The following is a 143,942-nucleotide window of genomic DNA, read 5'->3' on the forward strand; positions in this document are numbered from 1 at the left end:
GCCTTTTCCAATGAGTCAGCTCTTCGCATCAGGTGGCCAAAGTATTGGAGCTTCAGCTTCAGCATCAGTCCTTCCAATGAATACTCAGGGTTGATTTCCTTTAAGGTTGACTGGCTTGATTTCCTTGCTGTCCAAGGGACTCGCAAGAGTCTTCTCCAAAGGACCAGAGAATCTCAGTGGGGTTAGGAGGAAGGACAGTGAAAAGATAGTAGAGTCAATGCTGGTGGCGTCTTGCAAGTCTGAAGAACTGCAGGAGGGGGCACCAGAGGGAAAGAACTGGAAAGACAGTACACAGTGGTTGATGAATGAGAGGCATGATATTGAGAAGTTTTGGACTAGGATGTGATTCAGAGAAGGCAATGGCACCCCACTCCAGTACTCTTGCCTGGAAAATCCTATGGATGGAGGAGCCTGGAAGGCTGCAGTCCAAGCGGTCGCTGAGGGTCGGACACGACTGAGTGACTTCACTTTCACTTTTCACTTTTCACTTTCATGCATTGGAGAAGGAAATGGCAACCCACTCCAGTGTTCTTGCCTGGAGAATCCCAGGGACAGGGGAGCCTGGTGGGCTGCCATCTATGGGGTCTCACAGAGTCGGACACGACTGAAGCAACTTAGCAGCAGCAGGACGTGATTAGTGATGATAACTATGGCTCAAGTGTGAACATGAGAGTAAGCAGTTGGCTGAGACAGTCGAGCAGCAAGGCTCCATGGTACTGGAAGGCTTGTCTATACCAAATCATGACAGTAGTAGTACTGGCATGAGCCAAAAGCTGACCTGAGTTTGCAAGGAGTAAGTGGGACTGGTGCTGGGTCCTGCAACAAGGGGTTGGGCAGGCAGGTGATGTACAGTCTGATGGCAGAAAGCACAAAACTGGGGATGATGTGAGGGAGGAAGAGGCAAAGAGGCAATAATGATGAAATTAAATGAGATTCTTGTTTTTCACTAAGTAGGACTGAACAAAGAAAGGAATGCAGATAATAGTCCTTGATCTTTCTCGCTCTCATTTCCCACTAAGTGAGAAATGGGGGGAAGAAGCCCCTACAATCTTGTCTTTATCACTTGCCTTAGTCCTGTTAAAGAATCAGAGCCTCTACTTACTCATGAAAGACAAAAATTGTATTATTTGGGGTGGCATTTTTCCTGTGTATTGGACTTATGAATGAAGCTAAAACCAAAGGCCTGATCTCTAAGGCATTCCCAGCATTCCCCAAACCATATGCCTTCACATATTTCAGGAGTCGTATGACATCACCTGGGACCTGAAATGGATTTTCTCCATCCTAAATCTTGCTGCCTATGAATGACATTATTGACTGAATACTTGTGTGAAGAGCCAGAAGCACAGAAGAGTTGAGTCAGTGCTCTCTAGAAAACCCACATCATAAGGCAGCATGACACATATCCTATATGTTTTCTTTTAAGTCATTGCACATTATATAATCCTCTCACTGACTAACAATCAAAAAAGAAATGAGTCTCCAAGGGCCGTTATCCAAGGTCAGTGTTAGTATTATAACCCAAAATGCACATCTGGGAATGGGAGAACTGGTCTCCGGTCTGATTCATTGAAGAAATACGTCTCCCTTGATGGAGAGAAATGACAAAAGCTATGCTCTTCTCTATCATGCTGGAAGTGCTGAGTGAAAGGTCGATAGTGGCCATGAGCTTCATGCAGGAGGTTCAAAGTGAAAGACGGGTATTTTCCAGGCCCTCAGACACCCAAGCCCCCCCATCATGATGGTGGGGTTCAAAATGTTCACCTCAAACCAAGGAATTAACTATAGACTTGCTTCAGTTACCTTTGCTAACTAACCTGATTAACTATGAGAGTGTTTTAAGAGTAAAATAAAAGGAAACTGCCTATAACCAATAATCAGAGCCCCTCCCCTAACACACATGCATGCCCACACAGTGAAGAAAAAATGAACAAGTCCAGATTCTTGGACTTACTTGTCTTACTTGGACTTTTCTGTGTTCTTGAGATGTGGTTCAGCAGCCTCAGACTCCTCTGGCCACTGCCCCTGCATGCCCGAAGTAAGAAAGCCTCATTTTTCCCTCCCCTCTCCTCCTTAGCAATGAGCAGCAGTTTCCCAAGAGGCTCAGGCCAGGCCAGCTCTCTGGGTGTCCCACATAGGCAAGAGCATCACCACCTCTCCTGCATGTATCTAAAACAGGCAGAAAGAGAAGGGAAATAAAACACCTTTGCTGTGTTAAAAAGCCTCAGACACATAAAACTAGGTGTGGTTATTAAGTGGGGCTAGAGCCTGTGTGTTTGTTTGGCACAAGAAGAGGCAGAAAGTTCTCTTCAACTGAGAATGGCCAAAATGCTTGGAGAAGGGGTGACAATCAACAGAAATGGGACACCACCTCTCAGCCCATGGTTGACAACCTTCATATCATGTTTCTCCAAGTGCCCAACACACCTTGTTCTTCAAGAGTGGCAGAACATGGTATCTGAAGCCAGAAGAAACCTGCTCTTTGACCTTCCAGATTTTAGGCCTTGGGCAAGTGGCTTAATACCTGAGTGCATCAGGGTCTGGGGCTCCAAACTGAAGCTGATACGGTTTCACGATTCGTGAGTATCGTAAGACACTCAATGAGCACTTACCCCACACCAGGCCCTGCCTATTGAGTGCCCTGTGGACAGTGTCTCACTTGACACTAAGATCCTGTAAGCTGGGCATCATGACCTCCACTTCACAGATGGAGCTACTCATAGCTCTATCCAACTCGAGGACTTAATATATAAAACACATGCAGTGTCTGGTGCACAGTGATTTTTCAAAAAGAAAATGAGACTTCCAGGACTTCCCTGGTGGTCCAGTGGTTAAGAATCCACCTGCCAATGCAAGGGACACCAGTGTGATCCCTGGTCTGGGAAGATTCCACATGCCTCAAGGCAAGTAGACTCGTGTGCCAGAACTACTGAGCCCCTGAGCCACAATTACTGAGCCCAAGTACTGCAAATACTGAAGCCTGCTCACCCTAGAGTCTGTGCTTCACAAGAGAAGCCACCGCAATGAGAAGCCTGAGAACTACAACTAGAGAGCATTCCACACTTGCTCCAACTAGAGAAAGCCCACACATGGCACGAAGACCCAGCACAGCCAAAAATAAATAAAGGTTTTAAAAAGAAAGAAAATGAGACTTCTATATATATGAGAGTATTTTACAGTATACTAACAAATATATGGAATTTAGAAAGATGGTAACGATAACCCTGTATGCGAGACAGCAAAAGAGACACAGATGTATAGAACAGTCTTTTGGACTCTGTGGGAGAGGGAGGAGGGGGATGATTTGGGAGAATGGCATTGAAACATGTATAATATCATATATGAAACAAATCGCCAGTCCAGGTTCGATGCATGATACTGGATGCTTGGGGCTGGTCCACTGAGATGACCCAGAGGGATGGTACAGGGAGGGAGCGGGGAGGGAGGTTCAGGATGGGAAACACGTGTACACCCGTGGCGGATTCATGTTGATGTATGGCAAAACCAATACAATATTGTAAAGTAAAAAAAAATAAAAATAAAAATATTTTCAATTAAAAAATAAAATATTCAAATGATAATGTTTTAAAATGCACACTTAAAAACTGATATATGTGCAGGAAAAAAAAAAAACTGAAGTATGAACACCAAGTCATGCAAAAAGAGACCGCTGAAGGGCATTTTATTTCACCTTAGAGTTGTTTTTAGTTATCTTACTTGGGCTGCGTTGAGTCTCCGCGGCATCTTTGGGGATCTTTCATCACTGTCCACAGACTCCCTAGTTGTGGCACTTGCACGCCATAGTGCACGGGCTCAGTGTCTGCAGCTCACAGGCTTGGTTGCTCCACAGCATGTGAAATTTAAGTTCCTGCACAGGGGATTGAACCCATGCCCCCTGCACTGCAAAGTGGATTCATAACCCCTGAGCCACCAGGAAAGTCCTCTAGAGTTGTTTTTAACAAGCACGTATTACTTGTATAACTCCAAACACATCAAAAAGATCAGAAACATTAAAAAAATACATAGAAAAAATAACCTAGGTGGAATATGCCAAAATATTAATAGCAATTGTCTGATGGGTTCTTTTCCTGCCTCTTTTAATTTCTATACGTGTACTAGTTTTTACTAATTCTTAACACAGATACATTCTCCTTAAATATTACAGATAAAGCCTTTTACCACTTTCATCTCCCAATCCTAGGCCCCTACCATGGGGTAATCAATGTTATCAGTTTGGTGTATGTTCTTCTGTGTATATGTACATATGTGTATACAATGTGTGTATTCATACATACACACGTATATATAACATTATATATATTATCACTTTGTGTCTTTTTAAAACAAATGACATCAGTTTGAGACCCTTTGCAATTTCACCCATCAAGATGTCTCAAAGATTATCAAACATTATCGCTTAGATGTCACTAAGCAATATGAATGGCCCTCATTGTTTCAGATTAAGTAGCAACACACAGTATAGATACACCAAATGTCATTTGCTGCTGCTGCTGCTAAGTTGCTTCAATCGTGTCCGACTCTATGTGACCCCATAGACGGCAGCCCACCAGGCTCCCCCATCCCTGGGATTCTCCAGGCAAGAACACTGGAGTGGGTTGCCATTTCCTTCTCCAATGCATGAAAGTGAAAAGTGAAGTCGCTCAGTCATGTCTGACTCTTTGCAACCCCATGGACTGCAGCCCACCAGGCTCGTCCGTCCATGGGATTTTCCAGGCAAGAGTACTGGAGTGGGGTGCCATCGCCTTCTCCAAAATGTCACTTAGCTACTCTCTACTAACAGCATTTAGTGTTTTTCTACTAAAAATAATTCTGCAGTCAATTCTTTTATAAATGCCTTCTTCTGCAGGCTTTAGAGGGTTTCCTTGAGATTCATTTTAAGAAGTGGAACTGCTAGGTCAAGAGAAGACACACATTTGTTATTTTAACATACAGTCCATCAAATTGCTTGACTAAGTTGACTGCACACAAATTTATACTCCCGGTGTAGGCACACATCACTGTCAATACTTGCTAACAAAACCTTTAACTTTTTGCCAACTTGATGAATAAAAATGACTCTCTACTGTTTTAATTTCCTTGAATCACAGGATGTGTGTCTTTTCAAATTTTTATAAGCCATATGTTTCCTTTTTTACAAATTTCTTCTGTACAAAATGTATCCATTTTTCTGTTGCAGGTTTGTCCTTTTCCCATTGATTTTTATAAGAGTTCTTCATATATTCTGGAAACTAATCCTCTGTCAACCTTATATGTGCAAGTAGCTTTTCCCAGTCTTTGTCTTTCAATCTGTTTATATTGGCAGAGGGTGGGAGAAGAATCTAGTTTTTCATACCAATACATCAAATTCAGCAAATGATGGCATTTGCACGTTTTGTGTTTTAAAGCCAGCCTTACCCTGAGGTCATAAAAATAATCACTTTTTTTCTAATAAATTCATTTCTTTTTTCATGTTTATTTAGTCCATCTGAAATTTCAGTGAATGGTAGGAAGTAAGGTCCTTAATCATTTTTTTAAGACCTGCTGCTGCTAAGTCGCTTCAGTCGTGTCCGACTCTGTGAGACCCCATAGATGGCAGCCCACCAGGCTCCCCCATCCCTGGGATTCTCCAGGCAAGAACACTGGAGTGGGTTGCCATTTCCTTCTCCAATGCATGATAGTGAAAAGTGAAAGTGAAGTCACTCAGTCGTGTCCGACTCTATCGACCCCATGGACTGCAGCCTACCAGGCTCCTCCGTCCATGGGATTTTCCAGGCAAAAGTACTGGAGTGTAGGCAGGTGCTAGATATCCATCTTTTTTCCACTGATTATAAACACCTTTATTATATACTAAGTTTCCATAGACATCAGTCAGTTTCTATTCACTGATGTTTTGGTTTGCTGTATCACAATCAAGCTGTTTTAATTACTTCAGTTTTACAAAGTATTTTGACACGGGGTAGGCAATCCTCCCTACGCCTTGTTTTTACAAATTGATCTTGGCTCTTCTTATACATTTGCTTTTCCAAATGAACCTTAAAATCAATTTGTCAAACCCCAATATAAATACCGAGGTTGCACTAAATTACAGATTAGATATAAATCAACATCTTTACTACACACCAAAGTTTCCATCTATGAATGTGTAGTATTTCTCTACTTAGGTCTCTTATATCTTCTAGTTAACAGTTTTATAGCTTTTGTGCACATTTTAAGCTCATTAAGCACTCAAAGTCTCCTGTTAGTTCTTATAACTTGTCAGTTGATTCTCCTGCAATCATATTACCTGTAAATGTTTTGTCTCCTCCTTTCCAACGCCTGTGGTTCTCACTACTTTTCTTATGCACTGGCTGCAGTATGAGGCAGGACCATTCTGAATCGTACTGGTAATAGTGGTCCTCCCCGTCCCGTTCATCTCACAGGTTTGCTAAGCACTTCTCCATTAGTGTGTTTCCTGTGGGTAACCTTCATCAGGTTAGGGAGACTCTGTTCTACTGTTATTCACACATGGCGTTGCACATCATCATACGCTTCTTTCTGGCATCTATTGAGATAGCACAATTTCCTTCTTCTTTATAGATTTTGCAAACTATGTACAATGGTAAATTTTTATGTTTTAAACCAATCTTTCACTCATGGTAAAAATCCTTCTTAGTTCACAATAATATTTTAATTTCTGACTTTTACATCTGTGTTTACAAGTGAGGAAAGGCTATATGCAACTTTCTAATAAGGAAAATAAATATAGGCCAAAACAAAGGATTAGACATACCTACATATTTTTGCATTATTTGTTAAAAAGAAAACATACAGGTAAAGAATGCTTAATTTTTATTAAAAAAGAAAAAAAAGTGTGGGTATACTGAATGTTTGAAAAATAATCAAACTGAATATGCTTTAACTTATTCTTCTACTTACTTAACTCTCTGTTTGGGTTCAGGCTGTCACCATCAATGCACTCACTTGCTCCAGCAAGAATCTGGAAGAATTAAAGTCTCCTTTCCTCCTTCTTCTACACCTTCCGTAACAGCCATTCAGCAAGTTCCAAAGATTCTACCTCATAGCTCTCCTAGGAGGCCACAGGATAAAATGGGCAAGGTCAAAAATTTAAGACAGACCTGGCTCCACTCACAGTGCACTGTGTTGCCTTGGGTAAGTTACTACCTGTCTGGGCCCTAATTTCTTCATCTATAAATAGATATGATACTATCAAGACTAAAGAGCTGTGCATGCTAAATCATTTCAGTCATGTCTGACTCTTTTCAACCCTATGGACCACAGCCCACACCAGGCTCCTTTGTCCAGGGGATTCTCCAAGCAAGAATACTAGAATGGGTTGCCATGCCCTCCTCCAGGGGATCTTCCCAATCCAGGGATCAAACCTGTGTCTCTTATGTCTCCTGTACTGGCAGGCAGGTTCTTTACCACTAGTGCCACCCTGGGAAGCCCCTTAAAGAATTGTGGTAAAAATTAAATAACACGTGTAGCTACCTAACACAATGCCTGCCATCCAATGCATGACCAAAGGTTAGCAATACTTCAGCAAGGTCTCCTCTTCTCCCTCCCTTCTGTTGGGTCCTGGGTTGAGGCCTTCCAACCTTCACCTGGTCTATGACAACTATCTTCTAGTCCTTCTGCCATATGGACACTGCTGCCAAAGCTTAGTTTCTAATATACAAATCTAATCATGTAATTTACCTGTTTAAATCTTTCCATTGGCTCCCAACTACCTACTAGGTAAAGTTCCAACTCCTCAGCATGACATAAGGCCTAGCTACTTTCTGCCCTTACCTTCCTCTACTCCCAGTGCTTTGCCTTTAAACAAAGCAACGTATCTTCTGGCTATGTTAACCAGACTTTCAAGTTTTATTTTTGTTTGTTTGTTTGTTTGTTTTAGCAGAATAGATTTTCTTATATTAGCCTCACCACAATGAAGCCTTACTAGCAATTTAAGGCTTCATGGAACAATTCTAGAGCCAACTAACCTCTCTCAGAGTTCTGATTAGATACATGCTGGCTGAGAGGGCCCCTTGAATCCACTATTCTTCAGATGCTGGTAGTCAGACATCAAAGTATTATTTTGAAAGAATGTATCATCCATGACTTAGACTTGTTCTCAATGGACAATCTCCTTCCAGAAGTGCAAACTTCCTGCTACCTCCTCTCTCCAAATAAATGAGTTTGATTCTATTATAGTTTGCTCCTGAAGTCAGGAAACATAGCTCAGAAAAACACATTTCGGCAATGTTATTTGTGTGGGCTGTAACATGAAAAGAAAGAAGAAACTCTTATACCAGAAAACCTCCCTAAAATATACCCAATTTAATTTCATGTGTGGTGGTGTTTATCACAGTGAGTGAAAAGATGGCATTCATGGTCATAAGAGACTCTTATGGTCATTCATGGTCATAAGAATCCCTGCTAGACAAAGATAGTAACAGGGGCTCTAATTAGAAACTTTAGAGAAAACACAAAATAAAAGAGAATGACCTTGGTCTTATAATCTTTTTTAAAGAATCCAACATGCAAGTCACCAAAATGACCTCTAATTTAGAGAAACAAATTCTAACTAAAGAGCCAACACTCCACGGTGATTTTTGAATAATTATTTCTTTCACTTAAAACCAGATGTTTTTCCCATAAATAAACACATTATTTTACAACAAGAAAGAAAGAAATGAGACCTGCACAGAGAGAACACACCACAGATTTTACCTCAAACGGCAGAGGCTGGGATTAATTTTTTTAAGTTTATTTGTCAATTTCAGAAACTCACTAGTGGAATAAAGAGCTTAATACAAGTATGCAAAAAAGAAAGCTCTGTGAGGTTTTCACCAGGATGAAATGGGATTAGCTTTGTAGTTCTTATAGTCTTCTTCACAGAAGAATGCAATTTCAGTTTCACTGGCTGAAAAAAAAAGAAAAATAGAAAATGGAAAAAAATTTTAATGTAAAACTAGATTTTAAATAAGTATGGAAATCCATATTTCATTGATTCAGTGCTTCCAAGGCCTAAAGTTAGAAAAACAAGTATGGTTTCACATTTCACAAAATCACCAAGAAGTTTTAAGTACGAGAATCTAGAATTCAACCAATTTAAAAGTAAAAAGAAAAATAACCAAAAAAATTAAAAACAAGAGTTAACACATGAATCTGGTTTCCAAGAAATCATAAAATTGTTCATTTATAGTCCTCTTGACAATCCTAGAAATAATAAGCCATTATTTTTTTTTCCAAATGTGTTACTCTGTTCCTGAAGGAGGATGAAAACTCTTTTCTCCCCCCTCTGAAATTAGCCTGTAGGTATAATAATTTAATACTTAGAGGATCAGTAGAATATTTTACAGATCACTTTACATTCTCCCTCATGACCCATCAAAATATGTGTCTGAAGAAGTTAATTTTTTGCCCGCTTATGACTAATTCATGAGGCTTCAACAATATGCAAAGTGAAAGACACAAATTGGCTTCTACCGCAATACCTTCAAATACCTCTAATTATTCACAAGGGATATGGCACAGCTAAAGGACCCACAAAGGTTCAGAGCAGTCACAATTCTTTCAACCTAGCAGGTCAAGGACTCTGTCTTCTAAAACAATAAGTCAGCAACATTATTAATTCAGACTGGAGACAAATCTGATGGAAAGCCTTCCAATTATTAAACATGCAATTCTTTAAGGTGTTGCACCAACAAGTTCCACATTTTTTAAATTAAATCAGAAGTTAATACAGCCTGCTTAGCTTTTACAGAAAGAGCAAAAGGGCCTTCAGAATCTTGACAAGAAAACAGACAAGATTATTTGTAATGAATACTGATCACTCAATTAACATATTCTCTAAAAACAGACAAGTGAAACTCTTCAAGCCAAATAAATAGGATAATCAGGAAGGATGCCAAGGATTACCACTGGTCTCCCAGTTTAAAGCTCTCATCTCTTCATTAGAATTTATCACAGAAGAATGAAATTAAAGAGCTTAGCATAACATTTCATTAAAAATGTTTTTGCTGGTTTTAAGTATACCAAATTTAATGTTTCTCAAACCTAAATTCCTGTGGTCTTTACAGAAAATATGGAAATGTTGAAAGAAGAAAATAAAATCACCCAGAGTCTCAGATCCTCATTCCAGCCCTTTTATATATTCAAGATTAAACGAAGGTTAATCTTGATAAAAATCATATTATGAACTCTTGTTACAATAAGCCTGAGTGTGTGTGTGTGTAGGCAAGCAGGGAAAACACAGCAGAAAGAAACTGGGAATTGATGAGAGGGGCTGTATACAAATGTACCCTGGGCAAATAGTAAGTTAATGTACAGTTAAATTTTACAAGAAAATGGCGTTTAAATTAACAGCTAAGAGCTCTAGACTAGGAATTAGTAAAAAGTTGAAAAGGGGGCTTCAAAAAATTCAGTATTCAAAGAGAAGATATTCTGAGATCTATCCTTTAAATAAAAAGCTCCTTTTTTGAAGAGAAGCAAGCCCAAAGGTAGACCTACATAATTTGCAAGTGATTCTAATATCCTCCTCCTGATGTTAGGAGAATAAGCAAAAGTCCCCTGTTCTTAATAATCACAATGCAAGATTTCATACACAATGTGCTATTTACATACAGAACTTTACACAGTGCTTTGCCCACACAGCACTTTGCTCAATACACACTAACTGTAATAACCATTTTCACTTAACCGCAGTTGACATTTATCTGTACCCCTTTTGAGAAACTAGTACATCTTACGGCTCTTCAGGATACCAATAATGGGTTTAGAATTAAATGAATGTATAGAAAGAACTGACAAAGCATTTCTGTTTTGACACATAAGTTCTCTTGGGTCTAATTAAGTTATAGATCAATCCATTATTTATATACTACAGGCTTAAAAATGAGGTCATCTAAGGTAAAGATTTTATTTTCAGATGAATGAATTTTTTTTCAGGAAAACTAGATTGACAAATGGGTTAAATTCAAATGGTCCAGGTTGATAAAAATGTTCACCCTTAACAAATTGGAGAATAACACACAAATTAGGAGTTAGCTGCTTTGAACATTCAAAAGAAAGACATAAGGTGGATTTTAAATTTTAGTAACATTTCTTAAGCAGAAACAGAATATTATGTTTTTTATTAAATCTACATAACCCTATTGAAAATGTCTGAGACAATGATTTCACGTATTTAGACTGAAAATTTACTTGCCAATTACAGTGAAAACAAATTACAAAAGATTTTCAAGACCTCTACATAATCACCCTTTCCTCCATTATCCCAAATTCTATTTAAAATGGCTCCAGAAGAACCCTCAGGAAGTCTACCACATGCTGGTCCCCTAGGGCACCTGATTTTAAATTAAATGTGCTGCAGGCGGCCATGCACGCAGGTGCATAGTGCCCTGGCATGTGAATGGGAAATGAATGTGCATTCTCAAATCCAATAAATATACCACCAGCTCATCCCTTTGTCTTACTAGCAAGTGAAACCAAGTAAGAACTCTCCAAATACATTTGTGGATCATTTTAATATTGACTTTCAAGTTTAATGAAATGAACACAAGCCAGGACATTCAAATGTTGGATATGAAATTAATTATTAAGAATTTTATAATGTTTCCATTATAAAATGCACATATATACACCTTGAATGGGAAAATAATAACTTCAAATTTTTTTTAAAAAGAAGAAAAACCAATTTTAAATGCAAAAATCTCAGGAAAGTTGAGTATAATATACTTAAACTCCTCAACTAACTTATTTCAATAAACCCGTCTATCAACAAGGATTTACTGTATGGCTTCTAAATCCCGAGCCTCATATCAAAGCTGTGTGCAGCACAGCAACTGTCATCTGAGAAAGAGGCTGAGAAAAGTGTCCTGACTGCAGTACAGACAATTAATGATCAGAGCAGGCTGTAATGTGAATAATAACTCCAGATTATTGGCAAAAAAAAAAAAAAAATCCAGGAAGGGCAAGGTGTGATTTCTGCAGCAATTTGACACCAAAAGGACAAAGTTTCACTGTCTCGCCTGGGTCCAGGACTCATCCTTGCAAGTTTCACAAAAGTCTAATCTCCAAATCATTCAAAACCATGCCCACAGCTGTTATATTTCTAACTTTTTGCCAAAGGAGGTCAACAATCCAACAAGTAGTTCCAAACAATCGTGTGTCTTTTATTTCTTATTTGCTTGAGAATCTGTTTTCAAGCTGGTTGAGAAAGATTTCAAACTATAGTTTGGAGAAAACAAATATAGAAATACATCTGACCTTTGATAGACTGGACACTGTGATCTCCACAACAGCATGCAAAGTGAAAGTGTTAGTCGCTCAGTCGTGTCCGACTCTTTGTGACGCCATGGACTGTAGCCCTGCAGGTTTCTCAGTCATGGAATTCTCCAGACAAGAATATTAGAGTAGGTTGCCATTCCCTTCTCCAGGGGATATTCCTGACCAAGGGATCAAACCCATGTCTCCTGCATCGGCGGGCAGATTCTTTACATCTGAGCTACCAGGGAAGCCCGAGACGAGAGCAAAAAGGGACGAATCATGTCTGGAAGGTTCCTTCTCATCTTCTTTCTCTGGGATCCCAAATTCCCAGGGCCTGCCACCTATTTTAGCAAGTACCAGATCATCGCTGCTGTGATGTTAACATGAACAGCCAGTTAAACACGCTGTCAAAGCAGGAAAGCATGTATGCCTCAAGATATGACTACCTAAAAGAGGATGGGAAAGGGACTCAAACCTTCAGGAAACACTAATCATATATGATCCTGATAAAGAAGTGGAGCCAAGGAATCCTACAATTTGAGCTGCCTAGCCAAGATCACCGGGAGGGGCCGGGCACCGAGACTGGGTTTCGGTTGTGGGCAGACAATAGAGGAGTGACGCACAAAGTGAAAACAAGCCACAGGGAACTGGGGAATTATTCCAAGACGTGGCCTGATTCGAACTCTTCCCAGAGGTGAGCACTTAGAGTCTGCCAGACTGTGTCTTGTTTTAAAATATTTCCAGTAAAACACAACTGACTTTAGAAGAGTTACCCTATTTCAGTTTCTTTCCTAAACCGGAGACAATTCAAAAGATAGCAATAGTAGAATGCAGCAAAATCAAAGAGATAAAATATAACCCCAAAAATATTTAACATGAAAATTTATTACTTAGGGGAATTAGTCCATAAAACCACAACTGTTAACAACAAGATCTTTAAATTATAAATAACAATTCTAGGTAAGGCCTTCTTCCACAAAACAAATCTTTTTATTGATGTATTTCAGGACTAAATCCACAAGCAAAAACCTCCCCTGACATCGAGCGTAGAATATACAATTGGGATCTGCAATGTAGATAAAAGGCTAGAGAATTTCTTGGTGAGAAAAGAAATCTTCAAACCAGTTTGTTCCCCTAATTTCCCCCCTCACAGTCTTTCTTTTCCTTTCATGATTTTTACAGAAAAGTCATAATGATACATTTGTTACACTGGCCTTATTCCCATGGCAACTGGCTGTGATGGCAGAGTGACAGCTCTACAGCAAGATCAAGTGGTAAGAAGGGAGAAAGCGATGACTTAGAATTTTTCTCCTAAAACCTCTTAAAAACCTAACCAGGCACAGCAGCAAGGGAGGGAAAATTCCCTAGAAAAATCACACATTTCAAGTACTGCTTTTACAACTCTACTCCCACTTAGAGTTTTTTGTTGCTCTCCAGGGGCCATCACCTCCTTCCCCATGAGTAATAACTGTGGCTTGTTCTCAAGGGTACAGAAACACTGCTCTCAGCAACAAAGGGGAACATGCAGAAGAGGGGGTTGCTCCCAACAGGGATGGAAGACACCCTCAACCAGGGCTACAGACTTGCCAGGGCATGAGAACTGTTTGAAGTAACAACCTGAAACCAGTGGAGAACCCATGAAAATGATCCGATTCTGATCGAAGATCTATATGGCCTTAAAACAAGAACGACCAAAAAAAAAAAAAAAGTGATTTGATTTATACCTTTATAGGTGGTTTGTTATATAAGTCTGAAATTGATGACAATTAAACCAACAACTTGAGATTTTAACAAATTCAAAACATTTGTCAATTGCTTTCTCCAAAATGGTTTCCAAATAAAATGAAGTGTTTTTGAGGGCGTTTACATGCATTGCTCCAGATGCTTTCATATACATTCTTTTACTTCACCCTATGACAACCCTCTGAAATAGGTTTATTATTTCTGTTTCATTTTACAGAAATCGAAGTAGAAGTTCAGAGACTCTAAATGGCTTCCAGAAGGTCACAGATGCAGAGCCATCATTCAAACCAATTTTCCCTAAATTTAGGAGTTGATTCCTTAAAATTGGGCCCTTACTTTATAAGTAATACATGTAAATTATAAAAGAAAGTTTAAATTACAAGAACAACTAGATAAATGGAGAATAAAGAAAAAAACAATTGCTAGCAATGCCACCACCCAGGGAAAGCATTTTTATAATTTTAGTATATGATCTCTTCTTCATATACATATACAGACATGTAAATACATACATTTAAAAATAAAAATGGCATCACACAATACATTTTCTATTTCCATTCAATAAAGCTCTACATCAATGAATCTCAAACCAGGAAGGACCACAACCTTGGAGGAGTCACAGAGTTGAGGAAGCATACTTCTGTTGGCTTGGTAATAGATATGACAGAAAATTACTTAGTAAGTTTGAGAAAGTCTTACTGGTAAAATTGATCAACAAAGTTAGAGATAATACACCTTCCCAACAGTAGTACAAGGGAACATCCATTTTCTAACATTCCTTCAGATACAACCACCATTCTCCGTGTCTGCTAGTCTTAAATTATTGCTTGTCTAAGGTCACCCAGACAGTACGTGGCAGTCAAGCTGCTAACCCAAGCACTCTGACTTCAGCCTCTAATTCTTAATCACTAAAGTAGTAAGCTACATAAAATTTAGTCTCTATTTTCATGTATATTGCTCTCATTACTAACAGGGCTGAAGTATTTTTTATGTTAGCTATTTCTTCTATCAGTAGTTTATTTCTCCTTTTAATACTAATTATAAGACCTCTTTATAAAGTCAGGCTTTCTTTGTCATATATGCTGCAAATATTTTTTCACAATTTATTGCTTCTCCTTTAACTCTGTTTATGTGGTCAAATCTATCATTTCTTCCTGCTTTATGGCTTCTGGCTTCAAGGGCATGCTTAGAAAGCTCTTTTCCCCAAGATTATGAAACTACTGACCTACATTTTATCTAAAAACTTTTTCACATTGCAAACATTTAATCTATATAGAATTTATTTTAGAATAAAGACTAAGAACTTAAGTTTGATTTTCTCAAATGTTTTGGCAATGGGCCCAACAGTTTCTGGCTAATTCATTCTCTTCTCCACTTATTTGAGATGTCAAAATTTTCTCATACCATGAAACTGCTTTTTAGTTGGTTTTTTAATTTTCCAATCTTTTCCATGGAGCTGTCAATTTCTGTATCAATACTGCTGCTGCTGCTAAGTTGCTTCAGTCATGTCCAACTCTGTGAGACCCCATAGACGGCAGCCCACCAGGCTCCCCCGTCCCTGGGATTCTCCAGGCAAGAACACTGGAGTGGGCTGCCATTTCCTTCTCCGAGTCACAATATGGAAAGACATTAAATCTAGTCAAGAGTATAGACTTAGACACAGAAAACAAGTCTGAGATTATATAACATGGCATTCAAAATCCTATCTAAGTTAGAGATGTCAGGAATCCACTTCAACCACATGTGTCATTTTAAAATGAATTCCTGACAGATGTGACAACAATAAAACACCTGTCAAAAAAATGTAAGGATTCCTAACATGGACTTCATGAACCTTAGAGTGTCCCTTGACCAGTGCATATAAAACATTAGAAAGTAAGTGTGATTTGTGCTGCTTCATTATGTCAGAGGCATAATGCCTTCAACTGCTCACATTTCTCTCGAAACCTTCACTGTACTACCACATCATCTGAGTATACATGTAAGTAGAATTATAGTGACATCTAATGGTCACAACACATGTCACACAGCATTTCTTTAAAATAAAACTGCATGCATATTCCAAATTGAAAGGCTAAATCAGGCAATTTTTCAACTGCATACCATAGGCCCCTATTTGAAATTCCATGACTTGGTCGGCTCGCAATGATTTGGATAACTACCAGAAACCATGCTGCTTGTTATACAAACAACATCTCACTTCATTATTCCACGATATTTCTACCGGGCCCTTTTCTCTTAAACTATCAGCTCAAATGAAGCTGATATGAGTAAGTAGGTTATTAAGTGAGTAATAACCTGTCAATCACTTAAAATAACCCTCAGCAGAATTCTGAGCATACTTTCTGGAAAGAACTATTTGCATGCTGAACGTTGGGAGAGCAGATATCTACTGCCCTCAGTCAAACGATCTGAATGTACATCATTCTTGTCCTTCCCCTCTGAATAATTATCAGGTAGTGTAAAGAGCACCAAGGGTAGCATTTACTTTGCATTAAGTTATCTAAATATAATCAGCCAGACATCACCATCCAGGCCGGGAAAGACAGTGCCCCTCCAGCTCTGCATGCACACACACACACACTTTCTCACCAATTCCAGCTGCTTTCAGGGTGCTATCTTCTTTTAACAGGAGTCTGTCATCATCTTCCAAACTCAACACAAGTTCATTTGTCTAGAAAGAAAAACAAATCCACTTTTTACCAGTACTTTTATTAGTTTCACATTTGGTGAGATTCCTCAAAGACAAATGAATTGTTACTTTGCGTCACAGCAATAATCCAAGTCACATTTTGTTCCCATCGCTGTAGGGAAAGCAGTGAACATGTACATAGTGAGTGCTTACTAAACACACGTTACATAAAGCGCTAGGGAGGCAGGGCTAGAACACAAAGCTTTTGTGCTGGAGCTGGGTTAAAATTCAGGTTCCACAAATATCCAGCTGCGTGGTCTCAATATATTACATAGCCTTAGGAAAAAAAATGTAGGGGTAGCAATGCATCTTCTTATTGCCATGTGGTGAGGATGAACAGAGATGAAGTATATAAAACCCCCAGTGCAATGTCAGTCACATAGGGAGTAGTGTTAGCTGTCAGTGTTCTGTTTCATCATCATCTCATCCTCGCAATAACCCAGGAGGACTCAGAGAGGTTAGGACACAGGCTCAGAGGATGTGGTCGGGGGACTAAGGTTCCGTTAGTGGAAACACTGACTGAAACCGCCCACCCTGGTCAGGCACGACAGTAACCATTTGCATGATTTTACAACAGAAGATCCTAGTAAGGAAAACAGAACTAACAAGCCACCACCAACTGGAAAAACTTGGGAAAGGTCAAAAGGAGATGCCACATGTCCTACTAATCTCCCAGAATTCTTCTCACTGGAATCCATCTTGGCTGAACAATGCTTGCTCCACCAGGAAGGACCCTGAGTCAGAACGACTGGCCAGAGACAACCCAGAAGCCTATCTCATCACCATAAAACCTGAGACTGCAGGCCATGTGGCAGAGCAGTCCTCCTGGGTTCCCTTACCCTCCTGCTCTTCACCCGGGAGCCCCTTGCCAGTAAAGCCTCTTGCTTTGTCAGCATGGGTGTCTCCTCGGACAATTCATTTCCCAGTCTTAGACAAGAGCTCAGTCTTGGGTCCTGGTAGGTGTCCCTCTTCCTGCAACAGATCCAGTTTTGACCAGTCTGACTTCTTAGAGAAGCGAGCTTGCCTTTCCTTAAAAGCTCACATATTTAAAAACCCTGCTCCAGCTAACAAACACTTGGTCCCAAGTCCTGTTAACTAACATTTCTCTTTGTGATTTAGGGAGAGTTTGCTCTCCAATGCTACTCACAAATCCACTTAAACATAAATGTTGATCCTGCCTCTAAACAGCAGCTGGTAGTGAGCACTTGCTGGGCACACAGTACCACCTGTCAACCAGAACGCAGTTGTTTAGTACCAGATTATCTTTCCAGAATATGGCTGAGAGAGAGACTCAAAAGAAAGGCCTCTCAGCAGTCAAAAGAGCTGCCGCAGGAGCCACGCTCCACAGCTTTTCTCACTAGAAAGAGCACAGGGGCTTAAACGTGCACAGATTAAAAGAGGGGGGGGGGGAACTTTACTGAAAAAATCATTTTAGAATAGGTAATACATGCTCACAAGACAAAATGCTCCAAGTACATAGGGACAGAATGAGAAGTAGGCTTCTCCCTCCTCCACCCAGCAACCCAGCTCTCCACCAGAGAATTTGTACTAATTCTTATGCATCCTTCCAGAGACTGTCCTTGTACCTTCCAGAGACTGTTGTTGTACATGTACATGCAGGCAGAGATGTGCCTATAAACTTTTCCACACAAACAATGGCATGGTATATGCTGTATTCTAACTTCTCTTAAAATATCTTAAAGTCATTCAGATACAACTGAACCTACAAAACAAAAAGAGACTCACAGAGAACAGACTTATGGTTGCTGGGGGAAAGGATGAGGGAAAAGGACAGTTAGGGAGTTTGGGATGGACACGTATAAACTGCTATATTTAAAGTGGATAACCAACAAGGACCTACTGTATAGCACATGCAGCTCTGCTCAATGTCATGTGGCAGCCTAGATTGGGAGCAGGGTTTGGGAGAGAATGGATACATGTATATATATGGCTGAGTCCCTTAGCTCTTCACTTGAAACTCTCACAACACTGATTATCAGCTATACCCCAATACAAAAAAAAAAAAATCTTAAAATCATTCAAAATCAGTTTAAGAGCTGCATCATAATTTATCAAGGCTTCAGTATATTCCAATGGAAGGATTAACACTCTCTCTATCCCTACTGATGGACATTCAGGTTGTTTCCTATCTCTTCCTATCCTACTCAGTCCTGCATCAAATATTCTTGTCCATGTATCATTTGGCGTATGTACAAGTTTTGTCTGTAAGATAAATTCCTAGAAGTAGAACTATTCAGTCAGAGAGAAAGTACAATTTTTATTTCGACAGATATTTCTAAATTACTCTCCAAAGAAGCAGTACCCATTTATACCACCACTACCCATCACTGGGATTCCCTGGTGGCTCAGATGGTAAAGCATCTGCCTGCAATGCAGGAGACCCGGGTTCGATCTCTGGGTTGGGAAGATCCCCTGGAGAAGGAAATGGCAACCCACTCCAGTATTCTTGCCTAGAAAATTCCATGGATGGAGGAGCCTGGTGGGCTACAGTCCATGGGATCGCAAAGAGTTGGACACGACTGTGCGACTTCACTTCACTTCACTTCACCCATCACTGAGAGCCCCTGTTTCCCATACCCTCACCAGCACAGTGTATTATCGAAAGATTTTGATATTGCCAATCTAGCAAATGTAGATTAAGAATAGTGTTGTGGTGGCTTAGTCACTAAGTCATGTCCAACTCTTGCGACCCCTGGACTGTAGCCCTCCATGTTCCTCTATCCATAGGATTCTCCAGGCAAGAATACTGAAGTGGGTTGCCATTTCCTTCTCCAGGGCATCTTCCTGACCCAGGGATTGAACCTGGGTCTGCTGCACTGCAGGCATATTCTCTACCTACTGAGCTACCAAGGAAGCCCCCAAGAAGAGTAATTTGTATTTATTTGGGTGTGAATAAAGGTGTGAATAGTTTCTTTTTTTTTATTTTATTTTTAAACTTTACAATATTGTATTAGTTTTGCCAAATATCGAAATGAATCCGCCACAGGTATACCCGCGTTCCCCATCCTGAACCCTCCTCCCTCCTCCCTCCCCTCCCCTCCCTCTGGGTCTTCCCAGTGCACCAGCCCCAAGCATCCAGTACCGTGCATCGAACCTGGACTGGCGACTCGTTTCATACATGATATTATACATGTTTCAATGCTATTCTCCCAAATCTCCCCACCCTCTCCCTCTCCCACAGAGTCCACAAGACTGAATAAACTTGGATAATTTTTTAAATGGAATTGTGGAATATTGTTACATTCTAAGAAAACCGGGCTTCCCTGAAGGCTCAGATGGTAAAGAATCTACCTGAAATGCAGGAGACCTGGGTTCAATCCCCAGGTCAGGAAGATCCTCTGGAGAAGGGAATGGCTACCCACGCCAGTCACAACGAGTCAGACACAAGTGAGTGACTAACACTCACTTTTCACTAAGAAAATTAGGTCTTTTCTGTAATACAAGTTAGAAAATCTCCCAGTTTTCATTTGTTCCTTCATTTTCCTTCTAGAGCCTTTTTTTAAAGAAGGTGCTTAATGTCTGCTGAATGAATAAAGGAAAATGTATCAATCTTTTATTTATCTATCATACTTAAAAAGACCTTCAGTGTAAGATTACTTTAAAATCCCATGTTTCCTTAAAATATTTTTAATTAACTTCCTCTTTTAAACTTCTAATCATAGAGTATTTCAGACATAAAATGTATGCAGAATAGTACAATGAACCCTTCATGTACCCAACACCCAACTTGACCAAATTATCCATTCATGTTAATCTAGTTAATCTCTATCCTTACCTATGGGTTTCATCTCAGACTTATTTGAGTATTTATTTTGGCATAAGGAAAAGGATATGGATTCATTTAACTGTTTTCCAGTTGTTCCAATAACATTTACTGAATCCTCCATATTTTCTCCATAAATTTGAAATGCAATATTCACTATATACTAAATTCCCATATATAATTGGGTCTATTTTTGGACTTCTGATTCTGTGTCTTTGAACTAACAGCTCATGTGACAGTACCACACTGTTTTAATTACTATAGTTTTACAATATGTCTTAATGTGCCAGGGTTAGTCACTCTCATTTCTCTTTCTTCTGACTATTCTTCATTATTTATCTTTTGCATGTTAGTTTTATAATCAGTTTCTTTAGCTTTTATATACACACCACATACACACACACACACGCATATATACAAATACATATATACACACAGCTGTTACTAGAATTTTATTTGGGTGGCATTAAATTTGTAAATTAACTATAAGAGAACTGACATCTTCATACTGTTGCCTCTTCCCATCCAAATATCCTTTACATTTCCACTTAAATCTCATCTTATATCTCTCTTTGCATGTTTTTCTTTTTTGTTAAATTAAGGTGGAATTTCATATAAAGATAGCACATAGTTCTTAAGAGAAGTTCAGCTCAATGAGTCTGGACAACTGAATAACCTCTCTGCAATTTTAAAGTTTTCTTCTTAAAGATCTTGCATATTTCTTACAAAGTTTACTACAGGGTGTGACTTCTTCCTTTCATAAACTTTTAACAAGGATAGCTATCTGGTTTCCAAACTCACAAAATATAAGACAGAAATTGGGGTTTTTCTTTCAAATCTTTTTGATAGGAATTACTATGACTTTGGGAGAAGGCAATGGCACCCCACTCCAGTACTCTTGCCTGGAAAATCCCATGGACAGAGGAGCCTGGTAGGCTGCAGTCCATGGGGTCGCAAAGAGTCGGACACGACTGAGCGACTTCACTTTCACTTTTCACTTTCCTGCATTGGAGAAGGAAATGGCAACCCACTCCAGTGTTCTTGCCTGGAGAATCCCAGGGACAGGGGAGCCTGGTGGGCTGCCATCTATGGGGTCGCACAGAGTCGGACACGACTGAAGCAACTTAGCAGCAGCAGCAGCATTATGACTTTACAAGTAGCCTACTGATTATACTCCATACTACACACATAGACACACAAGTACATTTTCTTACCAAAATAAACCATACTATAGTAATTACTTGCACTGGACTACTGATTCATTCAACAAACACTGAGCTCATCATGCAGACAGGAGGCTTGGTGGGAAGGTATCCAGTCACTTTTTTATTGTGGTGATGGCACCAAATTTCTGTGGACACCTGGTAATTTCAATTAAGAAAGTCTAAACCTAGAAATTTGGGGAAATGGGGAACATGCCTTGTGAACAAGTTCATTAAGATACAGGAGTTAGTTGGAAGTTTTTCCCTTTGGCTAAGGAAGAAGACTAAAATTACAGCAGAGTTGGAAAACTGACCGGCTGGGCCAGCGATGTCTATAGGCCTTGTAAATGGGCGCATGCAAAAATGAGAAAAACGGTTGGCAGTTGGAAAAGGCACAAATGAGGAACATGTGGGTAAAAGTTTTAAGTCTTAAAACTGTATCTGTAAAAATATATTGACTTCTTCCTTACAAAAGTTAAAGAGGAAATCTGAAGAACTATCTCTTTACTGGGTTTCCCTGGTGGCTTTGGGGTAAACAACCCACCTGCCAATGCAGGAGACAGGGGTTCCATTCCTGGGTCTGGAAGATCCCCTGGAGAAGGAAATGGCAACCTACTCCAGAATTCTTGCCTGGGAAATCCCATGGACAGAGGAGCCTGGCAGGGCTACAGTCCATGGGGTTGCAAAAGAGTTGGACACAACTTAGCAACTAAATAACAACAATCTCAACTAGAATCTCTATGATTTAGATGAGAAGTTTATAAAGCCAGATTCCAGAAACATCCTCAGTGACTCAATTTGTTTGGAGAATCTTTAAGTAAATACATTGCTCAACTGAAAAATGGGCTCTAATTTCACAACTCTAATGTGCCAAGATGGAACATGTGTTTTAAATATAAGAAACAATTCTAAGATATTTCCAACTATAGCAGGAAAACTTTCTGATTTTTTTAAAAATATCATAATACTGATTAATTTGAATATTATGAATTAGGTCTTCATTAGGATAAAGGAATACTCTACTTATTATTTCCTTTTAGGAAACATGAGCATATGAGCAAGCTATGATATAAATGCAACACTAAATGGAGGATGACAACCTTTTTAAAGAGCCTTTTGTTTCATTTTAACTTTATTTATTTTCTTTCTACAATAAAATCAAGATTCCTACTCTCCACATTTTAGGGACAAGCCTAAAAACAGTCCTGGCTTGGACAAGAGAAAATGGATGGAGTCTGTGGCCAGATACAATTCTAGCATCCATACAAAGTAAAGATTCCATACCATAGTCCCAGACATACACAAGCACCAAATTTCAAAGCATTTGACAATTGGATGCTGTCAAATTTGTATACATAGTCCTTGGTATAGAAAAATAAAGTTACTGGAAAGAACCAGCTTGATTTTAGCCCAGGGAAACTGATTTCAGATTTCTGACCTCCAGAACTATAAGACAGTAAATGTGTGTTGTTTTAAGCCACAGGGGAAAAAAAAAATTTGAGTTACTAATCCACAGTCAACAGACATATCCTTATACCATCTTCTTTATGATCTCTTGTTATACATTTATTTGAAAGCTGACTGTGTTTGTGGGGGGCATCATCTATGACTAGCAAAGAGAATAAAATTAAATGAATCCATAAATAAATACTTCCTTCAAAAATTGTTATGGAAACATTCCTTTGAATGAGGCATTGTGCTAGGTATTGGAGATATGAGGAATAAAATACAGTCCCTTGTCCTTGAGTAGTTTCTATAATAGAGAAGATTATTGTTTTAATGAGAAGTCTATACGAGGTCACTGAGATTCAAGAAAAAAGATCACTCTGGTCTATCTACATGAGATGCAAACATAAAAACATTGTTCTGAAAAAGTATGAAGACGGAAATGTAAACATACTATAAACACATAACTAAGCAGTCCTCTCTGGGGTGGCCCATGTCCTCTGTGCAACTAGCAGGCCTGTTTCCGAGAGCCACAGTATGGGGCCTTAACACACAGAGAGAGTCAAATGAGAGAAAACACGTTATTTTCTTAATGCCCTCTTCTGGTATAGAACTAAGAAAATCAAAGAAATTGGACTAGATATAAAATTTGATTTCCTTTATTTGTAAGCTGAATTTATTTCAACAAGTTTTATGCTTGTTAAACATTTGCTTGATATACTGGGTTGACCAAAAAGTTCATTCAAGTTTTTCTGCACCAGAAAAACCTGAACAAACTTTTTGGTCAACTCAATATATTAACATTTTTTTTTTTAATTAACACTTTTTAAAAAAAGAATCTATTACCAACAGGAATACAATTTAGAGGGTTTTTTTTTTTTCTTTTAATGGATAAAAGGCTATTTAAAGGGTAAATTCAAAATGAAAAATGCTACTATAATGAAAAATATCTTAGAAGTACACATGTTCATTCATTTATTCACTAAGTCAACCAAAATTGATTACCTGCTATGTGCCAGATACTGTACATATGAAACATACCTTTGATTTATGTGCTTGATGAACAATCTTCAGTTTATCTGAAAGAAAAAAAGTCTTTTTACTAAAATTATTCTAAAGCTTCATTTCAAACTTATTGAAGTGAGATTAAAAGGCTTCCCTGGTGGCGCTAGTGGTAAAGGATCTACCAATGAAGGAGACACAAAGAGATGAGGGTTCGATCCCTGGGTCAGGAAGATCCCCTGGAGAAGGAAATGACACCCCCTCCAGTATTCTCGCCTGGAAAATCCCACGGACAGAGGGGCCTGGTGGGCTGTAACCCATGGGGTCACAAAGTCAGACACAAGTGAGTGCACACATACACAAAGTGAGATGAGGTGTGTGGTGAGCTGGGGAGTGTGGCAGCTAGGAAAGTGAGGAATCTGGGTCCCTGCCTTATGATCAGGTTCACTTAAAAATCTAATACGCAGTAAAAGAAATATTACATTTGCATATCATTAAAATTAAAGATCACTGTATAAAATATTTTAAAGCCCTTTGACACAGAGAGCTGTGTTTATACCATAACCTGTAGTCAACTCAGCCCTTTTTCCCTTAGAAAACAGCTGAATGATATAACTCTATCTTGTTTGTTAGAGTCCCTAAATACTAAGATTAGCAAATAAGGTTTTTTAAAAAGTCTGTCTTTGTTAATGTCTACTACTACTATTTTTCTACTAATCTCTCAGAAGAGATTCAGTGACAGGAGGTCAAATGATCATAGCAACAAGTTGCTACCACTCTCAGAATTTAAACACCATCAAGGATGCACTGGTAATCTGATCAAGGCTGCTAATACTCAAAGACTACCAATGTCTGTCTCCTGGTTTTCAAATACTGCACAGGCTCACACTATCTAATCTGCTTTATTCAATCTCTCCTTCACTCCTTAATCTGTTTATCTTGAAATCAGGCTACACTGTGTTTTTCCAGTAAGTAGTTTCTCTACATTGGGTACTTCTAACTGGGCAATAATCAGTTCTTAATTATTTAACAGACATAGCATTCAACAGGTTTAAATTCAGAAAGTTACTAATTCTCCACTCAGTTTTACCTAGCCATTTAATTAATTTACTGTGAAAGTGAAAGTGAAAGTGAAGTCACTCAGTCGTGTCCGACTCTTTGTGACCCCACAGACTGTAGCCTACCAGGCTCCTCCATCCATGGGATTTTCCAGGTAAGAATACTGGGGTGGGTTGCCATTTCCTTCTCCAGGGGATCTTCCCAACTCAGGGCTCAAACCCGGGTGTCCCGCATTGTAGATAGACGCTTTACCCTCTGAGCCATCAGGGAAGTCTAATTTACTATAGTTATACATATAGTTATAGTTTATATATATATATATATATATAGTTATAGTTTACATATATTATTATATCTGAATAAACTCTTAACCTTAAGCTAAAATTCATTTCTATCAATCATGCTATTTGATTCAACAAGGAATTTCAGTGAAATGAAAGACTCTGTTAAAGAAAAAAAAAACCTTGATTTAACTATGTTCTAATAATAAAGAAGAATTAGGGTACCTATTTAGTTAAGAACAGGCACTCTGAAATGCTCATTATTTTAAATAGTAAACTTTCAATTGCCTATTACAATTTTTAATATAAGGTAGCCTTATAAAAATCAATCTTACCTAAGTGAAATATACACATTTAGAATATAAAATAGGTCACAATGGCTAAAAATAAGCTTACAATGTACACAAGAAAACAAACAAATGTGACTTTTGAATTATCTATTATACTGAGTTACCTATTATACTCTTTTTCTCACTATAAATATATATTGTTTGTTACTAGAGATAAGTTAGAGAAGCCAATAGTAGTTGCTTTTTTCTTTTTAAACAAAAGGACCTTGATTAAAGTCTGTTATAATCGACCTGCAAAATTGCATACTGACCTCTCCAAGTGTCATCATGTTCTATATATTTTGCTAATAACCTTTAAGTTAGAAATATCTTTGCTCCGATATGCTCTGCAACCCCACAATAAGGAGGCAACGTTTTATTTTTATTAGAAAAAGAAATGCTTTGAACATAAATTTTCACCAGATTTTTCTCTCCAACAGAAATTGGTAAGAATTGGGAAGAAAAGAAATGCCCCGCAAAACTAATACAATTATGTAAAGTTTAAAAATAAAATAAAATTAAAAAAAAAAGAAATGCCCCTTTCTTTGTTAAATCATCTTTTTCACTTGTTTTTACTTCTTAAAAAAAACAATGTTAATTATTAACAGAAACAACTTCTGCTGGTATTGTTTCCTTAGTGAAGATTTCTTGAGGAAAACAACCTCATAAAGATAAAAACAAGATTTACGTTTGCAGAGTATTTAATGTGTTCACATTGTTTAATGTAATCTCACAAGCCTTAGAAACAAACAGAATTAGCAGCCTCACACTGTACAACAACAAACATTCACTGCACACATACACCATGCCTAAACAAAAAGAATTTAAAAATAAGACAACATCCCCTGTGCTTTAAGAACACACTATCTGGCCAGGGTAAATCAGTAATAGACACAGATGCCAATTAAATGGGAGGCAGGGCTCTGAGAAATCTCTGACTCTTGGCAGCCTGGCAGAGAGACTGGACCTTTGTCCAAGGGCACAGAGATGGCAACCAACAAAAATGAAATCTGACTCTGTGCCCTTTCCACTCCCCAACACCTACTGTGTTCAGTCCCTCAGAGAGTGTAGCAATACTGCAGGACGAGGACAGGTGAGCAAGGAACACTTCAGCGTTTCTTGTCAAAGACAAAGTGGCAGATTGTTAAAGAGCCAAACACAGTCACTTGAATTCTACCAAAACCATGGTGGTTCTCTAATTTCCTCACAGGTAAATGTGTTAGTTTTTCCTGCCAATTCATCTGAGTAGTATAGAAATAATAGGACAAGTGGATGTTAATAAGGTGGACTAATAAGAAAGATATGTTATCTACCACCATGGTAAAAGAAAAAGGAACAAGGAAAAAGTACAAAATCAACTGCAAAACAAGGTTTAAATGGCAATAAAAACACATCTGGCAATGATTACCTTAATTATCAATTAACTAAATGCTCCAATCAAAAGACTTAGAGTGACAGACTGGATAATAAAACAAGCTTACAATATGTTGCCTACCAGAGACCCACTTTAGAGTGAAGGACACACATACATTGAGAGTGACGGGATAGGAAAGACTCACGTACAGAGCTATAAAAGACCACAGCTGCCAGAGCACTCCTGAGGGAAAAACAAAACAGGAGGCAAACTCTCCCAAACTTCAGGAAGAAGTCGATTGATACTATAATACTAACAATACTGCAAAGCTACAGTAATCAAAATAGTGTGGTTTGGGGCAAAAACAGACATACAGATCAATGGAACATAACAGAGAGCCCAGAAATAAAGCCACACGTACAGTCAATTAATCTTTGACAAAGTGGCAACAGTATACAAGGGGAAGTCTCTTTAGCAAGTGATTCTGCCACATGTAAATCAGTAAAGTCAGAACACATCCATACAACACACACAAAAATAAACTCAAAATGGCCTAAAGATGTAAACATAAGACAAGACACCACAATACTCCTAGAAGAGAACACAGACAAAACATTTTCTGACACAAATTGTACCAATATTTTCTTAGGTCAGTCTCCCAAGTTCAGTTCAGTCACTCAGTCATGTCTGACTCTTGGCAACCCCATGGACTGCAGCATGCCAGGCTTCCCTGCCCATCACCAACTCCCAGAGCTTGCTCAAACTCATGTCCATTGAGTCGGTGATGCCATCCAACCATCTCATCCTCTGTCGTCACCTTCTCCTCCTACCTTCAATCTTTCCCAGTATCAGGGTCTTTTTCAATGAGTCAGTCCTTCATATCAGGTGGCCAAAGTATTGGAGTTTCAGCTTCAACACCAGTCCTTCCAATGAACACCCAGGACTGATCTCCTTTAGGATGGACTGGTTGGATCTCCTTGCAGTCCAAGGGACTCTCAAGAGTCTTCTCCAACACCACAGTTCAAAAGCATCAATTCTTCGGCACTCAGCTTTCTTTATAGTCCAACTCTCACATCCATACATGACTACTGGAGAAACCATAGCTTTGACTAGACAGATCTTTGTCAGCAAAGTAATGTCTCTGCTTTTTAATATGCTGTCTAGGTTTGTCATAGCTTTTCTTTGAAGGAGAAAGAATCTTTTAATTTCATGGCTGCAGCCACCATCTGCAGTGATTTTGGGGCTCAAGAAAATAAAGTCTCTCACTGTTTCCATTGTTTCCCCATCTATTTGCCATGAAGTGATGGGACCAGATGCCATGATCTTTGTTTTCTGATGTTTAGTTTTAAGCTAGATTTTTCCCTCTCCTCTTTCACCATCATCAAGAGGCTCTTTACTTTCTCTTCACTTTCTGCCATAAGGGTGGTGTCATCTGCATATCTGAGGTTATTGACATTTCTCCCGGCAGTCTTGGGTTTTGTAGATGCAAAAATTACATATAGAATGGATGGATAACAAGGTCCTATTGTATAGCACAGGAAATTATATTCAATGTCCTGGGATACATCATAATGAAAAAGAATACACACACACACACACACATACATACATACATATATATGAGTCACTTTGTTGTATAACAGAAATCATAAATTAAGTATAATTCAATTAATAAAAAAAGATTTTAAAAGATATTTTATGCAAACAAAAAGGATAAGAAAGCAGGGGTGGCAAAATACTCAAGTCAGACAAAACAGACTTTTTAACAAAGGCCATAAAAGAAAGAAAGACACTATAAAATGATAAAAGAATCAATGCAAGAAGATACTCCACCCATTAACAAACTAATATACATACCCAACATCACACCTAAATATACAAATACCAACAAAGGGAAAAATTGAAGGAATACATTATTTACCATCATGATGATTAGTAGCCAGATATTTTGATAACTTCATTATCTAAAACTTATCTTTCAAAATAATTTACATGGAACACAAGTTTGAATACACATCTACAGCATGTAAAAAAGGGAACCCATATGTAACTATGCCAATCTGAAGTGGCATCTGTAGACAGATTCAAGTTTAAGGTTGTATTTCAAGGCTTGACACTTTGAAAGCTGTGAAAGACAGAACTGAAAAGTTTCATATTTACTTAATCATGCTTTTTATTCCTTTCTCTTATTCAATATTTAGTATGTAAATTCTTGAAGTCCAATAAATCAAAGTACTTTCGACTCAATGCCTTTAACTTCTGCTTGACTACCCCTTGTGACCTCACAATTAATCTCTGAATATTAAAATGCACACACACGGTGAAGATTGTGATTTCAAAGTATTTTATGTCATAAGTTGCTCTACCAAATGGCAGCAGAATTAAAAACCACTCCAGAAATGATCTAGGGTAATTAAAAATTTATGCTTTAAAATGTCTGCGCCAATTAACAGAAATATTTATTAGGTGCATCGTAATTCTCAAGTGAAGTCTCAAATCCAAAGTTTGGTGAGTGTCAATATCCTGAAGGTTAATAACTGTACATCTTTATAATGAATAATGAAACCTAGCTTCTTGACTTATTACTACATTTTAAAGTCAGTAACTGCAACGTATAAAATTTCTGTGTAACATGCTCAAGTTGTTGCTGTTGTTGTTTAGTCAGCTAAGTAGAGTCCGACTCTTTTGCTAAAAGCCCTATGGACTATTGCCCACCAGGCTCCTCTGTCCATGGGATTTCCCAGGCAAGAATACTGGAGTGGGTTGCCATTTCCTTCTCCGGGGGATCTTCCTGACCCAAGGATTGAACCTGCCTCTCCTGTGTTGGCTGGAGAAGGCAATGGCAACCCACTTCAGTACTCTTGCCTGGAAAATTCCATGGACAAAGGAGTCTGGTAGGCTGCAGTCCATGGAGTCTCAAAGAGTTGGACACGACTGAGTGACTTCACTTTCACTTTTCACTTTCATGCATTGGAGAAGGAAATGGCAACCCACTCCAGTGTTCTTGCCTGGAGAATCCCAGGGACAGAGGAGCCTGGTGGGCTGCCGTCTCTGGGGTTGCACAGAGTCCGACATGACTGAAACGACTTAGCAGCAGCAGCAGCAGCTCCTACGTTGGCAGATGAATTCTTTACCACTGAGGCACCAGGGAAGCCAACATACTCAAGTTATTGACATCTAAAATGTTAAATCTCTTCTTTTAATTCCCAGTCTTTAATCACTTCTCCTTTTCTGATTACCTGACAAAGAAATTCATTTCAAATCATTTTCTAAACATGCTATTCCTCATAAATACGCCACTTGATGACACAAGTAGTATTTACTTTAACGATATACTAGAATTCCTATATTTTAAATAACTTCCATATTGGTTTGTATATACAGATTGCAAACTCATTTTTGAAAACCAAATTTAAATTCACTTCAAAATAAAACTAATGTGAAATTATATGTTTTAAAAGAATAAGAAAAATTGGTTACCATATTTATAATTTCTGAATGGTGGTGGGAGGCTGGCCCTCAAAGGGATATCTGTAAGATAAAGAGTATTTTTATTATAAAATATTCAAATAGTCATAGTATTAAGAGAATTGGCATTTTATTATACAATAGCATCTACATACACTTGAAATATATAGTAAGTATGTGTGAAACATTATTATATAGTTGATGTTCATTTAGCACATGAATCTGAGAATCCCTTGGGGTCAGTAGTAGAAACCAAAGATCTGGAACAATCTTATCACTCTTACCAAAATTCATACAACCTATAATGTAACTACTCTAACTCAGCAAAGAAACTGTAAATTTTTCTTAAAACAGTGTTTTCAAACACTAGTATTAGTGTTCATTTATAATTAATTAAACTACAACCCTTACAGAGGGAATTAAGTAACATATATCTAAATTACATATGCATATATCCTTTGACCTAACAATTCCACTTGGAGAATTTACCATAGAAATATACTTTGCACACTCGTGTGTGTGTGTGTGTGTGTGTGTGTGTGTGTATGAAATGACTTAAACAAAGGTACTAACTGTAGCACTGTTCGCAATAGCAAATGCCTGGGAAAATCCAAGTATCTTTCAATGAGGGGACTTCCTAAATAAACTATAATATGTCCAAACAACTAAACATATTTTTCAACAACCAGTAAAACAACCAAAAAAGAAGGAGAAGGAAGCTCTTTACTAACATTGTAAGATCTTCAAGATATGTCAAGAGTAAAGAACGCAGATTTTCCTGATAGTCCAGGTGGTTAAGAATCTGCCTGCCAGCGCAGAGAACATGGGTTCAATCCCTGGTCCAGAAGATCCCACATGCCACAGAGCAACCAAGCCTATGCGCCACAACTACTGAACCCACGCTCTAGAGCCTGGTGCTCCTTAACAAGAGAAGCCACCACAATGGAAGTCTGTGCACAGCAATTAGAGAGTAGCCCCCGCGTGCCACAACTAGAGAAAGCCTGTGCGCAGCAACCAAGATCTAATGCAGCCAAAAATTAAATAAAAATTTTTTTAAGAGCAAAGCAGGTATAAGGCAGAGCATTATTTTTAGTATGCTACCTTTTGAATAAAAGAGAGGAAAAATAAGAATATGTATTTGCTTTTGTTTATACTTCCATGGGAGAGAGCATGATGCACTGGTCTGATAAAGAACAGAAGTGGGAAGGAGATTTTTCACTGTATTCCTTTTTACATATTCATCCTTAAAAACCATAGGAATGTGTTACGAAAGAAAACTTTTTTAAAAACCTACACATCTGAATTAGGAAAAGTGTTCAAGTACATTTAACCTTTTAAAGGTCAGTGAAAGTGAAAAAGTGTTATTTACTAAGTTATGTCCGACTCTTTTGCAACCCCATGGACTGTAGCCTACCAAGCTGCTCTGTCCATGGAATTTTCCAGGCAACAATACTGGAGTGGGTAGCCATTCCCTTCTTCAGGGTATCTTCCTGACCCAAGGATTAAACCCACATCTCTTGCACTGCAGGAAGATTCTTTTACCACTGAGTCACCAGGAAAGCCCAAATTTTAAAGGTCAAATAAATACCAAAATTAAAATATAATTTATTCATTTACGTTACAAACATTTAAAGTACCCACTACCAAGTATTCCAGGGACAGGGAAAATAAGAAGTTACTGAGACAAGTCCCCACTCTTGAGAGGGCACGCTCCCTGTGAATCTTGTAACAAAGGTGTGTTCACAGCTAGGGCTATGATCTCACCTGCCACATGCTAGAATCACCCAGCCCCACACCTGTAAATCAGACTCACAGCCGGCCAGTCCCAAGCATATTTAGACTCAAAATGAAAACCTGCTGAGATGATTCTTAGACAAACACAATCACAGGAGGCCAACTAGATGATAGGAATGAGTGAGGCTGGGCAAACAGGAGGGCCATGAGGTAAGAGCAAGCATCCCATAAAAGGAGGTGCAGTCCCTTCATTCTAATTGGTCACCTAAAGATTTAAATGGAAACACTAAGTCTAGGGTGAGTGGGGAGGGAGGTTAGGTGAATTGTATTGACTTTTAAAATACTGTAGGCAGGGACTTCCCTGGTTATCCAGTGGTTGAATTCACCTTCCAAAGCAGGGGACACAGGTTCGATTCCTGATTGGGGAACTAAGATCCCCACATTGTTTAGTCCCTCAGTCATATCCTACTCTTGTGAACCCATGGACTGTATCCCACCAGGCTCCTCTGTCCATGGGATTTCCCAGGCAAGACATGCCACAGGGCAACAAGCCCACTTGCCACAATGAAGATCCCATGTGCAGCAACTACGACTCAATGCAGCCAGAAAAGAAAAAAAGAAAAAAAAAATGCTGTAGGCCAAAGGAAACCTGTCTGTGGAGTCCACATTCGCCTGCCCAACCTCCATCTGAAACCTCTGTTTTAGCCTTAGCGGAGCACAGAACTTCATTTTATCTTTTGTTTCTCACTTTTGAATTATAAGCCAAAGAAGTGTTGACTAAATATCAGAAAGAAGAATTAAATCTGTTTAATTTATTGCCATTGGTATTTCCTAAACTAGACAGCAAAACTCCCTGAAGAAAGGACTAAGGTACAGAAGAAACAGTGCCATGAAACTATTTTCATTTAGAGATGTCTATAGTCAGGACACCAAATCACCCCCTTAGACCTCACAAGTCTAGGCTTCTGAGAGAAGAGACTATGACAGAGATGAAAGGAGTAGTTTTTTTCCATCTGTGGATCTCAGCTCAGCTGTCACCTCCACAAAGAGGCCTTTCAGGACAGCCCTACTAAAATAGGGGTCTCCTCTCATGCCAGGAGCCGGCATATTGCATATTGAGTGCATAGTGCATATTGAGTGCATATTGCATATTGAGTGCAGCACTTTCCACAGCATCATCTTTCAGGATCTGGAATAGCTCAACTGGAATTCTATCACTGCTGGGAGCCAGTGAGGAACTCCGCCCATGACAAAGGTCATGAGGAAGGAGGCTCGGCACACGCAAAGGCGGGATCGAGCCTCAGGAGTCCCCATGGAAATTCTCGAGCATTTACACCCAAAACCAGAGTCTGCCTACTTTCTGCTTTGTGCTTTCACCTACACCTCTGACTTTACGGGGGGCTGTCCCCCACTACCTCTCTGAAAAAAGTTAGCTTACAGCTCCAGTTAATAATTCCTGGGTGTGACAGTGTTTAACCTACAAACTCCTTTGGAAATCCTCTAGCCTGCCTGAATAGGTTTTTCCGGCCACATGTGATTGCTCAGAGCCTCCCAACTGTAAGAGGCAGGAGATGTTCTAAACTGTCTAAACACAGATTCTTTTGAGTAGTTAAAAGATTGATTAGAAATTGTATTGGTGAGGGATTTTCACTTGTTGGGCCAATGTTTGCTGCTAAGTTTCCATATCCCTTACCTGCTGTGTCCCTGGCAGTGTATTGATTAATATAATTGGTGTAAGTAGTAGCTTTAATGTTTGTAACCTGTTAATTCTTTTTCTTGTTATAGCCCACCACACCTTTGATCTTTAGGAATGCAACTTTATCGAATGCAACTTTATCTAATGCTTTTGGAGGGTGGCTCCTGACCAAACACCTTTAGAGAAAAATAAGTTTTCTGAAGAAAGGGTCTTAAAATGTTAACAGGCCTCCGGGCCAGAAGATGATGCAAATCACCTAAGCTTTTGCATATGATAAGCTTGCAGGAAGAAAGCCTGGCTTGCTTCAAGACTCTACCCCTTCCCCCATTATCCTCTATGCATAACTTAAGGTATAAAAACTACTTTGGAAAATAAAGTGCGGGGCCTTGTTCACCGAAACTTGGTCTCACCATGTCGTTCTTTCTCTTACCTTCTGGCTGAATTATTCAGCCTCTTTTCTCCACTAAATTTCCTCACTGAGCTATCCTCATTCTATTACTCTTTATATCCTTAATTAACATTTAATTAAGCAATTGTTTCCTGATCTTTGCCTACGCCGTCTCTCCTTCGAATACCCTGGATCAGCCGGGGCTGGTCCCCGGCAGGCTCCTCTCATATTCCTTCATTCATAACATTTTTTACAATTAGAGCTTTGTTTACTTAGTTTGGTCTCTCTTCTCTACTAATTCATAAATTCCTAGAGATTAAGACACAATGGCCCGTCTTCCCAAAACCTAGGACAGTGCCTGGCACATCGTATGTTAATAAATACTGGTTCCAGCGAGGGCGAGGACTACAGCCTATTTCCTTCATCATGTTGCCAAAGCCTAACAGAGTGCCTGGCACACAGCAGGTGCTCAAAAACAGACATGAGTAAAAATGCATCATTTAATCCCTTTAATCAGCAGGTTAGGGCACTGAGGTCCCAAGAAGGCAGTCGATCAGCCCAAAGTGTCAAGAGCCAGGACTAGAAACCAGCCCTCCCAACTTCCATCTGCCACACTAAGAAGGGTAGGACTAAAGCTGGTATCTTCTGCGGTGGCAAAAGAAAAGAAAGATTAGATGTTAAACACATTCTGGTGAGGTGAACTTTACATATAAAAATGCTTGAAGAGGAAGAGGAAAAGAACAAACACTTCCTTATGAAAAAGGTTGTTTCCCATTTTATACCGCTATGAATATGGCCATGAGCATTCATATGTAGACATATACTTTCATTACATCTACAGGTGGAATGGCTGGGTTGTACGGTAGGTTCGTATGTTTAACTTGTCAAGAATTTGCCAAATCATCTTCCAAAGTGGTACCTTTTTAACGCTCCCACTAGCAACAGATAAGAAGCTCCAGTTCTTTCACATCCTAGCCAAAAACTTGGTTTTTAACTTCTAAAGCTTTCTTATTTCAGTCTTGTTAAGTGGGTGTGTTATGCTCTCATTGTGGTTTTAACTTGCATTTCACTAAAGACTGATGATGAGTATCACCGAATGTGCTTATTCGTCGTCCATACATTTTCTTTGATGAAGTGCATGTTCAAATATTTTGCCCATTTTTTTAATTGGGTTATATGTCATATAACTTGAGTGGTAAGAGTTTGGTTTCTTTCTTTAGTTACTATTATTCTAGACACAAATTCCTTGTTGAATATATGTTTTACAAGTATTTTCTCCAAAGTCTGTGGTTTGCCTCTTCATTTTCTTAACAGTGTATTTTAAAAAGCAAAAGTTTTTAATTTTGATGAACCCTAGCTAAATTTTTTTTGGAGGGGGGGGGCTCATTGTACTTTAATAAATTTTGCAAAATCAGTCTTTAAGATTTTCTCTTATGTTTTCTTTCAGAAGTTTTTATAGTTTCAGATTTTAAATTTAGGCCTTGACCAATCTCAAATCATTTTTTGTGTATGGCAACAGGTGAGAGTTCAAGTTCATTTATTTGCATGTGAATATCCAATTGTTTCAGCTCCTTTTTAGAAAGATGACAGCTTCCCCCTAAAATGCTGTGATCAAAAACCAATTAAACATACGTATAAGACTATCTCTGGACTATTTTTCATCGATATACATGTCATCTGTATAACAATACCACTGAATCCTGCCTGACATAGTTTTACAGTAATAAGTCGTGAAATCAGATAGTGTAACTCTTTCAACTTATTTCTTTCTGTGATTTATTTATATCATTATTTATTTATATGTCTTTTTTACTTTCCTTATAATTTTTGAACATGTTAGAGTAACTTATTCATAGACTTTAGAATAAGTAGACATTATCTGAAGGAAAAAAGAAAGCTTGCTGAGATTCTGATTGGGATTGGAATCCATACATTATTTTGAGGAGTCATGACGTCTTAACCATGTTGAGGTTTCTGATCTATGAACATAGTATATCTCCATTTATCTAGGTCTTTTTAAACTTCTCAGTGATGTTTTAGAGTTTTCAGTGCAAAAGTCTTACAACTCTTATCGAATATACCCTATTTCAATTTTTTGGATGCTATTATTCTTTTTTAGTTTCCAACTGTATATTGCATAATTAGTTTTTATATATTCATTTATATCCTACAACCTTGCTAAAAGCTCAAGTTACTAGTTCCAGTAGTGTTTTTATAAACTCCATAGGATTTTCAACAAAGATAATCAACTCACCAGTGAATAATGACAATTTTACCTCTTTCTAACTTGGATCCATTTATTTCTCTATCTTGTCTTACTGAACTGGCTAGAACTTCCAGCACAGTGTTTAATAGAAGCAATTTCTAAGAAAATATCTTGCCTAGTTCCTTATATTAGGAGGAAAATCCTCAGTCTTTCACCATTAAATATGATGAAAGGTATCATTTTTTTCACAATTATCTTTAATCAGGTAGAGAGTTCCCTTCTATTCCAACTTTACTGAAAAAGTTTCTAACAGAAGTGGATGCTGTAGAAGCATATACACTACCAATATGTAAAACAGACAGCCAATGGACATTTGCTGTACGACTCGGGGAACTCAAACCAGGGCTCCGTGACAACCTAGAAGGCTGGGAAAGGGTGGGATGTGGGAGGGAGGCTCTGGAGGAAGGGGACATAAGTACTCCTATGGCTGATTCATTTTGATGTTTGGCAGGAATCAAAGATTTCTTTCCTTAGTACCATCGACCTCCCTTCCCAGAAGTAACCACCAACTATCCTTAAGTTAGCAATACTTTCTTCATTGCTTATATTTTCATTCTGTTAAGTCATAGCCACAGAAGATAAAGTATTATTTCACGTTTTAAATTTATGGAATATTTAAACTAAGGAATCTATAGTACATTTGTAATACAAACAAGAGAGTATTACCCTAACACTGTATTGAAGGAATGGTCCCTTTCTGATAAGGTGATAATGTGCTATGATTTTGCTACTATAAAACTATCCTGTTCCTTTCTAAGTAGGAGGGGCACCAGGGGAGTGCCTCTTTACAGAAAAAAGTGCTAGATAATAAACATGGAAGGAGTCACAGAGTTAGAAAAAAATCCCAGTTACTGCAACTACCAGAGATTTGGGTAAAGATCATCAATGGATACTAAAACTGGGACTTCCCTGGCAGTCCTGAAGTTAAAACTCCAGGCTTCAATACAGGGGACACAAGTCCGATCTCTGGTTGAGGAACTGTTTTGGTGCAGCCAAAAAATTTAAAAATGAATTTAAAAACAAAATAGATACTAAAACTATTGGAAACAACATACACATATGGTCTCAACTATTTATTAGTTGAAAAGATACCTTTACAACAGAGAAATCTAGTAGACAGCATCTTAACCAAATGATTTAAACATCTATCACGAGAGCTTCCAGGCTGCTGAACACATGGTGATACCAGGGAGAATGGTGCACTCCAAGAGGGCACGGAAGTTCCACCCCCCTTCCCCATGCTTTGTCCTATGCATATTTTTCATCTGGCCATTCCTCAGTTTAATTCTTCTCTAATAAACGGCTGATCCGGTAAGTTCATAAATACTACCAATAACCAAGTGCTTCCTGATATGATGCAGTGAGGAGGAATCACCAATGTTAGGGATCAGCAAACTATTTCTGTAAAGATCAGTAAAAAATATTTTAGTTTTTGTGAGCCACGTGGTTTCTGTCACAACTATTTAAGTGCCACTGAAATACAAAAGCAGTACATATAATATGTAAATAAATGGGTGTGGCTGTGTTTCAATAAACTTTATAAAAACAGGGGGAAGGTCAGACTGCCCCATAGCTCGTGATTTTGTCAACCTGCAACCTACATGGTAATCCTGTCAAAAATGTCTAATCTGAATCTAATCATATGAAAACAATCTGACAAATTCAAATTGTGGGGCATTCTATAAAAACTCAGATTTGGATTTTTTCTCAAAAATAAAAAAAATCAATAAAATGACAGATAACTGAAGATGAGACCTGTTCCAGGTTAAAGGAGGTTAAGAAGATAGGACTTGCAATGAAAACATACAGAAGATCCTTAAATGCATGTTTCTAAGTGAAAGAAGCCAGTCTGAAAAGACTGCATACTGTATGATTCCAAGTACATGATATTCCGGAAAAAGCAAAACTAGAGACAATAAAAAGATCGGTGGATACCAGGGGCTTGCAAAGAGGATGAAAAGAAGAAGCATGGGCGATTTTTAGAGCAATTAAACTATTCTGTATGATACTATAATGGTGGCTACAAAACCCATAGAACTTTACAGCACAAAGAGTGAACTTTAATGTATGCAAAACAAAACAACTACAAAAAAAAACAAGACAGAGGGTCCCAGGAAAGAACACAGAGGGTAAGAAGAGAATATAAATGTATTGCAAATATATGAAACAATCTTACTGAAGAGAGAGAAAAAAGGTGCTGACCTAAATAACTCTGGCAATGAACAGATTTTGAAGGCGATGGCACCCCACTCCAGTACTCTTGCCTGGAAAATCCCATGGACGGAGGAGCCTGGAGGGCTGCAGTCCATGGGGTCGCTAAGAGTCGGACCCGACTGAGCCACTTCACTTTCACTTTCATGCATTGGAGAAGGAAATGGCAACCCACTCCAGTGTTCTTGCCTAGAGAATCCCAGGGACGGGGGAGCCTGGTGGGCTGCCATCTATGGGGTCGCATAGAGTCGGACACAACTGAAGCGACTTAGCAGCAGCAGTAGCAGCAGCAAGGCAAAAGGAAATCACAAAAGCACTGTATTCTAGTTAATATCAAGTTGTTTCCCACAGAGTACCAAATAACAACTCTAATACAGCTATACCTGTATGTTAAGTTTAAGTTACTCAGTCGTGTCTGACTCTTTGCAACCCCAGGGACTGTAGCCTGCCAGGCTCCCCAGTCCATGGAATTTTCCAGGCAAGGATGTTGGAATGGGTTGCCATTTCCTTCTCCAGGGAAAGTGAAAGTTTCTCAGTTGTGTCCAACTCTTTGTAACCCCATGAAATATATAGTCCATGGAATTCTCCAGGCCAAAATATTGGAGTGGGTAGCCTTTCCCTTCTCCAGGGGATCTTCCCAACCCAGGGATCAAACCAGGGTCTCCTGCATCACAGGCGGATTCTTTACCAGCTGAGCCACAAGGGAAGTCCAAAAATACTGGAGTGGGTAGCCTTTCCCTTCTCCAGGGGATCTTCCCAACCCAGGAATCAAACCAGGGTCTCCTGCACTGCAGGCAGATTCTTTACCAACTGAGCTATCAGGGAAGCCCATACGTGTATACTGGAATTAAACAGGTAAATAAATGGATGGCAGATGATGGGAGCCAGGTTTCTCACAATTGGGAGTGAGGATGTACAGATAAGCAAACAGAGAAGGCTGAAATGATCCACGTGATAATGGATTAGAGTTGGAAACATCAGTAAGAACTCACATTTAACATACAGATTCAGGTGGTAAATATGAAAATATTTATACATATGTGTAAATACACAGGTTGACATATTTCCTTGCTCTGTCAAGAAAGCCTAAGAAATTAAAGTAGTGAAGAGCATACCTAGCACCCAGATTTTGGTCTAAAACCATACTCCAATAAAAGCAACCAAGGCTCCTGGAGAAATGGCTGGTTCTAGGACTGGCATGGGAAATACACAAAATTAGCCTGGACCATCTTAAAAACCACACACAGACGGCATACATCAAAGGGGCACAGAAGACAACTGAAAGTTTTCAGTGACCAAATCTATAACAATCTGAGCAACAAATATCTCCCATGCAAAAGAATTTCAAGTAAATTATGTAGCTATTGTACACTAAAGGAAGGAGAACATAATTCCCCACTCCTTAACTGTGCGCTGTGCATAGTGACTTCCTTCCAGAGTACCTTATGAACAGGGAGATACCAGAGTAACCAGTGATACAGTGGAGAAACCTGTACTACTTCAGCCAAGTGGTCAAAGTCAACATCAACAACCATAAATCATTTAGAAAATATGTACCCTTGATATGATGTGATATGATAAAAGTGACACTATCTGTGTGATCTTCCTCTCGAAAACCCATAATTCCAGTCTAATCATGAGAAAAATCATCAGGCACATTCCAATAGAGGGATATCCTACAGTAAGCTTGATCAGTACTCCCCAAAACTGTGGAAGTCCTCAAACAAGGAAAATCTGAGAAATTTCCACAGTTCACAGAGCCTAGAGAGACATGACAACTACGCGTCATGTAGTATCCCGGCTGGGATCCTGGAGCAGAAAAAGGACATCAGTAAAAACTAAGGAAACCTGAATCAACTATGGACTGTACTTAATACGACATCAACATTGGTTCATTAATTGCAACAAATGCAGCATACTAATATGTTAATAATAGGGGAAACTGTGGAGGGGAGAATTAAATATAAACAAATAAATAAAGATTTAAAAGATAAGGAAAATTTTTCTAACTATTCTAGTAGTCACCCATCAGAACAGACTGCTCTACAAAGTAACAGTTCACTGGGAGTAACGGGGTATAAAGAATTGAGTTCTGAGTTGGACGTTTGGATAAAATCTCCACAGCTTTTCTTTATTTAATAGATGAAATGATTTTACATTCAGAACCCAAATCTAAAGTATTGCAAAGTATTAAAATGCCAGATCAAGAAATAATTAAAATGTCATATAGTCTAGATAATTGGTTTGTATATTATTCTGAAAATTTGTCATCTAAATAAGGTAATACATGATATCTCTATGATCAAAATATCTGATCAATATCCATTTCCCCTATGTTAATAATAGATTTGTTTTACTATATTTATATGCTTATATATGGATACAATCTTAGGTATTATTATATTTACACTTATTTATAAATGCTAGTTTATATCCACTACACTTATTTGTTCTATTTACACAACTTTAGATTTTAATGGGATGGTATAGTGGTTCAATGATTCTCAAGGCAGAATGGATCCAATTTAACCAAAGTTTCTTGGTTGAGGGAGAAAAAGACAATTATGGGAAGAGACCATGTTAAACTATGGATGGCAAAAGTGATTTATCAAAAGGACAGCTGGAAAGGCAAGAAGGCATCTAAAATAACCCCAATGAACATTCGGTTTGTATACAAGATTCTCTGTGCCATGATGTCAAGCATCCTTCCAGCTTTCAGTGTTCAAAACATTAAAGCAAGGCCAACAGGCACATGAAAAGATGCTCAACATTGCTAATTATTAGATAAATGCAAATCAAAACTATAATGAGATCAGACCAGACCTCAGACCAGTCAGAATGGCCACCCTCAAAGTCTACAAATAGGCGACTCCCCTGGTGTCCAGTGGTCAAGACTCTGTGTGCCCAGCACAGGGCGCCTGGCTTCAATCCCTGGTTAGGGAACTAGATCCTACGTGCCCAGAGACTAAGACCTGGTGCAGCCAAATAAATATATAAATGAAAATATTTTTAAAAGTCTACAAATAATAAACGCTGGAGAGTGTGTGGAGAAAACAGGACCCTCCTACACTGTTGGTGGGAATATAAATTGGTGCAGTCACTATGGAGAGCAGGATGGAAGCTCCTTAAAAAACTAAAACTAGAGTTACCATATGATCTGGGAACTCCACTCCTGGGCACATATCCAAAATAGACAAAAACTCTTAACGGAAATGTTCACAGCAGCACTATTTACAAAACCAAGACATGGAAGCAACCTAAATGCCCATCATCAGAGGAATGGATAGAGAAGATGTGGTATACAAATAAAATGGGATATTACTCAGCCATATAAAAGAACAAAGTAGTGCCATTTGCAACAACATAGATGAACCTAGATATTATCATACTAAATGAAGTTAAGTCAGACACAGAAAGACAAATATTATATACTTATCTGTGGAATCTAAAATAATAATACAAATGAACTTTTTTACAAGACAAAAATAGACTCACAGACATAGAAAATAAAATTATGGTTATCAAAGGGAAAGGGTGGGAAGGATAAATTAGAAATTTGAAATTAACAGATACACACTACTATGTATAAAATTTAAACAAGGACTACTGTAAAGCACAGGGAGCTAACTATATTCAATATAATAACCTATAATGGAAAAGAATCTGAAAAAGAATATGTATGTGTGTGAATCTGTTTGTTATATACCTGAAACATGGTAAATCAACTATACTTCAACTAAAAATAAAACAGTAGAGCATGATGAACTAAATTCAAAGACTCTTTTGAATCTAAGCAAATCCATTTATTTCAGAGATTCTATTTAAGCAAGTAAGGTAATAGAGAAGAATAAAGAGGCAACTGAGTGTACTGCTTAGGCGTACATGGTTGTATAGCTAAACTGCAAGGTTGGACTGCAGCTTTGCCTTGTTTTTGCCATGTAATCTCAGGCAAGCTTCTCAACTTCTCTCTCTGCTCTTTAGTTTCTTCATCTGCAAAATGGAGATAATACCAGTTCCTAATTTAGAAGGACGCTGTGAGGATGAAATGAGAAAATCTACATAAAGCTCTTAGCACAAATTAGTTCAAAAATTCCTCAGTAATAAGCTATTTGGTCTTTGTTATGTACACAATTCATAAAAGGTAAATTCACTAACTTTGCAGAGTTCCACTGTACCTCAAATTAGAGGACAAAGGTAGGCACAGAGCACACAGCTCAGAAAGGCCTGAAGCCCAAAGTTTATCTTTTAATCAGTGGAACACATTTCCCACATGTACAATATTAATAGAAACAGGTAACAGATGAAAGATGTGAGTAGGCTGTGCTGAGCATTTGCAGTGATCCACACCACTGCTCTAATGGGGAGCAATTCTATGGTACTTGGGAAGGAAAAGAACACAGTGACCCTGGGGAAAATATATCTTCCCTTGGCACTAGAGCAGCCTGATGATTACATCTTGTTCTCAAGGGCTTCAGAGAATCTATTCTGCACTGTACCAAGCAGAGCACTTACTGTACTAACACTAAGAAACACTGTAACCCATAATACACACAAAGATTTTAAAATAAGAAAAGCAGGGATTTGTTTTTATTTCAAAATCTGAGTATACTTTTGGTGATAGCCTTTCAAAAACAGGACACTCTGTAATTGGCAATATCTTAGCACCAACTCTCAATCTCCCCCTAACAAGTAGAGTGACTAGCCTGTCTTCTCTATGAGTTAAAACACCATGCTTTCTTCTTAGGCAAGTAACACCGAGCAGTAAAGCCACTTGAATTAGATGAAAAAAAAAAAAGAGGAAGGGAGAAGAGTTTAGAAATTTTACAAAGTCAATCAGGAAGCAAAATGTCAAGAATTCACTACATTTTTAAAAGTTAACTACGTACACTTACATTGCACACATATAAACCAAGTTTGTGGTTTCCCAATAACATTCCCCAGTAATGGAATCACAGCTCCTCAGAGAAATGACTGATCCCAGGGCTGGGTAGGAAAAGAACAGGACACATCTGCAACATCTTAGATCAAAAAGTAAGGAAGTGCTCAAAGAAGGATGTGGACATGTTAAAAGGACATGGAGCCTTGTCCTTTCTTTCTGTAACAAAAGAAAATCCAAGGACATATGTTAGTTCAGTTCCTTTAATCTGAATTAATTTCTTCATTCAGGAGTTTTTTATTGTCTTTCATTGGCAATTTTGAATAGTGTTTTTGGCTACCCCCAGCCAAAATGAGGATGATTAGACCATCAGAGTATAATAAAAATAAAGAATTATAATCCTCTGAATAAAGTAAGTATCCGTGAGTGCACAATGATATAAACCAAAGATTAAATACATGGGGCAGGAGTAGGAATGGGGGGGTAGGATAAAAAGCTCTTCCTTACTGTAGAAAAACAACTAATATATGTAAAAGGAATGATGGAATAAGAAGAATCATTGTTTGCCGAATATCATAACTGATTCAGGCAAGAATCATCAAATAATGCTAAACTAGTGGATGAAAGATTGGGAAGTAACAGGACATTCACATAGTCTCAGAATGTATCCCTAACAAGTTACTTTTCAAGTACAATCAAAATTTACAGTAGAGAAACTTGGCAGCTATCACCTTCAGTTCAGTTCAGTATAGTCGCTCAGTCGTGTCCGACTCTTTGCGACCCCATGAATTGCAGCACGCCAGGCCTCCCTGCCCATCACCAGCTCCCAGAATTTACTCAAACTCATGTCCATTGAGTCGGTGATGCCATCCAACCATCTCATCCTCTGTCGTTCCCTTCTCCTGCCCTCAATCTTTCCCAGCATCAGGGTCTTTTCGAATAAGTCAGCTATTCGCATCAGGTGGCCAAAGTTTCAGCTTCAACATCAGTTCTTCCAATGAACACCCAGGATTGATCTCCTTTAGGATGGACTGGTTGCATCTCTTTGCAGTCCAAAGGACTCTCAAGAGTCTTCTCCAACACCACAGTGCAAAAGCATCAATTCTTTGGTGCTCGGCTTTCTTTATAGTCCAACTCTCACATCCATACATGACTACTGGAAAAACAATAGCCTTGACTAGATGGACCTTTGTTGACAAAGTAATGTCTCTGTTTTTTAATATGCTGTCTAGGTTGGCCATAACTTTCCCTTCTAAGGAGTAAGCATCTTTTAATTTCATGGCTGCGGTCACCATCTGCAGTGATTTTGGAACCCAAAAAAATAAAGTCAGCCACTGTTTCCACTGTTTCCCCATCTATTTCCCATGAAGTGATGGCCATGATCTTAGTTTTCTGAATGTTGAGCTTTAAGTCAACTTTTTCACTCTCTTCTTTCACTTTCATCAAGAGGTTCTTTAGTTCTTCACTTTCTGCCATAAGGGCGGTGTCATCTGCATATCTGAGGTTATTGATATTTTTCACGGCAATCTTGATTCAAGCTTGTGTTTCCTCCAGCCCAGCATTTCTCATGATGTACTCTGCATATAAGTTAAATAAGCAGGGTGACAATATACAGCCTTGATGTACTCCTTTTCCTATTTGGAACCAGTCTGTTCCATGTCCAGTTCTAACTGTTGCTTCCTGACCTGCATATAAATTTCTCAAGAGGCAGGTCGGGTGGTCTGGTATTCCCAGCTCTTTCAGAATTTTCCACAGTTTATTGTGATCCACACAGTCAAAGGTTTTAGCATAGTCAATAAAGCAGAAGTAGATGTTTTTCTGGAACTCTCTTGCTTTTTCAATGATTCAGCGGATGTTGACAATTTGGTTCCCCTGCCTTTTCTAAATCCAATTTGAACATCTGGAAGTTCACAGTTCACATAGTGCTGAAGCCTGGCTTGGAGAATTTTGAGCATTACTTTGCTAGCATGTGAGATGAGTGCAATTGTGCAGTAGTTGGAGCATTATTTGACATGGCCTTTCTTTGGGACTGGAATGAAAATTGACCTTTTCTAGTCCTGTGGCCACTGTTGAGTTTTCCAAATTTGCTGGCATATTGAGTGCAGCACTTTCATAGCATCTTCTTCTAGGATTTGAAATTGCTCAACTGGAATTCCATCACGTCCACTATCTTTCTTCCTAGTGATGCTTCCTAAGGCCCACCTGACTTCACATTCCAGGATGTCTGGCTCTAGGTCAGTGATCACACCATCGTGATTATCTTGGTCATGAAGATCTTTTTTATGCAGTTCTTCTGTGTATTCTTGCCACCTCGTCTTAATATCTTCTGCTTCTATTAGGTCCATACCATTTCTGTCCTTTACTGAGCCCATCTTTGCATGAAATGTACCCTTCGTATCTCTAATTTTCTTGAAGAGATCTCTAGTCTTTCCCATTCTATTGTTTTCCTCTATTTCTTTGCACTGATCACTGAGGAAGGCTTTCTTATCTCTCCTTGCTATTCTTTGGAACTCTGCATTCAAATGTGTATATCTTTCCTTTTCTCCTTTGCTTTTTGCCTCTCTTCTTTTCATAGCTATTTGTAAGGCCTCCTCAGACAGCAGCCATTTTGCTTTTTCGCATTTCTTTTTCTGGGGATGGTCTTACTCCCTGTCTCCTGTACAATGTCCTGAACCTCCATCCATAGTTCATCAGGCACTCTATTATATCTAGTCCCTTAAATCTATTTCTGACTTCCACTGTATAATCATAAAGGATTTGATTTAGGTCATACCTGAATGGTCTAATGGTTTTCCCTACTTTCTTCAATTTAAGTCTAAATTCAGCAATAAGGAGTTCATGATCTGAGCCACAGTCAGCTCCTGGTCTTGTTTTTGCTGACTGTATAGAGCTTTTCCATCTTTGGCTGCAAAGAATATAATCAATCTGATTTTGCCTTAACCAACTGATTGAAGTCACCATTGTCAGCAATGTGGCCATTCGACAGCATGTGTGACTTGGTGTAAATGCACTGAAGGTCAGCATCATTTCAATGATTTCTCTGCCAAAAGCATAACCTAAATCTAATAGAGAAAACACTGGAAAAACCCACCTGAGGGAAGCATTCTACAAAAAAACTAGCCTGTACTATTCAAAATTGCCAATGTGATGAAACACAGTAAAAGACTCCCAAATGGGTTTATTTCTGGGTTTTCTATATTGTTCCATTGGTCTATATCTCTGTTTTTGTGCCAGTACTATACTGTCCTGATGACTGTAGCTTTGTAGAATAATCTGAAGTCAAGAAGGTTGATTCCTCCAGCTCCATTCTTCTTAAGACTGGTTTGGCTATTCAGGGTCTTTTGTGTTTCCATAGGAATTGTGAAATTTTCTGTTCCAGTTCTGTGAAAAATACCATTGGTATTTGTTATGGATCACACTGAATCTGTAGATTGCATTTGGTAGTATAGTCATTTTCACAATATTGATTCTTCCTACCCAGGAACATGGAATATCTCTCCATATGTTTATGTCATCTTTGATTTCTTTCATTAGTGTCTTATAATTTTCTATGTACAGTTCTTTTGTTTCCTTAGGTAGTTTATTCCTAGGTATTTCATTCTTTTTGTTGCAATGGTGAGTGGGACTGATTCCTTAATTTCTCTTTCTGACTTTTCATTGTTAGTATATAGAAATACAAGTGATTTCTGTGTATTGATTTTGTATCCTGCAACTTTGCTAAATTCACTGACTAGCTCTAGTATTTTTCTGATATTATCTTTAGGGTTTTCTATGTACAATATCATGTCATCTGCAAACAAGGAGAGCTTTACTTCTTTTCCGATCTGGATTCCTTTTATTTCTTTTTCTTTGATGACTGCTGTAGCTAGGACTTCCAGAACTATGTTGAATAATAGTGGTGAAAGTGGACACCCTTGTCTTGTTCCTGATCTCAGGGTTAATGCTTTCAGTTTTTCCCCATTGAGAATAATGTTTGCTATAGGCTTATCATATATGGCCTTTACTATGTTGAGGCAGGGTACTTCTATGCCCATTTTTTGAAGAGTTTTCATCATAAATAGGTGCTGAATTTTGTCAAAGGCTTTTTCTGCATCTAATGAGATCATCATATGGTTTTTATCTTTCAATTTATTAATATGGTGTATCACATTGATTGATTTGCATATATTGAAGAATCCTTGCATTCCTGGAATAAACCCAACTTGATCATGGTGTATGAGATTTTTGATGTGTTGCTGAATTCTGTCTGCAAAAATTTTGTTGAGGATTTTTGCATCTGTGTTCATCGGTGATATTGGCCTGTAGTTTTCCTTTTGTGTGTTGTCTTTGTCTGGTTTTGGCATCAGAGTGATGGTGGCCTCATAGAATGAGTAATGGAACAAGATTCAAAGCCCAGAAATAAACCCATGCACCTATGGGTACCTTATTTTTGACAAAAGAGGCGAATATACAATGGGGCAAAGACAGCCTCTTCAATAAATGGTGCTGGGAAAACTGGACAGCTGTATGTAAAAGAATGAAATTAGAACACTTCCTAATACCACACACAAAGATAAACTCAAAATGGATTAAAGACGTAAATGTAAGACAGAAATTATAAAACTCTAAGAGGAAAACATAGGCAGAACACTTGATGACATAAATCAAAGCAAGATCCTCTATGACCCACCTCCTAGAGTAACAGAAATAAAAACAAAAGTAAACAAGTGGGACCTCATTAAACTTAAAAGCTTTTGCACAACAAAGGAAACTATAAGTAAGGTGAAAAGACAACCCTCAGAATGGGAGGAAGTAATAACAAATGAAACAACTGACAAAGGATTAATTTCCAAAATACACAAGCAGCTCACACAACTCAATGCCAGAAAAGCAAACAACCCAATCAAAAAGTGGGGAGAAGATCTAAACAGACATTTCTCCAAAGAAGACATACAGATGGCTAACAAACACATGAAAAGATGCTCAACATCGCTCAGTATTAGAGAAATGTAAATCAAAACTACAATGAGATATCACCTCACACCGGTCAGAATGGCCATCATCAAAAAGTCTACAAGCAATAAATGCTGGAGTGGGTGTGGAGAAAAGGGAATGCTCTTGCATTGCTGGTGGGAATGTAAATTGATCCAGCCGCTATGGAAGACGGTATGGAGAGTCCTTAAAAAACTAGGAATAAAACCACCATATGAACCAGCAATCCCACACCTAGGCATATATCCTGAGGAAATCAAAATTGAAAAAGACACGTGTATCCCATTGTTCATTGTAGCACTATTTACAATAGCTAGAACATGAAAGCAACCTAGATGTCCATCAACAGATGAATGGATAAAGAAGTTTTGGTACATATACATAATGGAATATTACTCAGCCATAAAGAAGAATGCATTTAAGTCAGTTCTGATGAGGTGGATGAACCTAGAACCTATCATACAGACTGAAGTGAGTCAGAAAGGGAAAGTTAAATATTGTATTCTAATGCATATATATGGAATCTAGAAAAATGGTACTGAAGAATTTATTTACAGGCAATGGAGAAACAGACACAGAGAATAGACTTATGGACATAGGGAGAGGGGAGGAGAGGATGAGATGTATGGAAAGAGCAACATGGAAATTTACATTACCATATGTAAAATATATAGCCAACCATCTATTTGCTGTATGGCTCAGGAAACTCAAATAGGGGCTCTGTATCAATCTAGAGAGGTGGGATGGGGTGAGAGATGGGAGGGAGGTTTAAAAGGGAGGGGATATATGTATACCTGTGGCTGATTCATGTTGAGGTTTGACAGAAAACAACAAAATTCTGTAAAGCAATTATCCTTCAAAAAAAATAATTAAAATCAACAACAACAAAAAAGACTCCTGGATGAAGAAATTAATTCAGATTAAAGAAACTGAACTAACATATATCTTTGGATTTTCTTTTGTTCAGAAAGACCTTACTGGGACAGGTAAAATCTCAGTAAGGTCTGTAAATTAGTTGATAGCATTGTTTCAATGTTAAGTTTCTGATTTTCATTACATTAACTATATATAGTTAATATATAATATAAGCAAATTCCCTGTTTTTGGAAAATACACCCTGAAATATTTAGAGGTAAAAGGGAATAATGTCTGCAACATCTAAATGGTTCAGAGAGGAAAATGAAGTGGAAAAGTAAGAAAGGAACTGGGGAGGAGGAGGAGAGAGAAAAACAAATGTAACAAAATGGTGACATTTGGGGAACCTGTGTGAAGAGCTTTCAGGAGTTTCCACAACTTCTCTATCTCAAATTATGTCAGTTGAAAAAACTTAAGTTGGATATAAAGTGCTACATCTGCCAAAATTCATAGAAATGTACACTAAGATCTGTAAATTATACCATATATAAATCGCAATTCAATTAAAGCAATAAAAGCTTATTCTAGATGTTTCATCAAATGTTGATGACCGGAACACTTCTGTAATTAAGACCAGAGGATAGAAACCCACCAAGGACCTATCTAAATGAAGACTACATTCACACCTGCTGTATGCTGAGCTTGGAATGATACACTACACCAGTGAGGCTGGTCATCACTCTGTGCCCACAATGACCAGATGCTCTCGTGATCTCCTAGCTGGACAGATAGAGGCCTGCTACCTTCCTGTCATGCTCCCCAGCATGCCCTCTGTGTGCTCAGTCAGGTAACACTACCTTCTCTTGTTAACTAGCCTCCAAATACATAAAGCCATTTTTCATGAGGAATCATAGATCTTAAATTTTTTTAATTAAAAAAAAAAAAAAGGAGAAGTCAAACATGATAGTGACAATCCCTGAGGAAGGCACACATGTTGCTAAATAAGCCTTGGAGAGATACTGCTGCTGATACCAAGGCCCAGAGCAGGAGCAAGCCTCACACCTGGCTTAGAACACAGATTGATATCTTTCAAAGTGCTTTTAAAAGATTACTATCACTCTAATACTCAACTATTCTTTTTTGAAACACTAATAAAACAAAGTGGCTGAGACATCTCATACCTTGCTTTAGAAATACTATAAAATCCTTTACAGTTTGGTCCAAATGAACTCCATGATATACTACAGGTCTGAAATTGCGATGCTCAAATGAACGAATGAGGCGAACTGTAATGGTCACATCTTCGGAAGCCATATGTAGAAATTCCTGTGGCAAGGGATAATAACATCAGCTCATTATTATCCACCAGCCTGCATTTCCTCCATCAGCTCTCAGGCACCCAGCCCATCTCTCCCACACTGCACAGTTAACGACAGAATTCCCAGAACCAGACCAGATTCCGAGACAACCAAAGGGTCCCAAGGTCACTCCCACCTACCCACTGTGATCCTGGACAGCTTTACCACAGTTCCTGATGTTCTGACAGGTAGAAAACTGACAAGGTACAGAAGATGAACACCGACTCAGGAGTGTGGGTGTATGTGGAGAAGTGGGGCTGCACACGTTACTGCTCTGGTGTGCTATACCACCAATCTCATTTGGCCCTGAGAGGAAGTTCACTTATATTAGCATCAAATATCAGGCTGCATTTTCATTTCACAAATGTTGCCAGATTTCAGAACTGATTTAATCATGTGTCACAGTATTACCCAGGCTTCCCAGGTGGTGCTAGTGGTAAAGAATCCACCTGACAATGCAAGAGACGAAAGAAACTCAGGGTTCCATCCATGGGTTGGGAAGATCCCCTGGAGGAGGGCATGGTAACCCACTCCAGTATCCTTACCTAGAAAATGCCATGGACAGAGAAGCCTGGTAGGCTAGAATCCATAGGATTGCAAAGAGCTGGACACAACCGAAGCAACTTAGCATGCATAGTATCACCCATTGTCCACACTATTGTTTAATTTGAATATGTTTATTTCACCCTAAACTATGTAACAGTCCTACATGCCAGTGTTAATATTATCAGATTTAATTCTATTACCAAACCATACTTTAATTTTATTACCAAATCATACTTATTTTAAGATGAGGAAAAATTCATTGCACTAAATGCCCAAGGTCATAAAACATGGAGCCAGGATTCAAGCACCAACTTAATTCCAAATTTCATGATCTAATATATAATATACTGTTAAAAAAAAAATCACCCCAAATAATTTCCTCCAAAAAATCTGCAAAGTTGACAATGTTTTAAAAATAAAATTATGGTACATTTCTAATTAGTAGCAACTACTTCATGCTTTCAACTTTGCATATAACTTTCAGCCATAATACACAAGTATTAAAAACAAAATACCTGTAATGCTAATAAGATAAAAGAAGATGTCCAACCTCACCAGTAATCAGAGAAATTCAAAATAACAATGAGCGATATATTACTCATCAAACTGACAAACGAAAAAGCCTGACAATACCTACTGTTGGCAAGAGTGCAGAACAATGAGAGTTTAATCAGTTAAGATGGGCATCCAAGTGGATTCTACTTCTGGAGACAACTGGGCAATATTTAGTAAAGCTGAAGATTCATATACCTTTCAATCCAGCAACGTCATTCATATGTAGGTACTCTTGGGAATCTCTCACATGTGTGCACAAGGAGAACTGTAAAAAAACATCAGTACTAACATTGTTAATTACAAAAACTGGAACCAACTAAATGTCCATCAGCAGGAGAATAGATAATTATGGAACTTTCATTCAACAAAATACTTCAAGCAGTGAAAATGAATGAACTTGAACTATGCACATCAACACAGATGAAATCTCAGAAATAGTATGGTGAATGCAAAAAAAGCAAGTCACAAAAGCATCAGAATAACACATCATTTACACAAAATTAAAAAACATAGGTTTCATTATGTTGAAAAAGAGATGATTCTTGGAGCAAAGAAAGGATATGCAATTAGGGAGAAGTAAAACAGGTGTTTCCGTCATACTGGTTGCATTTTATATCTTAAGCAGGATGTTAAGTATAGGGACAGTATAGCTACTATTCTTTAAGCCTTTTAGTATGTCTGGAATATTTCATAATATACACAAAGAAGCCACACTAATTTGATCTGGAAAGTTTCTCTGAATCACAAAATGCTTATACAAATATCTCACTAAGTTTGAGAGAATATACAGCACATTACGTGTGAAAAGCAAAGGTTCAAGCTGTTTTAATGCATAAAATAATCTTTGATTATAGTGTACTGTTTATAATTAAACAAATGGTTTTAATTGAATGGTCTTGAATTAAAAATAGTATTTTTCCTTTAAAATAAAGGATTCATTGTATAATCTTATTTTGTGGCTTGAGAGCTTAAATTAAATCTTTTGGAAATTCCATTATTAGCTGCTACGCTATTTGTTATTAAATCTGGTTTTACAGGGCTTCCCCAAAATTCTGACCCTAAAATTTACCAAATAATGGCAGTTTAGCAAGACATCTACAAAATTACAATTTAAAATTTACTGAGATACCTAATAAAGAATCTCTCTCAAGAAAGGGATAGCATAAAAGACTCTAGGAACTTCCCCTGTGGTCTAGTGATTAAGAATCCATTGCAAGAATCCCTTGCAATGCAGGGGACGCAGGTGTGATCCCTGGTGGGGGAACTATGATTCCACATGCCGAGGAGCAACTAAATCCTGCAGTTACTGAGCCCACTCACTCTAGAGCCTGCAAGCCACAACTGGAGAGCCCCCACCACAACGAAGATCCTGCATGCTACAACTAGGACCTGAAGCAACCAAATAAATACATAAATACATTTAAAAAAGAAAGAAAATAACGACTCCATATTTTAGAGGCAGGGTTAACAGGTTTGTGAAAATTATGACCAATTTCTTCCTTCTCTCACTTAGCCCCCAAAACAACAAAGAAGCTCTCCAAAACACACTACACACACACACACACACACACACACACACGGAAGCCCTATAATTCAGTACACACATACACACACACAGACAGAAGCCCTACAATGAAGTCCAAATTCCTAAAGAGTTCAGAGCCGGACAAATCAAACTTAATTATTGACTCTACTTCTCAGCCCGAACATATAGTTGGATCTCAATAAATAGTAGCTGCTTTTATCAAGGGTCTACTTGGGATTAAACAGGTTTGGGCATAAAGACAGCTCATGTAGGCAGCAAACAAAGATACAAGATTCCCAGGTGCAATGAAATAAATTATGTAAATGGACTAACGAAAGAGGCCAAGCAAGCTAGCACATGTATGCCTTATGAAACTTTTATAACTGTAGGCTTTTTTTTCCACTTTAAAAAAAGCTGCCCCATATGCTGTACTTAAATAGCTGAAGTTTTCAATTTAAAACTCCAAATGTGCATTGCTGTCTAATTTATTAACAATGTATTGTCATCTTCATCAGAAATTTGTAGTAATTTATACTCAGTAACTAAGCCATATTAGCTACTATTAGAATGAGGCCATTATTTAATTTGTCTCAAGGACTGTGGGAAATCTATGTTGTTAGTTTAGGGAGCCAGACATACTGAAGAGACAGCTTGGAATGCAAGTATTACAAATTATAAGTGTGATGTTTTCCCAGAAGGTTTGACCTACTTTTAAAAAATGAATCTGATCAAGTTTAAAAGGTATCCTTCAAATGAAGGGACAGAGAAAGCAAAAGCAAAAATTTAGAGGTAAATTAACAAAACATATTCAAAAACAAGAAAAAAGGTGTGAATAAATGAAATGATAGACCATGTTCTTAACTATGAAAGCTCAGAGTTGTAAAGAAATAATTCTCCCTAAATTAATCTATAAATTAAATAAAATCCCCATCAAAATGTAACAGGGTGGTCTGGACTTAAAACAAGTATTTCTAATCTAGAAGAAAATGCTTGTGAACTTAGCAAAGTCATAAAAGAAAAAAAAAAGAAAAGAGAGAGACAGAGAGACCAGCAGTACCATAAATTAGGTGACACTGCTGCTGCTGCTGTTGCTAAGTCGCTTCAGTCGCGTCCGACTCTGTGCGACCCCAGAGACAGCAGCCCACCAGGCTCCCCTGACCCTGGGATTCTCCAGGCAAGAACACTGGAGTGGGTTGCCATTTCCTTCTCCAATGCATGAAAGTGAAAAGTGAAAGTGAATTCGCTCAGTCGTGTCCGACTCTTAGCGACCCCATGGACTGCAGCCCACCAGGCTCCTCCGTCCATGGGATTTTCCAGGCAAGAGTACTGGAGTGGGGTGCCATTACCTTCTCCGTATGTGACACTGAAGACTGACAAATCAGTAGAAGAGAATAGAAAACTCCGAAAAGACTCAAGATTCAAGAATTTAGTATAAAAATGGCATTTCACATTTGTGGGGAAAAGACACCTTAATCAATGGCATTAGGAAAACTGGTCAGACATTTAGAAAAAGGTAATTCTGGATCCTTACTTCATGTCTTATACAAAATAAACTATATGTAGAACAAATATTTAAACTAAACTGTAAAATCACAGGAAGGCATCAAAAAATAGGTATAAACTTTTATAATCTTAAGGTAGAAAAGACCTTTCTAAGCAAATAAAAATCAGCAACCACCAAGGAAAAGGCTGACAGATATAGCAAAAAAAAAAAAATTATAAGAAAAGACAAATGTCTTTATAGAAACATGGATAAAGGTAATCAATGAGCAATAGGCTAAATCTTTAAGTCAATATTACTGGTAACTATAGAACTGAAAAATAGAAATAGTAAGATACTGATTAGCCAAAGATTGGTAAATATATTTCAATTAAAAACTGGCCACACCAGTGTTGGCAAGGATATAGAAAAATAAATATTTTACATACTCTTGTCAAGAACATTAAATGATAGACTTTCTGGAGAGGAGTGGGATAACCAATATCAAAATTTTTAATTTGCCTACCTTTTGACATGACAATTTTCATTCTACTAATTTACCCGGAGAAGACAATCACATCAAATATTTAAAAATCCATGAGATAATAATGATTTTTTTTAAGTCGATTAGTCACTTGGGAAGCTAAAGGAGCACTTATTTGTTTTCCTGAAAACTGGCTTACCAAGGTAGGGAACAGGGCATTGAAAATGAGAAAAATAATCAGATTCTTATACAGTTTGTATTTTAAGATTACCAAATAGCTGATGAAAAGTTTTTTCTTTAAAGAAGAATGACAGCTAAAAAGCCCTGAAGGAATGACAGAATTTAAAAATTATGATTTACATAAATATCAAAATGGCTAAAATAAAAACAATGATAACACCAAATACTGGTGAGGGTATAGAGAAACTAATCTTTCACTCACTACTGATGGAAATGCAAAATGGTACAGCCACTCTAGAAAAAAATACGATAATTTCTTACAAAACACATGCTTATCATAGACCTAGCAAATGCACTCTTGAGCATTTATGGCAGAGAAATGAAAACTTATGTTCACACAAAAAACCTATATATAAATGCTCATAGTATATCCATGTTTAATACCCCCAAACTGGAAACAACCCAAACATCCTTCAACATGTGAGTGGTTAAACCAAGTGTGGTACATTCATATCATGAAACACTGGGGAATAAAAAAGAAAAAACTACTGATACACATAACAATTTTGATAGATCTTAAGGGAATTAAATTGAAAAGAAAAATCAATCTCAGAAGGTTACATACTGCATAGTTCCATTATACATCATTCTTTTTTAACAGTAGACTTTTACTTGTTTGTGTATTTTCGGCTGTTCTGGATCTTCACTGCTGCACATGGGCCTTCCCTAGCTGTGGCAAGCAGGGGCTACTCTCTAGTAGCAGTGCACAGCTACTCACTGCAGTGGTGTCTCTTGTTGCAGAGCATGGGCGGTAGGGCACCTGGGCTTAGTTGCCCTATGGCATGTGAAATCTTCCCAGACCAGGGATCAAATCCATGCCCTCTGCATCAGAAGATGGATTCTTAACCATTAGACAACCAGGGGAGTCCTGTATGTCATTCTTGTAATGACAAAAGTATAGAAACGGAGAATAATTAGTGTCCCTGGGGTTAGCAAGGAGGGAAGGAGGTGGCTCTGGCTATAAAAGGGTAACAAAAGAGATCCTTGTGATGGCAAGTTTCTAATTCTTGACCATGATGTTATCCACACTTATCTACACATGTGATAAAATTGCCTAAAACCAAATACACGTGCACATGCACACAAGCCTACAGAAGAAGATGTAAAACTAGTGACATGTGAATATGGTCCATGGATTGTATCAACATCAATTCCCTAGATGTGATTAATATAAGACCACCATGACACAGGATGTCACCCTTGGGGAAAGCTGGATGAGGGGCAGAAAGGATCACTGGTATTATTTCTTATAACTGCATGTGACTCTGCAATTAGCTTAAAATAAAAAGTTGCTAAAGGCCATCATTTTGGAAACCCTAATGAAGTAATGAAAGTAGGCATTGGAGAAGGCAATGGCACCCCACTCCAGTACTCTTGCCTGGAAAATCCCATGGATGGAGGAGCCTGGTAGGCTGCAGTCCATGGGGTCGCTAAGAGTCAGACACGACTTAGTGACTTCACTTTCACTTTTCACTTTCATGCATTGGAGAAGGAATTGGCAACCCACTCCAGTGTTCTTGCCTGGAGAATCCCAGGGACGGGGGAGCCTGGTGGGCTGCCGTCTATGGGGTCGCACAGAGTCAGACACACTGGAGTGACTTAGCAGCAGCAGTAACTTCTCCCCTGGAGAAGGAAATAGCAACCCACTCCAGTATCCTTACCTGGAGAATCCCATGGACAGAGGAGCCTGATAGGCTATAGTCCGTGGGGTCGCAAAGAGTTGGACATGACTGAGTGACTTTTTACTTTTACTTTTTACTTAGTAGCTACATAACATCCAGCTAAAGATTGGCAGGCAGGTATTTAGAATAGGGCAGAATGGTGGGATGTGACTTGTGAGATTACATTATAAAAAGATTATGGCACTGTCTTGGTGTCGTTCTCTCACTGTCTCTAGGGTAACTCATGCAGGGGGTGAGGGTGAGGTACCAGGTGGGAACAGCAGTCCCCAAGGAGCCAGGCCCTCAGTCCATCATCAACCTGCTTGAAGAGCTGAAGCCTCCCCCAGCAACCACATACAGAAGCTTGTAAGGGGAGCCCTTCCAATCAGGGCTTCATATTAAACCGCCTTCTCCAACCACCAGCTTGACTGCAACTCTGTGAAAGGCCTCGAACCAGAGGCATCCAGCTAGGGCAAGCCTGAATTCCTGACCCACAGGAGTGAGATAATAAATGTTTGATGTCTTCAAAAAAAAAAAAAAAAGAAAGTAGGCAGTGATCATAAAGGGGTGACAAAACCATTAGGTAAAAGATTGATGGGAAACTTTAGAATGGATACTTCAGGGGCTAAACTTAGTAATCCAACTTAACAAATGAATCCAACTTAACAAATGAATTAAGCCTCTGGATCTAACTCCCAGTTTAGGGGTTATGACAGTGTCTGCAAGAACAAGTTAAATGACACCATAAGGAGGTCATCAGTAGACTGTGGAAACTCTACTGAATAAATGACTTGTTTTCTTCAACAAATAATTAGCATGCAATACATAGAAGGGGAGGAAGGTTATAAACTAAGAGACTTAAAAGAGATACATCAGCTAATGTTTAGATCATGCATGGATCTTAATCTGCGTAATACTAGAAGATATTAGGAATCAATATCAATTCTGTTTATTTAATATTATTATGCTCGTGAGTCTAACTTAAAAGACTGAGGTATATAGGTAAAATGATACTATGACTGGTACTTGCTTTCAATTATTCTTGACGGAGGAAAAAGAATTATGGATGTGTAGATTGAAAAAAAAAGTAGAACACTGGTAACTGCTGAAGTTGAATGTACATGGGACCTTATCATACTACACAGTTCTTAGATGCTTGAAGTTTTTTAATAATAAAATCATTTTAAGAAAAGATAAATGTACAAAAATGTACATTCAAGGAAGATTTTTTCCACTGATGTGCTTCTAATAGTTTATAAAAATTAGAATTCAATGAAGTAACTGAATTCATCAATTGAATCAATTGAGTTCATCAATGAAGTAAATTATGTCATGCCATAAAATGAAATCCCTTGCAGCCATTAAAGGGTGAAATGAATCCACAGATATTAACTTTAAAAGATGGCTATTCCAATCCCAAAGAAAGGCAATGCCAAAGAATGCTCAAACTACCGCACAATTGCACTCATCTCACACGTTAGTAAAGTAATGCTTAAAATTCTCCAAGCCAGGCTTCAGCAATATGTGAACCGTGAACTTCGTGATGTGCAAGCTGGTTTCAGAAAAGGCAGAGGAACCAGAGATCAAATTGCCAACATCTGCTGAATCATGGAAAAAGCAAGAGAGTTCCAGAGAAACATCTATTTCTGCTTTATTGACTATGCCAAAGCCTTTGACTGTGTGGATCACAACAAACTGTGGAAAATTCTGAAAGAGATGGGAATACCAGACCACCTGATCTGCCTCTTGAGAAATCTGTATGCAGGTCAGGAAGCAACAGTTAGAACTGGACATGGAACAATAGATTGGTTCCAAATAGGAAAAGGAGTACGTCAAGGCTGTATATTGTCACCCTGCTTATTTAACTTATATGCAGAGTACATCATGAGAAACGCTGGACTGGAAGAAACACAAGCTGGAATCAAGATTGCAGGGAGAAATATCAATAACCTCAGATATGCAGATGCCACCACCCTTATGGCAGAAAGTGAAGAGGAACTCAAAAGCCTCTTGATGAAGGTGAAAGTGGAGAGTGAAAAAGTTGGCTTAAAGCTCAACATTCAGAAAACAAAGATCATGGCATCCGGTCCCACCACTTCATGGGAAATAGATGGGGAAACAGTGGAAACAGTGGCAGACTTTATTTTTCTGGGCTCCAAAATCACTGCAGATGGTGACTGCAGCCATCAAATTAAAAAACGCTTACTCCTTGGAAGGACAGTTATGATCAACCTAGATAACATATTCAAAAGCAGAGACATTACTTTGCCAACAAAGGTTCGTCTAGTCAAGGCTATGGTTTTTCCTGTGGTCATGTATGGATGTGAGAGTTGGACTGTGAAGAAGGCTGAGCGCCAAAGAATTGATGCTTTTGAACTGTGGTGTTGGAGAAGACTCTTGAGAGTCCCTTGGACTGCAAGGAGATCCAACCAGTCCATTCTGAAGATCAGCCCTGGGATTTCTTTGGAAGGAATGATGCTAAAGCTGAAACTCCAGTACTTTGGCCACCTCATGTGAAGAGTTGACTCATTGGAAAAGACTCTGATGCTGGGAGGGATTGGGGGCAAGAGGAGAAGGGGACGCCAGAGGATGAGATGGCTGGATGGCATCACTGACTTGATGGACATGAGTCTGAGTGAACTCCAGGAATTGGTGATGGACAGGGAGGCCTGGCGTGCTATAATTCATGGGGTCACAAAGAGTCAGATACAACTGAGTGACTGATCTGATCTGATCTGATCTGATGAAATACTAGTGAATGAAAAAATAAGTTAGAAAACCATGGGTGTATGGTGTCTGCATAAGATCAGAGACAGGTTCAGAGCAGCATTGACCAAAATGTTCACAGTAGCTATGAATGGTAGAAATCCCAGAGACTGTTACTTGTTTTATAAATTTTTAATATTTCTTGATGTTTTAAGAATGAGTATGTGTTTTGAAATTAGGCTAATTTCTCTGTATACTTACATTTTCACTTTTCTGAGGTATGTGGTATACATCAACAAAAAGTTATTTTTAAACTAAGGTATTTCTATTTCCTTTAAGAAAAAAGAGCTTACTGAGCAAAGGCAAACAAAACAGAACTTAGCAAATACTGGAAAGGACAGAGAGGGTCAGAAACTTAGTTATATTACTGATATGTATTGAAGGATACCAACTATTGATAAATCCAGAAAGTATTACTCAGCAGTCAAGAAGCACTAGAAACAGGTCACATGCCCAAGATGAGTTTACACTTGTCTAAGAAGCACAAAAGGCCTTCCATACTCAGCCCCTCCCTGCTCCTCTGATGGTATTTGTCACCACCACAACCCACTTTGTACATATTACACCAGCAGTAATGTCAGCCCATAATTTTCCACACACATCAGGCCGTTCCCAAGCCCCTGCCACACCTTTCCACCCCAGCTTTTCTCCAAACTCCCTTTGTCTCTCCACTCTTCACCTTACTACAAAGGCAAGCCTCCAAAACCCAGCCTGGCACCATGCTCCAGGACAGCATCACAATACTTTCTCCTCTGCCCCAACTCAGCTAAAGGCCCTCTGTCCACCCACAGCACCTGACCACGTCATACTGCAGTCATCTGTTATGGCTTGTTTTTGTACCAAAGCAACATATGTGTCATGAGGCACGTCCAAGCCCCCATCAGTGTCTGGATAACTGCAATGCTGAGGAACACCTGAATTCCTGACACAGTCCAGCACTACAGACATGGTTATTGTTGTTTAGTTGCTCAGTTGTGTCTGACTCTTTGCAGCCCCATGGACTGTAGCCTACCAAGCTCCTCTGTCCATGGGATTCTCCAGGCAAGACTCCTGGAGCAGGTTGCCATTTCCTCCTCCAGGGGATCTTCCTGACCCAGGGATCAAACCCACATCTCCTGCACTACAGGAGGATTCTCTACCGCAGAGCCACTAGAGAAGCACTCAGGTACCTATGAGTTTTTTCCAGGGTCTATGAAAATGCTTGAGATCTGAAGAAAAAACTTTCTGCTCTAGAACATGAAATTTTAAAAAAATCAAATTTAACATTTAAGTAACTACAACACAAGTAACATTTCAACAGCAATTCAACTCTACTTATAAATCTTAGATTTAATACAGGATACAAGACCATTTTCTACAATGTAGGGAGGGGATTTGAAAAGTAACAGTGCCTAGGGCTTAGGAAGGCTTCCCTGGTGGCTGAGACGCTAAAGCGTCTGTCTGCAATGCAGGAGACCGGGTTCGATCCCTGGGTTGGGAAAATCCCCTGGAGAAGGAAATGGCAGCCCACTCCAGTATTCTTGCCTGGAAAATCCCACGGACGGCGGAGCCTAGTAGGCTACTGTCCATGGGGTCGCAAAGAGTCGGACATGACTGAGCGACTTCACTTCACTTCAGGGCGTAGGAAGGTCTTTAAACTTCCCTGCCTTAGAAACCTGTTCTGGCTGGTACCTTACCTAGCTGGTTTGGGATAATGAAGAAAAACCCATGACCATAGCCAAGCAAAACTCTTAAAAAACAAAGAAACAAACAAAGCAAGCACAAAACCCACAGAGGAAGGCCCTCACGAGGAGCTCCCACATCCCACGTCCCTGCACCATCAGAGCCAAGAACGGATGCAGTCCAATATCCTCCCCTCCTGGACCAGTGTCATAGGTCAGGTCGGAGCTGCGTTTCATGGCCCAGACTGCAGCAGCACAAAAAAGGAAGGTGGAAAGTCAGGATGGAGTGGTCAGGGAAAGCCAAGCCAAGCTGCCAGCCAGGTTCCCTAACCATCCAATGGCTCTCATGCCAGAGCTGATGCCTCTCCCTGAGGCAAAGCTCTGAGCTGATAAGTTGTAAACTAGCTAGGGCGCTGAGCTGAGATGAAAGTGCACAGCCCAGCATTAACATAAACACCAAACACACATATGCCTAAAATACTTGACTGATGATCTCTATCAGTTCAACAAAATAAAATAAAATAACTACAGCTGATTCTAGTTACTTGCAGTGGATGCTGTCTGTAAAGTGGTCTCAAACACTGAACTCATGAATACTAGACCAGTGCTCCAGGGGAAATATAGAGTCAGGTTCTGGGACACCTGTTTCCTCTAGTCACAATGTTCATTAACTGGTAAATACATAACCTTGTTTTATGTGCATTTCTGTTTAAAGACACCTTATTTGATATATACTGTACACTGCTGATTCATAGATTTTAAACTCACAGCCAGGAGTATTAGAAGATGCCTGAACAAAGTTTGCAAAACACACATGTTTTCTAAGGCACACACAGACAGCAAGATATTTGGGGGCCATTTTAAAGTGACATCACCAACAAACAACCATGAAAATGTGAAAAGCATGGCATTAAACGAAGCACAATGTGGACACCTGTTTACAATATGAACTGAAACAAGAAGGCAGCAAGTTGCCTCATTTCACCTCAGGTGGCAATGTGAATTTTGTTGATTCAAATGTGTCACAGCCCTGCAGACTGGAGAATGACCAAGAAAGTACCTGGGTATTGCTTTGGGGGTTGCAAGTAAATTTTAGTGAGTAGGCAAATCACAAATACACAGTCTGTGAATAACAAGGATTGACTGCATTACAATTAAAAAAAAAAAGTATATGTGTTTTCCGGGTTTCCCTGATAACTCAATTGGTAAAGAATCCATCTGCAATGCAGGAGACCCCGGTTCGATTCCTGGGTGGAGAAGATCCACTGGAGAAAGGATAGCTACTCACTCCAGTATTCTTGGCCTTTACTCGTGGCTCAGCTGGTAAAGAATCCACCTGCAATGAGGGAGACCTGGGTTCGATCCCTGGGTTGGGAAGATCCCCTGGAGAAGGGAAAGGCTACCCACTCCAGTATTCTGGCCTGGAGAATTCCATGGACTATACAGTCCACGGTGTCGCAAAGAGCTGGACACGACTGAGCAACTTTCACTTTCACGTGCTTTGCAGTATATGAAGAAAGCACACTCTTCACTTTTTGTCAGAGAATGGAAGAGAATCCAAATGTCCTTGAGAGTTAAAAGCTTTTTTTAAAAAACTTTTTATTCTGTACTGGCGTATAGCCGATTAACAATGTTGTGATAATTTCAGGTGAAGGGACTCAGCCATACACATACATGTAAAGAATCAGAAGTTTTAAGTGTAGAAAAGCACTCACCATTCAGGCAGTTAGCATTCAGATTTTATAATCACCAGGAAGGAGAAAGGGTGTACATAACTTGAAATTTAACAGATTCCTAAGGTGAATCACTTTGAAAAACTAAAATATTTTGTAGTTATATCTACCCCCTAAATTTAAGTACTGTAAAAACAAAATTGTCATAATACCAAGTTTGCTTTAAAACTTGTCTTACCCATATGAAAAAGGTACAGCTTTCAAAAAACTAATGTTCTAAGCACATACAAAAAACATGTATTACACTAAATGCTTAATTTTCCTCTAGATTTAGGAACTAATAAAACACAGCAAAGAGTTAATCTGCCTTCCTTTTGAAACAAATCAATAAAAAGAAGAAATACAGTTTATTGTTCTTTTATATGAGGAAACTAAACTGGCATAAAAGTAGGAAAAAGAAGAGTACTGCTAAGATGAAAATTACTCAATATGCAAGCGAGTTTGACAATGATTCTGAAGAAAATAAACACATGTACTACTAAATATCACCCAAATATGTGATTTTACCCCTAGAAAAAGTTGTTTGAGGCCAAAGAGAGGGGAGAAAACCTACATTCTTTTTTCCTTTAATGTTTTTGCCTTTTTTTTTTTAATTGGAGAATAACTGCTTTACAATGTTGTGTTGGTTTCTTCTAAACAACTTGAATCAGTCATAATTATATACACACACCCTCCCTCCAGTGTTCCCCTCCCCGGTTCCATCGCACCCCTCCAGGAGGTCACAGAGCTCTCGGCTGGACTCCCTGTGTTATATAATGGCTTCCCACTAGTTATCTATTTTACACATGATAGTGTATATATGGTACGTGTAAGAATTGATGCTTTCAAATTGTGGTGCTGGAAAAGACTCCTGAGAGTCCCCTGGACTTCTAAGAGATCAAACCAGTCAATCCTAAAGGAAATCAGTCCTGAATATTCATTGGAAGGACTGATGCTGAAGCTGAAACTCCAATACTTTGGCCACCTGATGGGAAGAGCCGACTCATTGAAAAAGACCCTGATGCTGGGAAAGACTAAAGGCAAAAGGAAAAGGGGGCAGCAGAGGAAGAGATGGTTAGACAGCATCACTGACTCAATAGCCATGAATCGGAGCAAACTCTGGGAGACAGCCAAGGACAGAGACTGGCATGCTGCAGTCCATGGGGTCACAATGAGTCAGACACAACTTAGCGACTGAACAACAACAAAGTGTATACATGTAAATGCTATTTTCTCCATTCATCCTATACTCTCCTTCCTCTGCTATGCCCCTATGTCCGTTCTCTACATTTGCATCTCCATTCCTTCCCTGTAAGTAGGTTCATGAGTATATGCTTTAATATATGATATTTGCTTTTTACTTTCTGACTTAACCTCACTGTGTTTAACAAGCTCTGGGTTCATTCACCTCACTACAACTGACCTACATTCTTTATACTATTCTTAAAAATACTGAACACCTAGCACACTGTTAAATAGGTGAATGAGAAATGTTCACCTTTTAAAGAGAACATAACCTTGGCAAATTAGTAAGTTTATATAAAATTCCAATTTAACTGAAGTTGATAAGAATGACAAATTATAATCAAGGCAATTATTTTAGACTATGCCTAAAATGTTAATTCCATTCTAATCTATTCCAGCCTACTTTAAAAGTGTAATTATTTTTAAACTCATAAATAAAGAACAAAATTTTATTCTAAAAATAGACCTTGGTAAAAATGAAATACCAAAAACTAGTCATTATAATAAAAAGAAAAAAGTTAACAGAAATTTGCTTTAAATATTTTCAAAAGTATAATTTTTAAGATCATAAGCGAAAACTTTTTAGAATAGGTCCATGAGAGAATCAAATAAACATGTGAAAACCTCCTAGCCTTTTTCTTCCAAATGTTTAGTTGTATAATTCAAATCAAAACATTACTATATTAGAAAAATCAGTTCATTCATCTTTCAGTGACAGAAAACTTTTGAAAAAGAGATTTTCAATGTATTAACTTATGAAAGACTTTAAAGTCTTTGACCTCAGCCATTTTTTAGATAGGTCAGAAAAATAAAATCTCCAGATGTTTAAAATAACACAAAAGGTGTAAGACAAATAATTAGCTAAATTAAGGCTTCCCTTATGGCTCAGTGGTAAAGAATCTGCCTGCCAATACAGGAGACATGGGTTCAATCCTTGGGAGGTGAAGATCCCCTGGAGAAAGAAATGGTAACCCATTCCACTATTTTTGCCTGGGAAATCCCATGAACAGAAGAGCCTGGCAGGCTACAGTCCATGGGGTCGATAAAGTCAGACATAGTTTAGTTTAGAGACTAAACAACAAATATTAGCTAAATCAGATGATTATGCAAATAATTCTCATACTGTAACTGCTTCACTGTAAGATGACATTAGCAGCTAGCCTTTTCAGAGAAAGAGTCATGGTCAATTCTAATAAGTAAACTCTTGCTGTTTACCCTGAGTGTATCACTCACTGACAAATCAACACCTACAATTCCACAGACCTGCCTTTATGACCTTTGATTTGGGGCAAATACACAAAATCATAATCTGGTTTCTCTGCTCAAGGACGAAAACAAAACTCTCAGAGAACTATCTATTCTGGACAGTTGAGTTTTCCAAAGGGTTTAAGAGTTAACCATTTGGTAAAAATATTTCACGCCATCCTTCCTGTTTGTAACAAGGTACATGGAATACCAATTCGATTTTTCTTGATACACAATCATCAGTGAGAATGTCAATCCTTACACAGTGTGTTGGAGATACTTCATGGTGCTCTCACACTTCTGCACACCTTGTGAGCAGAGGCACTGGCTGCTCTAGCTCTCAAATACTCTTTTCAAGGATGTGTACAGAGCAAACAGTCCAGGAAGATAGATATTCTCCCCCTCCAGAATAGAGAGCGGTTGTGTTTCCTGTCTGCCGCTGCTGATGCTGCTGCATCACTTCAGTCGTGTCCAACTCTGTGCGACCCCAGAGACAGCAGCCAACCAGGCTCCGCCGTCCCTGGGATTCTCCAGGCAAGAACACTGGAGTGGGTTGCCATTTCCTTCTCCAATGCATGAAAGTGAAAAGGGAAAGTGAAGTCACTCAGTCGTGTCTGACTTCAGCAATCCCATGGACTGCAGCCTACCAGGCTCCTCCGTCCATGGGATTTTCCAGGCAAAAGTACTGGAGTGGGGTGCCATTGCCCTCTCCGTGTTTCCTATCTAGTATAACAAAAACAATGATTCCCTCTGGACTAAGGTTGGGTAGGCTCGCAATAGTTCTTTAAAAATATTGCAATATTTGGATTACCTAAATTCAGGGTTCTACAGCTGTGGACTCATGGGACTAAAAAATATTGCAATATTTGGATTACCTAAATTCAGGGTTCTACAGCTGTGGACTCATGGGACAAAAGGAAATGACACAGACAGGGAGCTCATGCTGTTGACTGTGCTGATATACAGTCCCTTGTCTCAGAACCAGGAGTCCCATGTCTTCTGCCAGCATCCAGGAAACTGACAGGCTGACTTGCTAGCTTCCAAGTTGGGTAAAATCTCAAGACTCTTCACAGTTAGGTGACAAGGATGGGATGCTGGCAGAAACATGGCTTTCTGGAACAGAAAAGACAAGGGTCCCATGGGTTTAGGGTACACAAGAAGATTCCCTGGGATCCAGTAACAAAGGTTCTTCTCCAAGTGATGGGTGTGGGGGTGTTAGGGCTAATTAACCTTAGAGGACAAGCAGCAAAAGGTAGGACTGAAACAACCTGCCCACCTTTTGTTGTTGCTCACTCTCCCTTGAGTGGGAGGAGGAAGGGATATTACTGAGGCAGTGAAGCACAAGCCCCTGACTCCAGATGGGAAGCCAAGTGGCTGCAGCTATTGAGTAGAGTCCTCAGAGCTGAAACAGATTATGTCATCAGTGAGGACGCAGAGCTTTTGGATAACTGAAAAATTTATTAAGTTGAGCCATGTTTAGTCACCAAGCCATATGAAACTAAAGATAAGTGGGGCTTCCCAGGTGGCGCTAGTGGTAAAGAACTTGCCTGCCAGTGCAGGAGACGTAAGAGAAACAGGTTCAGTCCCTGGGTCGGGAAGATCCCCTGGAGGAGGGCATGGCAACCCACTCCAGTATTCTTGCCTGGAGAATCCCATGGACAGAGAAGCCTGGTAGGACAGAGAAGCCTGTGTCCATGAGGTCACAGAGAGTTGGACACGACTGAAGCGACTTAGCGCACACACACACACACACACATACACACGCTTACTGGCACAAAGCTCCTCTATCCCTTTGTAACCCTGATCCTGCCCTGTGCCTTCTACCCTGACCTCTGCTTTTAGGAGAATCATCAGGGGTGGCCTGAGGCCTCTCTGCTCCCAAGAGAGACTGAAGACCTGACATACCCAAGCATACTGGAGAACTCCAAGGAAAGGAGGGACTCAAATATCTGTGGCTCTGTGGATACAGGCACCCACGTCACTGTGCTACTTGGCCCTGTGCAGGAAGAGGTACTCAGATTCAGCTAACAGAATCTGGACAAGATTCACAATGGGAGAGGAAAACTAACACGATGTAGCAGATGGGTGCTTCAGGCCAATTCAAAGTACTGCTGTTGTTTCTACATCTGATTGTACAAATGATGCTTGTATATCCTTAATACTTCCCCATCCACAGTGCCAGAGGAGATTCTTCCCCATGAGGAAGAGCTATAGATAAATGCTAGTGAGAGAAGCTCCCCTGCTGTGTATCATCAGTGAGTGGGTCAAGACAACATGTAATTGCCCTACCCATTGATGTTCAAAGTTTTCAATATATAAAAGATGTCCTGTTGGCTGGCAAATCAGACACCTCAGTCTCCACGGTCCTGCCTGTGCTGTTACCACACCTCTGCCAGCCAAATCCAGGGCCCTACTCAACAAGTAAAGTTTCCTGGGATTATGTGGGTGGATTCACAATGCCCAAGCCCTTTGGTGATCAAGGAACAACAGCTGCCTCCTCAGCCTCCCACCACCAAAGAGAAAGCCTAGCACCTTGCTACACTCTTTGGGTACTGGAGACAGTATATGCCTGGGGTGGCTCATCGTGGCCAAGCTGAGCTACAGTCCCCAGAATGCACAAGGGATATTCTCTCCAGAATGTCAGAGGAAGAAAGGGGCAGTGATCATTTTGTAGCATATTCATTTTGTAGACATAATTAAAGTCCATAATCAGCTGGCCTTAAATTAATCAAAAGGGAGATTTTCCTGGGAGGGCCTGACTTAATCAGTTAGAAGCCCTTTAGGAGGACTTCCCTGGTGGCTCAGGCAGTAAAGAATCTGCCTGCAATGCAGGAGACCTGGGTTGGATCCATGGGTTGGGAAGATCCCCTGGAGGAGGGCATGGCAACCCATTCCAGTATTCTTGCCTGAAGAATCCCATGGACTGAGAAGCCTGGTGGGCTACGGTCCATGGAGTTGCAAAGAGTTGGACACAACTGAGCAACTAAGCACAGCACAGGACATAGGCATCCCTGAGCTCAAAGAGTCCAAACTACAGTGAGGCCTGCGCTTGCTCTCCCTCCCCCTGGGTCCTCCCTCCTGACCGCTGCCTGGGACCACGAGCCTTGGTTGGTGTCTGTGGGGTCCAGTCTGCTCCTCATGGGCCCTTCCTGACTGCTGGCCTCTGGATTTCCAACCTGCTTATCCAGTCCCCACCATGGAGTAAGTCAATTCCGTGTGTATGTGTGTGTGTCTGTGTATTTTGTCCCTACTGGTTCTGCTGCTTCTCCAGTTGAACCCTGATTGATACAGTCCTCACATGGACACTCTACATGGTCTTTTAACCTACAAGGCAGCATCCTGAGTGGTGCCCAAATCAATTGACTGCATCAAAAGTGGTCCAACAAGCTGCCCTACATGTCTAACTTTGGTTCCCACAACCCAACGACCTCGTTGAGGTACCAGTCTCTGTGGCTGATGATTTTGCAAACTACAGCCTCTAGCAAAGGGAGACAGCCTCCATTCGGAGGCAATCCTTTGTGTTTGGGGCTCCTCACCTCCTTGACACAGCTACTGACTCAGCAGGACACTCTGTTCACCGAGGTTGCCCTAAATGCCTGGACTTAGTTCACGGATGGTTTGGCTAAGCTCAAACCCAGCAGTGTCCACGGGCTTGGAATGTGACACACAGATTTTTGTGGAGGTGAAGGGAGGGAATTAACCTCATCATTGAAGAACAGAACAACTTGTACCCCAGGAGATACGAGTGGGAAGGATCATTCCCTAACAATCTTTCATCTTTCCAAACTGCCCCGGAGCAGTTCACGTGAAGCAAAACACCCTGACAAGCTTCCCCAAAATTGGTATAAGCACTTCAAATTTAATTGACTCCTAAATTTGCCACCCCTGACAGATGGCTCTGACCCCAATGTGATCACTGTTACCAAGAAAACAAGTGTCTTAGAACATCTGTCCCAGCTCCTGTACTTCTCATACAAGACATCTGTCCACACCTCCAGACATCTTCTCCACCCCATTTCCACAGCCACTGCTCAGCATGTCATGTAACAGACAATGACACTCAGCAAGCAACCTAAACAAACAAGACAGACTGACTGCCGGCCCTCATGCAGTACCTCCAAAAACAAGGCCTAAATGCAATAATGTGAACCCAAGTGATACATTTGGGTTGAGCAGGTCAAGGGTCATACTGGAGGCCCTGATAACCTATGTGTTCCGAACCACGTGAGTACCAGTTGCAAACTGTAAAGAAATTTTTTTCCAGGGATACCAAATGCACCTCCAGGCCTGTGACTGGTTGTATGCGTGAATGTGTATGTGTGTATGCGTGCACATGCACACCACTTGCCTCTCTCCCAAAAAACAGGTCTAAGAACACACATGAGTAAGATCTCAGATGACCAGCAACTAGATTAGAGGTAGCAATCTCTCCAAAAGAGCTCTAGGGAACTCAGGAAAGCTTCTAGGAGGGTTAACTATCTTAAGTAGACCCTATGGACAGTTTCCCCCACAGTGAGCCATCCAATCAGAAAGGGTGGTTTGAAATCCATCCCCAGCTTAAGCTAAAGCGATAAGTAACACCACGTCATCCTGCAGGTTAGCAAGGGTCACTCACTGGCCAGCATGGCTATGGGTGGCAGACTCTAGACTCCTGCCTTTTGCCCAGGGTAAAGTCTCTGCCAAGGCTAATACAAGCTGCTGCACCTGGATTGATGTCCAGTACCCAGAGGGAAGATCAATACAGAAACTTAAAGAGAAAGGGCCCTGGTTTTTCAAGGCCCATGGTTGGTTTCTGGGATTTGCTCAGGACCCTGGTGGTATGGTGGAGGGCGATACAGCAGGTTCCCCTAATCCTGCTGCTTGGAGTCTTACTGACAGTAGTCCTAATGAAATGCTGTCTGAGATGAACAGAACTGATTTAGTCCCAGCCTGTCAGTAGATTAACCAGCCTGGCTGAGAGAGTGGCATACTCAGAGGAAAATTCACTGGAATATGCTATAGAAATGAGGAGTGGCTCTTGCCATGCGTGCTAAGTCACTTCAGTCATGTCTGACTCTTTGTGACCCCATGGACTGTAGCTACTAGGCTCCTCTGTCCATGGGATTCTCCAGGCAAGAATACTGGAGTGGGTTGCCCCTTCTTCAGGGGATCTTCCCGATCCAGGGATCAAACTGCATTCCTTAGATCTTCTGCACTGGCAAGCGGGTTCTTTACCACCAGTACCACTTGGGAGTGGCTCCTAGCCAGAGACAATTTTCTATGAGTCTGAGTTTCTGCATATCTTACTGAGCAGAAGCACTGGCGGCCTTTGTTCTCAGCTATCTTTTCTCAGGATATCTATATAGTCTATGGCCTTGGAAGATAGTATCTGCCCCCAGCATAGGGCTGGTATGTTTACTCTGCTGATCCAATTCCCCACCTCCCATTCTCTCTTCAATCTATTCTAAAGAAGACTTTAGAATAAAGGTTCCTAATATTGTACAGGAGTCGGTGATCAAAACCATCCCCAAGAAAAAGAAATGCAAAAAGGCAAAATGGTTGTCTGAGGAGGCCTTACAAATAGCTTAGAAAGAAGTGAAAGGCAAAAAGAGAAAAGGAAATTTATATGTTCATCTGAATGCAGAGTTCCAAAGAATTGCAAGGAGACATAAGAAAGCCTTGCTCAGTGATCAATGCAAATAAAGGAAAACAATAGAATGGGAAAGACTAGAGATCTCTTCAAGCAAATAAGAGCTACCAATGGAACACTTCATGCAAAGATGGGGACAGAAATGGTAGGGACCTAACAGAAGCAGAAGATATTAAGCAAGAATATAGGATATTAGGAAGAATATACAGAACAACTACACAAAAAAAGATCTTAATGACCCAGATAACCATGATGGTGTGATCACTCACCTAGAGCCAGACATCCTGGAATGCAAAGTCAAGTGGGCATTAGGAAGCATCATTACCAACAAAGTTAGTGGAGGTGATGGAATTCCAGTTGAGCAATTTCAAATCCTAAAAGATGATGCTGTGAAACTGCTGCACTCAATATGCCAGCAAATTTGGAAAACTCAGCAGTGGCCACAGGACTGGAAAAGATCAGTTTTCATTCCAATCCCAAAGAAAGGCAATGCCAAAGAATGTTCAAACTGTTACAAAATTGTACTCATCTCACACACTAGCAAAGATATGCTCAAAATTCTCCAAGCTAGGCTTCAACAGTACACAAACTGAGAACTTCCAGATTTAGAAAAGGCAGAGGAACCAGATATCAAATTGTCAACATTCGTTCCATCATTGGAAAAGCAAGAGAGTTCCAGAAAAACATCTACTTCTGCTTTATTGACTATGCCAAAGCCTTTGATTGTGTGGATCACAGTAAACTGTGGAAAATTCTTCAAGAGATGGGAATACCAGATCACCTTACCTCCCTCCTGAGAAATCTGTATGCAGATCAAGAAGCAACAGTTAGAACCAGACATGGAACAATGGACTGGTTCCAAATTGGGAAAGGAATACGTCAAGGCTGTATATTGTCACCTTGCTTATTTAACTTATATGTAGAGTACATCATGAGAAACGCTGGGCTGGAGGAAGCACAAGCTGGAATCAAGATTGCCAGGAGAAATAGTAATAACCTCAGATATGCAGATGACACCACCCTTTTGGCAGAAAGTGAACAGGAACTAAACAGCCTCTGATGAAAGTGAAAGAGGAGAGTAAAAAATCTGGCTTAAAACTCAACATTTAAAAAATGAAGATCATGGCATCAGTCTCAGCATTTCATGGCAAATAGATGGGAAAACAATGGAAATAGTGACAAACTTTATTTTCTTGGGCTCCAAAATCACTGCAGACGATGTCCACAGCCATGAAATTAAAAGACACTTGCTCCTTGGAAGAAAAGGTATGACCAACCTAGATAGCATATTCAAAAGCAGAGACATTACTTTGCCAACAAAGGTCCGTCTAGTCAAAGCTATGGTTTTTCCAGTAGTCATGTATGGATGTGAGAGTTGGACCATAAAGAAGGCTGAGTGCCAAAGAATTGATGCTTTTGAACTGTGATGTGGGAGAAGACTCTTGAGAGTCCCTTGGACTGCAAGGAGATCCAACCAACCAATCCTAAAGGAAATCAGTCCTGAATATCATTGGAAAGACTGATGCTGAAGCTCCAATACTTTGGCCATCTGATGTGAAGAACTGACTCATTGGAAAAGACCCTGATGCTCAGAGAGACTGAAGACAGGAAGAGAAGGGGGCAACAGAGGATGAGGTGGTTGGATGGCATCACCGACTTGATAGACATGAGTTTGAGCAAGCTCTGGAAGTTGGTGATGGACTGGGAAGCATGGCATGCTGCAGTCCATGGGGTCGCAAAGAGTCAGACATGACTGAGTGACTGAACTGAATAGAACTGAAAGACTTTGCACTCACCCCTCAGTTAAAATAGCAGAGGTCAGATCCACTGAATACATTTCTCTCCTTTTCTTCATATCCCTTTGATCACACTCAACTTCTTAGAAGCACTCAACAGAGCTGAAGAACCTGCTCATCCTTGTCTGCCTCTCTCCAGCTGTCTATTACTGCACTTTTCCTTTCTGAGATCTTCTCCAGGCTCCTCTCCTCTCTGAGACCTTGAAATGTTACTGCTCCTCTGACCATTCTCTCAAATACATTTCCAGACCTAAGTTCAAAACTCAGACATCAGTGGGCTACTTAAATCCTCTAGTTAGTTATCACCCCAGGCATTTAACATATCCCAAACTGAACCTGGCAGTTAAATCTGACCTCAACTCCTAGTCCTAAATTCCCCATCTCAGTCAATTACACTGAGTTACTCAAGCCATCAGCAGAGCATTCCTCCTTCCCTACTCTTTAGCTAACCCAGCAAATCTTCTCAGCTCTTTCCCCAAAACTTATCTTGAATTTCCCCATTTCTCTCCACCTCCATTACACTAGTCTAAGCCTCCACTCTCACTGTCTCTACTGAAATAATAGAAACTGGTCTTGGTCCCAATACCAGTCCAGTTCTCTCAATCCATGTGACATATAGCAGCAGGAGTGATCTCCATAATATGTAAATCTGAATATGTCTCCCCTGCTTAAAATTCTTCACAGGCTCCCCAGAGCCCCTAAAGGAAAGAAGTGAACTCATCATTACGCCAGCTAGTCCCTGCATGGTTTGGCCCTAGATACCATCTCCCCCTATGCCACTGCTCAACAATTACACTGGTCCTCCTTTGGTTCTTCCAATACATCCAGCTTTCTGAATTATTCCAGAAACTAGACAACAGGTTGTTCTCTAGCTTGAAACATTCTTGCTTTTTCTAAAACTGGATCCTCCCTATCAGGAGGACCTTTTCTGACTGACTCAGCTCCACTTATTATTCCTTTGCTCTGTTTTCCCCTACTATAGAACAATAATGCTTGAAGAAGAGCACTTGTTTTTAATACCAATTCATTTATTTCTGATTTTTAGGTGAATGTTCTTGTGGGTATTACTGTGTTCTCCCTAAAAAGACAAGTTGACAACCTAATACCTACCCCTTCCTCAGAATGTGACCTTACTTGTAAATGCAGTTGCTGAAGATGCAACTCATTAAGGTGAGGTCATACTGGGATAGGCTGGGCCTCATATCCAATACAACTAGCATCCTTATGAAAGCAGAGGGCCTTGTAAAGACAAGCACACAAGAAGACCACCATATGAAGATGGGGGACTGAAGTGATGCCTCTACGAGCCAAGGAATGCTTGGGGCTACCAGAAAATAAGAGAGAGACAAGGAACAGATTCTCTCTCACAATCTTCACAAGGAATCAGGCTTGCTCATTGATTTTGGACTTCTGGCCCCCAGAACTATGGGACAATAAATATCTGTTGTTTGAAGTCTCCCAGCTTACGATACTTTGCTATAGCAACCCTAAGAGACTAACACAAATGCCAAATTGCAAAGACATATATAGAAGTGAAAGGTGTTCTTACAGAGGGAGGCAGTGGATAAAGGGGGATGAATGACAGTTTTAACATTTGTCTGCTTCAACTAAAACTTTCATTTTTGAAAGTAACCTAATTATTAAAATATGAACAACAGGAGTTCCCTGGTGGTCCAGGAGTTATGAATCAGCACTTGCACTGCAGGGGGCATGATTTGGATCCCTGGTCCAGGGAACTAAGATCCTCCATGCTGCATGGTGCAGTAAAAAAAAAATACATATGAGCCACAATGACAGTGAAACCTCACTACACAGAAATGTCATGACTTATAGGAAATACATATACATTTGGTCCTCATCCACAGTTCCTGCTCACAGTTTCCAAATCTCTTAGAATCTCCTGAACAATGGAATGGAATTTGGTCTCTCACCCTCAGTTTCTGAAAACCACTCCAGGGAAGGTGACTTTTGGGGTCTACACAAAGGTGGGGGCTGTGTTAGGAAAACTAACTTTCAGTCCCACCCTGTGCTGGAAGTTGAATCGATCACCACTGGCCAGTGATTTAGTTAATCATAACCATGTAATGAAGCCTCCATAAACAACTCCAAAGGACAGCTTTTTGGATCTTTTTCAGAGATCTTCCATGTTGGGGAACCAGAACACTCCACATGCCCCCATGCTCAGCTTCATCAGCCATGACAACAGAAGTCCCTTTGTAGGACCTCAACCCATGTATCTTGTCTGACTGTTGATGTATATCCTTTAATATCCGTTTATAATAAGTTGGTAATCTAGTGAGTAAACAGGTTTTCCTGAGTTCTGTGAGCTCTTCTAACAAGCTAATTGAACCCCAAGAGGGAGTTGTGGGAACCTCTGATTTACAGCCAATTGATCAGAAGTATGGGCTGCAACCTAGACTTGCAGCTGGCATCCTGAATTGGAGGGGTCAACAGAACCTCCAATCTGTAGCTGGTCAAAAGCACAGATAACAACTTGTGTGACTGGCCTCTGAAGTGGAGGGCAAACTTGTGCAACTGAGCCCTTTGTCTATGGAATCTGATTCTATCTGGACAGGTACTGTCAGAACTGAATTGAATTTGTGGATACCCTCCTAGCATCAAGAACCGCTTGTTGATGTGGGGAAGCCTCCATATATGTACACTGGAATTGAGTCTAGGAACCCAATTCAACAAGCCCCTCCCCCGCCACCAAAAAAAATCTCTATTATTACACCAATCCGTATTAAATGGCACTGCAAACAGTTCCTGAAAAACTACAATGGAGTCAATAAAGAAAAGTCACAGATTCCTCAATCTCAACTCTATGATCATTTATAACAAGGACTGGGGCAAGTTATCCCTAATTTTGTTATGAATATGCTTCAAGGTTTTTGCTTTAACAAAGTGCATTAAGGATGATAATAATAGCTACTTGGAATGTGCTAAACGCTTTAGAAATATCATTAGGTTCAGATCAGTCGTTTAGTCATGTCTGACTCTTTACGACCCCATGAACCGCAGTACGTCAGTCAGGCTTCCTGTCTATCACCAACTCCCGGAGACCACCCAAACCCATGTCCATTGTGTTGGTGATGCCATCCAACCATCTCATCCTCTGTCATCCCCTTCCACTCCTGCCCTCAATCTTTCCCAGCATCAGGGTCTTTTCAAATGAGTCAGCTATTTGCATCAGGTGGCCAAAGTACTGGAGTTTCAGCTTCAACATCAGTCCTTCCAATAAACAATGATCTTTAGGATGGACTGGTTGGATCTCCTTGCAGTCCAAGGGACTCTCAAGAGTCTTCTCCAACACTACAGTTCAAAAGCATCAATTCTTCGGCACTCAGCTTTCTTTATAGTCCAACTCTCACATCCATAAGACTACCAGAAAAACCACAGCCTTAACTAGACGGACCTTTGTTGGCAAAGTAATGTCTCTGCTTTTTAATATGCTGTCTAGGTTGGTCATAACTTTCCTTCCAAGGAGCAAGCATCTTTTAATTTCATGGCTGCAGTCACTATCTGCAGTGATTTTGGAGCCCAAAAAAATAAAGTCAGCCACTGTTTCCCCATCTATTTCCCATGAAGTGATGGGACCAGATGCCATGATCTTCATTTTCTGAATGTTGAGCTTTAAGTCAACTGTTTCACTCTCCTCTTTCACTTTCATCAAGAGGCTCTTTAGTTCTTCAATTTCTGCCATAAGGGTGGTGTCATCTGGATATCTGAGGGTATCGCTATTTTTCCTGGCAATCTTGATTCCAGCTTGTCCTTCATCCAGCCCAGCATTTCTCATGATGAACTCTGTATAGAAGTTAAATAAGCAGGGTGACAATATTCAGCCTTGACGTACTCCTTTTCCTATTTGGAAACAGTGTGCTGTTCCATGTCCAGTTCTAACTGTTGCTTCCTGATCTGCATATAGGTTTCTCAAGAGGCAGGTCAGGTGGTCTGGTATTCCCAGCTCTTTCAGAATTTTCCACAGTTTATTGTGATCCACACAGTCAAAGGCTTTGGCATAGTCAATAAACCAGAAATAGATGTTTTTCTGGAATGCTCTTGTTTTTTCAATGATCCAGCGGATGTTGGCAATTCGATCTCTGGTTCCTCTGCCTTTTCTAAAACCAGCTTGAACATCTGTAAGTTCACGGTTCATGAACTGCTGAAGCCTGGCTTGGAGAATTTTGAGCATTACTTTACTAGCGTGTGAGATGAGTGCAATTGTGCGGTAGTTTGAATATTCTTTGGCATTGCCTTTGGGACTGGAATGAAAACTGACCTTTTCCAGTCCTGTGGCCACTGGTGAGTTTTCCAAATTTGCTGGCATATTGAGTGCAGCAGTTTCACAGCATCATCTTCCAGGATTTGAAATAGCTCAATTGGAATTCCATCACCTCCACTAGCTTTGTTCGTAGTGATGATTCCTAAGGCCCACCTGACTTCACATTCCAGGATGTCTGGCTCTAGGTGAGTGTGAGTGATCACACCATCATGGTTATCTTGGTCGTGAAATGCAGTAAGCCAGGCTTTCTTCCTGCTACAAGATTTAATGCGATCGCGACGGTTTGTGGGCTTGCTTATCCTGGAAATAGCAGCTTTAATAACCACAATTGCTTCTGTTACTGTGGCAGCAATATCATTGACTCAACAAGTGCATACTGCCCAATATGTTGATACCATGTCTAAAAATGTTTCTCTAACTCTAGCAACACAGGAAGCTATAGATAGAAAGTTGGAGATGAGGGTAGATGCCTTGGAAGAGGCAATAATGCATATTGGGACTGAGTTACAGGCTTTAAAAGTGAAAATGGTTCTGTCTTGCCACACTGATTACCGGTGGATATGCGTGACATGTTTGAAGGTGAATGAGACAGATTATGAATGGGAAAAAATCAAAAATCATATCTCAGGTGTTTGGAACAGCTCTGACATTGGCCTGGACTTAGGGAAACTTCATAATCAAATATAGACCCTGGAACACTCTCAACTGGATTTTACCGCCGCTGGAGCAGCTAATGACTTTTTTCACACTTTCTCTAACTTCATTTCAGGAAAAAACATTCTGTCTAATCTGTTGGTGCTTTAATTTTGCTTCTCATAATCATTCTTCCTTGTATTGTCAGGATTCTTCAGCAGAACATTCAGAAACTCACGACTGAGCTGCATCTGGCTGTTTTAAGAAATAAAAAAGGGGGAGATGCCGGGACCCATCTCCCGGCATATTGCATATTGAGTGCAACACTTTCACAGCATCATCTTTCAGGATCTGGAATAGCTCAACTGGAATTCTATCACTGCCAGGAGCCAGCGTGAGGAACTCCGCCCGTGGCAAAGGTCATGAGGAAGGAGGCTTGGCATACACAAAGGCGGGATCAAGCCTCAGGAGTCCCCCTGGAAATTCTCGAGCATCTACCCCCAAAACCAGAGTCTGCCTACTTTCTGCTTTGTGCTCTCACCTATACCTCTGACTTTACAGGGGGCTGTCCCCCACTACCTCTCTCTGAAAAAAGAGTTAACTTACAGCTCCAGTTAATAAAGTTCCTGGGTGTGATAGTGTTTCAACCTACAAACTCCTTTGGAAGTCCTCTAGCCTGCCTGAATAGGTTTTTCCAGCCATGTGATTGTTCAGAGCCTCCCAACTGTGAGAGGCATGAGATGTTCTAAACTGTCTAAATACAGATTCCTTTGAGCAGTTGAAAGATTGATTAGAAATTGTATTGGTGAAGGGTTTTTCACTTGTTGGGCCAATGTTTGCTGCTAAATCTCCATATCCCTTACCTGCTGTGTCCCTGGCAGTGTATTGATTAATATAATTGGTGTAAGTAGTAGCTTTAATGTTTGTAACCTTGGACCCTTGAGTTAATTCTTTTTCTTGTTATAGCCCACCACACCTTTGCCCTGTAGGAATGCAACTTTATCTAATGCTTTTGGAGGGTGGCACCTGACTAATCACCTTTAGAGAAAAATAAGTTTTCTGAAGAAAGGGTCTTAAAATGTTAACAGGCCTCCGGGCCAGAAGATGATGCAAATCACCTAAACTTTTGCATATGATAAGTTTGCAGGAAGAAAGCCTGGCTTACTTCATGACTCTACCCCTTCCCCCATTATCCTCTATGCATAACTTAAGGCATAAAAACTACTATGGAAAATAAAGTGCGGGCCTTGTTCACCGAAGCTTGGTCTCCCCATGTCGTTCTTTCTCTCACCTTCTGGCTGAATTATTCAGCCTCTTTTCTTCACTAAATTTTCTCACTGAGCTATCCTTATTTAACCACTCTTTATATCTTTAATTCTATCATATCCTGATCACCGAAGCCGTCTCCTCTTCGAATTCCCTGGATCCACCGGGGCTGGACCCCGGCAGAGAAGATCTTTTTTGTACACTTCTTCTGTGTATTCTTGCCACCTCTTCTTAATATCTTCTGCTTCTGTTAGGTCCATACAATTTCTGTCCTTTATTGAGCCAATCTTTGCATGAAATATTCCCTTGGTATCTCTAATTTTCTTGAAGAGATCTCTAGTCTTTCCCATTCTGTTGTTTTCCTCTATTTCTTTGCATTGATCACTGAGGAAGGCTTTCTTATCTCTCCTTGCTATTCTTTGGACTTCTGCATTTAAATAGGTGTATCTTTCCTTTTCTCCTTTGCCTTTCACTTCTCTTCTTTTCACAGCTATTTGTAAGGCCTCCTCAGACAGTCATTTTGCTTTTTTTGCATTTCTTTTTCTTGGGGATGGTCTTGTTCCCTGTCCCCTGTACAATGTCACTAATAATCCTCAATTACCTATCAGCAAAGCAGGTGCAACTGCCCCTATTTTGCTGATGAGGAAACAAAGGATATGTGAGTCTAGAATAACACAGCTAATTCAGTAGCAGAGACAAGACTAGAACACATGCCTTCCATCAAGAGCTACCTACACACAAATAATGTATTTGGCAGACTCTACTAAAGAACAATCAGTGTCACTGCAGCAACATTTCAGGTACTATTACACATAATCAGAAAATACTGTCATGTGCTAAGTCACTGTAGTTGTGTCTGACTCTGTGTGACCCTATGGACTAAGGGACCCTTCGGACTCCAGGCTCCTCTAAAGCCTGGGATTCCTCTGGAATCCCTTGCCAGGGATTCTCCACTCAAGAATACTGGAGTGGGTTGCCATGCCCTCCTCTAGGGGATCTTTCTGACCAAGGGATCAAACCCATATCTCTTCTACCTGCATTGACAGGTGAGTTCTTTACCACTAGGGCCACCTGGGAAGCCCGAAAATACTGTTAAGATAAATTCAAAACTTACTTTTTGTATCACCCATCCCAGGAAGGATGCTTTTTAAAATAAATTGTTTCTAAGTTAATATTTTAAAACATACATTATATTAAGCACTAGCTAAAGTTGGATTTGGCCTTACCGAAACTCATGTTTTGGGCTTCCCAGGTGGGGCTAGTGGTACAGAACCCACCTGCAATGTGGGAGACACAGGTTTGATCCCTGGGTCAGGAAGATCCCCTGGAGGAGGGCATGGCAACCCACTCCAGTATTCTTGCCTGGAGAATCCCATGGACAGAGGAGCCTGGTGGGCTACAGTCCATAGGGTTGCACAGAGTCGGACATGACTGAAGCCACTTAGCATAGCACAGCACAAACTCACTTTTAATGGCAAACCACTTGGCTTGTATTTGACCACTTGGCTTCTTTTTTTTTTTAATTGAAGAAGTTGCTATAGAATACTATATAAGTTATAAGAGAACAACATTTTTTAAAGGTTATACTCCACTTATTACAAAATATTGGCTATATTCCCCTACCACTTGGCTTCTTAAGAAGAAAATAATCCTGATATTGAATTTGGGAGGTTGTAAGCTTCAACCACATGAAACAACCTTCAAATAGCCAAAAGAGAACTAATGCTCTTCTGAAAAGAATGGAGAACACTGAGTTTTTATTCAACTTTAAAAGCCACAACTTGGGTTATGAATTCAGAATCTAGTCTAACTCACGGAGAAACTAATGATGAATTTTAAGTGGCACTATTCATTTCTGTGTCTAGAAAGATGGAGTAGATGTATCTTTCCCTATATGTCCTGATTAAAATACAACTAAAAATCCTGAACATTATCTATAAAACAAATGTAAGAGGATCAGAAAGGTGGAGGGAGGGCAACAATTAGCTAGGGATCTACAGACCTAAGGAACATGGTGGAGAGGTCCCTGGGTTTTCATATATCTCAGACACAGAGCTGAAGAAGTCAGCAACCCAGAATCACAAACAGGTGCAGGAAAAGGAAAAAAAAAAAAGCTTGAACAAGTCTTCTCTATCTAGCCAAAGGACCAGGAAAGGGGCAGCCTAGCCAAGAAAGAAAACTTTTAGACAAAGGAGCCCTCTAATCCAGCCAGGAATCACATAAGAAACTGCTGCCCAACCCCCACTAGCAAAGGTAGAGCTGGAGCCTAGACTTCTACCCTCCCCAGGCCTTAATGAGGAGCCCCAACCCCCCCGCCAGGGTCACATTAGAGAAGGCTGAGTAGGGAGCTGGATAATCACCAGCTTGACTCCTCGGCATCCTGGAGTCAGTAAAGAGCTCAGACTCCCACCTCCACAGTAATAAAAGGCCCCCGCCTTCCCCACGGGGGCGCTGTGGAGAGTTTAGCTAAGCTACTACGTGATACTGCTGCCCCAGCAAACATTTTGTTTGGCTGTGTAGCCCCACGAGGACCTTAAACTGAAACTTGCCCACTCATGGAAGAATGTGCCCTAGATAACAGCCCTGAATCACAAAGAAATACAAGCTCCTGATAAGACTTCCCCCACAGCCCTTGTGATCACCAGTTTCCCCTGCCTCCAGGGCCTGCCCTTTGACACTCCTTAGATAAAACCTCCACAGAGCTTACTGGAACCCTGCATATTTGGTTTGAACTGATCAATCCAGTGTTAGCCGGGGAACCCCAGGGATTCCACCCATAGACCATGTGTTCCAGGTCTTACAGCTCACTCTCTCCCTGTACTCAGTCTTGACCTCCTCCCCATGTGGGTCCTTGAGCAGTGCCATGTACTTCCTTCAGGACGGGTGAGTAATAACGATCTCTATTTCAACTTCTCTGTGGTCCTCCGTTGACCACAGCTCGCCATCCAGCAACCTGTGCTCCACTTCACAAATGTTAATATTAGTGTCACAGGGGGCCTGGTGAAGAGTCAGAAGCTTTCATCTCAGGAACCTAGAAAAATAAACGCAAAACAAACCAAAATAGGCAGAAGGAAAGAAATAATAGAGGACAGAAATCAATAAAGTTGAAAACAGAAAGACAATAAAGAAAAAATCAATGAAAAAAGGGCTAGTTCTTTGGAAAGACCAAAAAAATTGACAAATCTTGTGCAAGACTGGCCAAAAAAAGAGAGAAGATCTAAATGATCAATATCAGAAATGAAACAAATATTCGCTAAGACTCTTTACATTTCATAAGGGAATACTATGAACAAATCTACATACACACATTTCACAACATAGGTTAAAGGGGCCAATTTCTTGAAAAACACCAACTACCACCATTAATCCAATAAGAAATAGATAATCTGAATGGAACTTTTAAGGAAACTATTAAGGAAAATCCATAATTTTGATACTCCCAAAAGAGAAATCTCTAGGCCCAGAAGGTTTCACTGAAGAATTCTACACATTCTCTTCTAGAAAACAGAATAGGAGGGCACATTTCCTAATTCATTTTATGAAGTTAATAGTTACAGGATAACCAACCAAAGGCACTATAAAAACAAAAGCCACAGACCAATATTCTCTACAAATCCAAGGCAAGTATATATACACTCTCATCACTCTTATTCAATATAGTTATGGTTCTAGAACATAGTTCTGGAAGTTCTAGACATAGACAAGTTTATTCTAAAATTTATATGGAATGAGAAAGGAACTAAAATAACTAAACAATTCTGCAAAAGGAGAATAAAGTAGAAAGAATTAGTTTACCCAATTTCAAAATTTATTATACAGCTACAATAATCAAGACTGTGTAGTATTGGTGGAGGAACAGATGCACAGATCAACAGAAGACAGGACCCAGAAAAGACCACATAAATATGCCCAAGAGGTTACAGACAAAGGTGCAAAAAGCAATTCATTAAAGGAAAGATATCTTTTCAACAAATGGTGCTGGAACAATTAGACATCCAAGGTAGGGGAGGGGAGGAGAACCTCAATCTAAATCTTATACTTTATACAAAAATTAACTCAAAATAAATTATGTGAATTTTAAAATGCAAAACTATAAAACTTTTACTAAAAAAAAGAGAAAATTCTCAGAATCTAGGGCTAGGTCAAAATTTATTATACACGACACCAAAAGTGTAATCCATAAAAGGAAAAACTGGATTTCACCAGAATTAAAATTTTATGGTTTGTGAAAGACTCTGTTAAGATTAAAAAAAAAAAAACTAAAAATTGGAAGAAAATATTTGTAAACCACATTTCCAACAAAGGAATAGTATCTGGAATATATTAAGAACTCCCAAAACTCAACATCTAAAAAAATCCAATTTAAACACAACCAAAAGACACAGAAAATTCAGAGAAGAGATTATACATGTGGCACAAATACACACACAAAAAGATGCTCAACATCATTAATAATTAGGGAATGCAAACCTAAAACCACAATGAGATACCACTACACACATATAAGAATGCCTAAAATAAAAAATAGTGATAACACCAAATTCTGGCAAGGATGTGGAGAAACTGGATCTCTCCTTTATTACTGGTAGGAATGTAAAATGGTACAGACACAATGGCAATTTCTTACAAAACCAAATATGGAATGGCCATATGGCCCAGAACTGCACTCCTGGGCTTTCATTCCAGAAAAATGAAAACATTCACAGAAAAATCTGTACATGAGTGACTAGCAGCAGCTTTATTGGTAACAATTAAAATGTGGAAACAGTGCAGATGTCCTTCAACAGGTGAACAGTTAAACAAACTGGTTCATCTATACGATGGAATACACTCAGCAATAGGAATTACTGGTACATACAACAATCTGGATGAATCACTAGAGAACTATGATGAGTAAAGAAGCCAATCCCAAAAGGTTACAAACTACATGATTTCACTTATATAACATTCTTGAAATGACAAAATTATAGAAATAGAATAAATTGCTGGTTGCCAGGAGCAGAGGAAGAGTCAGGACAGGAGGGAAGTGGTTGTGGCTATCACAGGGCAATAAAAGGACGATGATGAAAATGTTCTGTATCTTCAACCTATTATTGCCAATATACTATTTGTGGTATGTACAATAGCTGTGCAAGCTGTTACCATCAGGACAAAACAGGTAAAGAGCACAGAAGGACGTCCCTGACTGTCCAGTGGTTAAGAAACTCCACACTTCCACTGCAGGGGGCACAGGTTTAAACTCTGGTTCAGACCATGAACTCCTTATTGCCAAATTCAGACTTAAATTGAAGAAAGTAGGGAAAACCACTAGACCATTTAGGTATGACCTAAATCAAATCCCTTATGATTATACAGTGGAAGTGAGAAATAGATTTAAGGGCCTAGATCTGATAGATAGAGTGCCTGATGAACTATGGAATGAGGTTCGTGACATGGTACAGGAGACAGGGATCAAGACCATTCCCATGGAAAAGAAATGCAAAAAACCAAAATGGCTGCCTGGGGAGGCCTTACAAATAGCTGTGAAAAGAAGACAAGCGAAAAGCAAAGGAGAAAAGGAAAGATATAAACATCTGAATGCAGAGTTCCAAAGAATAGCAAGAAGAGATAAGAAAGCCTTCTTCAGCGATCAATGCAAAGAAATACAGGAAAACAACAGAATGGGAAAGACTAGGGATCTCTTCAAGAAAATCAGAGATACCAAAGGAACATTTCATGCAAAGATGGGCTCGATAAAGGACAGAAATGGTACGGACCTAACAGAAGCAGAAGATATTAAGAAGAGATAGCAAGAATACACAGAAGAACTGTACAAAAAAGATCTTCATGACCCAGATAATCATGATGGTGTGATCACTGACCTAGAGCCAGACATCCTGGAGTGTGAAGTCAAGTGGGCCTTAGAAAGCATCACTACGAACAAAGCTAGTGGAGGTGATGGAATTCCAATTGAGCTATTCCAAATCCTGAAAGATGATGCTGTGAAAGTGCTGCACTGAATATGCCAGCAAATTTGGAAAACTCAGCAGTGGCCACAGGACTGGAAAAGGTCAGTTTTCATTCCAATCCCAAAGAAAGGCAATGCCAAAGAATGCTCAAACTACCGCACAACTGCACTCATCTCACACGTTAGTAAAGTAATGCTCAAAATTCTCCAAGCCAGGCTTCAGCAATATGTGAACCGTGAAATTCCTGATGTTCAAGCTGGTTTTAGAAAAGGCAGAGGAACCAGAGATCAAATTGCTAACATCCGCTGGATCACGGAAAAAGCAAGAGAGTTCCAGAAAAACACCTATTTCTGCTTTCTTGACTATGCCAAAGCCTTTGACCGTGTGGATCACAATAAACTGTGGAAAATTCTGAAACAGATGGGATTACCAGACCACCTGATCTGCCTCTTGAGAAATCTGTATGCAGGTCAGGAAGCAACAGTTAGAACTGGACATGGAACAACAGACTGGTTCCAAATAGGAAAAGGAGTTTGTCAAGGCTGTATATTGTCACCCTGCTTATTTAACTTATATGCAGAGTACATCATAAGAAACGCTGGACTGGAAGAAACACAAGCTGGAATCAAGATTGCAGGGAGGAATATCAATAACCTCAGATATGCAGATGACACCACCCTTATGGCAGAAAGTGAAGAGGAACTAAAAAGCCTCTTGATGAAAGTGAGAGTGGAGAGTGAAAAAGTTGGCTTAAAGCTCAACATTCAGAAAACGAAGATCATGGCATCTGGTCCCATCACTTCATGGGAAATAGATGGGGAAACAGTGGCAGACTTTATTTTTCTGGGCTCCAAAATCACTGCAGATGGTGAATGCAGCCATGAAATTAAAAGACACTTATTCCTTGGAAGGAAAGTTATGTCCAACCTAGATAGCATATTCAAAAACAGAGACATTACTTTGCCAACAAAGGTTCATCTAGTCAAGGCTATGGTTTTTCCTGTGGTCATGTATGGATATGAGAGTTAGACTGTGAAGAAGGCTGAGCGCCGAAGAATTGATGCTTTTGAACTGTGGTGTTGGAGAAGACTCTTGAGAGTCCCTTGGACTGCAAGGAGATCCAACCAGTCCATTCTGAAGGAGATCAGCCCTGGGTGTTCTTTGGAAGGAATGATGCTAAAGCTGAAACTCCAGTACTTTGGCCACCTCATGTGAAGAGTTGACTCATTGGAAAAGACTCTGATGCTGGGAAGGATTGGGGGCAAGAGGAGAAGGGGACGACAGAGGATGAGATGGCTGGATGGCATCACTGACTCAATTGACGTGAGTCTGAGTGAACTCCGGGAGTTGGTGATGGACAGGGAGGCCTGGTGCCCTGCGATTCATGGGGTCGCAAAGAGTTGGACACGACTGAGTGACTGATCTGATCTGATCTGATCTGAGAAGCTAAAGGTTCCACATGCCTGGTGGCCAAAAAAATGAAAAACATAAAACAGAAGCAATATTGTAACAAAAGCAATACAGATTTTAAAAATGGTCCACATCCAAAAAAAAAAAAAAATCAAAAATAAGCAAATAAATAAAACTGTATTATCTCGCTAAGAGTCGGACACGACTGAGGGACTTCACTTTCACTTTTCACTTTCATGCATTGGAGAAGGAAATGGCAACCCACTCCAGTGTTCTTGCCTAGAGAATCCCAGGGACAGGGGAGCCTGGTGGGCTGCCGTCTGTGTGGTCACACAGAGTCAGACACGACTGAAGTAACTTAGCAACAGCAGCATTATCTCCAAAGGAATTATCAGCCACATCATTTGTCATCAAATATTAATATTTCTATTTTTTTGTTGTTGTTGACAGGCAATTGGAAAGCGCACTAGAAAATTCATTTGTAACAACCTAGTTTCAAAGCATTTACCAAGCGCTTGTCACATGCAACTAGGAGCTAGGGAAACAGGCAAAGTGAGGAAGACAAAGTACATTTAGAAGAGAGTTCATACTTCTAGTGAAGTTGAACAGGAACTACAGTACTGAACTTAAGTTATCTTTGTAGAGCACTTCATTATGCCTGCCCACATTCGTAAGTATTTCTAAACAGAACACAGGTTGCAGCTCACCAGTGCATGACCAACTTATAAGTAACTTTCCTTACTTCTTAACTCCCAGCCAGTGAAGGTCACTTCCTGCCAGGAATACCTCCACCTCTACCCAAACCCTGGTCTTCATGTCTCAGCTAAGCCCAAACCACGCCCCCACTCCATGTTGGCTGGGCAAAAACAGGACAGGGGAAAGGTGAGACTCACACACTCATGTGTCTTACACCCATGCCCATTCTTCTCTCACCCAATTTCTCCAAATATAAATAGCCAAAGGAAGAAAAGAATGGCAAAGGGGAAGGGCTGGTTAAGATCTCTGGTAACCAGGCCTCCTCTTACCAGTTTTTTCATCAGAAAAGGAAAAGAGACAAAGGAGGAGAAATGGCAGGGGGGTGGGGGGCGGGCAGGAGAAGAAAAGCTATGGTACATTTTCACCTCAGCTGTCAGTTCCCCTCACCTTCACAAAATAAAAGCCACAACTCTATCCAGCTCTCCCCACTCCTATCCCAGCAGCAGTTCCCAAATGCCTCTGAACCCAAGCCTCCCTAAAATCAAGTTCCCTTACCAAGTTTATGGTTAATCTCTCTATCTAAAATTTTATTCCCTGTTTTATCCCCTCTGAGCTCAATTGGGTGCTGAGCACTAAGAAACCAGAGTCAGATGGCTACAATCACTGTTACTGATAACATCTTTCTAAAATTACTATTAAAGGTATCATCATTAATGAAGAAACTCAGGTTGTTTCTCCAGGACAACATGAGCTAATAGACCCCCAGGCCATGGACTACCTGGCCAGAGAACGGTAAACCAGAGCACCCTGACTCCTGAAAATAGAAACTACAATTTTAAATGTCACAGAAATGATTAACCCCAGTCTCTTATGCCAAGAAACCAGAAAATACAAAATGAATATAATTCATCATTTGTGAATACACTAACCCTTGCCTTCTAGTAAAGCTTTACCGTAACGCTTTTGGTAATGATTTTCACATTTTAATGACTAGGTTACTCTTAGAAATTAGAGATTTAGTTTATACCAAGAAACATAATATTAAACTACTATTCACACCCACTGGGCAAGAACTGCTTTCCCCTCTTAATATAACTTGCCTGGCTGGCTTTACACCGACACCCAGCAAGTGAAGCCTGTGAGCAGCCAAAACTGGAAAGACAAGGATGTGGGGGGAAACTGCAGTAATGGTAATGGCCCCTCCACTAACTAGGAGGGTCAAGTAGGCTGACACGTCATCAGGTTCTCATCTTCCCTTAACATTTCAAGTGTTCTATTTCCAAGACTGAGGGCAGAACATAGAGATGACATAGCCCTTCCACCAGAGTTCATCTACTTTACTCTAGCTCATAGTTTCACATTTAGTTCTAATAAACTTGGTTGGTTTCTAAGTTCATGGCTAATCAGAAGGAAAATGTTTCATAGAGAGAAAAGCACTCTGTTCATTCACCCACCATTTAAGTGCCAGGTACTTGGAGACAGAGCACTAACTGATACTCAGTAATCCCTATCCTCCCTGACTTAGGTAGGGCAGGGGTTCAGACAGTAGAGGAGTAAATTAAAATAAAAGTAATTGTAAATAAAATAATTACAAAAAATAATTACTAACTGTGATAGCTGCTAACAAGAATATGAACAGAGCTAACAACCTTGTTCTTTCTTGGGATATGAAGACCCTTCCAGTAGTGTCAAATGTAGAATCAAAAAATTCGGGGCTTCCCTGGTGGGTCAGTGGTAAAGAATCCACCTACCAGTGCAGGAGACATGGTCCCCTGGTGCAGGAAGATGCCACAGAGCCAACTAAGCCCGTGCACCACAACTATTGAGCCCATGCTCTAGAGCCTGGGAGCTGAAACTACTGAGCCCATGTACCAAAACGACTGAAGCCTGCACGTGCCCTGGAGCATGTGCTCCACAAGGGAAGCCACTGCAATGAGAAGCTCTTACTCCACAACTAGAGAGTAGCACCTGCTAGCCACAACAAGAGAAAAGCCTGCCTGACGACAAAGACTCAGCATAGCCAAAAACAAATTATTTTTTTAAATTCATATCATCTACTGACCCCAAATATACTCTAAAATTTACTTTTAAAAGTTAAATACCAGCTGCTGACTTGTTACCCTCTCTTTATGTTAAAAGCTGAATGACATTCCAATTCCCTAGAGCAGAGATGGTTCAGTTCAGTTCAGTCACTCAGTCGTGTCCGACTCTTTGTGACCCCATAAATTGCAGCACGCCAGGCCTCCCTGTTCATCAACAACTCCCAGAGTTCACCCAAACTCATGTCCATCGAGTCGGCGATGCCATCCAGCCATCTCATCCTCTGTCGTCCCCTTCTCCTCCTGCCCCCAATCCCTCCCAGCATCAGGGTCTTTTCCAATGAGTCAACTCTTCACATGAGGTGGCCAAAGTATTGGAGTTTCTTCAGCTTTAGCATCATTCCTTCCAATGAACACCCAGGACTGATTTCCAGGGCATAAAGCAGTATTTGCATAGGTGAGGGAAGGAAGCACAAAGTAAGCATGCCTTCAGCTATTTTGAAACTTGGCCTAGGCTGGATCCCCTAACAAGGAAAAACATTATTCCTTCTTCTCAAGATCACACAGCACCCGGTTCCCTGGGATCTGCAATCACTACTAGTTCTGAGGCAGGAGGCAGATGCCACAGCTCCCCTCCCACCCACCACCCCAGGGTAAAGCAATTGAAGATTCATTCTCTGTGGACCAGAACTCCACGTGGAGAAAAGCAGGACAATTGAGAGAGGAGGCTGTTCCCTGCCCAGACCACATATTTCCCATTCTTGAAGTCAGGAGGCTCCCCAGCTACATACGTTGTATGTAGGTTCTGTGGAGGTCAAAAGGGGAGTGATGATAAGAGATGTTCTACCTTTAGGCCTTTTCGGTAGAAACTATCTTGGCTAAGAGATACATATACACATGTGGGAGGATCCTGAGATGTATCTGAACCAGGCAATTTAAAATGACTGGCCAACAGAAACTTGGAAGAAATGCCCCATAAAAGTAATTCAAATTACCACGAAGGCACAACTCAGGGACTCTCTCTGTCCACTCGTGTCTCTATCCACATATAATGTACTCTTTTTCCTCTTAATAAATATTCCACCTGCTTCACTACTTTCTGACTTCATGGAAATTCTTTTCTGCAAAGCTGAAGGGCTGGGGCCCTTGTCACTGACCACTGGCCTAGTGGCTAGGATTTGGGGCTCTTACCACAGCGACCTGGCCTCAATCTCTGGTTAAGGAACTGAAGCCCCACTTCAAGCTGCTGCAGACTCAGGCTCCCTGAGATTAGTTCCATACTTCTGTCACTTTTAGCAACCTGGGCACAAAACCACCATGTGGAAGGTCGGTTTTTTCAAGAAAAGTGGCATATATTCCAAAGAAGCAACCAAAAAATCAACCCCACTTAAGCTGGAGATTACCAAGTTAATTTAAAACACTAGCTTTGCTTTCTGCAATGTTGAACTTCAGTCAAAATTCAATCACACTAGCCAACCTTGGAGGAATAAAAAGAAAATTCCATTTTCAGAGGTACCTAATCTTTTCAAATGTGCCAAACACAACACAAACACAATAACTTCGTGTTTACCCATGTCTCCTGAGGCTCCGCACTGCAGGCAGAATCATTGCCATTGAGCCACCAGGAAGCACAAAACCTACCTACTAGAAAATATATTTGACTGCAAATATGATCCACACAGGGAATAATCTGAATTTCATCAAAGAAGCTGTAAGCACCAAATGATGGAGGCAAAAGTGAATCCAAGTTTCATATGGGGCTAAGGGCAAAAAGACAGTTCTGAATTGTCATTTTGGAAGACACTCACATCTCTTACAATTCAAATGTAATTTTCCCCAAAGTTAGCTCCAAAATTTGTTAATTCGTTTGGCTTTGCTTTCTCAAACAAAATTACACGTAGGCTGAAGACTCAAGATGTGCTCCCTGCTATTGCATCTCCATTTTTCCCCTTTTTATAAAGCCTGATCTCCATTAAGTTAGTAAGTTATATCTGAAAGCATCTACCTGGCCTTTCTTTAAACACCTACAGCTATAAATTAATGTGGGAAGGATCTGAAGGCTGATCTGCAGTCCACTCCTCCTTACAAATTAGGAATTGGAGAGGAATGGTCTCTCTTTATCAAAAGATTACAGGAGACTTATTTTCCATCAATTCCCTCCTTTCACCTAGCTCCTTTGTAGCTGCAGCCAGAAAATTCTCCCTTTGGTCTCTTAGGTATCACCTTCAAACTCCCCCACCCACCTCTCTCCCATGGAGACTATCAGCCTCTGCAACAACTTTGCAAAACTGCCCTAGTCTTCTTATCCTCTGCTCAAAAGCCTCTAATTCACTCAGAATAAAATTCAAGGTTCTGCATCATCCAGCCAGCCTGTCACCTCCTTAAACTTCCAGCCTCATCTCCTATCCTCCCCTCACTCCCTGCTCAGACATTTACACTCATTTCCTGCCTGGAATGCTTCCTCTTGAGGGGCTTTCTCAAAAGTTACTTTCCCTTAATCCTTCACCCTACGGTCTGGAGCGTGTAAGTAACCTGACAAGACTTCAGTACACACTCGTGAACGAAGGAAAGTCATAACAGATGTCTGCTGAGCACCTAGTCCGGGCCAAGTCTGTTAACGTGAAAGTGTTACTCGCTCGGTTGTGTCCTGCTCTTTGCGACCCCATGGTCTGTAGCCCCTCCAGGCTCCTCTGTGCATGGAATTCTCCAGGCAAGAATACTGGAAGGTGTTGCCGTGCCCTCCTCCTGGGGATCTCCCCGATCCAGGGATCCAACCTGGGTCTCCCACACTACTGGGCAGATTCTTTACCGTCTGAGCCACCAGGGAGGTCAAGACAACTAAGACACTATCCCTGACTTAAGTGCACCAGACGGATTACTGCACACGAAACAGGACTGCAAATCACGGCCAACGGCAAGTCACAGAACGTGTCAAAAATTCAGAGGAAGAGGCCTCGGCTTCGACCCTCTGGGAACCAATCCAGCTTCCCTCCCTCGCGCAGTTCTCCAGGGACCACGCCCAGAAAGTCTCTTCTAGTCCCAACAGAAGGACCGGGCCCCTCGCCCTCCCCAAGCGTGAGCGTTTACTCGTCCAGCGGCGCGACTTCCGGCATTTCACGCAGGACACAAGATTTAATGAAACAAATTTTAAAACCTCCGCTCTTCAACGTCCACCCCCTGTCTTCTGCCTCGCTGGTCAGTCCCCACGGTGACCCAAGAACCCAATTCCCGCTCTGACCAACTGGCAGTCACTACCGAGAACGCTCTACTTCCGCGATCCTCACCTGCTCCCGGCGTCCCCTTCGACTCCTCCTCGCTGCGCTTGCGCAAGGAAACCCCCGCGGGTTCAAGCGAGGTTGGCAGAGAGTTTGGCAGCTTGGGGGCAGCTTGGGGCGGTTGGGCACGCCCCCATCGTACATCTAGCTTCTGATTGGCTGTCTCTCCTGGTCCGAGCACCGGTGGAGAGGCCTAAGGTTGCGCTTCTAAAATCGCTGCCAGTTGAGTCTCTTGTGCTGCTGCTACCTTCTCTTCGCCGCCTCCGCGGGCTTCCTGGAATCTTTGCAACACCGCCGGCATGTCTCAGGTAATACGCGTGCCCAGCCTTGGCTGCGAAGGTGCCACGAGGCGGGAAGCTGGTGCGGGGTTATCCCGCAGACACAACCCCGCAGGGTCTTTCCCTTCCGTGCTCTGCTGTTATTTCTGGACCCATGCCCAGCCCAGACTGAACAGAATCCTGTAAGCGGAACTTTCAGGTTTTGGGCTCCTAACATCTTTACTGAGTCCGCAACGGCTGGCAAGTTGCCCATAGGGAAGACTTCGTTCGCAGTGAAGCAGGAATTGAGGTCGGAGGCTAGCGTCCAACATGGACAGATGGGATGTAATGGTTTTTATAGGTTGAAAGACTAAGGGGACGGAGTGCCCCATCCGGAAGGACACGGCAGGAGTAGGGGTGCCATATAGAGTGGAGAAGCCAGGAGGCCGCGGTTGAGAGCTTGGAGGTCAGGGGAAGCAGGGGCCGAGTGTCCAGCGCGAGGCCAGGGGAGGGTCACAGCCTGAGGAGGGGTGACCTCTTCTTTGACTGTAGACGATTTTCCGGGACCTAGCAGTGAGGGGGCGGGGGGTGGTGATCTTTGGCCCCTCCCCCATCTTCAGTACGGACACCGGAACAGGGATCGGCGCCGGATCCCCTGGCCTCAGAGGGAGGGGACCAGCGGGCTCTGGCCGCTGACACCGCTGCGCTCATGCAGTTTTCTCCGCAGTTTCAGTCACTCAGTGCCAGCCCTATCGCAGGTCAGGGCTATCCTGAGACCTCTGTCTGGCCAGCCAGTTGGCCGTGCTGCTTTTTCTGTGAAGTGTGTGTCCACTGCAGCCAGTCTCAGCCTGCCTCCTTCACCACTGTTTCCAGCTCGTGATACCTGGTTTAGTGAGAGCCCCATACATAGTTGTCCAAGTGAGTGAAGGGATGTGCTTACCCTCCTGGTTTTGCTGAATCTCTCTAGCTGCCCTGTTGAGATGAGGAAGACTGCTTTTCCTCACCAGCAGGGCAAGAGAGTGCTTCCTTTCCAACCCCTCCATCCTAATTACCGAACTCGTCAGGCCTCTTCTCTCACTCATATTTAGGCTGAGTTTGACAAAGCTGCTGAGGAAGTTAAGCATCTTAAGACCAAGCCAGCAGATGAGGAGATGCTGTTCATCTACAGCCACTACAAACAAGCAACTGTGGGTGACATAAATACAGGTATGTTGAGGTGGAGTTGGGAGGGCCCAGATTCATCAAAGTAGGCTTGGCAGCCTTGGTTGGTGCTGAAACTGTTAATCTCTGGGAACCTCATTCTCAAAACCACCCACAGCCCTACTCTTAAGGTGGTTCCTGGGGTTTAAACTGGGAGAGGTTGCCCAAAGATCATGTTCCTGAATGGGGTTTACAGACCCTGCACTGTTCTTGGTTTCTTGGTGGCTCAGATAGCAGAATTCAAATCCCAGTTTGAGGACTTGTCTCGTTATCACCAGCATTTTCCATCTGTTTGGGAGGAACAAAGATCCCAGCTTTGAAGAGCCTTGCTCCAAGCTCTCAGCTAGTAGTAATTTTGTTGAACCACACTATTTCCACCCCAGTCGGACAGGATCAAAGTCGGAGAGCTTGGCAGCTGGGCCAAGCCCAATGTCAGCTCCTACGGCCAGAGTAGCTGCTGGCTTTCTGCAGCAGGTCAGAAGCATTTTTGCTGACAGCAATTCCACCATTTGTTCCCTGTCAAAAAATCTAGGTACAGATTTGAAGCCTTAGTTTGGACCACCATATTCTAGAATGTCTTTTCTCCCTTGGACAGTTTTCATTCTGCCCCTAAGTTCTTCAAACTCCAGAGTATATGGCAATAGCATGATGCATTGTACACAGGGACTCAGAGATGGTGGCCACAGAAGCATAGAGGAGGTCACCCCTCGCTCCTGTTTAGGAGGGTGAGCATAGCCCCTAATTCCATTGCAGTTAGGGTAGAGGGTAGAGCAGGTGGGCTGGCTGCTTAAGGATCCTGGGCAGTGCCAAATCAAACATCACAGGGAGTGGGACTTCCCTGATGGTCCAGTGGCTAAGATTCCATACTCCCACTGCAGGGGGCCCAGGTTCTATCCCTGGTCAGGGAACTAGATCCCCTGGTCGGGGAACAGTTAAAGATCCTATATGCAACAACTAAGACCCAGCACAGCCAAATAAATAAAATATTTTAAAATAAAAATCACAGGGAGGGCTTAGTTAAGAAAGGTCTTGTGGTGAAGGTGAGTTTTACCCTGGGTTTATAAACTCTGCCTCTTCCCAGGGAGGCAGGGGAAATGAAGTAGGGGTGACCAGAGTGACTGAGACACTTTTCTGACAAACGTGATTGTCACAGAGACTGTCCTCTGCCCTGCTTTCGCATTAGTGTAGGTAGACTGGCTTGGGATTCTTATCACTTCCTTATCAGCTCCCTCTAGGGCTGTTCGGTCCAATACAGCAGCCACTAGGCACATGCAGCTATCTAAATTTAAACTGAGAATAGTTAAAATGAAATAAAGTCAACAGTTAACTCCCCAGTCACACTTCAGGTGCTCAGCTGCCACCAGTGGCAGGTGGCCCCTGAGTTCGACGGTGTAAATGTTGTACCACCTTTCCATCATCATGAGAGGGCTATTGGGATGTGCCAGTCTCAGATCCTGATGATTCTGGGGCACGGTTTCCCTCAGGTGTCCCTGGGAATGCTTCCCAGCAAGCACTTCGGGGGAGACTTTATGTTTCTCAGACACTGTGGTCCTGGCTGCGGGCACTGCAATTGCTCCCCTGGGCTTTCTTCTTAGCATGGCAGTGAACTAGGTCAGCAGGGAGGTGTAAGTGTGTTCCCCAAGTGCAAGTGATAACATGTCTACAGGTATAAAACCATGGTGTACCTTAAAGGAAGCTTGCCCTCGGGGTGAGGGGGGTGGAATAAAATTCCCATAAAACAATAAGAAATAGACTAACAATTTGATAGCAAAATGGGGCAAGGATATGAACAGACAGTTCACAGAAAAAGACACCTACAAAACTGATAACAATAACATGGGAGAGAGACCTTGGGTGGGAAGAGTGGAAGGAAACTTTATAGTAATCCCTTTGTGGTGGTTGAATTTTAAGCCAGGTGAATGGATTGTGGTACTTGTTTAAAAAAAATAAAGTATGGTTTTTAAAAGAAATTTTGGAGTTAATTTATAAGAAAGGGGCTATCTGGTAATGAAAACAGTTTTCCTCCTATTTTCTCTAGATTTTAAGTTTGAATTTCTGTACATGTAAGTTTCTGAAGGCAGAACCCACTATACTAGACCCATTTAACTCCACAGCAGAGCCTGGAAAAAGAAGATAAAATATGACTATCATGGCAAGAAAATGGATAACGTTCCCCATTAGAACTTGCAGCAGGTCTAATGTCTTTCCTTCCCTTGTTTAAGAACGTCCTGGAATGTTGGACTTCAAAGGCAAGGCCAAGTGGGATGCCTGGAATGAGCTGAAAGGTAATTGTTTTAATACGCTTCCCTCATTTGGGAACCCCAGTCATGAAATACTGTTAAGGAGTGTAAGGGGTAAGGACAGAGAACAGAATGGATGAGGCACGTGCTGGGAACCAGTTTGACCTAGACCAGAATGGAAAAAAAAAACAAAACTAGACCACTTATGATACCATGTGTGCCATTTCCAAAAACACCATCTCTGAGTCATAATATCATCTGGAGAGTGGAGGGGCAGGGGACCAGGCCACTGACAAACAGACTGGGAGGTGATGAGTTGCCTTGGGCTTTATGATATTCAGAATAGGGATGGTTTCCTGTCCACACCTTCCCCTCCCTCACAAGGCCAGCCAGTGACCCCCTGGCCCAAGTAGCACTCCCTAGTTCCCTTACAGCCAGAAAGGCACCTAAAAACAGAAATGAATTAATGCATGGCAGGCTGCTGGCACATCGTAGCCTCGGTGAATGGAGCTATTATATGCTAAGAACAGAGGCCAAGAAGTATCCCGGCTGTGACTTAATCACATGCCACCTGCGGCAGCAAGACCCAGAAGTTGGCACTGAAGTGCCTGCCAGCTTTTGTGTCCTAGCTTGCTCATTTCTGAATAAGCCCTCTGTCTTCCTGCAAATGAGAAACCCTTGAATTCAGAAGGGGCCAGAATACAATAAATACACTCCTAGGATCTGCAAGTAAGTGAAACAGGAATGCCCCTCTGACTGTCCATTCCCATTGGGCATTTCCATACCATTCTGAGGCCCCATGTACTCACCCTTGCTCCAGAACACACACTAATTCCCACTGAGTATCTCTCCTTCAGCATAGAATCCAGGACACCAGGCATCACTATCTCTGAGGGATATCTCCAGTGTCCTCTGTCTTCCCCTCCAAGGGCCAGCTGCTTGTCTTCAGAGTTCCCAAAGCTGCTCTCTGGGGAGAAGAGGGTATCTGGCTTTGTTTCTTCCCTGGCAGCTTAACAGCTCTGAGAGATAAGAGCCCAACAGAGAAATACTTGATAGATCAAAGCCAATCGTGAAAGTCAGTGGGACACAACAGTGGGATACTCACCTGGCCAGCAAGCCAGTGACAGGCCTCAGGCTGCTGCACACACATTATGAGCTCAGTGCTTTATGGAGCCTTCCCTGTGGGCCAAGCTCCTTAAGGACTTCAAAAGTCACATCCTGGCCAGGTCTGTGAGGTGTAGGTAGTAGAACCCCATCCCCATCACAGGTGAGAAACAGCCTCGCAGCATTAACCTGGGGCTCTAAAGTTTGCTGCCTTTCTACAGTACTGCCTCTCTGACAAATAATCTTGTTGATACCTTGCAGGGACTTCTAAAGAAGATGCCATGAAAGCTTACATTGACAAAGTAGAAGAACTAAAGAAAAAATATGGAATATAAGAGACTGAGTTTGGCTGCCAGCCATTCATTTCACCTAAACTGATTTAATGCCTTGTTTTTCTAATACTGGGGATGAAGTTCATAAATAACTAGCTAAGCCAGAAGCTCAAGACAGCCCAGGATATGACTAACAGATTAGGAGCTGAAACGGTTACTAATCCTTGCTGAGTAATTTTTATCAGTAGATGAATTAAAAGTATCTTTGTTACTTTACTTCGATAACTTGGGTTCTTGAAATAATGTCGTCTATTCCAATCTCTCTTCCTCACTTTTTCCAAAGATTTCATCTAGAAGTGTTTGAACTTACCTATCTCCCCCTGTACACTTTGCTGGAGGGTGGGCAGGCGCACCCACCTGTTCAGACCTGGCCTGTGTTCACCTTGGTGCAGAGGAGTTATTATAGCAGTGGCCTTCCCTGTTTCCATCTTCCCCAGCTTCAACTACACCAGTCAGGTGGGCTGAAACGTCAATCTGCAGGGACTGCCAACTCTCTGTCAAGAACATTGCTGGCCTCATACTCTGAGGAAGGCAGGGTTAATGAGCATTTGAGTTTTGGCTGAGGTCCAACCAGTCTGTGGTTGCAGGGTAAACAAGCAAGGAAGGAAACCCCAGTCAGGGTGAAACATGCATTTTCAGGAAGCATCCCCAGTGTCCTCTGGGGAAGCTTGGCCACATGCACCTGGGCAGGCAAAAAGCCAGTAGGGGAAGTGAGGGCTCAGCAGGGAGAAGGGCAGTCAGGACCTCAGAAGGGCAAGGGGTTAAGGCTGCAAAGAAAACAGGCTGAAGCTTGACTTTGCAGGTGGTTGAATAGTAAGAATTAAAGGAGACAGCAATCAGACCCTCTGTGCCTCATGTTCCCCTTCAGTCACTTCTACAGTCCTGCAAGGGAGGCAGTCATATTTCCATTTTGCAGGTGAGGATGCTGAGGCCAAAAGGAATTAAAGAGAGGCTCTCTGAGGCCAGGCAGCTCTTAGATCTCCCCTCCAGAGCCAGTGCCCTGTTCCTAGACATAGTTCAGCCTTGCTCCAGAACAGTGAGACCTGAGCACTGCAGTAACTTGCCTAAGGTCACTCAGCTGCTAAAGAAACCCAGGACCAGCATTCAGGTGCAGGTCTTCTTGGTTCAGACACCTGTACCAGCCAAGGCGGCCTCAAAGGAGTGAGTAGCACTGGTGGGAAAAACAGGAACAAGCAGGGAGGGCATCTGGTATGGCTGGATACAGCGTGCCTTCAATGTGGAAGGAGACTAGGTAGTGGGAAGTTGACAACCAAGTTAAAAAGTACAGAATTTGACCATAGGTGATGGGGAGATGCAGGGGAGGCAACATGGTCAAGGCATTCAGACGGTCAGTCTGACCATCTCAGTGATTACTGAGAATAGTGTGAGTCATCCAGTTCCAGCCCAGGCTGCCTATGGAAAATGAAGTCCCACAGCTCAGATGTGCAGTGTAGGGGAGGTGGTGTCCTGAGTAGCAGTGTCATTTGTGCAGCACCAGTTCCTAGGTGCTGATGTGATTAAGGGCATCTGAGGCAGGGAACCTGGCCTCCCACCTGGCTCCACTCCACCCAGGCTGCGAAGACCACCCAACTCAGGGGGCACCTCAACCCTAAGGGAGGCAGTAAGGAGCCATAGCCACCCACCTGGACCCATATTTAGATCATCTTTGCTCAGTTATTGGCTGTTTTGGGGAGTAAGCCAAAGGAAAAACAATCTTAGAGTCCAGGGTATGGCGCTTGTCTTAAATAGACCTGGCTCCAGGGTCAGGTGTAGTGTAGCCTCCAGGGGGTGTGAGAAGGTCCTGCCGTAAAGGAGGTACCACAGTGTGTAGCACTTTATCAGGAATTTCTCTCTCACCCTCCTTCAAACCAGTTTTTGTCCCTGGCAGCATCCCTTGCAGTATTTATCAGTCAGGGACCTACCCCAAGAGCCTAACACTGGATATAGTGTAGGTAAGAAAATCAACTACCTGGTACCCTGCCCTATTTCTAGCTTGGAAAGGCAGCGCAGACCTGTGCTCAGACGTCATTGCCTCCTTGCCAGCCAGGATCCCAGGAGAGTGGACCTGAGCTTAGGGAAGCCCTGACAAAGAGCACAGTATGGCCCTCTGCAGTTACACTCTGCTTAGATTGTACTATGATGACTCGTATCTCTTCTCCAGTGGATGCCAATGGGAGAGACACTGGAGTGAAAAAACAGACCCAAGGCCCCTCTGCCAACCAAGGGCATGGCCTCTGATGAATGGCCATTATTTGCAAAGGACCTGCAGGGTCAGGCTCTTTGCTTCAGTTCTGAAATTTATCCACGGTGCCTTGAGGTAGGAACGGTACCTCCTTGCTGTGTTACCATGCCCATTATTCAAATGAAGAAAAGAAGGCTCAGGTGAGGAGTTGATCCAAACCCAGGGCTCTCTGACCAGAAAGGCCTTGCTTGTCCACTTCTGTCACATCCCCTCTGGTCTCCACTCATTACCTGGTGACCCCTGTCTCGCCAGGCTAACATAAAGTCAAAGTCACTCAGTCATGTCCAACTCTTTGCAGCCCCCATGGACTGCAACTCACCCCCAGGCTCCTCTGTCCATGGAGTTCTTCAGGCAACAATATAGAGTGGGTCACCATGCCTTCCTCCAGGGGATCTTCCCAACCCAGGAATTGAACCCAGGTCTCCTACATTGCAGGCGATTGACAGACTTACATGTGAATCCCACTCCAGCCTCTCTCAGGTGCTGAATCACCTATCTTCTTTGAGCCACACTTTCTTCCATCTGGAAAATGAGCCTATAAAATGGGCAAAGTACTTGGCACAATGCCCAGCAAATAGTGACTGCTAGCAGCTTGGAGGCCTTCCCTAGCCAGCATCCTCACCCTCAGTACTTCCCTGCCCAACTGTTTGGACAAGCCTTGGTCTGAGGGCACAAGCTGCGGCTCCCCACTTTGTTGCTCTTTAGTTGCTGTTGTCCAACTCTTTGCGACCCCACGGACTACAGCCCCTGTCCATGGGATTCTCCAGACAAGAATACTGGAGTGAGTTGCTATTTCCTTTTCCAGGGGATCTGCCCAACCCAGGGAATGAACCCAGGTCTCCTGCATTGGCAGGCAGATTCTTTACCACTGAGCCACCTGGGAAGCACCCCCTCCTTAGTAGTGCTTCAATAATAAGGTTGGTGGGGTTGCGGGGGGGGGGGGGGGTCACCATGTTTCCCCTACACTAAAGTAGTTCCAAGATCCAAAAGCCTGGGAACTGCTGCTAGAAACCAGGCATCTTAGGGGACACAGAAAGGCCCCTGGATTGCAACTGGACAAGCACTTTTCAAGTTACATAGACATAGGGCAAGTTGTGTCACCTCTGTAACCCTCAGCTTCTTCATCAGTAAAATGGGGTCCAGTACAGAAAGGAAGGAGAGCAGAACAGGGGAATGAGAAGGCCCCAAGGGTTCCTGGCTTGCAGGAATCAGGCTGGAAAGTTTTGAGGGGGCAGTTTAAGCAGCATAAAGGTGTGTAAAGTAAAATTACAGGTATTCAGAGTTGAGGATGAACCAAAAGAAATAACCAGCGGAGGCAGGCTTTAAGGAGCTGAGGCTTTGGACTGGCTCAGGGCAGGACAGTGCCTCTGCCCTCAGCAGCTCCCAGGAAAGAAAGGGGCAGAATGGTTCTTCCCTTTTATTTATTTGTGTGACCACACACAACCTGTCTTTTGAAAGGACTTGGGGTAGCTAAGAACAGACCCCCCAAATGAGCAAAGCCCCACCAGGATCCTAGGGTTTAAAGATCAGTCAGATGCCCTCCTTGTTCTGAAAGAGCCATAAACCAGGAAGTGCACCAGAAGGGCCCAGGATGCCCTCTGTGCACACCTCCAAGCAGAGAATCCCCCTTGCTTCACAACACCCTCCTGCCTTGGATACAACTCGATCCTTGGAGGACCAGGAATTAGTCGACCTACACCTTTTTTGTTTTATGATTTTTTGATAAGTATCCTTGCTCAGGAATGAACAAACTAATATAAGTCTAGCCTGCAAACATTTAGATACCCCTACAAAGCCTTTCCAGAGTAATCAGTGAGATATCAAAGACAGTAAAGGACTCTGCACTTGGTGGGGGGGTAATCTCAAGTAGCTTCAGTGTGTAACTTTTGGGGCTTCCAAATACTCTGCTAGAGTGGGGTAGATGGTGTACCCTCAGGATATAGGTCCAAGTCCTAAGCACCACCACCCCCAAATACACACACCACACCTCAGGATGTGACCTATTTGGAAAGAGGATCTTTGCAGTTGCAATTGAGATAAGGATCTCAAGACAAGATCATTAAGGTTGGGCTCTAATCCAATAACTGTTGTTCTTATAAGATGAAAGAAAGTGAAATTTGAGACACAGATATGCACAGAGAGAAAGACAATGTAAACATGGGGGCAGAGACTGGAATTAGGCAAGGAATGCCCAGGGCTACCAGCAACCCCAGAAGTTAAGAGAGAGGCATGGGACAGAGCTTCTCTAGGTCTCCAGAAGGAACCAGGCCTGCCGACACCCTGAATCTGGATTTCTAGCATCTAGAGCTGTGGTAAAATAAATCTCTGTTGTTTTACACTATCCAGCTTATGTGATTTGTCAGAGGAGCCCCAGGAAACTAATATGCCTGCTAATAATCCTCATATGGCTGTCTGTGGGCTGGTCTTGTCCACCAGCGGCCCTTCTTCAGAAGACCCTCAAGGTCTTTGTCAAGTACAAATGAGACACCATTACCCAGAGGGCTCTCTAACGAATACCTGATTGGGCTCACCTCAGTTAAAAATCCAGAGAAGGCAATGGCACCCCACTCCGGTACTCTTGCCTGGAAAATCCCATGAATGGAGGAGCCTGGTAGGCTGCAGTCCATGGGGTCGATAAGAGTCAAACACGACTGAGCGACTTCACTTTCACTTTCATGCATTGGAGAAGGAAATGGCAACCCACTCCACTGTTCTTGCCTGGAGAATCCCAGGGATGGAGGAGTCTGGTGGGCTGCCGTCTATGGGGTTGCACAGAGTTGGACACGACTGAAGCGACTTAGCAGCAGTAGCAGTTAAAAATCACCAGCCTTAAGGTATGGGAGTTAGCACAGTTTTGGTGGAAATCATGAAAAAGCCAAAGCTCAGGTTGCTGCTAAGGTGACCATACTTAGAAATCACCCATGGGCACCAGGGCATGAGACTTACAAAAGAGAGTGGGGACTGCAAAGTGGGAGGGTGTTGGAAAGAATGATTACCTCAGCCATTCACACAGCTTTGCCTAAGTGTGGCCCTGAGGGACACTGTTCACCAGAAGATATGTAGTGGTGGAAATAGCGTGGGCTTCCCAGATCAATTTAAATTTGAACCACAAAGTGGCTACTTTTGCTCTTTCTGACCTTGAGCCAGCTTATTTTCTCTGAGCCTCGGATTTTTTTTTTTTGTCTATAAAATAGGGATAATCTCTTTGGTGCAGAATTGAGTGGAGATTTTAATAAATGCCTAACACAAAAAAAGAAAAATGAATACATGCTTATCAACAAAAGCATTTAGGATGCCTAAAGAATGAATTCATCTATTTAGAATTTTAAAATTTGAGAGGTTCTGGTTGAGATAGCCCAGACTCTTCCCTGATCTTAAACTGTATCTTTTGTGCTCGTGTGTGCTTGGACCGGCATCCCTGCTTTTGAGGAATGACGCCTCCTCCCCTATTCCAGGGCAATTAGTCCACCAGAGTCCTGGAGTATAAGAGGGGTCATTTTTCCTGAAGGTCCCAGCATGAAAATCCTAGGGAAGAAATGTCTGGGTCACTTGACTGTCTTTGAACCAACTTCATGGCCAGGGGCATAGAACACCTTAAAGTGGCCAGGCCTTATTGGAAAGGTCTCCCATCCTCCACAATCTCTAACTGTAGGGACTTTATAAGAGAGAGCTGCTTGCTGCCATCTTTCCCAGAAGCACGGAAGAAGCTGTTTGGCATAGCAAAGAATGATTTCGGTAAAATCTCTTACCTGAGATTCTATTTGGATACCAGAAGAAAAAAGATATCTGTTGCTATAAAAGTCACCCCCAAGGTTAGTGACTTAACAATGATTTCATTATCATTCTCACGGTTCTGGACTTAACTAGGCTCAGCTGAGTGGCTCTTGTTCAGTCAGGATGGCTCATATGGCTGAGGCTAGATGATGGTGGGGATAGGGGTCACCTCAGAGCTTCCTCACTCGCATGTCTAGTGGTTAATGCTGGCTGTTAGCCAGGACACCGACCCACAATTCTCCACATGGCTTGGACTTCCTCACAGCATGGTGGCTGAGTTCCCAGAGTGAGTGTCCCAAGAGACTCAGAGTGAATCCGTACTGCCTTTTATAACCTAGCCTGGAAAGTCACATGGCATGACCTCTACCATAGTCACAAGCCTACCCAAATTCAAGGAGAAAGAACATGGACCCCATTCTTGATGGAAAGTCTCATGATCACAATGTAGGAAAGGCTGGTGAGATGGGAGACACTGTTGCTGCTCTTTTGGGAAAATATTAGTATAACCTGCCAGAGATTTATGACCATATAGCATGTGGCCACCATCAAACTGTCCTTTCCAGATAACTGAACCCCTACACTCCCATTCTGCTTCAGCTGGCTTAACATAGGTTTCTGTCACTTCCTGGTTACAACACTATATCAATATCTCACAGGGCTACTCTAAGGATTAGATGATTGCTAACACTTGCAAAACACACAGCACAGTGCAAACTATAGGAGCTCCATAATCAGAAGTTCCCTTACCCCTGCTCCTTTCCTTCCAATAACTCATTTCCCCTGTGGTTAGTGAGAATCCGCAACTAATGCCATCTATGTTGCAAAACAGCAGTAGCAGCAACCTTTATCATCATGGACAGTTCATACCCTATGCTTACAAGTACACTCAGGAAATTTGTAGTACATGGCTCCAGCCCAGTACAGACAGAGCTCTGCTCTTAAGCACCAATCTTTGTTCCTTCTACTTACCAACTCAACATTTACATCAATATGATCCAAAAGTGGGACCGGCACTGACTTTATATTATAAACAAAAGATTTTGCAAATTGATTTTTAAGTTTTTAAACAAGTCTTTTAAGATACAGTTTTTTTTACAACATATCCCAAATCCTTTTGCAGATATCGCTCTCATATCCCAGTCCCAGACTGTGCAGCATTAAAAAAATTTTTTTTTTCTGGACATCCCTGGTGGCATAGTGGACAGGAGTCTGCCTGCCAATCCAGGAGGCACAGGTTCAATCCATGGTCCAGGAGGATTTCATATGCTCGAAGCAACTAAGCCCGTGCTCCACAACTACTTAGCCCACATGCTGCAACTGCTGAAGTCCGAGCTTCCCAGAGCCTATGCTCTACAACAAGAGAAGCCACCGCGTTAAGCCGGCGCACCACAATCGCAAGTAGCCCCCGCTCTCAGAAACCAGAGAGAGCCCATGCAAAGCAGTGAAGACCCAGCACAGCCAAAAATGAAATAAATACTAAAAAATTAAACAAATTCTTTTCTGATTTGAAAAACAATGTGCATGCATTGCAGAAAACTTGGGAAATGCCAGAAATGTGAAAAAGAGAACAACTCTCATAGTCTTATAGCATATAATGGGAATCACATTGTATATGAAATTCTGTAACCTGATTCTCTTTTCCTAAAATCATTTCATGAAAAATGTCTGCATAATAGTTGCATCACTTTGTTGGACTATAATTAGTACCCTGATAGACAATATCTACTTTTTGCTATTATTATGATAATTTGTTAAACATCTTTATATACAGATCTTTGAAAACATTTTGATTTTCACTTAGAATGTAATTTATTGATTCAAAATTTATCATCTTTTATACATATTTTTAAATCATTTCCATGAAAAGTTCTTACTGCTAATGTACAATAGTGCCTTTTCACTATCACCTCCTTGCCAGCATTGAATATTATCACTTAAAATTTCTTTTGTTTTTACAATCTGGCAGGTAAAAAGTGGTGTCTTGCAGTTTGAAACTCCCTTGAAAGTGAGAGTGTTTGAGGGCTGTCTTTTCCAGGTTCTTTAGTAACCTCTGCTCCTACAGATTCTTTCTCCCTCTCTCTCTCTCTCAACCTCCCAGCCATCTTTCACCATCTTGCACAGTTTCTGCTCATTTATTTGGAACAGACGTTTCTTTCTCAGTTTCACCTCTGCTCTCCAAAGTATTCTGCCAGGGAGCCCGAGGCCAGATGTTTTCCATTAATCAAGGCCATGTATATTAAATGGTCAGCTAGGAAGCCCCTGGAGATGGCAGGAGTGCAGAGTTGGACTGCCCCCAGGAAAGCGGCATGGGGCAGAGATGCCTCCCCCAGGCAGGCTGGGCAGGCTGGATGACATAGGCTGGGAGAAGAAGGCTAAGTGCCTAGCCTTTCCTGGAGTCACCGCAGGCAGTAGGTGAGGACTCAGTCCTCCTACACCAGGCCAACCAGTCAAGACACAGAAGCCTGCTCGGGAACACGAGCTCCTGGCTAGGAGGGAGGAAGCCGCTCTCCTGAATGGGCAGCCGCAGGACAGGAAGACACAGATTGAGAAAGGATCTGCAGAAACAGGTGGCTGCAGAGCAAGAGGGGCGTCCCTGGTGGCTCAGCTGGTAAAGAATCCGCCTGCAATACAGGAGACCCCAGTTTGATTCCTGGGTCGGGAAGATCCTCTGGAGAAGGGATAGGCTACCCACTCTAGTATTCTTGGGCTTCCCTAGTGACTCAGACAGTAAAGAATGGCCTGCAACGCAGGAGACTTGGGTTCAATTCCTGGGTTGGGAAGGTCCCCTGGAGGAGGGCATGGCAACCCACTCCAGTATTCTTGCCTGGAGAATCCCCTGGATCAAGGAGCCTGGCGAGTTACAGTCCATGGGGTTGCAGTCCTATGCGACTAAGCACAGCACAGCAGAGCAAGAGAAGCTAGCCTTCTTTTAGCCTCGCCGAACTTTAAAGGACTTTTCAAGGACTTTCAACTTATTTCTGCCCATTTTTAATGAAACTGAAAACATAAGGTGAAAATACTGTTTTTTACAGTGAGCTCTCGAGTACTCCCTACCTAGCTTTTTACCACAGCATTTTACTCTAGCCATTTTATCACAGAGCTAGCTCTCCTTCCACTACTCTATCCAGCAACCTGAATGATTTTTGGATGCCGTTCAAAGTAAGTTGCAGGCATTCATATGCTTCTCACTGAATATTTCAGAGTATATATTGGATTGGCCAAAAAGTTCATTCTGGTGTTTCTGTAAGATGTTATGGAATATTATTAAGTACAGTTCAACATTTGCTTACAGTTTTATTATTTCTTTGGAATAAAATTTATTTATAATAAAATGCAAAATCTTAAATATACCAACTGTAAGTTTCAACAAGTACATGTACCTGTACAACCCAGATCCCTATCTTAGGGGAAACACTGACTGAAACCACTCACCCTGGGCCAGGCACCATAGTAATCATCTGCACCAGTTACTTTTACATCAGGAGGTCCTGGTAAGGAACATGGAACTAACAAGCCACCACCAACCACAGGAGTTCGGGAAAGGTCAACCAGAGATGCCAAAAGCCCTACCAATCTCCCACAATCCTCCTTGCTGGAATCCATCTTGGCTAAGCAATGTGTATACCACAGGAAGGACCTTGAGCCAGAATGATTGATCAGAGAGAATCTGGACAGTACATCACCTAAAACCAGAGACTGCAAGCCACATGGTAGACATGTCTCCTGGGTTCATTTACCCTCCTGCTCTCCACTGGGGTGCCCCTTCACAATAGTCTCTTGCTTTGTCAGCACTGTGTTTCTTGTTAGACAATCCATTTCTGAGTGTTAGACAAGAGCTCAGTCTAGGGCCCAGGAAGGGGTCCCCCTTCCTGCAACAAAAATATAGAACACTATCATTGATCCAGAAAGTTCCTTCACGTTCCTCTCTGGTCACTGTCTGTCATCATGCTCCCAGAGGCAAACATCACTCTCATTTTTTTTCTACCATAAATTAGTTTTGCCTGTTCTACAACTTATGTGAGTGAAATCATACCTGTGTATCCTTTCTGTAAGGCTTATTTCACTTCATCTAAGTACACTTTATTATGTGAGAGGAAAGTATCAAACTATTGGGCCCACCAGCAAGTTTTCATTTGAGACGAAGGAAAACTGTTCATTACCTAGAATTTCATTTAAAACCACAATGGGAAATACCATTAAGAGAGTACGAAGATGCTTTCTAAAGTCCACTTGACTTCACATTCCAGGATGTCTGGCTCTGGGTGACTATTCACACCATCATGGTTATCTGGGTCATAAAGATCTTTTTTGTATAGTTCTTCTGTGTATTTTTGCCATCTCTTATGCTTCTGTTAGGTCCATACTATTTCTGTCCTTTATTGAGCTTATTTTTGCATGAAATGTTCCTTTGGTATCACTAATTTTCTTGAAGCGATCTCTAGTCTTTCCCATTCTATTGTTTTCCTCTATTTCTTTGCATTGATCGCTGAGGAAGGCTTTCTTATCTTTCCTTGCTATTCTTTGGAGCTCTGCATTCAGATGGATATATCTTTCCTTTTCTCCTTTACCTCTAGCTTCTCTACTTTTCTCAGTTATTTGTAAGGCCTCTTCAGACATCCATTTTACCTTTTTGCATTTCTTTTTCTTGGGGATGGTCTTGATCACTGCCTCCTGTACAATGTCACAAACCTCCGCCCTAGTTCTTCAAGCACTCTGTCTATAAGATCTAATCCCTTGAATCTATTTGTCACTTCCACTGTATAATCATAAGGGATTTGATTTAGGTCATACCTGAATGGTTTAGAGGTTTTCCCTAGTTTCCTCAATTTAAGTCTGAATTTTGCAATAAAGAATTAATGATCTGAGCCACAGTCAGCTCCCATTCTTATTTTTGCTGACTGTATAGAGCTTTTCCATCTTTGGCTGCAAAGAATATAATCAATCTGATTTTGGGATTGACCAACTGGTGATGTCCATGCGTAAAATCTTCTCTTGTGTTGTTGGAAGAAGGTGTTTGCTATGGCCAGTGCATTCTCTTGGCAAAACTCTGTTAGCCTTTGCCCTGCTTCATTTTGTACTCCAAGGCCAAATTTGCCTGTTGGTATTTGACTAGACAAATACACCTGACGAATATCAGTTCAGTTCAGTCACTAGGTCATGTCTGACTCTTTGTGACTCCATGAACCACAGCAGGACAGGCCTCCCTCTCCATCACCAACTCCTAGAGTCAACCTAAACCCAAATCTATTGAGTCAGTGATGCCATCCAACCATCTCATCCTCTATTGTCCCCTTCCCCTCCTGCCTTCAATCTTTCCCAGCATAGGGTTTTTTCAAATGAGTCAGCTCTTCGCATCAGGTGGCCAAAGTATTGAGTTTCAGCTTCAACATCAGTCCTTCCAATGAACACCCAGGACTGATCTCCTTTAGGATGGACTGGTTGGATCTCCTTGCAGTCCAAGGGACTCTCAAGACTCTTATCCAATACCATAGTTCAAAAGCATCAATTCTTCAGTGCTCAGCTTTCGTTATAGTCCAACTCTCACATCCATACATGACTACTGGAAAAACCACAGCCTTGACTAGATGGACCTTTGTTGACAAAGTAATGTCTCTGCTTTTTAATATGCTGTCTAGGTTGGCCATAATTTTCCTTCAAAGGAGTAAGCATCTTTTAATTTCATGGCTGCAATCACCATCTGCAGCAATTTTGGAGCCCCCCAAAATAAAGTCAGCCACTGTTTCCACTGTTTCCCATCTTTTTGCCATGAAGTGATGGGACCAGATGCCATGATCTTAGTTTTCTGAAAGTTGAGCTTTAAGCCAACTTTTTCACTCTCTTCTTTCATTTTCATCAAGAGACTCTTTAGTTCTTCTTAACTTTCTGTCATAAGGGTGGTGTCATCTGCATATCTGAGGTTATTGAGATTTCTCCCAGCAATCTTGATTCCAGTTGTGCTTCCTCCAGTACAGCGTTTCTCATGATGAACTCTGCATATAAGTTAAATAAGCAGGGTGACAATATACAGCCTTGACGTACTCCTTTTCCTATTTGGAACCAGTCTGTTGTTCCATGTCCAGTTCTAACTGTTGCTTCCTGATCTGCATACAGGTTTCTCAAGAGGCAGGTCAGGTGGTCTGGTATTCCCATCTCCTTCAGAATTTTCCACAGTTTATTGTGATCCACACAGTCAAAGGCTTTGGCATAGTCAATAAAGCAGAAATAGATGTTTTTCTGGAACTCTCTTGCTTTTTCGATGATCCAGCAGATGTTGGCAATTTGATCTCTGGTTCCTCTGCCTTTTCTAAAACCAGCTTGAACATCTGGAAGTTCACAGTTCACAAACTGCTGAAGCCTGGCTTGGAGAATTGTGAGCATTACTTTAATGAGTGCAATTATGTGGTAGTTTGAGCATTCTTTGGCATTGCCTTTCTTTGGGATTGGAATGAAAACTGACCTTTTCCAGTCCTGTGGCCACTGCTGAGTTTTCCAAATTTGTTGACATATTGAGTGCAGCAGTTTCACAGCATCATCTTTTAGGATTTGAAATAGCTCAACTGGAATTCCATCACTTCCACTAGCTTTGTTCGTAGTGATGCTTTCTAAGGCCCACTGACTTCACATTCAGGATATCCAGCTCTAGGTGAGTGTGAGTGATCACACCATTGTGATTATCTGGGTCGTGAAGATCTTTTTTATACAGTTCTTCTGTGTATTCTTGCCACCTCTTCTTAATATCTTCTGCTTCTGTTAGGTCCATACAATTTCTGTCCTTTATTGAGCCCATCTTTGCATGAAATGTTCCTTTGGTATCACTAATTTTCTTGAAGAGATCTCTAGTCTTTCCCATTCTATTGTTTTCCTCTATTTCTTTGCATTGATCACTGAGGAAGGCTTTCTTATCTCTCCTTGCTATTCTTTGGAACTCTGCATTCAAATGGGTATCTTTCCTTTTCCCCTTTGCTTTTCACTTCTCTTCTTTTCACAGCCATTTGTAAGGCCTCCTCAGAGAGCCATTTTGCTTTTTTGCATTTCTTTTTCTTGGGGATGGTCTTGATCCCTGTCTCCTGTATAATGTCAAAAACCTCCATCCATAGTTCATCAGACACTCTGTCTATCAGATCTAGGCCCTTAAATCTATTTCTTACTTCCACTGTATAGTCATAAGGGATTTGATTTAGGTCATACCTGAATGGTCTAGTGGTTTTCCCCACTTTCTTCAAGTAAGTCTGAATTAGGCAATAAGGAGTTCATGATCTGAGCCACAGTCAGCTCCCGGTCTTGTTTTTGCTGACTGTATAGAGCTTCTCCATCTTTGGCTGCAAAGAATATAATCAATCTGATTTCAGTGTTGACTATCTGGTGATGTCCATGTGTAGAGTCTTCTCTTGTGTTGTTGGAAGAGGGTGTTTGCTATGACCAGTGTGTTCTGTTGGCAGCACGCTATTAGCCTTTGCCCTGCTTCATTCTGTACTCCAAGGCCAAATTTGCGTGTTACTCCAGGTGTTTCTGACTTCCTACTTTTGCATTCCAGTCCCCTATAATGAAAAGGACATCTTTTGGGGGTGTTAGTTCTGGAAGGTCTTGTAGGTCTTCATAGAACCATTCAACTTCAATTTTTTCAGCATTACTGGTCAGGCCATAGACTTGGATTACTGTGATATTGAATGGTTTGCCTTGGAAACGAACAAAGATCATTGTGTCGTTTTTGAAATTGTACTGCACTATGGACTCTTTTGTTGACCATGATGGCTACTCCATTTCTTCTGAGGGATTCTTGACCACAGTAGTAGATATAATGGTCATCTGAGTTAAATTCACCCATTCCAGTCCATTTTAGTTCACTGATTCCTAGAATGTCGATGTTCACTCTTGCCATATCCTGTTTGACCACTTCCAATTTGCCTTGATTCATGGACCTAACATTCCAGGTTCCTATGCAATACTGCTCTTTACAGCATCGGACCTTGCTTCCATCACCAGTCCCATCCACAACTGGGCGTTGTTTTTGCTTTGGCTCCATCCCTTCATTCTTTCTGGAGTTATTTCTCCACTGATCTCCAGTAGCATATTGGGCACCTATTGACCTGGGGCATTCATCTTTCAGTGTCCTATCTTTTTGCCTTTTCACACTGTTCATGGGGTTCTCAAGGCAAGAATAATAAAGTGGTTTGCCATTCCTTTCTCCAGTGGACCACATTCTGTCAGACCTCTCCACCATGACCTGTCCGTCTTGAGTGGGCCTACATGTCATGGCTCATAGTTTCATTGAGTTAGACATGGCTGTGATCCATGTGATCAGGTTGATTAGTTTTCTGTGACTGTGATTTTCATTCTGTCTGTCCTCTGACAGATAAGGATAAGAGGCTAATGGAAGCTTCCTGATGGGAGATATTTTCGTATCTGTTCTAAAAAGTACTTTAAACACTAATAAGAATGCCCAATGGGCATCAAGATGAAATGCAATCAGCTACCATCTCATGCAAATTAACTACATTTAGTAAATATTAATATGTATCCTCTTAAAGCATATATTAGTATATGATACAAAACAAAGTAAAAAATACTGTATTATTAGATTAATATTTTAAATAAAATCATTATTTGAAATCTAGATAAATGGTATATATGATCTTATTTGCAAAGTAGAAATAGAGACACAGATGTAGAGAAGAAATATATGGACACTAAGGGGGTGAATGGGGTGGGATGAATTGTGAGATTGGGATTGACATATATACACCGCATGCATGCGAAGTTGCTTCAGTAATGTCTGATTCTCTGCAACCCTATGGACTGTAGCCCATCAGGCTCCTCTGTCCATGGGATTCTCCAGGCAAGAATACTGGAGTGGGTTGCCATGCCCTCCTCCAGGGGACCTTCCCGACCCAGGTATCGAACCCACATCTCTTGTGTCTGCACTGCAGGCAATTCTTTACCACTAGTACCACCCAGGAAGCCCTAGATATATGCTACTATGTATAAAATAGGTAACTAAGAAGAAGAACCTAGTGCATAGCACAGGGAACTCTACTTGGTGCCCTGTAGTAACCTAGATGGGAAGGAAATTCAAAAACAGGAGTATATAGGGCGATGCTGCTGCTAAGTTGCTTCAGTCGTGCCCGACTCTGTGCGACCCCATAGATGGCAGCCCACCAGGCTCCTCTGTCCCTGGGATTCTCCAGGCAAGAATACTGGAGTGGGTTGCAGCAGAAACTGACACAGCAGTGTACGACAACTATACTCCAATAAAAAAAAATAAAATGACATGAAAAAATAAGATAAAATAAAGTCATATTAGGAAATATACCATGGTGAAATCAGAAGCACATTGGTAAAAGGACATTATTGTACAAATATTTGTGCAGGATTCAAGACAAGATGATACTGTAAGCCAAGTGGAAACTGTTAAGTGCTCCTTGGAAAATTCCTGATCATATATATAATGCATGCTTATTAGAAGGGCTCTCTCCTTGTTTACAGGAAGAGAATGTACCTCCTGAAATACGTTAGAAGAATGAAAAGGTTTAACAAGACACAGACATACATTTTCTGATATAAAAAATAAAAAAAGGAAAAGGAAAGAAATGGGGAATGAAGAACTACATATAAAAATATCAATTCTTTTGGGAAAGGAGCTTATTAAAAAATAAAATTATAGACATTCTAATTTTCCATTTGAATAGAGATATACAAAATTAACCTAAATGCTTTCAGATATTTAAGTTATTAGGAGAAAGTTTATAATTTACAAAAGTTTCTAATTTGCAACAAAATGTCTAATTTACAAAAAGCAGCCATTGTCTCGGCTCTTAAATATGCTAAAGTTTTGAGTTTTACTATATTTCATCTTAAATTGTCTTAATAGGCAAGGCTAGTATTTTTTTTTTAATCACAACTGTCTTTGGATCTTCTAAAAGTGATTTGCAGTATTTTCACTATATTCTTATAAAAACTTGGTAGTGACCTGGATATTATTATTTTAACATGTCTAGTTGCATTGTAATCCTGCAAAAGATGTTTCAGTGATCTAATATTTATACATATCTAAGATGGTCACTGTGTTAAAAGAAACTGTCAAGCATGGCTAGTATTTTTTTAAATACTTTTGTAAATTATAAACTTTCTCCTAATAACTTCAATATCTGAAGGCATTTAGATTAATTTTGTATATCTCTATTTGAATGGTAAATTAGAATGTCTATAATCTTATTTTTCAATAAGCTCCTTTCCCAAGCATCTTAATCTGGAAATGAGGTTAAGAAGTATATTAAGTATATTTTAGATAATTTGCATTCCTTTAAAGTCAGGAAATTAAAGTTATAGAAAATTCTGGGTTTTGCATACTTAAAATATTAAAATAATGTAACACACTTCCTCTTTACTTTTTCAGTATTTTTTCAACTACTATTCCATTCTATCCGTATTGTCCGCACATACCAGGAATTTAGTAAACATCTTTGCACCAGTGACTGAATAGTTCAGTGCCCTATGGACAAGAGGAGGCAAACACTCTCAGTGACTAAGGAAAACAGATATTTTTATAACATTTTGAGGGCAAGTGAACAAACAGTAACGGAAGAACGGGGATAACTGTAAACTCTCCCTTCTGCCCAGGGATCCTGCGTCTCCCCAGGCCGGTCCCTAGTCCCGCTCATCCCTCTCCCGAGGCTGCGGGATCCCCAGCACCACATCTCCCTCCGCGACGACACATCTGTGCTGCTGCTGCTAAGTCGCTTCGGTCGTGTCCGACTCTGTGCGACCCCATAGACGGCGGCCCACCAGGCTCCCTCGTCCCTGGGATTCTCCAGGCAAGAATACTGGAGTGGGTTGCCATCCCGCACAAACCACCCTGCCCATGACAGACATCTCGGCAGCAAGACCTCCGTCCCAGCTCTCGCACCGGCTCCCGCTGCACAACCAGCCCCTTCACATGATCACCTCCTCAGACGCGCGGCGTAGCCGGAAGCGCTTTGCCGCCTCGGACGCCACCACCCCAGGCACTGCCCCAGAGCCACCATGGCTGGCCCTCGGTCTTCCTGAGGGAAAAAGCCGCTCCGTTGCCAAGGACGCCGGAGAGGTGCGCATGCGCCCGTGCAGAGACCAAGAAGGTTCTGGCGCCACCTGCCGGCCACTGAGGGCCGAACAGGACGCTCGGGGTCAATAGGCGGAGGACATGCGCCTGCGCCCCCTCCTGGCCGGGATGCAAAGCCGTTCAATGTACTAGTGCCTCAGCCTCTCTGCTGATGAAGCTGGTGATGCCTTGCTCCGGCCATGCCTGCTTACTTGCCTGGAACATGCCTCATTCTTTGGAGCCACCGCCTGAAGAACAAGAGAGTCATCAGTCTTTTCAGTTCAGTTCAGTCGCTCAATCGTGTCCGACTCTTTGCGACCCCATGAATCACAGCACGCCAGGCCTCCCTGTCCATCACAAACTCCCGGAGTTCACTCAGACTCAAGTCCATCGAGTCAGTGATGCCATCCAGCCATCTCATCCTCTGTCGTCCCCTTCTCCTCCTGCCCCCAATCCCTCCCAGCATCAGAGTCTTTTCCAATGAGTCAACTCTTCGCATGAGGTGGCCAAAGTACTGGAGTTTCAGCTTTAGCATCATTCATTCCAAAGAAGTCCCAGGGCTGATCTCCTTCAGAATGGACTGGTTGGATCTCCTTGTAATCCAAGGGACTCTCAAGAGTCTTCTCCAACACCACAATTCAAAAGATCAATTCTTCGGCGCTCAGCCTTCTTCACAGTCCAACTCTCACATCCATACATGACCACAGGAAAAACCATAGCCATGACTAGACGGACCTTTGTTGGCAAAGTAACGTCGCTGCTTTTGAATATGCTATCTAGGTTGGACATAACCTTCCTTCCAAGGAGTAAGCGTCTTTTAATTTCATGGCTGCAGTCACCATCTGTAGTGATTTTGGAGTCCAGAAAAATAAAGTCTGCCACTGTTTCCACTGTTTCCCCATCTATTTGCCGTGAAGTGGTGGGACCGGATGCCATGATCTTCGTTTTCTGAACGTTGAGCTTTAAGCCCACTTTTTCACTCTCCACTTTCACTTTCATCAAGAGGCTTTTTAGTTCCTCTTCACTTTCTGCCATAAGGGTGGTGGCATCTGCATATCTGAGGTTATTGAGATTTCTCCTGGCAATCTTGATTCCAGCTTGTGTTTCTTCCAGCCCAGCGTTTCTCATGATGTACTCTGCGTATAAGTTAAATAAGCAGGGTGACAATATACAGCCTTGACGTACTCCTTTTCCTATTTGGAACCAGTCTGTTGTTCCATGTCCAGTTCTAACTGTTGCTTCCTGACCTGCATTCAAATTTCTCAAGAGGTAGGTCAGGTGGTCTGGTATTCCCATCTGTTTCAGAATTTTCCACAGTTTATTGTGATCCACACAGTCAAAGGCTTTGGCATAGTCAATAAAGTAGAAATAGATGTTTTTCTGGAACTCTCTTGCTTTTTCCGTGATCCAGTGGATGTTGGCAATTTGATCTCTGGTTCCTCTGCCTTTTCTAAAACCAGCTTGAACATCTGGAAGTTCACGGTTCACATATTGCTGAAGCCTGACTTGGAGAATTTTGAGCATTACTTTACTAGCATGTGAGATGAGTGCAATTATGTGGTAGTTTGAGCATTCTTTGGCATTGCCTTTCTTTGGGATTGGAATGAAAACTGACCTTTTCCAGTCCTGTGGCCACTGCTGAGTTTTCCAAATCTGCTGGCACATTGAGTGCAGCACTTTCACAGCATCATCTTTCAGGATTTGAAATAGCTCCACTGGAATTCCATCACCTCCACTAGCTTTGTTCGTAGTGATGTTTTCTAAGGCCCACTTGACTTCACATTCCAGGATGTCTGGCTCTAGATGAGTGATCACACCATCATGATTATCTGGGTCGTGAAGATCTTTTTTGTACAGTTCTTCTGTGTATTCTTGCCACCTCTTCTTAATATCGTCTGCTTCTGTTAGGTTCATACCATTTCTGTCCTTTATTGAGCCCATCTTTGCAAGAAATATCCCCTTGGTATCTCTCATTTTCTTGAAGAGATCTCTAGTCTTTCCCATTCTGTTGTTTTCCTCTATTTCTTTGCATTGATCTCCAAGGAAGGCTTTCTTATCTCTTCTTGCTATTCTTTGGAATTCTGCATTCAGATGCTTATATCTTTCCTTTTCTCCTCTGCTTTTCACTTCTCTTCTTTTCACAGCTATTTGTAAGGCCTCCCCAGTCAGCCATTTTGCTTTTTTGCATTTCTTTTCCATGGGGATGGTCTTGATCCCTGTCTCCTGTACAATGTCAAAGTTACAGGAAAATTTGGCCTTGGAATATGGAATGAAGCAGGGCAAAGACTAATAGAGTTTTGCCAAGAAAATGCACTGGTCAAAGCAAACACCCTCTTCCAACAACACAAGAGAAAACTCTACACATGGACATCACCAGATGGTCAACCCCGAAATCAGATTGATTGTATTCTTTGCAGCCAAAGATGGAGAAGCTCTATACAGTCAACAAAAACAAGACCAGGAGCTGACTGTGGCTCAGATCATGAATTCCTTATTACCAAATTCAGACTTAACTTGAAGAAAGTGGGGAAAACCACTAGACCATTCAGGTATGACCTAAATCAAATCCCTTATGACTATACAGTGGAAGTGAGAAATAGATTTAAGGGGCTAGATCTGATAGATAGAGTGCCTGATGAACTATGGACTGAGGTTAATGACATTGTACAGGAGACAGGGATCAAGACCATCCCCATGGAAAAGAAATCCAAAAAAGCAAAATGGCTGTCTGGGGAGGGCTTACAAATAGCTGTGAAAAGAAGAGAAGCGAAAAGAAAAGAGAAAAGGAAAGATATAAACATCAGTCTTTTAGGCCACTGAAAAGTAAAACCTATTCTCTCCCTAGAAAAGAGATGCCCATTTCCACCATCACATTCTTTGCTGGATCGTCAGCCTATTAAGATACATAGTACTGCAACTCTGATTGGAATAAAATCCTCCGTGATTAACTACAATGCAGTCTTGATCATAATCACAAATAACTGAAGCAGAAGATAAAAGTGGAAAACTCTGGACTTGTCTCAATTTGGAAACTGAGAGCCAGAGGTGACTCCAAGAAAGCGATAACTGTCTGAAGCACTGGGACACAGCTGTCATGCCTTGGAGCTTGCCAGGAAGGGGCTCAAACTGTGTTTTTCTCTCATTTCACAATTTCTCTCAAAATACAAAGAAATAAGGAAGAACATTATGCTCATGACCCTCTCTATTCAATTGTATTATTACGTATAAGAAAGTAATCTGCATTCATACCAGCTATAAAATATCTGGAAACAAAATAATAATCATAGATTTTAAATATGATACATCTTGGGAATTCCCTGGCTGTCCAGTGGTTAGGATTTGTCTCTTTCACTGTCGAGGGGCCAAGTTCAATCCCTGGTCAGGGAACTAAGATCCTGCCAGCCAAAAAATATATGTTCACATATAATACATCTTGAATAGCCAAAAAATAGGATGGAAAGTGACCACCCCTCTAGGGAGCCCCCAGCTTCCTCCTTGGGGGTCTTTTCCTCCAGGTGTTTTAACTCCCACAGCAAACCTTGCTCTCAAGAAAGGAACTGGGCAGCCCACTCAGACTGGATCCAGAAGCTGTGATGCTCTGCTATGGAAAATAGACATTGGCCTGCTTCCCTCCTGCTGTGGATGGGTTACCTTATGCCAGGAGAAGGGCTGAGGCCACACGCAGCCCAAGCTGATGACCCGCCTGAGAGACCCAGAGCAAGGGGATGAAAGGTTGTTGTTGAATCACGCAAAGACGCCGGGATTCTTGGCCCCCAGAGGAGAAGAATTTAATCCGGGGCCAGAGACAAGGCTTGATCGCTCAGAGCTTTTGTGTAATAAAGTTTTATTAAAGTATAAAGGAGATAGAGAAAGCTTCTGACATAGGCATCAGAAGGGGGCAGAAAGAGTACCCCCCTGCTAGTCTTCAGCTGGATGTTATATAGTCATTGCTGGTGCTGCTGCTAAGTCACTTCAGTCGTGTCCAACTCTGTGCGACCCCATAGACGGCAGCCCACCAGGCTCCCCCGTCCCTAGGGTTCTCCAGGCAAGAACACTGGAGTGGGTTGCCATTTCCTTCTCCAATGCAGAAAAGTGAAAAGTGAAAGTGAAGTCGCTCAGTCATGTCCGACTCTTAGCGACCCCATGGACTGCAGTCCACCAGGCTCCTCCATCCATGAGATTTTCCAGTCACTGCTGCTGCTGCTGCTGCTGCTGCTGCGAAGTCGCTTCAGTCGTGTCCGACTCTGTGCGACCCCATATACGGCAGCCCAACGGGCTCCCATCCCCGGGATTCTCCAGGCAAGAATACTGGAGTGGGTTGCCATTTCCTTCTCCAATGCATGAAAGTGAAAAGGGAAAGTGAAGTCGCTCAGGTGTGTCCGACTCTTAGCGACCCCACGGACTGCAGCCCACCAGGCTCCTCCATCCATGGGATTTTCCAGTCACTGCTGCTGCTGCTGCTGCTGTGAAGTTGCTCAGTTGTGTCCAACTCTTTGCGACCCCATGGACTGCAGCCCACCACGCTCCTCAGTCCATGGGATTTTCCAGGCAAGAGTACTGGAGTGGGGTGCCATTGCCTTCTCCAGTCACTGCTGCTGCTAAGTCGCTTCAGTAGTGTCCAACTCTGTGCGACCCCATAGACAGCAGCCCACCAGGCTCCTCCATCCCTGGGATTCTCCAGGCAAGAACACTGGAGTGGGTTGCCATTTCCTTCTCCAATGCATGAAAGTGAAAAGTGAAAGTGAAGTCGCTCAGTCGTGTCCAACTCTTTGCGACCCCATGGACTGCAGCCCACCACGCTCCTCCATCCATGGGATTTTCCAGTCACTAGCAGTCTGTTAATGAAAAAAAGGAATGTCTTAAAACTCAGAATGGCACCAGGCCCCTCACCCATAAGATGCATTTTAGGATAATCTTGACACCAAATGGTTCATCCTGGGCCATAAAATGATTAACTTGAATCTTGAAGAAGGGCAGACCACCATACAAATAGTTTTGTTTACATAGATTAGGGGAACAATATCTGAGTATAACATACTGGTTTGTCAAGTATGAGCCAAGTTCCTCTTCTGAGCCAAGAGCAACCGACTTGAAGACAGAGTTTGGGGTAAATGCATAGTACATTAGCATAGCTTAAGACAAGCATTTCCATAAGAGAAAGGCATTGGTTGTCTCTAGGTTTGAGAATAGTTAACTTCAGGTGAAACCAGGTGTCATTAAGGCAACACAGTATTTTAAGAGAAACCTCCTTTTAAATTTGTATAGAGAAGGAAAAAATATCTCTACTTTGTTTCCTCCTGCCGCTTAAGAGAGACAAAAATGTCTGACACTTGCAGGCTATTTCCTCCCTTTGGAGACCCCTGGCCTTCCTGCCTGTTACCCTCTCAGAGACTAGCACAGGGTACCTATATGAAGCCCGGGACTGGCCTGTCTGGGTTATGTGTCTACCCATCAGGCCATCACTGTTGCTGCCCCGGACCGTGTACCTATTGTCACAGCCAGATTCTGAGATCCTGGCTTCAGTGGGATGGAGTGACATGGACAAGATGACAAGACTTCACGGTGGAGAGGACAAGACTCCACCCACAACACCCACAGCCATACCTTGTCCAGGAGAACTGGGCGGCATCAGCAGAGGTGTGTGTTGAAAGGAGGCAACGGGGTGCCAGGCTTTGGGGGACTTACAAGTGGATTCTTTGCCTGCAGTGCTGAGACGGAGCAGGACCGTAGGCCCCCCCACCCCACCCCACGTCCTCTGCCTGCCTTTGCCTGTGGAAAACTTCAGTCAAAGGATAAGTTTAATCAGAGACGTGAGAAATGCGGACACAAAGGAAAACAGTCAAAGGAGACTAAATAATAATAATGTAGTCATTAGACATAGTCAAGGACCTTTAGTTCTTTCTCAAGGGCTGTAGATAATATTCTGAGCCATATCCTGTGACCCATCTTATAGATACCAAAACACCAGATGGAGGAATTAGCTACATGATGACCAGACTGTACCCAGGACATGAGCTGCCACAATTCTTAGAATGGACCACGAAGAAATCGGAACAAGTGCACCCCGGAACTGCAGATTAACTGTACCTAAAACAATCAAGATGATGCTGGTCAGACCGCTGACGACCAATTTGAAGATGACTGTTAAAGATGACTGTGCTGTTCCTGCCTGTAACACGCCCCCCACCCCCCAACCCCCGCCCCGGCAACTCTGTCTGTAAAGCCTGTTTGTCAGGGGCAGAGAGCGGGCCTTTGGACAGATGTCTGCCACCCTTGCCCAGGGCTGTTGCTCTGAAATAAAACAAACTTTCCTTTCCACCAACCTGACCTGTTTATTGCCTTTTGAGTGGTGAGCAACCAGACCCACGAATTCCTTTCAGTAACAATACAAGACAGAGGCCAGCAGAGGGAGGTGTAGTGATTGGCTTGGATTTTATGGCATCCTGCCCAAGTAGACAAGACTTGGGAAGCCCCATGTCTTCCCAGCTGGGACCAGTTCTGTGGGTGGCAACCTGGGGTGAGTGGCAAGGGAGGGAAGAGTGACAGAAGGTGTCTTCCCTTGTCTCTAGCACTGCTTAGCCGGGCCAGACTGCCTGGGGCAATTGGGTGGGTAGGCTGAGAGCCCCAGATCCCACAGTTCTCCCACTCTGTCCGATCCCCACTGATACTTTCCCCAGAGAGAGGCATTTTCTGGTTCCCTGCTCACCATCTCAGTGGCTTGGCATTCTGCAAAGTCTCTAGGAAATATCTGAGATAGATTTGTGAAACCCTTTAAAAAGAGCACCCAGGATACCAAGCAGTGAGATTATGAAGTTACGTACCCATCACAATATTTTATACCCATCAAAATAGCAAATGTCAAGAGGAGGAGAAAATCACGTTTGGCAAGGATGTTGGGAAATGAAAACTCTGCTGCTTTGCGTGCTCGTGTCCAGAGGGGTCATTCTATGCAGCCACGGGCATGTGTAACAAATCTAAGTGTGTACATGTGCCCCTGACCTGGCATCTAGGGAGCAGGTAATGTGCATCGGCCAGGTTGCTGGAGAACATTCAGTTCCGTCAGGCAAATGGGAAGGGTGAAACTCAGAAGGTTTGTGAAGTATAGGTAGATAAGACATATGAGACAGATCCAGAGAACGCACTGAATATAGATGAAAAGGGATGGAGGGCCCAGAAGATGCTCAGTACCCCTGCCCCACTCAGTTTTCATGAGGCACAGACCGTAAAACATTAGGCACATAATAGTCATGATCTGGATACAGCTCTTATTCGGTGACAACCATTCTGCCCTAAGGGTCCTCTGCTGCAGAAAGCCCAGGGCTATTGATCAGACTAAATGTTGAGTTACACCTGTAGCCAGACCTACTCATCCTTTGTCCTTTGACTCTCAAAGTGTGAGTGTTTGCCCTCAGTCACCTTCTGTCTGCTGGGACCCTGGCTCAAACCTCAACTGTTGTGCTAATAATTCACCTTCGTTGGAAAAGGCTAATATCAGAGAGAGTAAGAAGGAAAAGACAGGTGAGGACCACATACCAAGATTCAGGTGGTACATACCTCCCAGCCTCTTGTATGGCATCCTAGGTCTGCATGTGAACCCACTGCATCTCTCCCACCCACCTGGCCTTCTCGCTGAGTGCTGATTGACTTATTAGTCTGTGTGATTCAGGCATCTAATTTGGCCTCTGAGCCTTTCTATTTTGTGAACGCTGGCTCAGCCTGTTCGGTGCTGTGCTTGGAGGCATCCAAGACATAAAGGCTCACATGACGGACATGGATTAAGATATTCACCAGTGTGGTTGGTTGTAGGGTGAGGGTTCTGGAGTGACCTATTGTTCATCACTAAGGTGAACAGATAAAATGCAGTGGATGAGTAACAGCAATCAAAAGCAATAAGCAGCAATGAACTTGACTGTTTAGTTTTCCTACTGGGACCCTCAGTAAAGAATACTTTTTACAATGCAACCTACATCTGTCGATCTATTTTTTATTAGTATTTTTTAACACTTTATTTATTATTTTTGGCTGCACTGGGTCTTTAATGCTGCATTCAGGCCTTCTCTAGTTGCAGCAAGCAGGAGTGACTCTTCAGTTGCGGTGTGAGGGCTTCTTGTCTCGGTGGCTTCTCTGGTTTCAGAGCACTGGCTCTAGGCAGCAGCGGGCTTCAGTAGTTGTTGTGCATGGGCTTAGTTGCCCGGTGGCTTGTGAAGTCTTCCTGGACTAAGAATTGAACTCATGCCCCCTGCATTGGCAGGTGGATTCTTAACCATTGGACCATCAGGGAAGTCTAATCAAACTATTTTTGGAAAAAAATTCATGAATAATGTGTATGTGCTCAGTCACTAAGTCGTGTCTGACTCTGTGATCCCATGGACCATACCATGCCAGGCTCCTCTGTCCATGAGATTTCCCAGGCAAGAATACTACAGTGGGTTGCCGTGCCCTCCTCCAGGGGATCTTCCGCACCCAGGGATTGAACCTGGGTCTCCTGTGGCTCCCGCAATAGTACGTAGATTCTTTACAACTGAACCACCTGGGAAGCTCCCATGAAACAATATTTACTCTGATGATGTTTGAGGCACACTGATATTGTCTTATATATTGCATTCATTTCCTGTATATGGTGATTATGCCCTGGCAGAATTGATCTCACCAGCTACTACTGGGACCCAACCTATTATGTATAAAACATTGAGTCCAATTTTTACATATTATCAATAAGGATGGCCTCTCATCATGCCTTTGGGTGAGAACAGTGGGAAACAGAACAAGATTTATAGCATAATGCCACTTAGGAAAGCAAAAATCACACACATACACACACACACACACACACACAAGGATACACAATGGTTAAGGATATAAATCAAACACATAAAGGCAGTCCCATTGGGGAAATGAAAAAAGGAAACTCCTGAAGGATCTGGATGTTCAAGTGTTATGGTCTAAGAATGATGGGCTAGGCTCTGAATCTCAGTTCAACAAAATGAAAAGATGAGGGTGCATCATTTACAGGAGAAGTTTGAGAATCACATGAATAGCCAGGAAATATATCAGAGTTTGAAAATGCTGCATTTAGATTCTTGAAATGTAAATAAACGATCAGTTCATGAGGTCAGAGACGAAATATCACCCAGAATAAAGCTTGAAGAGAGAAGGAAGGGTCCCCTCACCATGCACGAGTTGATACCAGGTGGAAAGGAGATAGTCAGCTTGGAGGCTGGCAAAGAGGAGCGTCTGAGAGGCCTGGCTGGACAGCGTACCCTCGGCACACTTCAGGGGAGGGGCCCAGGATGGGGGGATACCATTATTCCAGGGAGGGGTTCTCTGTTGAGTGTACAGCCCTTGCCTCATTGCTTTCTTGCCCAGAGCCTCTGCTGCTCAGGAGGATGCCCTGCCCCCAGCTCTTGGTTACAGCTCTTTTGGACAAGGTTGGACCCCTAGCCCCAGAATGACCTACTCAGGCCATCTGCTTCCTTTACATCAAGCAACCTCACTTTTCTGGACTAAGGAGATTCTCTCTCAGGAGCCTGAACTAGGAAGGGGGCAATCACTGCCATGGGGGTGAAACTGCAGCAGAAGGTCTCAAATCTGAACAAGAGAGATGGCTGGGTCTCAAGCAAGCAGTTACAGAGAACAAAATCTGGGGCCTGTCAGGGAAGAAGTGGTGGAAACAGATCCTAAAGGTGTGGCTGGGTTATTTACCAGGACAACACAGGGCTGGGATTATCAACTTAAATCCTACAAGGGCCAGGCAGGCAACATGGTGGAGTGAACAGAGCTGATGGTAAGATTGGGGGCCCCAGAAAGAACAGTCCACCCAAAGGCGTTTGCATGCTCATTTGATAAGTTGTGCCCAACTCCTTTGCAATCCCATGGACTGTAACCTGCCAGGCTCCTCTGTCCATGGGATTCTCCAGGCAAGAATACTGGAGTGGGTTGCCATGCCCTCCTCCAGGGCATCTTCCTGACCCAGAAACCAAACCTGCATCTCTTATGTTTCCTGCATTGGCAAGCGAGTTCTTTACCACTAGCACCTCCTGGGAAGGCCATCCATCCAAAGGGCAGTCATCCAAAGTGGCCACTGTTCACACAGTAAAAGGACCTTTGGGGGTCCAAATCATCTTTTCTTTTTGGCTGCACTGCACAGCATATAGGATCTTAGTTCACCAGCCAGGGACTGAAACCATGCCCCCTGCAGTGGGAGCAAGGAGTCCAAACCATCAGGGAAGTCCCTGATCTTTAGGGATGTTCCAAACCTCCCCCCCGCCCCCACCTTTTTTTTTTATTTATGGCTGCACTGGGTCTTCCTTGTTACGCACACATGGGCTTTCTCTAGTTGTGGCAAGCAGGAGCTAGTCTCTAGTTGCGGTACTTCTCACTGGTGGTGGCTTCTCTTGTTTCTGAGCTCGGGCTCTACAGCTCGGCTCAGTAGTTGTGAGGCACCGGCTTAGTTGTTCCAAGGCATGTAGGATCTTCCCAGACCAGGGACTGAACCTGTGTGCCCTTCATTAGCAGGAAGACTCTTAACCCCTGGTCCACCGGGGAAGTCCCCCAAACCTCCCAAGTTTTGAATTGACAATTTTTTTTGCTTTTAACATGTCTACAGACTGAGGTGGTAAGTGGCCAGACTCCCAGACCATGCTGGCTCAAAGTCTGGAAGCTACCTCCCACTCCATCCCTCTACTCCCCCAGGGAGACCATACCTCTCTCCTTTACCACTCCTCTGGACCTTCTGAGGGAAGGGAAGTCTACCTTCCTTGTAAACATCAAATCTTATAAAGTGGGTGGTAGGATATTGCCTGGGCTTCCCCAGGATTTAGGTGAAGCCCTGTCCAAACCATTTGAATTCTTTTGTCACCATTCGTGCTCATGATCAATTCCTGGCATCTAATTTTGCTTTTTGGACACTTTAATGTGACAGGTGAGGTACACTAATTAGGAAAGAGCACCAGTGCATTTTGGGAAGGGACGGGCCAGCAGTCTGCTCTATATAAGCACCTGGATACGTCTAGTGTGTCTGGTTAGTGGAGACCATCCCCTAGAGACTAGTGTCTCAGCGTGTGTGCTGAGAAGTCCAAGGTCCAAGCCTGCAAAGAAGATGCTAGAGGGACTTCTCTGGTGGTCCTGTGGTTAAGACTCTACGCTTCCACTTCAGGGAAACGGGTTCAATCCCTGGTCTGGGAACTTAAGATCCCCCAGGCCCTGCGGTATAGCCAAAAAAAAAAAAAGAGAGACAGAAGGTGCTCGAAGTCTCTCTCACTCTGCCTGGAAATATGCAGGTACTGGTGCCCTGAAGGGGTACCCATTTTTAAGGGCAGACTTGAATTTAGAAAGGGGAGACCCTACAGAAAGACCATCCTCCGAGCCCACCTACATCACTCCCTTTCACCTTCGGACAACATGGCAGAGAGGTGGTTCTGATATACAGGGATGCTCAGGTAAGATGTCTGGTTCCTGCTTCATTCATTCATCCCTTCCACTGGTCAGTTCTGTCCCCTCGCCCACCTCCCGTCACCATCACTGATGCCCTGGGCCTCTCACACCTGCTGCCCTCCTGGCCATGGGGGACGTGCTATAGAGTAAAACCCCAGGGCAGGCAGAGAAGCCCCTGGGCCACTAGAATGCAGTAAACAAAGTCTGTGTTGCAATCAGGCACCCTGGATGAGGCCAGAATGTGGGGCTGGAGCTTGAGGAAGAGAAGGCAAAGTGCAGGGGAGGTCTGGCATGGAGGGGATGAGGAGGGGGCTAGGAGAAGAGGAAGACCCGGTGAGTGAGGGCAGAGTCGTGGGGAGATGATGGGGAGGGCAGGGGTCAGGCAAGGGGGCTGACCCTTAAGGCAGGTGAGAGTTGGAGGGACCCGACATCCAGGCTTAAAGCAGGCAGAAGTAGTCATCAGCTTTGACACTGTCCAGTGAACTAGGCAACTCCTAACAGACTCCCCAGTATTGCCTCTGGGTCTCCCTGGGTATCTGCCCCACCTCATCTTGTAGACCCTGTGCCCCAGCTCCTCAAAGGAGAAAATCCCAGGGCAGGGGCCTACTAAATGTCAAAGTGGAGCCGCCTGTCCCATCTAAGCTTCCTTGGGGTCAGGGATCATTCCACACTCTGTGCCAGGCAGTTGGCTGGACTCTACACACCCACTGCTCCCGTCCACTCCCACGACCCTCACAACACCAAGAAGGATGTGTTTTCCCATTTGACAGAAAGCTGAGGCTCACAGAAGAGAAGTGATTTGCCCACAGTGCATCTGAGGCTGCTTCATCAAATAGCAAGCTGTATGGACCAGTCCCTGCTCTTGCAATGGGCATGCAGGGGTGAGAGACCTAGTGCTAAGGTTGTGTGTTGTGTTTTAGAGAGGGAAACAGACAAGTAGGGAAGTTTAGCTAATGATCAAGAGAATATGAAGGTCTACAGCATCGTAAATCAACAGTACTTCAATAAAAAAAATTTTTTTTAAAGAGAGAGATAATATATACAAAAGAAAAGAAAAAAATACAAAAGTAACAGGCTCAAGTGTTGGGGGTTGGTCCTTCTTGGTGTTGCGAGGGTCATGGGAGTGGACGGGAGCAGTGGGTGTGTAGAGTCCAGCCAACTGCCTGGCACAGAGTGTGGAATGACCCCTGACCCCAAGGAAGCTTAGATGGGGCAGGCGGCTCCACTTTGACATTTAGTAGGCCCCTGCCCTGAGGTTTTCTCCTTTGAGGAGCTGGGGCACAGGGTCTACAAGATGAGGTGGGGCAGATACCCAGGGAGACCCAGAGGCAATAGTGGGGAATCTGCTACTCTGGCTGGTGAAGTCAAAGGAAGTCCTTGAAGAGGTGACAGCCTGTCCAGCTGTCACCAGGGAAGGCCTGTTACACCAGGGGACCATGAACATAGGAAGCCTAAGACTGGACAGAGCTCCCCACTCAGGGTGCCGGTGGGCACATGCACCTGGAGCCAGCCAGGAGCATGAGGCTCCGAGGGTAGAGCAGCCAGCAGCCTCATGGGCCTTGGGAAGGAGGGAATGGGAAGCTGCATGTAGGGACAGAGGAGGTTGAGAGGGGAGGCAGGGAGGTCCAGCTGGAGGCTGTTAAACATCATCCACATTAGAAGTGCTGGAGCCTAGAGCTGGAGACATAAGAGGATGGTAGGGACCAGGATATGAGGGAACAGACAGGAGAAGGATGTGGGCCTGAACTGGGGAGGCTGGGGAGGAAGCAGAAATGAAGGGGAGGCAGATTTTGACCCTAAAACCCAAGCATCTTACCCCAACAGGAACTTTGTCTTTTTCTTCTTTGTCTCTGATTAGCCAGGACAGTGGAAACACAATAGGTATACAGTTAACTCATCCATATATTCAATATTTATTGAGCTCCTACTAGGTGCCTGTTGCTAAAGTTGAAGCTCCAGTACTTTGGCCACCTGATGTGAAGAACTGACTCATTGGAAAAGACCTTGATGCTAGGAAAGATTGAAGGCAAAAGGAGAAGGGGGCGGCAGAGGATGAGATGGTTAGCATCACAGACTCAATGGACACAAATTTGAGAAAACTCTGGGAGATAGTGGAGGACAGAGGAGCCTGGCATGCTATAGTCCACAGGGTCACAAAGAGACAAGATTTAGCAACTAAACAACAACACATGTGCCTGGCTCTGTCCTAGGCACCAGGGATACAATAGTGAACACGGCAGAGTCCTTGGCCTCTTGGAGTTTACACAGTGGAGGGAGAGGAGACATGTGTGGGGGGTAGGGGGTGGGAAGGGGGAAGCGAAAAGAGGACAAAGGAGCTCTGTTTCAGACTAGGTGATCACGGCAGGGGGTGAGGTGGTAGGTCTTAGATGTGAGGATTTTGAGGAAGTACATTTCCGGCAGAGGAAGCAGCCTAGAGTAAGATGGTCTGGAGGTGGGCGGTACTTGCTGACTGAACCGGTTGAGTCATTAAATGATACCTGTGCCCTTGCCTTGGAATGTTCTGTTATAAGACAAGTGCCTGAGTCTTTCTCATCAGACAAGAGTGGTCAGAGGGGCAAGTGGGGGCCACATCCTTGCTTTCTTTATACTAGTCCTCTTTCCCTGACACTGGCCAGGCCTAGAAGTAGGGCAGGTGGAGAAAAGGCAGAGAGAGCCAAGCAAGAAGGTAGCTTCTCTGCTCTCCCACCACTCACGCCAGGCTGTTCTGGATTTCACCCCTGAAGGGCCCACCCTCTCATTCCCCCGCACCTCTGCCCCTGCCAACTCCCTCCTTCCACCCCGCACTGGGAAACACTGCCCCTCCAGACAGTCACCTCCTGCTGAGTGGATTGTCAGCCTCTCACTGTCTCACCTGGGAATGCAGTGGGCACTGCCAAGCTGCTCTGCTCAGACCTGGTGAAACCATGCAACTCAGGTTGGGACTTGAACCCACGTGGCCAGGACTCGAACCCAGTCAAAACCCAGTCTCCCAACTAAGGTCACACACCTGGTTTCAGGATTTGATGAAAGTTCTTCATGTCTCATCACAGAAAGAATTTGGTGAGAGACAAAGTTATAGGAAAGAAGTGGATTAATTTCTTCTTTCTTAATATATATTCTTTATTGAAGTATAACTGACTTACAATGTTTCAGGTGTACAGCAAGGTGATTCAGTTATACATATACACATATATTATTTTTCTGCTTATTTTCCATTATAGGTATTGACTATAGTTCCCCATGCTATACAGTAAATGTTTGTCGCTTGCTGCATATCTATTTTTTTAATTAGAAATCTAGCATTCTATTGGAGAAGGCACTGGTGACCCACTTCAGTACTCTTGCCTGGAAACTTCCATGGATAGAGGAACCTGGTAGGCAGCAGTCCATGGGATCGCTAAGAGTCGGACACGACTGAGTGACTTCACTTTCACTTTTCACTTTCATGCATTGGAGAAGGAAATGGCAACCCATTCCAGTGTTCTTGCCTGGAGAATCCCAGGGACGGGGGAGCCCGGTGGGCTGCCATCTATGGGGTCGCACAGAGTCGAACATGACTGATTTGACTTAGCAGCAGCAGCAGCAGCATTCTATTCATACTGTCCAACAAGTGGAATCAAAATGACATAATTTTTTAGTCAGGCAAAAATTCATAAGCTTTCTAAAATATGTATTATATATACTACTTACATATATGTATATAAAAGCTTTTATACTATGCTTGATAAAGTCTTGAGAAAGAACATCAAAAAGAGAGAGAGAGAGAAAGAGATGGAGAAGCTAGAAAACATAAACTAAACAAAATGGGAGCACTGAATATGAAATAGAAAAAGTGAAAGAAACTAGATAAAAGTAAAAAAGTGTCATATAGTCCAGTCCTTGGCTGCTCATTAGAAACATATCTGGAGCTCTGGAGAGAAAAAGCAATACCTGGGCTTTTTCTTTTTTTCTGTTTTTTTTTTTTTTAATTCCAAGATAATTCTGATATGCATCTGAATTTTAAAAAGTGATTACAGGTTTTTCTATTAAATGATAGTTTATATAGGGTTCTACTATTTTTCTGTTGACCAATCATGAAACAATGGTATTAAGTGACTAATAGTTACATAATCACAATAGTAAAAGACCTTTATCAATTTTCACAATCAGTGTGCTCTGCTTAGTCACTCAGTCGTGTCCAATTCTTTGCAACCCCATGAACTGTAGCCCACCAGACTCCCTTCTCTGTTCACAGGGATTCTCCAGGCAAGAATAGTGGAGTGGGTTGCCACGACCTCCTCCAGGAGATCTTCCCCAACCCAGGGATCAAGCCCAGGTCTCCTGCATTGCAGACACATTCTTTACCACCTGAGCCACTAGGGAAGCTCTCACAATCAACAGCCAGACAAAAACATAAAAGATAATTACAATTGCAAGCCATAATGGGAACATGATTAACTTAACAATATAAAATAATTACCTACAATTTGGGGGGTCAAGCAGAGTAATGTGGTAAGTGGAAGTGTATACATGCACGTGTTTTCATCCACTTAGCCAGGCTATGTCTTTTGGTTGGTGCATTTAATCCATTTACATTTAAGGTAATTATCAATATGTATGATCCTATTACCATTTTCTTAATTGGGGTTTACTTTCTGTAGGTCTTTTCCTTCTCTTGTGTTTCCTGCCAGAGGAGTTCCTTTAGCCTTTGTTGTAAAGCTGGTTTGGTGGTGCTGAATTCTCTTAACTTTTACTTGTCTGGAAAGCTTTTGGTTTCTCCATCAAATCTGAACTAGAGTCTTGCTGGGTAGAGTGTTCTTGGTTGTAGATTCTTCCCTTTCACCACTTTAAATATATCATGCCATTCCCTTCTGGCTTGTAGAGTTTCTGTTGAGAAATCAGTTGATAGCCTGATGGAAGTTCTCTTGTATGTTATTTGTCATTTTTCCTTTGTTGTTTTTAATCTTTTATCTTTGTCTTTAATTTTTGCCAGTTTTATTACTATGTGTCTTGGTGTGTTCCTCCTTGGGTTTATCCTGTCTGGGACTCTCTGTGCTTTCTGGACGTGGTTGACTATTTCTTTTCCCATGTTAGGGAAGTTTTCAGCTATTATCCCTTCAAATATTTTCTCAGGCTCTTTCTGTCTTTATTTTCCTTCTAGGGCCCCTATAATGCAAATGTTGGTGTGTTTATTGTTGTCTGAGAGGTCTCTTAGGCTGTCTTCATTTCTTTTCATTCGTTTTTCTATATTCTGTTCCGCAGCAATGATTTCCATCATTCTGTCCTCTGGGCCATTTATCTGCTCTTCTGCCCCAGTCACTCTGCTATCAATTCCTTCTAGTGTATTATTCATCTCTGTTCTTTAGTTCTTCTAGGTCTTGGGTAAACATTTCTTGTATCTTCTCCATGTTTTCCTGAGATCCTGGATCATCTTCACTATCATTATTCTGATTTCTTTTTCTAGAACATGGCCTATCTCCACTTCATTTGGTTGTTTTTCTGGGGGTTTACTTTGTCCCTTCATCTGGGACAGAACTTTCTTTTTCATGCTGATTTACTTTCTGTAATGTGGCTTTTGTTCTAGCCTCTGTGGGACTATGGTTCTTTTTGCTTCTTCTGTCTGCCCTCTGATGGAAGAAGCTAAGAGGTTTGTGTAAGCTTCCTGATGGGAGTGACTGGGTCTTGCTCTGGTGGGCAGGGATTTGCTCAGTAAAGCTGTAATCCAATTATCTGCTAATGAGTGGGGTTGCACTCCCTCCCTGGTAGTTCTTTGGCCTGAGGTGACCCAGCCCTGGGTTCTATGAGCCCTAAGGTAGACTTAATGGCAAACTCCAAGAGGATTTATGCCAAGGGGGAACCTTCCCAGACTGCTGCTGCCAGTGGTCCCATCCCTGTGGTGGACCTCTGCCGACCCACACCTCCACAGGAGACCCTCCAACACTAGCATGTAGTTTTGCTTTAGTCTCCTGTAGGATCACTGCTCCTTTCTTCTGGGTCTTGGTGCATGCAAGATTTTGTTTGTGTTCTCCCAGTCCTGTGGAAGTCCTATATTCAAATCCCTCTGGCATTCAAGGTCAGATTCCCTTGGATTCCCAGTCCCTATGTTGGTGCCCCAGACCAGGAAGCCTGACATGGGGTTCAAAATCTTCACAACAGTGGGAGAACTTCTTTGGTATTATTGTTCTCCAGTTTGTGGGTCATCCACCTGGTGGGTGTAGGATTTGATTTTATCATAATTGTGCCCCTCCTACCATCTTGCTGCAGCCTCTATTTTGTCCTGGACCTGGGGTATCTTTTCTTGGTGGGTTCCAGCATTCTCCTGTCCTTGGTTGTTCAACAGCTAGTTGCGATTTTGGTGCTCTCGCAGGTGATGAGCACACATCCTTCTATTCCACCATCTTGAACTGGAAGCCTGGAAATTCTTTTCCAGTTTCTAGAGACTGCTCTCATTCCTTGGCTAAGGGCTCCCTTTCATCTTCAGTGCCAGCAATGGTCTCACTCAGACCTCTGCTTCTGTCAAAACATCTCTTCCTCTAGAAATGGATTTATTTAGAGAAAAACACATTCCAAAGACAGAGTGTATGGGCCATCCCAGAAGGTGAGAGCAGCCTCAAAATGTGTGATTAGCTTTAATGGACTGAGTAATTTCACAGGCTAATGAGTGGGAGGATTATTGCAACTACTTTGGAGAAGAGATTTCCAGGAATTAGATTATCATCCACTTTTTGGTCTTTAATGGTTGGCTTTGGAACTGTCATGGCACCTGTGGGTAAGTCATTTAACTAACGTGTTACAATGAGCATATACTAGGCTCAAAATCTAGTGGAAGTTGGACTTGTCCACCATCTTGGAACCATTTGCTTCTAACCAGTTTATGTCATGTTCTCAGGCTGCCCTACCCCCTTCCCTTCTGTTTCACTGGTGCCGTGGAGGGATCTTGGAAACCCTGGTACCCTCTAATTCAAAGGAAGGGCCACCCAGGTGACCAGACTGGATACCTGGTCCTTGGCACAAGCTCCACCTAGACTTTGACTGTGTCTTGGGCCGCATGCAGCATATGGGATCTAGTTCTCCAACCAGGGACTGAACTGGTGCCCCCTGGAGTGGAAGCATGGAGTCTTAATCACTGGACCATCAGTGAAGAACCTGGGCTTTCTTATGACCATAAAATGATTGGAAGGGGACCATCACTTCCTCATTATTATCCTTAAGTCATTTCTGCTTCTCCAGAGATCTTGCTGACAAGACATGTCACTCTAATTTCCACTGATTCAAGACTTTCTATTCTTACCAAAAAAGCATAACAGGCAGCATACACACAAATGTGCCTGATCACACACAGAATCTTAGCAAGCACAAAGTGGGCGATAGGTTAAGGGATTTGACAAGGTGTCTTAGGCAGTACTGGAATCAGACGAACATCCGACAGGGAGAAGGGGGTTGGGAGCATTAAGTGAAAATACCCTTGGGTAAACTCAAGATAGGGGCTTCCCTGGTGGCTCAGATGGTAAAGAATCCACCTGCAATGTAGGAGACCTGGGTTCCATCCCTGGGTTGGGAAGATCCCCTGGAGAAGGGAATGGCTACCCACTCCTGTATTCTTTCCTGGAGAATTCCATGGACAGAGGACCCTGGCAGGCTGCAGCCCATGGAGGTCACAAAGAGATGGACACAACTTAGTGAATGAACAACAACTAAAAACGTGAGTGAAGTCACTGGGGGCTACCTGCCTGTGTGAATGAGCCAAATCATTTAATTCACCGTACTTAGTTAAGGGGCTTCCCTGATGGCTCAGATGGTAAAGCGTCTGCCTGCAATGCAGGAGATCCGGGTTAGATCCCTGGGTCAGGAAGATCCCCTGGAGAAGGAAATGGCAACCCACTCCAGTACTCTTGCCTGGAAAATTCCATGGATGGAAGAGCCTGGTAGGCTACAGTCCATGGGGTCGAAAAGAGTCGGACACAACTGAGCAACTTCACTTCACTCAGTTAAGGAGAAAGGAGATCTTGCCTTACCTTAAGGAGAAACCCCCTCCTTGTTTATCAACACACACCTTCCTACAACTGAGAAGGGAGGGGAAGGTCTTAGTGGGAATTTACCCTTTTGGGGGCAGGGACTTGAGAACTCTAGCCTTGTCAAGAGTCCAGGAAAAACAATGAGTTTTGTTTTGTCCTGTTTGCTGTTTTCTTTTAATACTTTTTTGACCACCATCTGGCATGCGGGATCTTAATTCCCCAACCAGGGATCCATGCCCACTGCAATGGAAGTGCAGAGTCTTAACCACTGCACCACCAGGGAAATCCTTGTCATTTGCCTTTTCGATGGTCTCTGAGGCAGCAAGGTGACTTCCCAGATGGTGCTAGTGGTAAATAACCCACCTGCCAACGCAGGAGACAAAAGAAGTGCAGGTTCCATCCCTGGGTCAGGAAGATCCCTGGGTCAGGAAGATCCCTCGGAGGAAGGCATGGCAACCCACTCCAGTATTCTTGCCTGGAGAATCCCATGCAGAGGAGCCTGGCGGGCTACAGTCCATAGGGTCACAAAGAGTCAGACATGACTAAAGCAATTTAGCATGCATGCAGGAGGTGGCAAGGAAGCAGGCAGGGTTGTACATTCTCCCTTTGGAAGGGAGGGGATATTAGGGTTAGGGTTGTACAAACCCCTTTGGGGGAGACAAAAGTGACACAGGAAAGACTGCCCTGAAGATTCCACTATTTTCACACTTAACTGAGGGCCTGGCAAGACTCTGATCTTTCATGAATATTATCTCATTTATTAACCGTGGCTCAGAGATTCTTGCTCCTTGGAAGAAAAGCTATGAAAAACATAGACAGCATATTAAAAATCAGAGACATCATTTTACCAACAACAGTCTGTTGTCAAAGCTATGGTTTTTCCAATAGTCACGTTCAGGTGTGAGAGTTGGACCATGAAGAAGGCTGAGTGCCAAAGAATTGATGCTTTCAGATTGTGGTGCTGGAGAAAACTCTTGAGAGTTCCTTGGACACCAAAGAGATCAAACCAGTCAATCCTAAAGGAAAGAAAAGTGAAAGTGAAGTCGTTCAGTCCTGTCCAACTCTTTGTGACCCCATGAACCATATCCCACCAGACTACTCTGTCCATGGGATTTTCCAGGCAAGAATACTGGAGTGGGTTGCCATTTTCTTCCCCAGGGCATCTTCCCGACCCAGGGATGGAACCCACGTCTCCTGCATTGTAGGCAGACGCTTTACCGTCTGAGCCACCAGGGAAGTCCAAATACTAAAGGAAATCAATCCTAAATATTCATTAGAAGGACTGATGAGGAAGCTCCAATGCTTTGACCATCTGATGAGAAAAGCCGACTCACTGGAAAAGACCCTGATGCTAAGAAAGATTGAAGGTAGAAGGAGGCGGCGACAGAGGATGAGATGGTTGGATGGAGTCATCGACTCAATGGACATGAGTTTGAGCAAACTCTGGGAGATGGTGATGGACAGGGAAGCCTGCCGTGCTGCAGTCCGTCCAGTCGCAAAGAATCAAACACAACTTAGCGACTGAATAACAGAGACAAAAACAAGAGCCCGGGATCACACAGTACAAGGTGCTGGAAGCCGCAAAGCCCAGGCGGGCGCTGCGGTCTAGACGCCTCTGCCTCCCCTGACGCTCAGGTGGACACGCTGGGGCTGAATCCGGTCCTGGGTCTCTGGCCTTCCGCCTGCGCTGTCCTGGCCGTTGGGAAATCGGTGGCGGGCGCACAGCAATCCTCAGAGCGAGGGAATAACTCCAGGCCTGGACTTCGCGGGTCCGCAGCCCCAGCCTACGCTTCTAGGCCGTGTCCTGGCCTCCCACACCTCCCCGGTGGCTCCTTCCCGCGGCCCTGCTGATTCAGCGTCCACCCAGGGGCCCCGGCGGGGGGGAGCAGCCCCGCCAGCAGCCCCGCCAGCAGCCCGGCCAGCAGCTTGCTGATACCCAGGGCCCCTCCCCGCCCCTCCCTCTCCTCCCCGCCCCTCCCTCTCCTCCCCATCCACCGTCTCCTCGCCGCCCCTCCCTCTCCTCGCCGCCCCTCCCTCTCCTCCCCGTCCCCAGTCTCCTCCCCGTCCCCAGTCTCCTCGCCGCCCCTCCCTCTCCTCCCCGTCCCCCGTCTCCTCCCCGTCTCCCTTCTCCTCGCCGCCCCTCCCTCTCCTCGCCGCCCCTCCCTCTCCTCCCCGTCCCGGGTCTCCTCGCCGCCCCTCCCTCTCCTCGCCGCCCCTCCCCTCCCTTCCCTTCCCCGCTCCGCCCTTCTCCCGCCCCGCCCTCCGACCCACCCTGCGCCCCGGCGCCGCCCCCTGAGAAGAAAATTCCCAAGCCGCGAGGGTCTGCCTCAGCAGATCTGCGCTAGGGATCGTGGAGGCAGCTGGCGGGAGTTCGCGAAGAGCCCGGGTGCGGGATGACAGCCCTCGGCGTTCAGGTGAGCGAGCGGCCGCGGTGAGAGCGGTAGGAGTGCCCTGCCAGGGTCCGAGGGATAGTCAGGAAGCCACCTCGGACCACTCTTCCACCCCAGCACTGTTCTGTGGCTCGGTCTTGTCGCTTGGGTCCTTCGCACACCCGAGGCTCCCAAAAGTCTCGGGGTCGGGGGGTTGTCTTACTTCTCTTTGGGGTTCTCTGTTTCCATCGGTTAGGTTTAACAGAAGGGTCCCTCTTAAAAGGGGGCGCTTTGGGGGCAGAGAATGGACGGAATCCACTTGTAGAGTGAGGTTCGCTCCTCAGAGGAGAAGGCATGTCTCGGGAAGCCAGAACTTTCCTGAACCCAGGCCAAAAATACCATCTCCCCTCCGCAAAATTGACTTTTGGGGGGACGGGGACGGGGGTGGATTCGCTGGGACGCGCGGAAACCTGGAAACAGACTGTAGTGAGGTGAGGGGCCGGCATTGCAGAGATGAGGTTTCCCAGTGATGCGAGGCGTTTGCTGAAGAACCTGCCCGTCTCCCTCCGCCCCTCTGGAGTACAATTCTCCTACCCGGCAGCCGAGCCTCCATAGCAGACGCGTCCCGCCCACGCGTGTCCCGACCTGATGGTCCTGGCGGTCAGAGCCCAGCAAACTCAGCCCGCGAGCGCTCAGAGCGCCACAGCACTGACCCCAGAGCTCCGCCCAGTTTACAGGTGCGGAGACTGAGGCTCAGGTGAAGTGACCTGGAGGTGGCGGCCAGCTCAGCCCCAGAAGCGAGTGAGAGCCAGACTTGGCCCGAACAGGAGAAACTCCACCCACAAGCCGCCCGCAAACCTCCTGCGGCTGGGATTCAGCAGCCCGAGAGCGGGATGCAGCGAGTTACTCCCTACTGTTCTGGGCATAATCTGAAGTCCCGACCGGTCTGCCTCCGGACCTTCTGCGTGGAGGGTGGGATCTGGTGTGGTCCCGCCTCGAAGAGCCGGCGGCCCAGCTGGGGAGAGAACTTGCAAACAGGATTTAGATGGGTCCCGGGAAGTGAGTGCTAGATTAGAAACTGCGACAGGATTAAGGGCTGGGGGAGAGCTTCTTGCCGGGCTGGGAGGGGCAGGAAGACTGGTAGCCAGGTTGAAGGACTTGATTTTTAGCGAAGGATGGAGAAGGGGGTTGGGGGTGGGCGGAAAAGATGAAGTTAAAACCCTGGAGCGCTACTGTCGGCTGGCAGGGCGGGGTTGGGGGCGCGGGCTGTGTTTGAAGACAGTCGCTGACACTTAGGAGCACTTAACACTGAACCACAGGCTTGGGACTGTTCTATGCAGTTGCGGTGTTCAGAACTCGGTTCAGCTCCACCATGAGGGCAGAAGCAGGACTAGTTATCTCCAGGGATAAATAACTTGTCAAAGAGCTAAAAACCAAGCAGACTGGCTCCTGTACCTCTCTGACCAGTGTCCTGGGGTCATGCTGGCGTGAATGGGCTTACTGTTTAGGAAGCTGTAGAAGGGATTTTCTGTGTGGCTCAGTGGTAAAAAAAAAAAAAAAAATCCACCTGCCCATCAGGAGACCCAGGTTGATCCCGGGTGGGGGAAGCTCATTCCAGTACTGAAATGGCAACCCATTCCAGTACTCTTGCCTAGAGAATCACAGGGACAGAGGAGCCTGGCTACAATCAGTGAGGTCCCAAAGAGTGGGACGCGACTCAGTGGCTGAGCACAGATGGATTTCCAGCTGATGAGGAGAAGGGCCTGACCTGGCCTTGGGCTAAGTGAGCAGTCGGGGGTTGGGGCAAATAAGGAGGGAGGGGTAATGTGAAGAATGAGTAGTGAGCAGCCCAGAGTGTCTACTTAGGGGTGGATGGAATCAGATGGGGTCCTGAGTTGTAGAGGAAGACAGGATCTTGGCAGTGGACTCAGCAGCCCAAGAGTGTCAAGTGACACTGTTCTACAGGTCACATTCAGGGAGCTGGATGAAAAGGGAAAATGCCTCTTCCTTTTTTTTTTTTTTAGTGGAGCAAGTCCAGGCCCTGAGACTAAAGTGACTTGCCCAAGGTCACAGAGCTGGGCAGGGCAGTATCAGGGACAGGGCTCAACTGCCCTCATCCTGGGTGGTCCACAAACCTTCCACTGACCATGGTGAGGCTCAACTGCCCTCCAGGAGAGGATTTCAGGCCTTAGATGGCTCAAAGCTCAGGTGTGGGGGGCAGTGGTAGGGAATGAGGACTCAAGATACCTTATTATTCCTAATATTAGGACTAGGCTGTGGTAAATCAGGACTGCTCATGTGCCAAGCATCTTTATATACATAATCTCATTTAATCCTTGGGAGTTTTATTGGTGTCAGAGTTTGAATGATGCCCTACTTTGGGATGGGAGGGGGAAAATGACCTGATGTCAGCTGTCTTTCTGAATGTCTGAGAGCCTGAAGATTAAAGTCCAATCTGTGCCCAGGACAGGTGGGGCTGAGCACAGGACGGCATGTGCTTTTTCTCCAGACAGTATGATGTCCAAGGTCAAAAGGCCTCTGGGTGCTGTATTCTTGTGACTTGTTGCCTGCGTCTGGGGTTTTCCCATCCTACAAACTTAACAACCTCTAGGGGTGTTATAACCTCGCGAGGTGCCTTCATGGCTATGCTTTCCTGCAGCGGTCACTAACCCCTACAGAATGTAGATGAGAAACAAGAGTCAAGGGGGCTAATAAACCTTGTTGCAAAGACAAACACCTTTGTGGTTTGTAATCAGAGGTTTCAAAGCTCCCTTGGTTTTCCTAGCAGTAGAGCTAAATTTTCTATTGAAATCCAGTACAGACTCAGATTCCCAGTGGCTCTGGCAGGAAAAAGAGATCTGATGGGTTGAAGTGAGGGGCCCCCTCCCCCTGCTAAGAGACAAGGAGACATGGTTTGAGAACCACAGCCTAGATTCCCTCCTGAATGCTCTTTACAGCACACCAGGCTGCCTTTATGTCTGGATCTGCATCAGTGTCCTTGGGTGTCCCTCAGTCCCCCCCACTCCTTTTCCTCACCATCATACTGAGCCCCTCACACGATGGCCCAAGTCAGTATTTATTGGTAGCATGCATCCCCACCCCAACCCCCGCACATGATACAGCTGTTGAGCCGCTATGCCAGGCTTTACTGTGACATAGGTCAATGCTCTTGGGCAGGTCCCTTGGCCTCTGTGACAGTTGCCATCTTTGCATACCCCCCATGAAGTTTCCTACTCCACCAGACTAGTTTGTTCCTTTTTTTTTTTTTTTTTAATGAAAAAGCAGCTATTCCTTCTTTTTTTTAAGTGGTGGCGAGCCTAGAGGCTACTCTTGATCGCGGTGCCCAGGCATCTCATTGCAGTCACTTCTCTTGTGGAGCACAGGCTCTAGGCTTAATTGTGGCACTCGGGCTTAGTTCTTCTGGCATGTGGAACTGTCCAAGACCAGGGATTGAATGCTTGTCCCCTGCATTGGCAAGCAGATTCTTATCCACTGTACCACCAGGGAAGTCCAGACTTGGGTTTAAGGGTGAAATGGGATCCTAACTTAGGCAAAAGTGCTGAAAGCAAACAGGATTCTTTCCTGTACCCCTGGGGCTGCTAAGGTGGGCAGGTTAGCAGGCAGCCTGATGTTCCTGCTGGGGCTCTGACCACAGGGTCTCCCAGGAGCGTGGCCTTGTTTTCTGCCCCTCACTGAGGGGGTGGCCCAGGCCTGCCTCTGGAAGCCTCCGTTTGCACGTGGGTAGGGCTGACCCTAGAGTCCCCTTTTGGTTGGTTTCCCTAGCAGTGATCATCACGCTAGTTTTGAGTTTTCTGCTTTGCTTACCTCCCAAACCAAGGTGTAACCTGGGCTGCTTCCACACTCACTGTAAAGGACATAATTTAGGACTGGGCAGGGGATGGTTTAAAGGGAGCTTCGGGTGAAAGTGGCAGTGGTTGCAAACTTGACGTTCATTTATCTCATGGCTCTTGAGCACAGTGCCAGGTGCTAGGGAAAGGCCCTGGCCTCCTGGAGACCTCAGTCTCCGAGTGAGACAGTCAATAATACACAACCACTATTCAGACAGAAATAGGTAACTTGCCAGAACGGTTCCTCTGAGAGTGACCAGAGGGAGTCCCTTCTGCGTTGGGTGGTTACAGAGCTGTTTCAGTCGAGATATGAAGAATGGAGAAAGGGGGGCAGCCAGAAGAGCCTTTCAAGTAGAAGAGCCAGTAGGTGAGGAAGAAAGTTCTAGGTTTGTCCTCAGCATGGGAAGAGGGCCCTGTGCCTGAACAGGGTGGTGGGGAGGATGCTCTGGGAGGGCTTGTGGGCCATCTAAGGCCTGCTACTCTTTGAAGCATTCCTTTTGCTTCTGGGTTGGGGGACTGTGACTGGAGGGTGCCTCGGGGTTGTAACAAGAGACACCTCACTGGGCGCTTGGCCCAGGTTGCCAGGAGAGAGGACAGTGCACTTTTCAGGGCTGAAACCAGAGACTGAAGGGGAGCCCCAGGGACTCCCCTTCCAACCCCAGAAGCTGCTGGAATACTTAGTGGTGGCATGTTCTGGGTGGGGTACAGGCTAAGCCAGACTAAAGGGTAAAGTGCAAACATCACTGAGCACCTGGGTCCTGGCAAGTTCAGAAGGTACAGATTTGGATGAAACTAGGGGAGACCAGGAGCCAGGGGAGGAAACCATCACTGATGTGCTAATAACTCTGTGTAGTGTTCTTGTTTTGCATATAAAGAAACCAAGGCTGCCTGCTGGCTCAAGGTCACAACAGCCAGGTCAAACAGGTTTTCTGACTTCAGGACGGGCTAAAGAGTATAGACAGGCAAATGGAATTTGGGCTTTTTATTCATTATAAAATCATTAAAGAAAGGGCAGGGAACTCTTTACCTGATAAATAACTGGATCCACAGACAATGCTTATAGGTCTTGAATGGAGGGTGGGCCGGGAGCAGGCTGGATGGGAGAAGGGTTCCAGTGGCAGTGGGAATCTGAACCGCATGTTGTGGGTCCTCCCTGAAGAGGCTGGTGGGGTGTGGCAGGGGGCCCTCCCTGACATGTTGCCCCATGCTGTCTTCCAGGCACAGAGGCTGCTGGGCCAAAGGGGGCCCCACCGGTCCTTCTTTGAGTCCTTCACCCGAGCCCTCATCACCCTGTGTACATCCCTGGCTGTGGTCCTCTCCTCCATCTCCATCTGCGATGGCGAATGGCTCCTGGCAGGTGACCACCTCTTCGGACTGTGGCGCTTCTGCACTGCCTCCAACCAGACGGAGTTGCACTGCCTCCGAGACCTGAGTCAGACCCAGGTGCCCTGGCTGGCCTCGGGCCTGGTTGTGGCCCGCATCGTGGCCACCTTGGCTGTGGTGGTCGCCATCTTTGGCCTGGAGTTTCTCATAGTGTCCCAGGTGTGTGAGGACTCCCTCGCTTGGCGGAAGTGGGCTATGGGCTCCACCCTCCTACTCATCTCATTCATTCTCTCCTTTGGGGGCCTCCTGAGCTTCCTGGTCCTTCTCAGGAGCCAGGTCACGCTCTTGGGCCTCACCCTGATGTTCTGGAGCGACTTCACAGCTTCCTTCCTTCTCTTCCTGAATGGTATCAGTGGCCTGCACATCAACAGCATCACCCACATCAACAACAGCATGCATCCCTGGGGCCTGCCTACAAAAGTTTAGGACCTCCTCCAAGGACATCAAGTTACGGGAAAGCCTGCCTATGAAGGGACTTTTCCAGACTTCCCTGGTGATCCAGTGGTTAAGACTCTCTGGGCTTCCAACGCAGGGGACACGGGTTAGATCCCTGGTTGGGGAACTGAGTCTCACATGCTGTGCAGTGCGAGGGGTGGAAAAGATGAGACTTTTCTAATTCCAGCATGTGACATTCAAATTGATGCCTCTTGGCCTTGGTATGTTTGGGCCAGTGGTCCAGGGGTCTTTGCAGCTGGTCTGCAGCCCAGAGGTCAGGTGGGAGCCTCCATGCCACCAGCTGCACCAGTTTATCCACAGCCATGTTATATAGGATGTTGATTTTACAAGAATAAACATATTTGAAAACCTTTACTTGAACCCTTCCTGGGATGGGAATAGACCAGGAAGCAGCTCAGGTCACTGCAGGTCACTGCAGCCCAGGCCGGCTGCACAGGGAAGCACAGTTCACACCTGTTTTATTGACCTGCTGGGATGTGGGCTGTAGGGTCCCTGGGCCTCCTGGGACACTAAGAGTGAATCATCCTTCCAGCAAAGGGTGTCCACTTAGTGCCTAAGACTTTCTACCACCAGCTCAAAGGGCCTTTGCATTTTCCCTGCTTTAGCTTTGGTCATGCCAGGGAAGCAGAGTTCAGGATTGCTTGCATATAGTAGGCTTTCAAACCATTTGACTTTATTTGAACCCTGCCCTTTAGGGGTGCCTCAAAATCCCAGGATAACCCCCTGCTTCCAGCAGCTGGCTGTCCCTCTGAGGACTCTCCTTGTGAGTACTGCCTGAAGCCCTTCCAGGAGAGCTGCCTAACTTATAATATGTCCTCTTGATGTAGGGACTTCCCCGATGGCTCAAGCAGTAAAGAATCCACCTGCCAATGCAGGAGACTTGATCCTTGGGTTGGGAAGATCTCCCGAAGGAGGAAATGGTAAACCACTCCAGTATTCTTGCCTGGAAAATCCTCATGGACAGAGGAGCCTGGCAGCTACAGTCCATGGTGTTGCAAAGAGTTGGACACAACTGAGCACGTGATGAATGGATCTCTGACATAGCATGTGCATCCATCTTTGGTCAGGGCCAGATAGCCTCAGAGTACCATTTTTGATCCTAGAACACACTCCAGAGAGCACGTATCTGGACTCCACGGGGTACAGGGAACTGGCCAAACCTTGGATAATGATTA

The 143,942-nt window shown here is 42.6% G+C and overlaps 3 protein-coding genes across 9 annotated transcripts; 2 read left to right on the forward strand and 1 right to left on the reverse strand.

Moving 5' to 3' along the window:
- Positions 1 to 8,728: 8,728 nt before the first annotated feature.
- C2H2orf76 (chromosome 2 C2orf76 homolog) lies at positions 8,729 to 115,313 on the reverse strand. 7 transcript variants are annotated; one of them, NM_001037618.2, is given in 7 exon segments: positions 8,734 to 8,905; positions 16,588 to 16,669; positions 24,161 to 24,198; positions 30,625 to 30,675; positions 50,791 to 50,935; positions 52,264 to 52,333; positions 93,071 to 93,156. In NM_001037618.2, coding segments are annotated over 5 exon segments (381 nt in total). In that variant the 5' UTR covers positions 50,924 to 50,935; positions 52,264 to 52,333; positions 93,071 to 93,156; the 3' UTR covers positions 8,734 to 8,828.
- DBI (diazepam binding inhibitor, acyl-CoA binding protein) lies at positions 93,237 to 98,417 on the forward strand. The gene is made up of 4 exons (NM_001113321.1): positions 93,237 to 93,369; positions 94,407 to 94,524; positions 96,741 to 96,803; positions 98,124 to 98,417. The coding sequence occupies exons 1-4, from the start codon at positions 93,361 to 93,363 to the stop codon at positions 98,195 to 98,197; spliced, it is 264 nt and encodes an 87-aa protein (NP_001106792.1). The 5' UTR covers positions 93,237 to 93,360; the 3' UTR covers positions 98,198 to 98,417.
- A 21,731-nt stretch (positions 115,314 to 137,044) lies between the features above and the next one.
- Positions 137,045 to 143,117, forward strand: TMEM37 (transmembrane protein 37). Its single transcript, NM_001034744.2, is given in 2 exon segments — positions 137,045 to 137,125; positions 142,147 to 143,117. Coding segments are annotated over 2 exon segments (612 nt in total). The 5' UTR covers positions 137,045 to 137,104; the 3' UTR covers positions 142,738 to 143,117.
- The last annotated feature ends 825 nt before the right edge of the window (positions 143,118 to 143,942 follow it).

The sequence above is a fragment of the Bos taurus genome, chromosome 2, assembly GCF_002263795.3.
Source record: "Bos taurus isolate L1 Dominette 01449 registration number 42190680 breed Hereford chromosome 2, ARS-UCD2.0, whole genome shotgun sequence".
Lineage (NCBI taxonomy): Eukaryota > Metazoa > Chordata > Mammalia > Artiodactyla > Bovidae > Bos > Bos taurus.

Excerpts from the sequence above, each read along its gene's own strand:
- DBI (NM_001113321.1), top strand. Across the intron at positions 94,525-96,740 it reads TGTGGGTGACATAAATACAG|AACGTCCTGGAATGTTGGAC; the intron begins GTATGTTGAGGT and ends CCCTTGTTTAAG. Across the intron at positions 96,804-98,123 it reads TGCCTGGAATGAGCTGAAAG|GGACTTCTAAAGAAGATGCC; the intron begins GTAATTGTTTTA and ends GATACCTTGCAG.
- C2H2orf76 (XM_024977435.1), bottom strand. The coding sequence starts at position 115,298 with ATGCGCACCTCTCCGGCGTCCTTGGCAACGGAGCGGCTTTTTCCCTCA. Across the intron at positions 52,334-115,151 it reads TACGCCGCGCGTCTGAGGAG|TTCTCCTTGTGCACACATGT; the intron begins GTGATCATGTGA and ends GTTTTTTTACAG. Across the intron at positions 30,676-52,263 it reads TGACGTTGCTGGATTGAAAG|ATATCCCTTTGAGGGCCAGC; the intron begins GTATATGAATCT and ends TTTATCTTACAG.